This window comes from Corvus cornix, chromosome 2 (genome assembly GCF_000738735.6).
Source record: "Corvus cornix cornix isolate S_Up_H32 chromosome 2, ASM73873v5, whole genome shotgun sequence".
Classification (NCBI taxonomy): domain Eukaryota; kingdom Metazoa; phylum Chordata; class Aves; order Passeriformes; family Corvidae; genus Corvus; species Corvus cornix.
In genome coordinates, this window is record NC_046333.1 from 3,840,923 (window position 1) to 3,945,472 (window position 104,550).

The 104,550-nt window shown below is 48.6% G+C and overlaps 1 protein-coding gene, 1 long non-coding RNA gene and 1 pseudogene across 2 annotated transcripts; 1 reads left to right on the forward strand and 2 right to left on the reverse strand.

The window, feature by feature from the left end:
- The first annotated feature begins 10,356 nt into the window (after window positions 1-10,356).
- On the forward strand, window positions 10,357-15,973 carry LOC104686407 (annotated as a pseudogene).
- Window positions 15,974-27,605: 11,632 nt separating this feature from the next.
- Window positions 27,606-52,776, reverse strand: GARS1 (glycyl-tRNA synthetase 1). Its single transcript, XM_039549532.1, has 17 exons — window positions 52,645-52,776; window positions 49,249-49,350; window positions 46,720-46,822; window positions 45,584-45,725; window positions 44,856-44,944; window positions 43,414-43,490; window positions 41,936-42,081; window positions 41,294-41,443; window positions 39,638-39,800; window positions 38,499-38,663; window positions 36,179-36,286; window positions 35,719-35,864; window positions 34,431-34,516; window positions 32,424-32,533; window positions 31,009-31,102; window positions 29,205-29,395; window positions 27,606-27,962 (listed from the first exon to the last, which is right to left on the reverse strand). The coding sequence occupies exons 1-17, from the start codon at window positions 52,702-52,704 to the stop codon at window positions 27,837-27,839; spliced, it is 2,058 nt and encodes a 685-aa protein (XP_039405466.1). The 5' UTR covers window positions 52,705-52,776; the 3' UTR covers window positions 27,606-27,836.
- Window positions 52,777-60,275: 7,499 nt separating this feature from the next.
- LOC109144005 lies at window positions 60,276-67,340 on the reverse strand. The gene is made up of 3 exons (XR_005604394.1): window positions 67,146-67,340; window positions 62,073-62,167; window positions 60,276-61,216 (listed from the first exon to the last, which is right to left on the reverse strand). It is a non-coding gene; the product is annotated as an uncharacterized LOC109144005 (long non-coding RNA).
- Window positions 67,341-104,550: the final 37,210 nt, after the last annotated feature.

Sequence of the window (104,550 nt, forward strand, 5' to 3'; positions counted from 1 at the left end):
CCACCACTTTGGCCCTGAAGGAGTGGCTGAGGAGAGGGAAAGTGCACTGGGATGTTTTCCCAGGCCACAGTGACCTGCAGGGCTGGGGTGCCTGAGGGCTGCTCTGTGTGCAGCTGCCCTGGTTCATGTGACAGCAGGATCTCACTGTCCCATGCCAGCAGAGCAGACACTGCTGCCAAGGATGGCACATCCACAAGCAGGTTCAACTCGTGCTGTGCTGACTCCTGGACCATAGAATGGTTTGTGTTGGAAGAGGCCTTAAGGATCATCTCCTTTCAACCCTCTGCCATGGGCAGGGACACCTTCCAGTAGACCAGGTTGCTCCAGGTCCCGTCCAACCTGGCCTGGAACACTCCCAGGGTCAGGTAGGAAGGGAAACACCTGCATTTCTGGGGCTGGAGGCTGAGCAGATTCCTGCCAGGACGATGCTCCATGCCCTGGGTCAGGACTCAGCACAGAGCAGGGCAGACACTGGTGCTAACCTGAAACACAGCACAGACACCCCACAAAATACCAGGGCAGAAGAGCTCTGACCTAAGCAAATTTGGGGGCCTGGAAGAGCAGACTCTCAGAATGGAGAGAGCCTGGTTCCACTCCAGCAGGAGCCCCTATTAAAGTTCCAGTGACTCCAACAGCAGAACAAAGCCCTGGCACTTCAAAGGTTTCTTTTATGGTGCTCATCCCGTTAATAGGCACCATCTGCTCCTTTCAACAGGAGGGCCATCCACTGCTTTGCTCCCAGCACTTTGCTCCCCAGGGCCGTGGCTGTGTTTATATAACCATGGCAGTTCGCCTAGGCAGGCGGAGAGGGGCCTGACAGCTTCCCAGAGCGCAGGAGGAGCCCCGGAGTAACAACGGGGGATTTGGCTCCCAGCAAAGGCGTTGTGCTTGTGTGGAGAGTCCTCCTGTTTTCAGTTCTGCAGCACAAACCACTAACTCAGCCCGCAGAGCAGGAGATGAATGCTTGGGTTCATTTGAGATGACTTACTGTCACATAACTAGTGATGGTATCGGGGAGTTGCAGCAGTTCTTTCTGGAGTCCACAATATGACAGATTTTTTTAAGCTGGGAAAGCTCTTAGAGTGTAAAAGCAGGGGTTTTGGACTAAAAATTGAAGAATTTGGAGGTATTCAAAAGTCAACTGGACACAATCTTGGGCAACCAGCTCTAGGTGGCCCTGCTTGACAGGAGGTTGGGCCAGAGGTCCCTTCCAGCCTCAGCCAGTCTGTGGTTCTGTGTGAAATCCCTTTAAATGCAGGAATAATCTATCTGCTGTGCTTCATTCACTTTTCCTGGAGAACAATTTGGTATCACCACAGACAGCCCAGGGTGCACACCCAAAGTAAATCTATAGATGGCACAAGACAGAAATGAGAGAAGAGGTAGGAAAACAAGTGTTTTTGTGAATTCCTGTTCCAACCCAGAACAACACCAGATTCCCAGGGACGTGAGACAGATCCAGATACCAGTGATGTGCTCAGATGCTCCATAAGGCTTCTCTTCAGTGAGGGGGAAGAAATACCCCTGGAACTTGCCCTTAATTTTGCGTCATATCCTGATTTTCTGAGCATAATGCTGATACTGGCTGTGCCCTTACAGTAAAATCTTGGAATCACTGAGGTTGGAAAAGACCTCTGAGATCATGGAGTCCAACCCTTAGCCCAGCACTGCCAAGTCCACCACTAAACCCTGTCCCCAGGTGCCACATCCACATGGATTTTCAACACTTCCAAGGACAGTGATTCCACCACTTCCCTGGGCAGCCTGTTCCAATGCCTGACCACACTTTTAGTGCAGAAATTTTATTAAACATCCAATCTAAACCTCCCCATGTATGACTTAAGGATGTTTCCTTTTGTCCTACCCCTTGTTACCTGGGAGAAGAGACCCACCTGACTCCACCCTCCTGTCAGGGAGTTGTGCAGAGCCAGAAGGTCCCCCCTGAGCCTCCTTTTCTCCAGGCTGAGCCCCTTCCCCAGCTCCCCCAGCCTCATCAGACTTGTGCTCCAGACCCTTCCCCAGCTCCATTCCTTCTCAGGACACTCTCCAGCCCCTCAATGTCTTTCTTGTTGCGAGGGTCCCAAAACCAACCCCAGGATTTGAGGTGGATTTAATGTGAGGCCTCACACTGCAGATTAGCACCACCACCCCACCACCCCCTTTTATTTCTCTTGCTGTTTACTGCATGATAACAAATCTCTCACTCCACTCTGATGGTTTCCAACCAGCTGATTCCAAGAGTTTTGAACTGCACAGCAAATGAAATCACCCCTTCAAACAACAAAGCTACTTGTGCTGTTCTCACGTCGACTCTGCTCTTGCAAAAGATTGGTGTTGAGTGTCAGGAGCTTGTTAACTTTGAAGGCCAGTGCTTGCTCGAGGTTTTGCTTCAAATAAAGGATTTGTCTTGCTCCAAAGAAAGAGGGAGAGCACAAGAGATGAGTGAAGGTGTTTCTCATGCCACGCAGAGCCTCAGCTGCCTGACAGAATGTCCCAGCCCACACTGGCTGAGTGGAAAACAATGAAATGGGGCTTTTTTCATCCCCAGCCCTCTTTTCCCTCCTTTAAAGCCTCCTCTCCTCTGAAGTATCATTTAAAATACAAGAACCACGATGCCACTTATTTTCTCCACCTCTAAAGGGAGTGTAAGAAGACAAGACAAGAAACCTTTAAATGTCAAAAATCTCTTCTCTCCTGAGCAGGCACCCAGCAAATCCCTGTGGCTGCTGCAAGCTCACACTGCTGGCTCCTGAGCTCTGGGAATGTGGGCATTTCACCACAGCTCCTCACCTGGGCAAGATTCTAAATATTTATAAACAGCTTTAAGAGCCTTCCCTGCTGGGTTTCTCACAGAACCAGCAGAGATGTGAAGCTTTGGGGATGCACAAGGACCAATAATGCTCTGGGTTTCTCAGGGTGGTGACTGAATCAGCAGGAGCATGAGAGTTACTGACCCTAAATATCCTGGAGCTGAAGGGCTCATAGACATTTTTTTCCCAAACCACTTGGCTTCCATGTCCTCCTGGAAGGATTTCCACCCCGTTTCTTCACCAGCAAGTTTGGTTTTTAAGGCTTCTTGGCTGGAATCCAAAGGTTTTTCTGGCTATGTTGGCTCATGTTCACCCTAAACATGAGAGCAGCTGGGCTTTGAAGGGCAAAGATGGCTTTCCATACCATTTAAAAGAAATAAATCTGTGAACTACTCTCAGGCCTTTGAGGAAGTCACAAAAAAGGTGATGAAAGGTCCTGCTTGTTTTATTTTCTCCACCAGCTTGCTGGTGCTCTGTAGATAGTTACAACCACTTAGAAAATGTGTTTCTACCCTCTAAAAGTGCATTTATTATCCTTTTTCAGACTTGTAGACTTTATACATAGAAATCCTGACAATCCTTCCTCAAGTGGAGGAGAGTGAAGGAGTCTTGAGGAGGGTGATAGAGGGGATCAGAGAGATTAAACCAAGCAGAAGCTGAAAGAAGAAGCAATAACTGCCCTGCACCAAAGAAAACTTGTCTTTTTAGCACAGGCTGAGCATTTCAATTTGGGGTTACTCTTCTCCTTCGTCCAGGGAACTGAGTGGTGCTTCTCTCCTAGGGTGTATTTTTACTATATGGAGGATGTCTTTAAGAAGCGAAGCAGGGAGGAAGGAAATGTTCTCTACTCTAGAAGGCAAAGCAGGAGAAAGATCAGCAGGGCAGTGAAGTGAAGGCTCTCAGTCAGGCATGAGAATGGGGCACAGTAATTATCATATCTGGATGATTATGATTGGATTTATAGCTAATAACAGCACCTAAGTATTGCCAGTGCAGTATGTAAAGAGCTAGTCTATCATCTACATAGTTTAGATTACAGATTATTTTATTTTAAATGGATTATTACAGATCAAAGTTGGGTTATGGTTCCTCCTGTTGAGTCACAAGTTTTTATGAGACCCCCTTGCTGTCTAAACTTCTCAGAGAAGTCTAAGCCACTTAGTCTCAGACTTGGTCAAAAATCTGTGTCTAAAGGGTTATAGTATAAGCAGGTTTGGCCCAAACCACACCGGTTTACACTCTCTGGCCTTGCAGAGAACTCACAAAGCAACAAGGCACCTATGGAGCTGCTTTAGGATTTCATCTCTGTATTTGATCAGATTTTAGTGCTTTTTATCACCCATCTGAAAGTGAGGGTTCCTCGTCTAGGGCATACCCTGGCTTCCTTGTGAGGGTGGGAGCCACCCAGAAGCAGCCTGGACACACCTGTTTGCCCAGCTGGCCCAGTGTCCTGCAGCATTCTGTCCACTTTTTCACCAAAGTCAATCACAGACACCTCAGCTCCCCCATCCCTGGAATGCATCAATTATAGGAGCATCCAGACAGCCCCTTCTGCAACACCCACTTGGTATTCATAGAATCATGGAATGGGTTGGGACCTTAAAAATCACCTCATTCCACCCCCTGCCATGGGCAGGGACACCTTCCACTGTCCCAGGCTGCTCCAAGCCCTGTCTAACCTGGCCTGGGACACTGCCAGGGATCCAGGGGCAGCCACAGCTTCTCTGGGCACCCTGTGCCAGGGCCTCACCACCCTCACAAGGCAGAATTCCTTCCCAATATCCAATCTAAACCTGCTCTAATTCAGTTTAAAGTCAAAGTGTTCTTATCTTAGGATAAACCACAGTGCCTGTCAGAGAGTGTGGAGAGGGAGATGACAAGGGTGTGTGGGATGTCACAGACTCAGCTCTGTCCCACGGCTGTCACTCAGGGCAGCCCTGGGCATTTGGTCACGCATTCATCAGAAGCTCTCCCACAGCTCTTCACAGCTCCCAGGGCTGTGGGCACCAGGGCACACCGGGCTTCCCCCAGGCCCAGCACCCTGTGACATGGCACATCAGAGGAGGCACAGCACCTCCCTGGCCTCCTGGAGAGTAAATTCACACAAGCCTCTTGCCCTTAGATGTCTGGGACAGATCCCAGAGAGGAGAGGGGTTGAGAAGAGTCAGGAGAAGAGGGGAGGCAGTAGTACATGGGGGTTTGGTCCTGACAGCAGGATTTCCATGGCAATATCTGCACATCCCTGCCTGAGCCAGGCTTCCCAGGTAGCCTGCAGAAACCAGCTCAGGGGGGCCAGGGGTATGATCCATCCCAGCCTAAGGCAGATGTCTCAATTAGAGCAGTTGATTCATGCCCTTGAAATCCCTGCACTGAATATGAGCTTCTCTCACGACCAGGGAGCCTGGCTGTGCTGCAGGGATTTTTGAGAGCAAGGGAAACTGAGGCGCCAGCACAGGACAGGATCATGCCCGGACTCCATTTTATTTCTCTGGACTTGGGAAACACCTGCCAGTCCTAGGAATACATTAATTTCCCTCTCAGTGGGGTGTGGGGGCTGAAAGACAGCAGATGACAGGCAGCACTCACTGCTTGAGTAGCCACAACTTCATTGCAGGTGGTTGTTGGCAGGGAGGACCTGTGGGGTTTGCTGTGGAGGAAGGACGAGGCCAGGAGAGGAAATGCACTGGGAAGGCTGCTCTGTTCACAGCAGGGCTGTGCTGTCTGCTCAACCCTGTGCACGTCATTTAGACATTTATAGTTGGAGGTTTTTATACTGTCTTGTAATGGGGCTGCTATAATGGGGTTTTGGGATAGAGAGTTGCAACCAGAGTGAAGAGAGAAGGACCAGGGCAGGAAGGGTGACTGGTGCAAGGCTAAGGATCAAGGTCCTTGAGCATCCCAGTTCCCTGCTCACCACTTCAGACACCTGGAGATGTTTGATCCGCTCCACAGTGGTGACAGCACATGGGGCAGGGTGAGTAGGGCAAGGAGAGGTTTCTGATCTGGGGGCATCACAGCCACAATCCTTCCTTCTCCCTCCTCACAGAGCAGGAGGGACTCACTGGGAGCTCTCCCCATGAAAATAAAACCAGCTTCAGGTTCAAGAAGCCCATTGATTGTAGGACAGAGAAGCAGATAAGTCACTGTGATCTGTCCAGGCTTGATATCAGCGCTGGGGCCATTTGTGCTTACACCAGTTTTTCATCTTGAGCTCTTATCAGATGAATGTGATGGATATGGAAGCAGCCACAGACACTGCAGTTGTTTTCATGGTGGCAGGAGGGGAAACCGTGGGCTTGTGGTGCACAATGAAGCTGTAAGAGATGCAGGCCAGAAAAAGAAAAGCTTTCCTTGCTAATCAGGCACTCAACAGCAATTAAAGAAAAGCAGGGGGTTGGAATAGCATAGAAAATTAGTTGGATTCTGAACACTTTATTATCTTGTATCTCATTTGCCTTACTGTGAAAGCTGTTTCCTAAATTAACAAAAACAATCCACAGTGTAACACGGCAACGAGGGGCTCCCTCAGCCTCAGCTGGCACCTCTTGTGTTTGCAAATCTCAGCAACAATCACAGGCTCACCTGAGCAAATATCTGGGCTCCCTGCTGCCTTATCTCCCCACTCCCAATTGTCCATCCCTCCTGCATTGTGAGTACCCAGCACAACATCCCACCTCTTGCTCTCAAGCCCCCTGACGTGATTAACTGTGGCATCTTTAACAAAACCTGCGGCAATATTTCCTTCTAAAGCAGAGTGAATATTTCATTTACCCATCCTCCTTTGTTTTGCCAAATTCCATTTTTATTCCACTGTATAATTAATCAGGCACTGGAGCATATGACAGCCTGGTTTAAATTTAGTTCTCAGTTCCCCTCTGTAGCCTTGTCAGATACAGCTGGCCGGTCAAACATGGGGTTGGGGTTGTCTGAAAAAGCAGCACAGAAATTGCCAGCCTGGATCAGATCTTTCCTCCATCAATTCTAACACCTTGTCTCCAATGGCAACCAGCACCAGGCACTCCAGAGAGTGAGGAGTGCACAGGTGCTGGAGGAGAAGGATGCACCAACACCCACCCTGCCCAAAGGGGAAGGTGTTCCTGAGCTGGGGGTCCTCTGCCATCAGAGGGTGGAAGGACACACTCCCACATCCCTCCTGCAGTAGCTGCTGATCCTTGTGCTCACTCTGAGAGCCCACGGAACAGCCCAAGCCACTCAGGGCTTGCCCAGACAGGTGAAAAAGGAAGGTGTGTGCAAAGCCTGGAGGCTGCTCAAGGGCTTGGTCCTTGTGGAAATGTCAGGGGGTGACATGGGACAGATGATTTTCTGCAGAGTGCGGCACTCCAGGCACTGTAAGGCAGAATGTGAGATCATTTCAGGGCTATACTGATCTCTCACCAGGGAAGTGCAGCACAGAACTTGCTGGTGCACAGGGCTGTGAGATTTATGTTTTACCCTTTCTCCATGCAGGCTTTCTTTCCTAGTTTCATTCATTTCACCTTCCCACCAAACACCAAACATCTACTTGCTGGTTATAGGCACCACTGCAATAACTTGCTTCTACTCCTTGATCCCTCCCCAACTCTGTGCAGGTCTGTCCTTCCAGGTTATTATTCCCAGAGCTGGGTAAGCTGGGCCTATGTCTTGCCTTTTGCTGACCTGGTATGAAGAATGATCTCCCAAAGGAGGACAGGGCTTGGACATGCCATGCCAGCACCGCTGTGTTTCTTGGAATGACTGTCCATGTCAGGACATCAAGTCATGATGCAGTGGAGAGAGGATTTGGCAGGTGAAGGTCTTGGAGGATTAGGGTGTTTCATGAGGAAAGGAGCTTGGGGGTGAGAGCCTGGTCTGGGAAGACACTGGGAAATAATTCTCATTTAAATAAGAGCAAACAAAGGCAAATATATAATGTGTATTTGGGAAACAGAGAGAGAAATGGAGAGAGAAACAGAGAGGATGTGAGCAAAACACATTCACACATTTATTTATACATACTGCCCAAATGCAAGAGACTTTATTAGACCAGAAGTGAAGCATTACCTTAAAAAAAAAAATCAAACAAACAAACAACAAAAACCCCACAAAATCCCCACAAAATAACAAAGCAAATTACCCCAAGTGTGAGGTTTCCTAAGTGGGAGGACCTGGCAGCGCTTTCACTGGCATCTAGTGGTGCATTGCAGAGGCAGTCGATGGCACAGCTTCACTTCCAAAGTGGATTTGCCTTCAGGCTGGGGCATCACCACTTCCAAAATGAGTTTACAAAGAGGTGGTTTTGGACACAGCCTAACTCTGCCCTGACAGCTTTGTCTGTGAATCACTTTTGGGCATGAACATAAAATGCTTGGAGTCTAGTTTTGACCGCATGAGCAAAATCTTGGCATCATACCATTGGGACCATTTGGTCTCTCTTTCCTTGGATTTTGGGGCTTTGCAGGAGTCTGAGGGGACATCAGGCAGATCTGATCTGTTTGGAGGAGAGGCTGAGCTGGGGCTGGGAAAATGCAGATGTCAGTGGGGAGCAGCAGGAACTCTGAGGGCACAAGTCCTCTGCCCTGCTGGAGGTGTCCCCTTTGGAATAAGGTAAATGGTGCCCCAGTGGACAAATGGACACTGACACAGCTGGCATGGCACGATCCTGGCCCCTTCCTCCAGAACCCTCTGGAAGCAAAGAAGTCACAAAAACAGTCTCCACCCCTCCAGGGCTGAGATTCATCTCAACCCTCATCCATGTCCTGTCCCAACTCTCTCCCTCCAGGGTGACACACCCCCGTGTTTGATAGAGCTGCTGACTGGCACCAGGCAGGGTTTGTAGGGAGGTATTATGGAAAAAGGAAGGATGGAAAGGGGAAATGTTAGCCAAGGAGTCCCCAGCATGACCTGGGGTCTACCGTGGCCCTACACCGTGGTCTCTCCTGCCTGTCCAGGACCTCCTGTGGGATTCTGGTGCATCAAAGCAGAGCAACTTGAGCAAGGCAGACTGAATGAGGCTTGTGTGTCTTCTGCTGTGCATGTCCTGCTCTAGAGATGGTTGAATTTGCATTAATTCTTTCTTCACTGGATTGGGGTAAAACTGGAATATAGGTGCCTCTTCAAACTGGTGCTGCTGTCTCACACTGGTGGTTTGTACTGGGGTAAAAAATATATCAGCAGACTTTAGCTTAGTTTACAAACAGTGTGTAGAGTAAATCTGAACTCCAGGGAATATGTAACTTTAAATTTCCCTGTGTGATCCAAGACAGACACCATCTCCTGCCTCAGTTTCCCTGAGTCAGAGAGGAGAAGAACAGCATGTTTGCAGCCTTGAATCATATGTAGGACAGGTTTGGAGGTGCTGGTGCATGCAGGAATAAGTGTTATTGTCCAGCCTCAGAGGCATGGGACAATCCCAACTCTGCCCCAGGGAAGAGCCGTGCTGCAGCAGCTTTTCCTCATTCCCATGCTCCTAAAACCTTCCCAAGGAAGCATCCTGGGCTAGAGCTTCCTGCTGAACCTCTAAGCCTCATTGTGCAGGGCAGATCTGGGATGGTCTGGGTGCTTTCCATGGGATCCAGCTGAGGCTCAGCCTCTCCCAGGCAGTGCTCATCCCTCTGCTAAATCTACTCCACATCCCTCAGTGTCCACCCTTGTCAAATCCACCAAGTCACTGAGTATCAAAGGGATCCTTTGCTGGTAAATGGGCACAGACCCTCCCCACTCCGCCAAGGGGGATTGCAAACTGCTGCACGCACAGGAGTACTCCCTGGAATGCATCCTTCCTCTCTGGATACAGAAATACTCCCTGGGATGTGTCTTTCCTCTCCTGAAACCTCCTGGAGCCTGGGAGGGAAGAAGGATGCTCGCAGTGCCGCCGGATGTTTTCCTCCCCAGAACAACAAAAACTAAGGGAACACTCTCAGCTGGGACAAGCGGCAAATGTCCCGAAGCTGCCCCAGTGGCTGCCAGGGCAAGGGAGGGCAGGATCGGGACCAGGGATGCAGGGAAGGGGGACTACAACTCCCAGAAGGCAGCGCGGGCCGGGGACCCCTCCAACTTTCCACCAACACAGCGGAGAGAAGAAGGACACCCCGGGGACAAATCCCCCTGCGCTCCCTCCCGGCGCTCCCGCCGGCACCTTGGCGGTGCCTGGGCATCCTTCGGGGCGCTGCCAGCGCGGAGCATCGGCCCTGCCCGGCCCTGCTCCGCCGGGCTTGGCTCTTCGGCTTTGTTTGGCTTCACCCTTCCTCCGGTAGCTCTCGCTGCTCTTTAGGTCAGACTTCCTTTAGGTCAGCCCGGCTGCGGCCACCACACAATTTCCAGCCGAGTCTGCGGCGCGGCGGTGCCGCCGGGGATGCTCCGGAGGAGGGAGATGCCAGCGCGCACCTGAGGGACCGCCCAGGTAAGGGGTGCTCGGCCACCAGCCTTTCCTGAGTCCCCGGAGCCGAGGGAAGGACACAGCAACTCCCTGGGATCTGGTTCTGCCCTTCCTTCAAACCCCGAGCCCCGGGGATGGCGGAGCTGGAAGTAAAGGGTGGGTTGGGATGTGGAGGATCTGGAGAGTGGAAAAAAAAAAAAAAAAAAAAAAGGTAGAAAGGAGGCAGGAATTTCTTCTTTGGCGTTGGTCTGAGTTGAGGGATTTGTTGCTTTTTGCCGGAATTCCTGGCGATTGAAACGCTGCTGCCAGGGCGGTGTTTCCCTAAGGGGCAAGTGTGAGCATCCCTGGTGAGGGGAGAGGCCGTGGACACTGCAGTGACCCACTGGCACCTGCGGCCCCCCCGGGACCCCCCAGCATCACCCAGACCCCAGGAGGGTCCTTGGTGCCGAGGCTAAATCCACTATCCACTCGGGGTTAATGACTTTCCTTAATAAAGATGCAATACTGAACTTTTCTGAGTCCTCTTTCCAGCCTGGCTGCTGCTGAGGCTTTGTCTGCTTTGAGATAAAACACAGCTCCTCCCCCCGCGACGAAGGAGTGCTGGGGTGTCTCCCCTCCAACAGCAAACACTGAGCCCAGTTCCTGCTCCAGGTGGGTGTGTTTTGTCTCTCCTGGCTCAGTATAACTTCGCAGGTGGTTGGGTTTTGGGATGTATTATTAATATTAATGTTATTAATATTAATTATATTAGTTCTATTAACATTAATTTTAATAATATTATTACTATTAATGTTAGCATTAATATTAATAATAATATTAATATTACTACTACTAGTATTGGTTTTGTTTTCCTGTGGTTCCTCTGTACCATCCTGAAGAACTCAGCTGGGATGGGAGCACCATTGTGTTCATAGCTCTTACCAGCAACAGTGGGATCCAGATGGATTGGCTGGTGGGGAAACACATGGCATGACCAAATCTGAAGTAATTTTCCCCATTATAACCGAAATAGCTGCCCAATTAATTTACCACACTGACCCCTCTCCTCTGATGAACTCAGAGCTGCAAACTCTGCATCCCAGTTGTGCCTGGATGTTTATCCTCCACATCTCCCACTGCCTGTCCCCTGATCCATGGCAAGCCCCCTCCCCAGCCCCTGCACCTCAGCTCCCCAGGGACTCATCTTCCCAGCCACCGCCCTGCTGGCCTCCCAGACCTCCTGGGATGAGATCTCACCGGCAGCCTGTGTCCCTGCTGGCCTCCTGCCCCATAACTGGAGATTTTGGCAGCCTCGGCCTCAGCCATCAGTGCAAGCCTGCCCAGCCACATGTGCTCCTGTTGACAGTCATCCCCACTGCCTTCCTCCCCTCAGCCTTTCTGGCTCCTTTTCCAGCTGCAATCCACCCTCCTGATGGGAGACACTGCTCACATCTCTGTTGGCCCTGATTTATTTACTTTTCAAATGGAAATGCATAAGGACCCACACCCTCCTGCCAACTGGACCCTCTTGAGGAGGACAAAGTCACTTCAGCTTCCAGATTTCCCTTCTTCAGCTTCCCACTGCGGACATCACTGACCTGTCCTCCCCTGTGCATGGAGATCTGTCCATCCAAAGCAGGGCACCCCAGTTTTGCAAGTGATGACGAGTTTGGGGTTTCTTCTCAGTTCAGGGGATCTCATTTGCTCTGCAGCCACTCGCCAAAAATGAGTCTAATTACAATAACTACTGCAAAGTGCATTATTTAATTAACTTTCATATCTTCTTGATCAAAGGACAGAGGACTGTTCTGAGAATAAATCACTAGCATGGCAGTAGTAGAGCTGATACCTCAGTGTCATTGTGACAGCAAATGCATCACTGACCCCCCAAAACTTTGGGAAATCATCCCATTCCTGCCCTCTCTGCCAGTGTCCAGTTGAGCCTCTGGCTTTGTTGGCCTCTGGTTCAGTGTTTTGTGGAGCAGCCAAGGTGCCACCCATTGTGTTGACGTACTGAATACAGGAGGTGGAGAAGAGATAACAACCTAATAATTTTCCCTTTATTTTTTCAATCTGGCAGTTTAAGTCTCCAGGAATAGCAGAGAAGCCTTTCCAGGAATGCCAGGGAAGCCTCTCCAGACAAAAGGAGGATGGAGATGGAGCTATAAGCATTTCATCTACAAGCTGAGGTGTCAGAAGGCCAAGGAATGAGGAAGAGCAGCACACTGTGTTGGCCCTGAGCTGGCATAGAGCAGCAGCACCCCGTTCCCACGGGGAATGCATCCATTCCAGCACTCTTTGATGTGTGTCCTGGTGGTTTTTGCATCCCCACTGTGGCTCTGTTGTACCCATGGGCTGCCTGGCAGCTATTGAGGACCTGCCATGAGGGATGTGGTCAAACCCAGGGTGCCACAGACCCACCCATGCGAGGAGTGCAGGAAATCCTTCAGCAGGCAGGGGAACCTGAGCAGGCACCAGCAGATCCACACAGCAGAGCAGATCTTCCCTTGTGGGGCGTGCAGGCGGCGCTTCACCACGTGGGCCCACCTGGCCACCCACCAGAGCATCCACACGGGGCAGAGACCCTTCTGCTGTGGGAACTGCAGGTGCTGCTCCTGCCTGGGGATCTGCCTGGCTGCCCTCCAGAGGCCTCACGCCAGGGCCGGCCCCTTCGGCGAGAGCCTGAGCTCCAGGGTCTCCCTCAGCGCCCACACGCGCACCCACGGCGAGGGGAGCCCGTCCGCCTGCGCCGAGCGAGGGAAGAGCTTTGTGGAGAAGGGCACCCTCACGGCCCACGGGGAGGTGCACAGGAGGGAGAAGCCCTGCGAGTGCCCCCAGTGCCGCAGGTGTTCTGGGCAGAGGGCACACTGCTGGCTCAGCAGAAGGGGCACCTCTGGGGGGGCCCTTTCATCTGCATGGAGTGTGGGAAGGGTTTGAGCACCAAAAGGTGCTTCAGTGTCCACCAGAGGAACCACGCCAAGCAAAAAGGGCACAGCGACAGTGTCGTCCAGATTAAAGAGGAGCCTGATTTTGGCTTCAGGCCAGAGGAGAGTGTGCTGGAGAACATGGCCCGTAAAGGAGATGTGGCCCAGGAGTGTAGCATACCTAGAAATCCATCAAACCCAAGAAACCCTCCTTGGAAAATCCAGGTGAAGGAGGAACCAGAACCACCCACTGATGGCACAGCAGGCACTGCTGCAGCAGCCTGCCAGAAACTTCACGTCAAGGAAGAGCCACCAGAAAACCCAACCTATGGAAAGCTCTTTGATTCAAAGATCCCACCACCAGTCTTAGAGGGGAGACAGCCTAAAAAGGAAGAAGATGCAGATGGGCAGCACAAATGGGAAGTCCCAGTGGTCAGTAAACGCGTGCTTCATGTGAAGGAAGAACCTGAGGAAAGCACTGATTTTGGGATGTGTTATGGACAGAAGCCAAACCCCAGTGCTGTCCAGAGGATCCAAATTCAAGAGGAACCTGGTGTGGTGGCCAACCACCAGGAGAGCCAGAGCCCAAAGAAGAAGCAGGAGAAATGCTGCCAGTCCACCAGAGAGGAGATGCTGGAGAAGCATAAGAAATCCACGTCCAGGAAAGATCCCTCAGCAAAAGGAGACCCCCGGGGCGAACGGACATTCCCCTGCCCCGAGTGCGGGAAGAGCTTCAACCAGAAGTCGAACCTGACGAGGCACAGGAAGATCCACACGAGCGAGGGGCCCTACAAGTGCAGCGAGTGCGGGGAGAGCTTCCGCATGAAGCGCAAGCTGCGGCGGCACCAGCGCGCCCACCTCAGCGAGCCCTTCAAGTGCCCCGAGTGCGGCAAGAGCTTCAGCCAGCGCTCCAACCTGCTCCGGCACCAGAGGATCCACACCAAGGAGGAGCCCTACCGGTGCCCCGAGTGCGAGAAGACCTTCAACCAGAAGGCCAACCTCTTCCGGCACCAAACCATCCACGCCCGCATGGGGCCCTGCAAGTGCACCAAGTGTGGGAAGTGCTTCCCCCACAGGCGCCACCTGATCAAGCACCAGCTGCTGCACTCTCGGGGGGGAGCCCACAAGTGTGGGGTCTGTGGGAAGCGCTACCGGCTGAAGAAGTACCTGAGGAGGCACCAGAAAATCCACACGAGGGAAGGAGCTTCTCCCTGCTCAAAGTCTGGGGAGAACGCGCGGACTGGACCCCACCCTGCTGAGCAGAGGGCACTGGGCCCTGTGAGGAGTGATGTGGAGAGCTGAGCAGGTGGTGTGCCTGCTCCTGAGGGAAAATCCTTTGGGAAGGGCAAGGGATGGAGACAAACTCTATGTGGGCAGGATCTGGGGGTGGGCAGGTCAACCTGCGGGGCAGTGAGGCTAAGGGGACACAGGACAGCTGAAAACCAATCCTGTACCACTTTTCTGAGTACAAACCTCGGGGTATCACTTGCTCACAGCTGTGGGATGGGGCTGGAGAGCCAAGCACTTGGAGATGGAGGGATAAGAGCTTGGCATCCTTTGTAGTGGTGTAATGTGCCACTAAAGGCTGCCAAAGTTGTGGATGCCAAAATTACCTTGTGTGGACAGTATAGAACCAGGAGTGTCAGGCAGGGTTTATTTTTGTTACATCACTGTGTCTCTAAAAGATGAAGGGAACCTCTCCCCTGCAGGCAAGGGTTTAAACCCAGTCTCCTCCCTCATGCGTCTCTGATCCACACCTTGAGGGAGCTGATGGACCCTTCCCAAGTGGGTGATACAGATTTGGGACAAACTACTGCCAGCTAAATGAGGGTTTTAAGCCTTGAATCCCCCAAACCAGGCTGCCAGATTGGTTTAATCCAGGTCCCTAAAAGTGAGTTATGCAAAACTAATGACTGTTTTCCCAAAGGCAGCCCAGAAGCCAGGGGATTGTGTTCTGATTTGCGCTCCCACAACCCCAATCCGTGGGTGTAAATCAGAGTGGCTTTCCTTACATCGAGTTTCACATCCCTGATGAGCAGGCGGCTTTGCCACCACGAGTCCCAGAGGCATCGATGACTTCAGCAGCTTGAGAAGCTTGAGCTGGCTTTCAGCACCTGCTTCCCTACCTCTTACTGTGATGCTCTTGGTAGGGTATGGACTCCACTGGGCATTCAAATTTATGGATTTAGGGAATTCAAACTGAGCAGCAGGAATAGGTGAAACACTTCAGACTTTGTGGACCAGAGAACTGGAAATTATTTCCCTCTAGGGATGTTTTCCCTTCCTTTCCCTGGTGTAAAGGGACTGTGCAGCTACTCAAAACCGTGGACAGTCAGCAGCTGTTATAACTCACTGCTGATGGTTTGTTTGAGTGCTCCCTGGTCAGGTGAATCTTTGTGTCTTGAAAGTCCCTGGTGAAGCAGAGATGTGGATTGAAATGTATGAGTGAAAACAACAAGTTTAGGATGTTCCAGGGAAATCTAAGGATCACCCTTGTTAGAAAAAATGGGTCTCTATGCAGGAGAAACCTCTCTGCAGGACTGGGAACTGTTCCTTGGCAATAACATGGCTGAGCCAAACTGGACAAAGCAAAATGGCCTCAGTAGTAGGCCAGTAGGGTACAGCAGAGCCTGTCAGTGGGGACAGAATGATGGACAGCATTTATTTCCTTTCCATTAGCCAAGCTGTAGAGACTTTTGCCAGGAACAGGAACTGCTGTGAGAGGATTTCCAGCTGAATCATTTTGTCCCTGCACAGGGACAGGGCAGTGAGTCAATGCCAGCAGCTCTCCTGGACATCACTGGGTCTTCCACCCTTCACCATGGCCAGTCCTATCTTCTGGGGAAAATCAGGGCTGGCAGTTTGTAATATCTCCTAAATAAATAAGTATTCAAAGAAAAGAAGAAAACAAACTGAGCCTCTCTTCTGTTTTTTTTGGGGGGGTTTATCATAAATATCACCGAGAGAACCACACTGTGTTCTACCCTCACTGCAACAGGTGAGTGGTGCCAGAGCCAGATGTGTACCAGTAGCAACCACGTTTAACTGGGTTTAACTGGAGATTGTCACAGAATCACAGAATGGTTTGGGTTGGAAGGGACCTTAAAGATCATCCAGTTCCATCCCCCCGTCATGGGCAGGGACATCGGGATTGAACAAAGCCAAATCTCACAGCAGCAAAACAGCCTTCATCCTTTTCTCCCCCATTAAAAAGGCTCCCAGATAATAATAAATAATTTTATTAATAAATAAAATAATATTTTGCACTGCATAGATTTTATTGGAAACCCACCTGTGTACGCATTGCCTGAGCAGTCTCTGTCACCAAGGAAAAGGATGCCGACAAGGCCTGGTTTTACAGTGAATTGAATGGAGTAAAACTGAAACCAATGCAGTTAAACCTAAGTAAAAGTCATGTTACTGAAGAGACATCCAAGCTCTGATGACTTTTAAAAAGGAATCTGGTTTTCCACTGTGGTAAGACTTGTCTTAAAGCAAGTTAGGCACAATTTTTGCCTGGATTTCAGGGGGAGTTTGGCCAAGCATCACCTCATTGACAATCTTTGTGTATGACCTCAGCATCAGTTCTGTCTCCAGCTTTCAGCATGGCCTGTCTGGATGGAGATGGAGCTGGGGACAGGCTGTGGTGGGCAGTGTTTGAGCAAGAGAGCTCCTGTCGTGCTTGATGGGACACAAGTGGTGCTTGGCGTGTTCTGCTGTGGTGGGAAGGAGAGGGTCCTTGGCTCCAGAGCAAACATGTGCTCCAACAGAAGTGCCTTGGGATGTTTACTTGTCCTTTGAGAACAGGACAGTTCCCATGAGAACTGCTTGGAGAATCCCAGGCCGTGGAGAGTCTGGTGTCCCCAGAGACAGGGACTGAGGGAAGGAAAAAGAGCAGGGTGAAAACTGGGTGAGCCCCAGGGTACTGAGTATCACACACTTCCACACGAGCTTTGTCTGCTCAGATTTGACTCTCAGCTCCATGGGGAATGAATATTTGCCCACCACCACTACCTTGGCTGCCTCTCATCCCATTCAGGGCCAAGGGGATGCTGCCAGGTGGCACCAGGTTATCGAGCTCAAGGTGTGTGTGTGTGGAACCAGGGCCTCCATCTCCAGACCCAAAGCACAGCCCCGCCCTTCAGAGGGATTTCTCCTGCTGGAACAAAGCCATGGTGAGAGATCTCCATCAGAGCACCAAAGCTTCTCCCTTGGCACCCCCTGCAGATCTGAGTGAGGCCATAAAAACATCTGTGACCTCAGTCAGCTTTAAGGTCCCTTCCAGCCCAAACCATTCCACAATTTTATCCCCAGGAAAGGTACCTGGTTCAACAGCACAAGGTCACAGCTGAGGCTTCTCCTTCAACAAACCAACTCTTTCAATGTGTAACCTCACATCCTTAACCACAAACCAACAGAACCAACCAAAACAAAAAGAGAATGTGGAACATCCACTTCACCCTGGGTTTTGTCTTTCTTCATTTTGTAACTTGGAAAAGAGAACCAAAGAGGATGTCAATGTCCCTCCTTTTTGTGGTCACTTGGCAAGCCCCTGGTGAGCCACAAGTGTGACAGGGCATGATCCAGAGAGAAAAAAAGGAAAACTGGAGCTGTGTTTCCCAAGATTTCAAAATTCAAATATAACAGCATTTCTTTGCCCTGAGGATACTGAATTCCTGTAGAAGACAGGTATTGTTTTTCAGACTAATTTTGGAAATGGAGAAACTAAGGGAAACTTTGGATCTCAACAAAATCCCACAAGCAAGCTATGTCAGAGGCACACCCTCATCCTTCTGCTCCTCCATGACATGCTTTGAAACAGTTGTGGACTCATTTAATCTGAATCATGACGTCAGTAGAAGTTTGACTTCTAAGTGACACACATTAGAAATCAGAAAACACAAGCTGCACGAAATATGCAGTGCCCAACACAGGCTGAACTCCTATTTTACAGTACTATTATTTTTTTTTAATTAGTAATGAATTAATTAATAATATTTTCTTTAAAACCTCCTAATTCTGAGAGCATGTCCCCAGCATTTTGACCTGTACTGCCAGAGCTGCTGTCAGGAAGGTGCTGCTGGTAAATAGCCAGGCAGAGTGGCTGTGTCTGTGTAATTCAACCAGGCCAAGGACACTTCTCCAGCCCTGAGGGCTCCCTGCTGCCCTGCATCCATACGGCTACACTCCATTTGGGATGGCATCATCCAGCTCTGCCATGGGACCCACCCCTGGCTCCAGCTCTGGCTCAGGCTAAAAGTTTCAGCATAAGAGTTGAGAAAATTGTGCTCTGGTGTACAGGAACATCATTTTTTTTATCAGTGACGTGGCTTAGGGCTCCCTTCGCCCTGAATCAGCACATGTCCAGCAGCCACCAAATGCTCCAGGAGCTGCTGTGTGACCCAGGCTGGCAGGAGCGTGGATTTACTGTGTGTTTCTGAGGGCATCAGCACTGCTGGTTGTAGCCACAGCCTAACCCAGGCAGGCTGCTGCAGAGCACCCAGCTACAGGCTTCCCTGGGAGCTGGGGGTTCACAGGGGGACTCCCAGCCACAGGGGGGGAACAATTTTCCTGGACTCTACCTCACCCTGTCAGGCAGGGGGTGCTGACCTGGGCTCTGCCACTGTCACACCAAACCTCCTCTCTCAAGTCACCTCACTACATTTTTTCCCTTTTGCAAAGAGTTTTGAGCTCCACAGACAAAAAGGTCATGGAAGAGGAAAGCAGGACGGCTCATGGAGTGATTTTTGGGGGTGTCCTGTGCAGGGCCAGGAGCTGGACTCGATGGTCCTTGTGGGTCCCCTCCATCCCAGAATATTCCATGAATTCTACGACTCTTTCCTTGCCCAGCTCTAAGGGGGTCAGCCACATGAGCAGAGTGAAAGTATCCACATGGACAACACAGAGGTACCTGCTGGGGATTTAGGATGCAAAGCAGCTCAGTTTAGCTGCCTAAAAATGGCAATTAAAAAAGACAACTATTGTAAATAAAAAGCTGTTTCCAGCCTGCTGCAGCACTGGGCTCTGCATTTCCTTAAAACAACACCTGGACACCAAACTTTGGCATCCTGCAAGGAGCATCCCCACCAAGGACTACGGCTCCTGGGAGCCTGCAGCCCCGGCAGCCTGCAGCAGGGAGGCTGGGGATCCCCCCACCCATGTCCAAGAGGTTTTTGGAAGTGTTCAAGGTCAGACTGGACAGGGCTTGGAGCAACCTGGGATAGTGGAAGACGTCCCTGCCCATGGCAGGGGTGGAATGGGGTGATCCTTAAGGTCCTTCCAACCCAAACCATTCCAGGATTCTCTGATTCCATGGTGTGACTGCCAGAGCTCACTTCAGCAACAGCAAGAGGGGGTTCACCCTCCTCTTCACAGAGCTGAGGATCCCCGTGCCCAGGGCAGCACCTTCCACCCTCCCACTCCCTCCTCAGCTGCCAGATGTTGCCTTTGGGATTGCACAAAGGTGCTGAGACACCACCCCACGTCCATACAACACCAGCTTTCAGTACTTGCATGTGTCTTTGGAGCTCAAGCAGGCTCCTTCCCCACTAAAATCACCTGGTGGGGAGTGATCCCCTCCCCTCTGTGCTTTCGGCAGTCCTCACTCTTGCAGGATTTCGTGTGTGCCCTGTGCTCCATCCCCCCACTTTATTCTCTCCAAGTAGATCTGTTTGAAGATTCCCTTCAGCATTTCTGTTCTTTAAATTGGCCTGTTCTCCCTACATTCGTTTCGCTGGTGGTAAATTCATCAGCCCTAAATAGGCAGAGCGATAACAGGCCATGATAACACAAATGTACACAAAACAGTTACATGAAAAGCAGGGAATTAATCCATTCACTTGAAAACAGGCTGTGGTGGAGGACTGCTGCTTCCTGAAAGCTTTGTAGCCTTTTTCCTTTGTGCAAGATGTTCTTGCTCCAGTAATCTTTGCACGGCTCTGCCCTATTTCTGCAAGCTACAGACACAGCCGGGCTGGCTCAGCCCTCGCCACCCAGTCCCCCCTGCCTCACCCCTGGCTCGGGGATTTGCTTTCAGGAGTGAAATGACAGCGAGGAATAAATTACCCAGTGCCTCTTTCCTGACTGATTTCTTTTGCCCACGTTAGGTCTTTGCTAATAACCCCTCTGCACACAAACAAACCGGAGCCAGGACGGTGGAGAGGCAGCCACAGACATCACATGGCAAAACTCCTGCCCTGATGAGGTGATGGCTTTTCCAGCCAGGGGATTGTGAGTGATGAGCACCAGACTGCGTTCCTGGAGCAGGGATACAAGGAGAAAAGGCTTTGCCTCAGCGTCTTCCAAATGAGAGCCTGGAGGACAATTAGAGAGCGAGCACAGCCTGGCTGGACACAGCTTTGGAGGAGAGAAGCAGCTCCGTGTTTATGGGCTGTGGTTGGGGCTTTCTAGAAAAGTCGGACATGGGGTGGATGGAGATAAATTCTCATAACAAAGCCTCCCTCACCTGCAAATCTTCCCAGGGTCGAGTGAGGAAATAAAGCAAGTTTGGAATAGACGTGTTTTGCCCTATCTCAGCGGTTGCAGGTCCACAGGGTGGGATTTTTGGGGGTGTCCTGTGCAGGGCCAGGAGTTGGACTCGATGATCCTTGTGGGTCCCTTCCAGCTCAGGGTATTTTGTGATTCTGTGATTCTGTACTTTATCTCACCTGATGTAAACACCTGAGCTGGTTCAAAACCAAAGGAAAGAAACAGATGGGGAAAGCGATTTTTCTGCTCCTTGTAAATTATGACCCTGCGATCAGACTCCAGGACTCTTTCTGGCTGTGTCTCCACGAGCAGCAAAGGGGAGCCAGGCTTGGAGCAAGACATCCTCATCAGTCCATGGTGCTTTTACCCTACAGCATCCAATCTATTTGGGAAGAACAGCCAGGAGTTTTTAGTTATTAGACAAAATTGGTGCACGGGGTCAGCGCTGCAGATGTCTCTGGTGCAGAAACTCCCCTCTGGCAGTGTTGGCTGTGCAGATGGAGCTCTGCCTGCAGGCTCTCTGAGGAGGTTTGTGGGGCAGGCAGGAGTGTGGAAAGGCTGGTATAACCCACAGAATTTCCCAGTCATATTTTTTTATAACTTTGTTTTCATTTAGCGGTGGGCAGAAGGTAGCTGGGCAGGACATGGAGTAACCAGCAGGAGTGAAATAATAATATATGATCCAGTGTTGTTTGCTGTTCACAGAATGAAATAAACTGCATTTTGTACTTATCCTTCTTTTTAACATCACATCCCAGCATGCATTTGCTGCACGGGATCCTCCAGCTACGAGACTCACTCTTCACCCTAGATTTTTTCTGTATCTGCTCTGATGTGCAGGTAATTTGCCTCTATTTTTCTCATTAAAAGCTGTATTACAGAAAGATGTGCATCAGTGCTGTCAGATTCAAGTCATCCTGAATGGGATGAGGGTGGGGGAGGTAAGAGCTCAGGATGGAAGCATCCACCTGGGACCAGGGAACCATCATCCTCATCTTGATTCAACCCTTCATCCCATGGCAGGTCTGAGGGGGAAATAGTGTGAGGCTGAGGTTTTCCTGCAGGAATCACTGAGAAAGGACTTAACTCTCCCTCTAAACATCTGGAAAAGCACACTCAGGGTCCTCACTCATCTTGGTGTAAACCAGTCTGAAAAAATCTGTCACAAACAGAGGTACCTGGGATACTCCCTTGGGGACATCTCTGAGCCAGATGTGTGTCACAGGCCACTTGGTGATCCAGTGGGATGTTTCAAGGCCAGGTTGGATGGGTTTTGGAGCAACCTGGTCTAGTGGGAGGTGTCCCTGGACATGGCAGGGGATTGGAACTGGATGAGCTTTCAGGTCCCTTCCAACCCAAACCATTCCATGACTCTGTGATCCTTTCCTTAGCTATTTTCCAAGCAACTCTCTCCAACCAGGTGAATTTCTGGATTCTCCAGCCTCCATCAATCCCCATTTCCATTTGCTAGTTGAGAGAGCAGCTCTGCTCCTTCTCCCCCACAGAGGGACATTTGTTATTCTGAACAAAAATATTGCATTGCCTCGTTGTTTAATCAAGTCAAAATTCATAGGCAGCTTCTGTGCAGAAGATAAAATGTTTTGGGACAGTTTAGTCCTTTTCTTATCTGAGTGATTAGGGTTATGTAAAGTCTTTTCTCTCAAACACAGAGATGGAGTTTCATAAGCGATGGACCAAAATAGTGCTAAGTATCCAACCACCTCCCCTTGATCACACAGGATTAGTACAATTAATCTGTGGGCATTAGTGGCCAGCAGGGTTTTGCCTGGAGGATATAATATATATTTATTATTTCATATCTGATTTCCCCCAAGAGCAGACAATTCAGCCGTGGGCTTTGCTCTTCATCGTTATATTTTTTGCAAGTGGCATGGTGGGATTTGGGAAATTACTGAGGGGCTCCTGCTCAGAGGGAAACAAAGCTCAGGGATATTGAATTAAGATGGGAGGTGATTCTCCCCCTTTACTCCAGTCTCCTGAGACTCCAGCTGTAGAGCTGTGTCCTGCTCTGGGGTCTCCAGCGTAAGAGGGACATGGATCTGCTGGAGCAAATCCAGAGTAGGTCACGGAAATGCTCTGCTCTGGAGCCAGGCTGGGAGAGCTGGGAATGTTCACCTGCAGAAGAGAAGGCTACAGGGAGACCTCAGAGCCCCTTCCAGAGCCTAAAGGGGCTCCAGGAGAGCTGGAGAGGGATGTGGGACAAGGGCATGGAGTGATCAGGCAAGGGCCAGACCAGCCAATGGCCAGCAGAAGACACGAAGCAAAGAGAGGAAGAACAGCGCAAACACACAGAGATCTTTCCTCCTTCCTTCCTTCCTTTCAAAGCTGTCACCTGCTAATTTTATTAATTATTCACCACTTCTTGTATTAGAAGAGAAAATTAGCCTTTCTATTTTACTCCTCCTCTTTAAACACTTCCTGAAAGTGGGGGTGATCCTAAACACTGAATCCACAGATGATCCAAGTGATGCAAGTGGAGATACTGAGGGGCTGGAGCAGGTCCAGAGAAGGGCAATGGAGTTGGGAATGGGTCTGGAGCACCAGGAGCAGCTGACAGAGCTGGGAAAGGGGCTCAGCCTGGAGAAGGAGGCTCAGGGGGGACCTTGTGGCTCTGCACAACTCCCTGACAGGAGGGAGCAGCCAGGTGGGGTGGGTCAATATCTTGTCCCAGGTAACAAGAGGTAGGATAAAAGGAAACAGCCTCAAATTGAGCCAGGTGAGGTTTAGATTGGATATTCGAAACAATTTCTCCTCCAAAAGTTTAGCGGTGGGCTTGGCAGTGCTGGATTAATGGTTGGACTCAATGATTTTAGAGGTCTTTTCCAACCTGAAGGATCCTGTAGTAACTTAGAAAAGACCAGTGGGGTTTGCCAGCACTTTTCATTTTTCTGAGCTTTATAAGATGAATGGGCAGTGCTCTCCTGTCCCTGTGCAGGGAGATGGCTGCAGATTACAGCACGGTTACACGATCAGCCCGGATGGGAACATGGAAATGAGGGTGGCAGAGCCACGTGGAGTTAGACTGGGGCTTATAAATACTAAACTCTGCCTGTGTGGCACAGAGGGTGAACTGCAGGTCACAGCAGAGATAGGAATCAAAAAGGTTTAAGCTGAGCTTCCAAAGTGCACCTGTTTGAGCTGAATTTGTTAGGACAAGCCTGTCACCTTCAGCAGTTTTTATTTTTTTATCGGGGCGATTTTTGCAACACACCAGCAAGGTAAGGTCCACGTTCTTAACTTCAGACTCCCCTCCACAGCATCCCATTCCAGCAGCAGAGCAAGAACAGAGGGGTTCATGGCATCTGTTTGCAAAGCCCGCTTGAGTCTGAGGCAAATTGTGTCCCAGACTCTGCTGATCAGGAGGCTGCACTACAGCCATCCACACTCGGGATGGTTGGATGGGGCTTGGAGCAACCTGTTCTAGCGGGAAGTGTCCCTGCCCGTGGCACGGGGTGAGAACGAGACGGTTTTAAGGTCCCTTCCAACTTGGACCATTCCATGATTATTCCAGGCTGTGCACTCCCCTGAAGGTGAACGACCACGAACTACGTTTCTAAGCCTGTCACAGGCTTGTTGTCCCACCTGCATTAAAATCCACGCTGCAACAGCATTTTCAGCCACTGAATTAACCAAGAGCATTGGAGCCACGCAGTGCTGGAGGGTCAGGGCTGCAGCACAACCGAAACACCCAGGAGAGTTAAAGATAAACAATTTCAGAGCCTAAACACCTGCCTTCTGCTCGCTATTTTCTGCCTGACAGCACCCTCTTCTGGGAAGCCGGTGCTGTGCTGGCTGAAGGGTGCTCCCTGCTCCGCTCCCATCCGTGCTCAGCACCAGCTGGACAAGGGCAGAGCCTCCCAGGGTGAGTTTAGGCAGAGAGGCATCAGACAAGGCTCTTCTGAGCTATTTTTTGCAGCTGCCTTTGGAGGAGGTTGGAGATTTCTGCAAGACCGAGTGCTGCTCAGTCACAGCACCCAGTTCTGGGGTACCCACGAGGGGATGGGAGCAGCACCCAGCACAGGCACTGGGAAAGCCTGGCAAATACTGCTGCTTTGGGGTGCTGGAGTTAAACCCTCACTGTCCTGGCAAGGACTGCCCCAAATTTATGCCCTCAGATATGTCCCAGCCCTTTCATTCGTTTGAAACACAGGTGAGCCATCAACTTTTTGGAAACCATGTGTGTTTCAGAACACTTGTGTTCAACTGGGTACATCTCACAGGCTGTGAACTAAGAGGGGATGAACGGCCCAGGGATGCTGGGCAGGGCTGGGGCACCACCATCAGCACTCATCCAGCAGGGCTCCAGGTCCACCTCCTCCAAAATCCTCATCCTTTGCCCTCTGCAACAGCAGGAGCACCTCGCTCGTGGCTCACATTGGTCTGGTCCCCACTTGAACAAATTTAGCATCGTGCAGCTGGCTCAAGAAATTGTTTTCTATTTTAAATAACAAGGTTTTTAAGTACAAACTACACGCAGGGCTTGCCTGCATCCTGGGCTAACATTCCCCTTTGAAGCCCAAGCAGGGAAGTCGGGACAATTTGCTGTCTAATTAGTTCCCTGGTGATGGTTTCCCACCCCCAGTGAACTTCCCCAGTCACTGCAAAGTTTTCTGTGCTCTTCCATGAAGCATTCAGTCCTGCTGCATCTCCTGGGATGTTTAATTACCTTTATCAAGCATGGACAGCAGCAGGGGCTGGGAGATGGATGAAGAGGAGTTCACCTGACTCTCCAGCCACTGCTCAAAAGGTGGGCAGAGGGAGTGTCTGGCAGTGAGCAGGTCTGACACCTGCTTGGAGGCAGGAAGGTCCTTCAGGGCAGCTCAAAACCCACATCATTTCAGGGACTCCCCAAAAGCAGGGACACCCCAAAGCGCTGATGGCTTTGGAAAGCCCTGCCTGCCCTTCTGTGCCCCTGCACAGCACCAGGCACACAGGCACTGTGCCTTGTCTGGTCTTTTACCCAAATTAATACCCAGGCTTAATTACTACATTATCTCTGTCCATCCTGGGGTATTTCCTAAAGCTCATGACCTTTGCTCACCCCCAGCATGGGGAAAACAGAGGCTAAGAATTCCCCTAGCAGGGATCCAGGTGTTCATCTCCATGCCTTGCACACGACAGGTCCTTGGAGCAGCCCCAGGCTGCAGAAACACCCAGGGGACATTGCTTTCTTTGCTCCAGGTCAGGCACTTCTTCAAAGCACAGGACAGGCCCATGGAACAGCAGTTAACTCCAGGAGGCAGTTTGAGGAGGAAAAGAATGATGGAAAGCAGTGACCACCAGGATGAATTAATGCAACCCAGACACATAAACCAAAATTAAATCAGCAGCAGAGTGATTCAGGGGGATACTGAACCCCACACCTCTGTCTGCCCATCTACTGGAGAAGTTTAGCTGGAACTGAAGGAAATTACTCAGAAACATTCCCTAATTGCTGTTTGCCTGCCAGGCTGGAGAAGGCATCAGCTGCCAGCACAGAGAAAGCTTCCAGTCACATGAATCCCATTGATGGTTTCAAGCATCCTCTTCTGCATCCTTTTTTAAAAGCCTTTCCTTGCTGAGTGTCAGACCTGCTGGTGGCAGGGGCTAACACAGCTAATGCTTCCCCGAGGGGATCAGTGCACCTGCAGCTGACAGAGCCAAATCCTGACCTGGGATGCAGAAAGGTTGGGATCAGTCCTCAGATTCAGTTACCAGGGGCTGACAGGGGCAGGCAGGTAAATTACAGAGGTAAAAGTATCCTGGGCTGCATCAAAAACAGGGCAAGGGGATTCTCTCCCTGTCCTCTGTCCTTCTGGGACTCCACCTCAGTGCTGTATCCAGCTCTGGGGCTCCCAGCACAGGAATGAGTCCAGAGGAGTCCCTGTTACTACAGGATCCTTCAGAGAGGCTGGAGCCCCTCTGCTCTGGAGCCAGGCTGGGAGAGCTGGGGGTGTTCACCTGGAGAAGAGAAGGCTACAGGGAGACCTCAGAGCCCCTTCCAGGGCCTAAAGGGGCTGCAAAAGAGATGGAGAGGGACTTTGGACAAGAGCATGACAAGGGGTGGTGGCTGAGGGAGGGCAGGTGTATATTGCATATTGGGAAGAAATTCTGCCCTGTGAAGGTGGTGAGGCCCTGGCACAGGTTGCCCAGAGAAGCTGTGGCTGCCATTCCTGGAAATGTTCAAGGCCGGGTTGGACTGGACTTGGAGCAATCTGGGCTAGTGGAAGGTGCCCTGCCCATGGCAGGGGGTGGCACTGCATGATCTTTAATGTCCCTTCACATCCCAAACCATGCCAGGATTCATGTTTTCTAACTTGTCTTTAAACTGAGTGTTTAAACCCAAACAAAAACTTTGAGAACACTTCCCAGCCCTCTGAAGGGAAGGTTTCTAGCCTAAGGATTTCAGCAGGAGAGCCTTCAAGACAAGGTATGAGGCCTCTCCTACATGGCCCAGGCCAGGCAGGGTTTAGGGCTCCTCAAACACCAAGGGACTCTGACAGCACATGGCTCTGAATTCCTCCAGTGCCCAGGGAAGTCAAAGGCTCTTCTCCCACCTGCTCAGGGTAGTTAGACCCTGGTTTCAGCCCTTGCTGCCAGGAGACATTGAATGAAAAAACAACCCTGCCAGCTCCTTGCTGCTCGCTCCCTCAGCCAAGCAAACCAACCGTGTCCAGCAAGAGCAAGAACTGGGACAGGATTTTCCACCCCTGCTCCCTTCTCCCATCTGCAAATGCTCCCAATTCTGCAGAAACAGGTATTAAACACCTGCAGCCAAAAAAAAGAGCACTGAACCCCTCTCTTGAAGTGGCTGCTTGAACTACAGTGGAGAGATGAGGACTGGCGCTGGAGAAAAGAGGACTGTGATCACCCCTTCACAACCACAGCCCAAGCAACTGGTACCATCTTCCACCAGAGTCCAGGATGACCCAAATCCAGACGAAAGCCTGTGCATGAACCTGTAACACCCACAGCCCTAAGCAGGAGGGCAAAAATGAGAGACAAAATGGGCATTTTGGAAGAAAGCACAAGGCTGCAGGAACACAGAGAGGCAGGCATATACAATGGTGGTTTTATTCATAACACCTTCAGCTCAGGCTGCAACTATTTCCGTTTTTAAACTTAAATCTGGTCAGCAATTGAGGAAAAGAAAAAAAAAACAAATAGTCCCTGTGTGCACAAACAATGCAGCTCTGAATAATACACGGTAAGTTTATTTCATATTAACATGAGCAGTAAAAAGTGGACATTTTGACAGGATTTTACTTCAGGTCCTTTTCTTTATTCCTCTATTGTGTCCTTTTTGCCAGTCTCTTGTCCCTCAAACTGTGGATACTTTGCCTCAACATCAGCCCAGGTGAGATAACCGTTGGCCAGGTCTCGGATGATGGCAGGAAGTTCAGAGATCTGCAGGAGAAGCCACAAAGACATAAGGAACACAAAGTCACCAAAATCAAGCTGGATATTTAGGGAACGTGGGCAATTTTTACAGCAGCAACAGAACAGGTACAAGATCTCTCCTGGAAGATCATTCTTGGGGAGAAAACCGTTAATTAGAACACCTTAAATCAGTCTGTTATCTGTTATTAAGGTGATCCAAGAGGGAAATGGTGGACCAAAGCAAGGTAATGTGCTAGAGTTTGGGAAAGGAAAAAACAGAATACACACATCCAAAAGATGCTGTAAGCCAGGATTCAGCCAGACCCTCCCTACTGTAGGACCAGTACAAAAGCAGCTGCCAGTTGCATTGTCTTTGCTCCTCACAGCACACTGTCATGGTGCAAAGGATCAGCCAGAAAGCTCAAAAAGGGCAGAAACTGAAGGACAGCAAAGTCTCATCTTTGGTCAGCAGTGAGAGGTCACCCAGGTGACAGAGAGACAGATGGGCACCCTGAGGAACTGGCATTGCCTGCTACAGCCAGCGAAACCCCAGCCAGCTCAGCAGCTCCAGGCAGTGCAGGTGCTTCTGTGGAGCTACAGCTCAGCCTCACAGCTGAGCACCATCTCCTCCTGTGCCTGGGGCGGGGGCAGGAGGAAAAGGGCATCAGGGCAAGAAGAAAAACCCCCAAACCCCCAAGACTGCAGATTCACAGCTCTGAGCAGCTCTGCTCACAGGCAGAGCCCACCACAGGGAGGTTTTTGCTATTCCAGTCTGCACTATGGCCACACTGGCAGAGCATGTTCAGGGCACACACACAGCTTTTGGGCAGCGGTTCATCAGTTCCTCTGCTGAGGATAACAGGCAACACCAGCTGCAAGGCAAACCCCAATGTTCTGTCTTTTGGCGCCTGTGAATTCTGAGAAGCCCTGCCTTTGAAAGCCAGACACAACCCAGGCAATGCTTTAACTCAGCAGCATTCACTCAAAAAGAGCCACTCTGAAGAGCAGTGCAACCAGCACAAGACATGGCTTTCAGGTAAGATTAACACCTCTGCATGCCAGAAATACAAAAGCTTCTCCTCCCTTTATCAGCTGGGCCAGCATCTTCTCCGACCAGTATCTGTTCCTGGGGATTTCTCAGAACAGCTGAACTGCTACAGAGCTGGAGGCAGCTCCCACAGGGACTGGTGACAGATCAGAATCAGCAGCCCATGCTGTCCCCCAGCCCAGGAGGGGCACACTGGGCCGTGTCAGCAGCGCCGCGCTCACCTCGGCGCGGATCTGGCGCATGGAGTCGCGGTCGCGCAGCGTGGCCGTGTGCGGGGTGCGGTTCACGGTGTCGAAGTCGATGGTGATGCCGAAGGCCACGCCGATCTCGTCCGTGCGGGCGTAGCGCCGGCCGATGGACCCCGCTGCATCATCCACCTTGTGAGAGATGCCGGTCCTGGTCAGTGCTTCGGCTGCAGGGAGCAGAGCAGGGATCGTCACACAGCCCCACAGAGGCTCTCTGTACCCCGGTGGCACTGAGCACTGCCTGTGCTGGGTGCAAGCAGCATCCCAGACTCCAGTTTGACTTGGGACAGAAGATGCAGTGTTCCAGTCTCTGCAGGAGCCCAAGCTCAAACCCACCCTGCTCTCTCAGCCCTCCATATTGCACCACAACTCTCACCCAAAGGGCAAAGTCACCGAGTTCTTCCCCTTGTCATCAGTGCCACAACTCTGCTTTAGCTCCAAACCACCCCAGCCTCAGTGTGCAGGTCACATCCAGCACAGGGAGACAAAGCCCCAGGCAGAACCGGTGCCAAGAGCAAAAGGCACTGTCTGACATGCAACCCCTGCTCCTCTCCTTCATCTGTTCACCTTTTTATGGTCCTTACTGTAGGAACCCAGAGTGCCGAGAATATTCCTCTGCCTGTTTTTAAGGGTTCTTACCCCCCTGAACAACACTGTTTTAACCTCCAACCTTGGAAAAAATTACCAACGATCAGACAAGAACTAGAAAATACAGTGGTGTGAATTAGGTGATAGACTACTATGTAAGATTGTCACAGGGTGAAAAATTTAGAGGTTTTGGGCTTCTCTTTGTAGTAAATAGATAAGAGTAAAAAACATCAAAATGGAGGATTGTTGTTGTTCTCTAAACCTTCTTCTCCTTCTTCTACTACTCCATGTTCTGCAGTAAAAGTAATTTGGGATGATTGGACAAAAAAAATTCCACAGTTCCTGCCCGTGTTACTGAATAATTGGTAGGAAAGTGAAAATAATACACATTTTTAGTATTCAATTGGTTACATTATCTTTAAAAGGCTGTCTAAATCTTGATAATTGGACTTTTCTCCTTCCTGCATTCTCTGCTCTGTGTTATGCCTGGGTCACACTAGTGGCTCTGTTTCTCTGATAAAACTTAATAAACAACTATCTGGCAGCAGTGAAACTCCAGGAAAGTCTCTGTCTCTCAAACTCCTTGCAGGGACTTTTAAAACACCCTCTCCCATCAGGAGAGATTTGATTTATGGCACAGTTCAGTGCCACCTATCTTCCACCACAATGCCCACTAGCAGTGGGCAGTTTGACAGACTGGTTGCAGGCTCAGCAGCTCTGGGACAGACTCAGTAAATTAGCTGGCCAATAAAAGCAAAGAAAACTTTAATAACAAAACAAACAAAAACCCCCACTGCTGCAGTTTCTCCCAAGCAATGGGAAAGATTTATTTTTGACACAGAGGGAAAAAAAAGCAATGTCTTTTACACTCCAAACCAACACAAGGAAGGTCACAGTGTTTGGTTTTTTGGGGATAGCTGAAAAGTTTGATGGATACCCAAAGCTTGTGGATTCTCAGCTGGTTGAGGCTGACAACTTTCCCTGTGTACTTTAGAGAGCCACATGATCCTTTTCTCATGCTTTAGCTGAGAAAGGAAAACTTCACAAAATGCTTCAGCAGCTGGAAAATTCCTCTGCTCCTGCTTTTTAGCATCCACAGATCCCAATGCTATTTTCTCCCTATACAAGTAAAGACAGAGCCTCTCTTCCCAGTGCACGGCCCCATCAGACCCAAAGTGCTTAACACACTTACATAATTCCTTGACAAAAGGCATGAATTCCTGATTCTGGCTCAGAGGAAGAACAGAGCACTTGAATGGTGCTACAACAGCTGGGAAGCTGAAGAACTGTGGAAAAAAGGAAAAGCACAAGTAAATACAAGTTTAATGGTCAGATCAGTCTCTTAGGAGGTGAGAATAAGCTCTGACTGAGGCTGGATGCAGGGTGAGTGTTCCAGGGGAGTCTCTGGCCTTCTCTAAGACATCAGCAGAGACACCTCACACCACTGGAGCAGGCTTGGTTTTCTTTAGCCTCCATTCCCCCTTATCTCCTGACAGCTAAATGTCACCTCCCACCAGAAGAGGTCTATTATAGCCCTCCTGAAGAAATTTAACCTCATATGAATAACAGAAAAATTAAGGGTGAAGGTGTCTTTCCAGGAGATTTAGTCTTATGCACAGTCTAAACCAAACTTCTTGTTTGAGACTCCACACACAGAGCACATACAGCAAAAAGGTTTTTAGAACCCTTCACAGATACCTTCAGAAAACAAAAATGTGCCAAAAGTAGGGGGAAAATAATAACATTTTTCCTGGCAATCAGCAAGGTATAAAAGGAACAGAAGCAATGCATGTGAGATGCACCACAATAAAAGCACCCCAGGGTACCCAGAAAGTAAATGGGTACTAGAAGGAAGGTAAATCCAGTATTTTATACTTCAGGAGCAGTTTATGATTCAAAGTCAACCGTGTCCTAACTCTGGGCTCCTGAACCTTATTCCCCCAGTCATAAATGTACCACATCCTCTGGCACCCAGAGACTCGAAGAAGAACTTTTATTATATTTCTTTTTTATGAACACAGTCCAGGAGCCAGGAACAAGGAGCAGGAAGCAGCGCCAAGTTTCCAGCCAGCTTCCCTTGGGCCACCAGCAATGGCACAAGAGCATCACATCTGGGCACTGGCTGGAAGAGGCTGGTGCTCTGTATGTAACAAACACTTCCCTCCAGCCCCTGCTACAGCAAAGCTTCAGGCCAAGGTTTTAGGGGTGTCCAGAACCAGAGAAGGCTGAATTTCACAGGGGACTGAGCAAACACTTGTCCATTGTCCATCCTGCTGCACAGAAGTATGATTCCAGGAAAAGCAGCAAAGAAAGGAAATTAAACACTGAGGAAATGTCTTTCTCTGAGCAATGGAACACTGCCAAGTGTGAATCCAGAAGGAGGAATTTCTCACCCCCTTGCCAGTAACCCAGCGAGAGCCTCACGCACACATGGCCCAAGAACGCTCTTATGTAAAAATGACACGTACTCTGGCAAAACCAGCAACTCCACAGCCCACCTGGGCTTTCCCATCTCTACTGGGCATTGTGCAGTCTTATTTCAGCCCCTTCCCTGGCTGTCAGGGGAAGGCAGGTGCCTGCAGCTGGCCCAGCCTCAGGGACACTCACTGTTCTCTGCTCGTCTCCTTCCCGGATGCGGAATGTGTGTTCAAACACTGTGTACATGATCCTTCCAATGCCAAATGAGGGCTCAATGACATTTGGGATGATTTCTTCCACTGGAATACAAAATAACACACATCATCATTAAAAACTGATTTATACACAAGAAAAATATGTGGCTGCTGATGCTTTCTGCTCAGAAGTTCTCGTTATGTGTAGATGAGTACATGGAATTAAAAGATTAAATATTTCTGCTCTAAATACAAACACTTGAAATAGAGATTTGGACTTAGCTCACATAGAGGACATATTTAGGCTGTAGAAAACAACTCAGCCCCTTCTCTGGTCCTGAGAGCAAATAGCACTGCACAACTTGCATCCACACAGATAAAGACTTCACAACAGCAAAGCCTCATCCAAAGTAATCACTGTCTACCCCAATCTACAAACTATGCCCAGGCATTGTCTGGGGGTGCTATTTGGCATGGAAAGCCATTCCAGGGAGTATACCAGCAATTAAACAGCCTGGATGATGGCGTGGCAATGCTCAGTCCCTGGCCCACTTTGATTTAACAGCCTCAGCATCCAGCAGTCTGGGCAGAGAAGCTTCAGATCCCACCCAAATTCCAGCAAAGAATCCCATACCTTCCACAAAACCTCCTTGTGACCTTGATTTGCACTTTAGTTTGTCACTTAACCCTGACTAAAAATGTTTGTATCACCTTGCAGCACTCAGCAGTAAGAAGTGAACTGGTCTGAGTAGCTTAAAATCCATTCTATAAATGTAATGCATACAATGGTTTGGGTTAAGGGATTTTAGAGATCCAACCCCCCTGCCAAGGGACACCTTCCACTATCCCAGGTTGCTCCAAGCCCCATCCAACCTGGCCTTGGACACTTCCAGGGATCCAGGGGCAGCCACAGATTCTTTGGGCAACCTGCCAGGGCCTCACCACCCTCACAGGGAAGAATTTCTTATTAACGTCTAATCTAAACCTGCCATCTTCCGGTTTAAAGCCATCATCCCTTGCCCCGTCACAAAGGTCCTTGTCTAAAATCCCTCTCCAGCTCTCCTGGAGCCCCTTTAGGCTCTGGAAGGAGCTCTGAGGTCTCCTCAGTGTCTTCTCTTCTCCAGGTGAACACCCCCAGCTCTCCCAGCCTGGCTCCAGAGCAGAGGGGCTCCAGCCCTCTCAGCTTCTTCATGGCCTCCTCTGGACTCGTTCCAGCACATCCATGTCCTTCTTGGGTTGAGGGCCCCAGAGCAGGACATAACATGGGATGACCTCTTTTTATTTGTGCACTGACCAACCATTTCCAAGACAAGAGAGAGGGAAACTCTAAATTTTGCCGCCTTCTTGCAGACAGCAGCCAAACCACCAAATGCACAAACTCAAAGGAAAACCAGCCACTGGCATTCTACTTGCTGGCTCCCAGCAATACCAGAGTCATTAAAAGCTACAACTGAGACCTTCTTTGAAGTGGTGACAAAGCAAAGTCTGGCACAGCAGCAGCACGTGCTGACTGAAAGGCACCCAGACATCCCAAAGGCTCAGCTGCTGCAGGAATAAATACATTCTGCACAGGCTACAAGCAGCTCTGCTTCCTCCCAGGAACACTGATGGCTCCACCCAGGGCAGGATGACCCAGAAGCTACAGTACCAAGTGGGGAAAACCCTACCTCAGCCTCCAGCTCTGTGAAACACTTCCCAAAGGACCTCAGGTGAGGCACTTACAGAGCTGGCTGGAAAGACACAACTTCTTAGAGGAACTAAACCCACGCATTTTGTAAAGCCACCTTCTAGCCCCACTTCTCACATCAGGACAAAAGCTCTAGGGACATGCAGTCACTGACTCTTCTAAAGCTTTCTAACTCTTACATTGTTAAATTTCAAGGAAATTACATTTGGCATTTTTCCTATGCTGTGTTACAATATTAACAGGACAATGCTACCAACAAAGTTCATACTAAAAGTGTATCCTGATGATGATCAAACAACAAAGAATCAAATTTACCATGTAATGTTTTCTGAAATCTCTTCACAGTAACCATGTCCTTTGTTAACATAAAAGTTTTCCCTTCAGTTTCAACAGTGAATTCCCTGCAAGAGAAAAAAGAAGCCATTTAAAAGCTACAGCAATAAACAAACAAGTTTTATTTCCTTAATTGCATCACTTGGTTGACTCTAAGAGTGGGATGACAGAAGCCAGGGAAAACCCCAGAGATGAAAGAAACATGTAGCATACCTATTTAAAGAAATTTGCATTAATAATAAAATTACTACATGTACATTAAAAGCAACCATTTTCATAATCACAGTGAACTTAGCAATGGTTAACAGCCTGAAGCAAACTCAATTGGGAAATTCTCAGGATGAAGCCTATACACCAAAGAGAAAAAGGGAGGCACACAAAGCAGGCACTGGACTCAATAAAATCAGGGGTATTGCTTGTAACTCATCTACTGAACCATTTCAGGGAGATTCTGGATGGACTAAGTTCACTTTCTTCTCTGCAGTAATTTCTCTGCCCATTTTGAGTGTTACTGTTTTTTTCTACACTTTCACATTCAGAGAGATGTGAAAGAAATAAGTTTTAGCTTAGGGGAAAAAAAGAAAGATGCAAATATTGCCATTCTGTAATGTATTCATTGATCCTACACCTTGTACCACTTGAAGCAGGAAGTGAAGGGTTTTTTTTTTTTGTTACTGCACCATTAACTTTCTCATAACACAGACAGCTGTTGGCCTGCTTCAGCCAAATTTGACAACTGTAAAGACTTTTCATATTTTCAGTTCCTGCACATTGTTAGGAAGGCAGGTCAAAGAAAATCATGCAAATTCTTGCCACGGTAAATCAAAGGCTATAACAGGTCCTAAAGCAGCTCATTGAATACTGGAGGATACTCAGGCAAGTTTTGCTTCTCATTTAACTATTTTGTTCCACTGGCCACAGAATTATTTTATTAATTTTAAAGTTTTAGGTCTGTCCTGGTCCACTCTCAAGTCAGAGTGGGGAAGCTGGTAAACAATTTCCCTTTCACTGAACTGTTTCTCTTCTGGGATGATCCTACTAAAGCCAGCAGCTCATTCCCACACAAACAAGTATTTGATTTATGTGCATACACCAAGGAAGGTGTTGATGGATGACCAGCAATGCCTGGTGGAAGGGACAGCACTCTAACATCTCAGATGACCCACACAGCCTGCTCTCACAAGGAAACTGGTTTCAGGTGGCTCATTAAATGCAGAGCCCACATCAGGATGTCAGAGGAAGTTACCACACACACACAGAGCCAGCTCACCCTTTCTCATTGAGCAGCTGCTCCATCTCGCTGATGTAGCACTCGTCACACATGGAAAGATATTCCATCACCACCTTGGCATCCTTCTTGTAGGCTTTGCCAATGGCTCCCTTATTTGCCTCAAACTGAACAATGTTGACTGTTCTGTACAAGGCAGTTAAGGAGGTTGTGAGGATAGAAAGCAGGGCCTGGTTCCTTTGTTATGTTAAAGTTAATTGCTACACAACACAAAGACATCTCCTCCACTACTGGATAAAGGAACTGCCCTCCAAAAGAGGAAAGGAATAACAAATGCTCTGTTCTTTCCAGGTCACTTCCCAAGTCATGCTGGCCTGCAGTTGTAGGTTTCCCTGTTAAATATACAGATGTAACTTGAAGTAGAGCTGTGCAGAAATCCAAGACATTTCCCTGTCCAATCCCTTTCCACTTGAGGAGAAGCTGTTTTTTTCTGAAAGGATATAGGTTCTTTGAGATGCTTCTCAGCTATAAGAGGAACTTTGGTGGCGCGGGCATGGCAGGAAAGGTCATAGCAGGAACGATCAGCACAGCCAACGATCTCAATCCAACCCTGGAAAAACAAAACTGGAAGCTTTCACCAACTCACTTTTTTGTCCACTTAACCATCAAATATGTTTATTCACCCTTAAGCCCTCCCTGCTCCCGTGACTGTTTTTTCTACATAATTAGCTCTGTTACAATAAGCAGCCCTCCCTCACCAGTTGCTCCCTCATTTGAGTGATTCCATTTGTTTCCAGAGGAAACGATCAGTCATCTACCCAGTGCCTGCGTTCAGGCCAGCTTTTCCACATGGCTTGGCAGAGCACAGCCCTGTGCCAACAGCTCGGGCTGGGGCCAGAGCACACAGTTCTATCACTCACATGCCACAGGCACACAAGGCATCATGTCCCCAGGGCTCTACTGCTCCCGAGCACAGGACACACAGCAGGGAATCAAACATGCTGGAATGGCCAAAAGCCTGGCTTAGGAGCTGCTACAACACAGATCACATACAAGGGAAGCTCTTAATTCAGTATTTCAGCATGTATGGCATGGAGGAATCTCAAAACACCGTTCACACTGGATTGGTGAAACAACAAATACAACCTCCTCTGGATTTCCTAACAGACAATCCCATGTAAGAAAAGGCTCAGCAGCTGCTTCCCACTCATTGTCACATCAGTGTGGAACATTCAGGCAGGAAGATGTGTGGTTTTCCAAACTGGAGTGATATAGAAAGGTGTCAAAAAAGGTATGTGAAGAGAAAAAATTCCTGTGCTTGAAAATCGTGGTGTTCCAGGGTATTTTTGGAGGATTTTTACAGAAATTAAGCTATTAGGGTACTAAAGCTACTTCTCAGAAAACACAGAATACAGATTTATGTGGTTGTTCAACCTGGAGAAGAGAAGGCTCTTCCAGTGCCTAAACAGGCTCCAAGAGCTGGAGAGAGACTTTGGACAAAGACATGGAGTGACAGGACAAGGGGCAATGGCTTTAAACAGAAAGACAGCAGGTTTAGATTAGACATTAATAAGAAATTCTGCCTTGTGAGGGTGGGGAGGCCCTGGCACAGGGTGCCCAGAGAAGCAGTGGCTGCCCCTGGATCCCTGGAAGTGTCCAAGGCCAGGCTGGACGGGGCTTGGAGCAACCTGGGATAGTGGAAGGTGTCCTTGCCCATGGCAGGGGGGTTGGATCTCTAAAATCCCTTAACCCAAACCATTGTATGCATTACATTTATAGAACGGATTTTAAGCTACTCAGACCAGTTCACTTCTTACTGCTGAGTGCTGCAAGCTGATACAAACATTTTTGGTCAGAGTTAAGCAACAAACCAAAGCATAGTTCAGCTCCCAAGGTGTTCCTTTCATGCTCTCTCCTGGGTTAGGCGGTTGGACACCCTGCCCTGTGAGTGCTGTCCTGATCATCATGTCAAGTTTAATAATCTTATTTACATGGTGTGGCCCACACATGTCCAGTTTTGGGCTGGCTTGGAGGAGAGGCTGTGAACTTGTGGAACTCAGCTATGGATATTCAGAGGAAGCCATTCCTTCAGTCACTTCTCCAGGGCTTTTCCATAGGAAGACAAATCACTCATCTGAACTGCAGGAGAATTGTTGTTTTTCCAATCTTAAGTTTGGTAGAATTTTACTGGCTGCTATTCCTCTAACTTGCTGTAACAAAACATCACTAGTGCTAAACCTAAATCCAACCAACAATACAAGAGGGAAGAAAGGCATTCAACAAGGCTTGAGCAAAAAAGCTCTTAATGACTCAGAAGGAAGAGATGACAACAAATCCTCGGGGAATTTTGCTTCCAGCACCAGCTGTCTGAACTGGCAGGAGCGAACTCATTTCTCACAGCTCAGAAGAGGTAAAGGAAGAACAAGCATTCAAGCAGGAAGCAATCTGCCCTGGAATAACACCTCCAGCAAAATAAGTCCTTCCCCACTGATGTTACAGAGGTTACAGTCTTTGGAAAGCACCAAGACTCAGTTTCCTTTAACTCCAGATTAAATTTGACCAGTGAAGTGTCCCCAGGCTACTTCAGGCTCCAGCAAAGGAGTCTGGACCTACCAAAGCAGCATGAACAGTTCTTAAACTTTGTGCAGGGAGCTGACCTGCCTCTTGGTCCTGGATTCAGAACATTTCAACTGCACTACATGTGCTCAGACCAACACGGAGTTGGACAGATGCATCAGACTCCCAACCGTAACTTTAAAAAGCCAGAAATAAACCAGATCTGACAGGGGCTGCCCTTTGCTGTTTCCGCTTTGCCCACTTACATAGGAGGTTTTGGACTCTGCATCCCAGCAGTCACAGGCATAATGAGCCATCTCATTCTCCATGTGCTGTCGGAAGCGCAGCTTCTCCGGGGACACACCGACCTTTGTGAGGAAGAGGTAGATTCTGCCAATGAAGTAACCGAGAACCGAGTTATTGATCACACCCTGCAGGGGAAAAAAGCAGGAAGAAAACAGCCACATTAATTCCTAAGGAAGCAAAGTCATGATCTGTTGTACTTCTGCAGGCAACCTGACATGTTACAGATAAAACTAGTGGTAAAGTTCTGTCTCCCCTGAAACTGTTACATCTCCTCAAATTCACCTCGTGTCACTGGCATCATCTCCATCTGACCAAAATAGTGACTTACTGTTACTCCAGGACTCATCTCTCACTGTCTCTGAGGATTGCCTACTTGTAAATACCCCACTGTATGCAGCACTGCACTCACTGGCATTACAACAGCTGCACCCTACAGTTCACAGCTGCAATACAACAGAGGGGTGGTGTTCTTTCTTTTTTTTGGCTGTTGTTTTGGGGATTTTTTTGCTTTATGTTTTTTAAAGGCAATGTTTTGGTGTTTTTTCAGGGTTTTTTTCATTTGGGGCTTGGAGTAAATGGGGTGGAGGGGGCTGGTAAATCAACCCATTCGTAATTAGATGAATCAGGTAGTGATTCATCTAATTACGCAAGCCACGTACTGATGAGGGTCAGCAGCTGACTATGAGATTCCCAGTTACTGCTTGTATTAATATTCCTTACTGTCCCTCTCCCAGTAGCTAAGTGTGAAGTTTAACTTCCAACCTCTATCCCAGCACCACCTGCACTCTTCTGGTAACAAGGGCCAGGCCTGGATCCCAGTCTCACTGATTCACTGGAGAGAATCTGCTCTTAAATCTGGGAGCAAACCCCAGCTGGCACCAACACAACACACACTTTGTGCACGCCCAGTGCAGGAAGCTGATCCATCCCCTCAGCCCTGGATTCAGAATATTTCAACTGCACTATGTGTGTTCAGACCAATGTGGGACTGGACAGACATATCACTCAGAGCTCTAATTTGAAAAAGCCAGTTTGTAACTCAGCCTTGAGAGCAATACTGCAAGGAGCAAACCCCCTGTGCCTCCCAGAGGAAGGTTACCTGCTGGACAGCGTCTCCCAGCCGCATGACGTGCGCAGACTGCCCGCTGACCTGCGCCTTGGCCGAGTACAGGAGGATGTTGAGATCTGCCACGTCCTGAAACTTGGGGTGGTTTTTCTCACTAGGGTCCACAAAGTGCTCAATTTCTGCCATGGTGAATTCCCTAGTGAAAACAAACAAACACACATTAAATATTTTATGCATTAGCCCCCAATAAATCATTGTTTCAGCCTCTCACAACCAAGTCAGTAATTTAAAATCATATGCAAACCCAGCCAAGACAATCGACAGACTGGAACACAAACCAGTCTCATCACTGGATTTAGTTTCATCTTCAAATTCCTAACAAAACTTTCTACAAATTCATCTAGAGCTGTCCAGGCTGTGGCTAACACCACTGTGAATCAGAGCACATAATACCACCTTTGGAAGTACTTCCAGAAGTTCTCTGGAGTTCTTCCAGACTGCTGTGATGCCCATATTAGAAGTATCTGTTCCTTACAGGGTCTGCTGATTAAATCAGTAGCATTAACTCATGTCAGAGGTGCTAAAAATAACCAGGTGAGGTGATGATCTCCTGAAGATAACGATACTGCTGCGCTCAGTAATGGCGTGTATTGTGTTTTAAGAGCTTGTCTTTAATGTTTCTTTACTCAGAGATTGATTCTGAGCCTTCTTGCTTGAAATCACTTTCCACTGAATTAACTCATTATCAAGAACCTTTAAAAAAGCTCTAGGTAATCATTAATTGTAAATCACAGCCATCAGGGTGTAATTTGCTGTGATTGCATAATAACAGTCTCCAATAGATGTGCCACAAGCATATCATTTATATTTGACTGAAAATGAGTTCAATGAGAGAAGTTCTCATTTCCAGATGAGCAAAACAGTACAGGAGGACTGAGGAAATTCCTGAGTTCCCTCTGTGCTAAGGATGTCACAGCCTCTCAATGACATTTATGACACCACAAAATAATCAATCAGCAAGCTTACAACATGTACTGTCTGGGCATGGGAGCTCTTGTTCCAAATAATATGCAAGAGACTTCCAATTAGGATAGATCAGTTTAAATACAGAAATTATCCTTAATGAAAGACAATAATCACTTTTTATCCAAAGACAGAACTGAAAGTAATTCCCAATAACCCTGAGCTTTCCTGCTTGACTGATCTTGCAACACAAACACTGAGTCAGGTCATCTCCCAGCTTCCTCTCTGGAGCAAGTTGTAGAACTGCAGAATCTGCAGGACTGAGACAAGGAAATACTGCTGCAAGGTCAATCACGTTTTGATTTCAGTTTCAAAGCAAATTGCGTTAACATAATCAGGCAAAGTCCTGTAGAGAATACAACTACCTTTAAAATTATTTGTTTAGACTATGATGGAAGCCAAATTCTGTCAGAGAAACTGAGTTTATCTCTAATACAACAACTATTTCAGAGATTCTACTTCTCACAAGCCGATCTCAGACAGAATTCTGTACTTCCAACCTAAGCTATGAGTTCATCTGCAAAGCCTGAGACTCACCAGGCACACAATCGGGATTCCTCTGGGAGAAAGCACTAAAGTGAAACAATCCTGCACAAACCCTGGAACAAAAGGAAGATGCTCCCTGCTCCCAGGTACCCTCCAGTTGAAAGAGAAAGTTGGCAGTACCTCACTCTGATAAGGCCGGAGCGGGGTGAGATTTCATTCCTGAAGGAATTTCCAATCTGGGCAGCAGCAAAAGGCAATTTGCCTTGGTTAAACTCCAGAAGACGTTTGAAGTTGAGGAATATTCCCTGTGCAGTTTCTGGCCTCAGGTAGCTGAAAGGACATGGGGGAAAGGAAAAATCAGGAAGATTTAAGGGTGGGGAAAGCAGGGAGAAAGTCACAACTACAACAAAACTTACAGGTGGAAGTTTTTCTCTTGAGACTTTTAACTCCAAACAAAAAACCGATGAAGCAACAGACTGAAGGAAAAAAATGAAACCTTCCTCCTCAAACAGGTACCCTGAAGTAGGTTTTCTACAGCCATGAAGTCACTGACAATCAGAGACCAGCATTAACTAGCTTTATGGAAACTACTCCCACCAGCAAGGGCACAGCTGGGATCTGTATTTTGGGTGCTTTAAGCATTTTCAGGATTCTCCAACAGCCCCTAGTTTCTCCCGCCTTCTCCCAAGACTCCAAGGAATGCTAACCTGCTACAGGAGGCTGGGATTGAAAAGCAGGGGAAACCTACTCAAGAGACTTCATTTTTATTCCAAATGATCTCCAAAGCAGGGAGAGTGTGAGCAGAATGAAATTAGCACCTACCCAGGCATGTTTCCTCCAGGCCCAATGGAGGTCTTGAACATCAGATTGAAAGAAACAGGAGGGGACAGGTCATTGCCAGTGACAGGTGACTTCACATTGTAGTTCACAAAGAGATCTGCAAGCTCTTGCTGGCCATAATTGTCCAACTAATACCAAAACACAAGAGAATTATTTCAATTACTAGACAAGATAACAGGAATGAATGTCCTCTTTATCTTTTACTGAGCGTGATCCACAGCTCTGAATCACCTGCCCAAAATATTCCCTTCTAACCTAAATTTTCAAGCAAGCTAAAGTTTGAACCAGTGATAGAAGAATACACTTTGCACATTTGCAACCCATTTTAGTAATAGGTCCAGGATTTAGTCATACCACAGGAAGTCTGAGCTTAAGAGTGGGTGTACAGCAGAATAAAAGTCACTGGGACTGCACCACCACCCACCAGAACAGATTCTTTTGAACAGATTCAGCTAAAACATGGGGAGCTCTCAGTTAGGAACAAAAAAAAAAAAAAATACAGCAATGAGAGACAAGAAAGCTAAAATTTCTGCAGGGCTTTGTTTACATTCATTTCTCTTTCTCTTTCTTCTGCTGCTTGAAACACAATATTAAGCTATACATTAGATGCTCTTTCAGAGCTGTTCTGCATTTCTGGTTGTCATGGTCTTTCATACATCAGAAAAAAAATCCAAAAACAGAATATAAAAATAGTTATAAAAAAATAGTTATAAAAATAGAGAGATTTCCCTAAAGGATGGTCAAAGTTCAGTGTTGTAGTGTGGAAAACCTAATGACAGCTGCTCAGTGATGCAAAACACTGCCAAAAAAAGTTTCTCCTTCTGGAAGGAACATTCATTCACTGCATAGCTTTGGAAGCATTTATCTTAGAAATCATGAGAGCAAACATCAAAAGCAAAGAAAAACAAATTAAAAAAATAAAGGCAAATGTTTGTACAGTTGTTCAAGAATGTCAGCCTGAGCACCAACTATTCTCATGGTAAACACAGGAAAAATCTTTCTGGGGTGCCAGAGGAACAAAACTCAAGTGCTTCAAAGCTGAGACAATTTCAGAACACAGCAAATCAGTGCTAAGCTGATTCAAAAAAACCCTGACAAATCTTGTGATCCATCTCTGCGCCTTTGTATGACAATCTCACAGAAGGGATTGACAAAGGTAAAAGCTTTTTCCTGGGTGTGAAATGGAAGACACACACCAGCTCCAAGACTGAGCTTCAGCCCCACCAACCCAACATTCAAGAGATTAATTAATATAAAAGCAGTAACTCTCCAAAACAATGAGGGAGATGTGATTCACCAGCAAGCTCACAGTATTTATTAGCAAGTTAAGTTTTCAGTATTTGAGAGGATCTCTGGGGTAAAGACTTCTGAGTATCTTCAGAACAGAAGAGGGCCAGTGCCTCTAGACTCTGTCACACACAGCCCCCTCTGAAGCAGCCACCTCCCCGTGCAGCACCTACCTGTGTTAGAACATTTTCCATTTCTGCCTTTTTCTCTGCCGTGCACTTCTTGTCAGACATCAGTTTCTGCAGGTGGGCTGGAAGAAAAGCAGGTGGTGAGTTTATACTGCAACTCCATCTCTAAGCCCAGCGTAAAACAGCTCGGGAGGATCCCCCAGCACAAGTTAAGTGTGTGTCCACAACCTGTCCTGACAGTGTCCACCAGGGTAATTCCAGTCATGTCCTCAGGGCAATGGCGACCTACAGGTCACTGTACTGGTGTGCCACAGGGAAAACAACACATTCTGATCCAGTTCCTTTCCAATATTATTTCTCTAAACCCAAGCAACAGCTTTGTAGTTCCTTTCTCCTTGTTTTCTATTATACAGACTAGAAATTAAATGTCTGATCCCAAGCCAGCAAGCCTGATTTTATTCACAGAGGCAGGTACAGAGCTGGTACAGTGGGGCTGGACTGCATTCCACGTTACAGGACAACATCCTCCCAGAGACACAAAGGCAGACAGCGATGCCAAGACTTCCCACTCTCGTTTGAAAAAAGCAATTTGACTTTTTAGTCAGTAACAGCTCACTTTGGCAGGAACAGCAGGTGGCTGTTCACAGGGAGGGGCTGCAGAACACAGGGACACTCTTGTTTATGAGGCTGCTCAGCAAAGGAGCAGAGGTTAGATGGAAAAACCCTTCTTTTGAGGATCTTTTTGAACAACAAAAAAATTCTTAATATCATGAAAACTGCTCTAACACCAATACAGATTGTTCTGCATACTTGAATTTCAAGGAAGAGGCTCAAAAACCAGAGAGCACAACTCACTTAAACAGAGAGTGGAACAATCCTTCCATTCACAGCGGAGCTGTACATGAGAAAGTTTTCAAACAGGCTTATTTCTGAGATTACTTCATGTGACTTTTTTGGTTTGTTTTTCCAAACAAATTTTAATAACCAGAAAGACGAGTGAGGACTTTGCAAATTGAAGAAATGTTCGAGGTCTATTTCTAAGGTACACATGAAAGTCATCCACTGCCATGTAATTGACCTTGCATAGAAAAAGCATGCTCTGGCCCCTTGTAGCACCAATAAATTGTTTCTCAGTACTGAGAAAGCAACTGAAATTCAAGAAAACTAAGACCAGAATGCAGTGAAGTACAGGAATCTTGTTATATAGGGAGTCCTCAGCTTAGACAACACAGTAATCTTTTGTAGCCTGATGACACTGGATTCTATAAAGCGGGGCACAACTGTGTTTTCACCAGAGATCCTGTACCTCATTTAAGACACTAACAGAACTTACAGGATTTTTGGTATAGTAAGATTAATTAACTGCAAAACACAAGTATGAAGGACTGGCTACACCAGCAGGCTTTCCTCGAAAAAGATTCTCTTTTCTAGTGCTTGTACCACTACAAGAAATCCCCAGGCCCACCTAGCTTGGAACAAAACCAAACCTTTTAAGAGATGATCAGCACGAAAACATTCCCCATTTTTCACATCTTTCACCATGAAGTCAGCAAACTTGTCTACGTGGCCAGAAGTCCTGGAAGAGATGACACAAAAAAAGGAATGTTACAGCTGCCACCAGACAGCCCCAGGTCTGTGTGATCCCAGTGGACAGACCTTTATCAAAGTGAAATCCTTCAAAAACTGCAGGCTCACTCCTGCTTCAGATCAGTCACGTTAAGCCACAGCATCCCACAGAAAGCATGATCTGTGGGAAGTATCAATACATCTAAACCTTAAAATGTGTCACAAAAATGACACTTAGTGCCTTCAGGAACTGCATCATGATCAAAACTAGACACAGCTGCAGTAGTAAGGAGTTACCAATAATTCAGGTGGACACTTTCCCACTATTTTGTACCAGGGATTCACGAAAGCTTCTCCCCATTACACCTTTTTCTTGTCTTCTTAATCTTCTAGAAAAAGGAATAATGACAATTTCTTACCTAAGGGCACTGCCAGGAGGCTTTAGACTCTCGAACATGAACGCCAGTGCTTTCCCTGACTTATAGAACAACAGCTTCTCACCGTGACCTGTGCACTGGTACCTAATTATGGTACGAAATTGGGTGACCCAGACTCAAGATCCCTGTGGATAATTTTACAGAACACTGCAAAAAGCAACTATCACCAGAAATCCCATGCTGCAGGTAAAAAAACAAAGCCCCATATTTACTTTAGAACCGGCTCAGGTGTGAGCATGGTGCAGTCAATCTCCAGGATTTGCTCTTCCTGAATAAAGTGATGTCTCCATGCTTGAATGATGTTGTTCTTCAAAGCACACCCAACAGGCCCAAAGTCATACAGACCACTGACTCCTGAAAAGAGGAAAAGGTAAAAAAGAAGGGTGAGATTGTACAAACCTGCACTGTTTGGAGGAGTTGTCTTCCCTTTTCACTCTTTCCATCAGTTGGTTTCATTTTATGAGCATGAAGCACAGTTCAGCTGCAGAGCACTGAGGCACCAGGTAGTGGCAGAAGCTGAAACTGATAAACTCCTGCAACCAACAACTCTAAAAACCAACTCTAAAATCCACCAATGGATGCTATTTTGTGGAGAATTTTGTGAGAGCAATCTATGTGAAGGAGGAATCTGAATACAGAAGTGACCATGCACGAGCTGAAGCAGAGTTATTGCCAATAAAACCACCCAGAGTGTTATTTTAGTAGCTAAGGTGAAAGAGCAGTAACCAGAGGCATTGTGTGCCTCCTGAGATGCTCGTATCAGCCATCTGAAGAGGTTTAACAGCCACATTTATTCACCTGTGCCATAAAGTTCATTCCCAAAGTTCACTGAGGGAACAGGTTCTAAAGCTCACAATGGGTTTGAGCACTATTGGTCCCCTTGTGGACCATTCACTTAAAGAGTTGGACTCGATGATCCTTGAGGGTTTCTTCCAGCTCAGAATATTCTGTGATTAATTTGCCAAGAGAAGCTCAGATAGAGATGAATGGTTATAAATAAGCCGATGATCTCCTTAAGCCCCAAACACTCTTGGGGCAACACTCAGCAAAGAAGCCATCTTCTACTAAAGTAATGCTCAGAACATGCATCCTAAAGTCCACTCATTTACATTCAGAGAACACAAGACAAAAATTGAGCCCTATCCCAACCCAAACACTTTAGGAAGGAGGAATTTTTAAAAGGTTCACAAATTCAAGCAGGAAAGTTTAAAGCAAAGTTTTTTTAAAAAATAATAATAATCTGGTATGCTGCATTAATAACATCGCAAGAGTGCAGCATTTCACCCAGCTAGAAAGACCAGAACATTAGCCTAAAGGGGTTCAAATGTAAATTTCTTCAAACCCATACCTCCATAAATAGAAAAGGCTTGGTCATAGAAAAACCTCCTTTTGAGAGTGTCTTCCATCTTAACTCTGTCCACGATATCATCTTTGGGCTGTAAGGCCAGCTCCTGTAAGTCAGGCAAAACAAAATCAGTTAATAGCTCCTGATTCTGGCAGGAGGAGAAATCCTCTTCACTCACCACCGTGAGTAAGAAGTCTGCAAAGACCACTTTGAAGCAAAGGTATCCTGCCAACATCCTCATTTTCCAAAGAGGAATGTTCCCACTGAGATTCAAGTGCTCAACTATGAAAATCCCTGTCTGAATGCAGCAGTTTAGACACCTGAGGTGGACTCATGACCTAACTTTCCTCAGGTTTCTTCACAATCACTGTAAAGAAATGCCAACTTCCAAAGCAATTCTGACGTTTTTCCCTCTCCTGATTATGAAAAGAGCTTCAAGTGACCATCTCAGACTGCACACATCTAACTCTTGGCATATATAAACCTTTCAGTAAAGTGTTCCTCACATGAAAGAATTCTGAGTATGAAGATTACAAGCACCATCATCCTTGTGCTCTGCCAGAGGGATGATTTTAGGTACTCGTGCAAGGAAAACCTATTTGTAAAATTTAGGTCTTCACCAATATGCCTCCCTGCACTCAGAAAAGTTGGAGTGCCTTAATGCCCTGACTAGATACTGTGAAAATGTTTAACAGCAGACTCACTCTTTTATCTGAAAACCTGTGATTTTTGCAATCTGATCCATTAGTGAGGTCAACAGACTTCGAAGATTTTCTTCAGGAAAGATAATTAAAACAAAGTCCAGAAATTTAATGAATTCAGATCCTCCCAAGTGGCTCAGACTACCATTTTGAACAGCCTTTTGCTAACAAAAAGTATTTTATGTCCATTTATTTCAAACTTTTCCTTTTCTACCATCTATAAAGACATATAAACATGGTCTAATTTTGTAGATCTAATCTTGTACCTCTGTCCACCCAACTGCTCCACCCTGCTCAAAGCTTCAAATTCAGAGCTGCTCTGCCATCTTCAAGTAGGAACCACAGGACTTGAAAGCCACCAGCAGCTGCTAAAGCAAAGGAGCAGTGGCACTGCTGCCTTCCCCAAAAGCTGGAAGTGACTGTGATCCTTGCTGGGAACAGCATCAGGAGAGAAACATTCCCAGTACTGGAGTGCTGCACTCCCAAGGGCAGATGCTGCATTTGCAAGGTCACCCTTGCACTGACAGCCCACACAGATTGTGTAAGTGCTAAGAACACCTCCCCACTGCATCCTACAGGCACCCTCCAACACAGAGGTGGGGCTCATAGGGATACCAGAACTCCTCACCTGCCTGGTGACATTCACAGGGACACCAGGACTCCTAATCTGCCTGGTGACATCCACAGGGACACCAGGACTCCTCACCCGCCTGGTGACATCCACAGGGACACCAGGACTCCTCACCTGCCTGCTGTCACCTCTCCAAGCTTCTGAGGGTTGGTACACAAAACTGGGAAAATATTTACATAGTATTTCCTCCAGGATGACCTAGCTATCAATGCAGGTTTCATGCTGCGGTTTCAAAGTACATTCCCTATGCTGAGTACTCAGTAAAAATGACATTTGCTTGGGTTCAGTGTATGTAAACAGGCAGCCACAACCTGGCACAGAGCAGCACCTGCTCACCCCACATGACTCTGTAGGACACACAGGGTCAATGGGTTTCAGTTCAGGTGGACTCACATTCTCACAGCCAGGCAGCTGCAAGAAGTGCTGTATTTACTCATTAATTCACTTATTTTTAAGAGTACCACCAAGGCACAACTGCAATCATATTTATATGAAATAGAAATTAGAAAGAACCTGGCAGTTCCCTGGGTGAATCTGCATACCCAACTGGTTTTAAGCTTCAAGAGTTCCTTTTTGTTGTTTCAGTCTGGGAAGGGGAGGGAAGCTCACAGGATAAGGAAGTATATTTTACTTGTTTATTGATCTAAAGACAAAAGAAACTTCAAGTTCCATCATTTAATTTGCACAGACTTTTCAGAGCATGACTGTATTTAAAAAAGGGGACACAATTTCACCTCTCCCTAAAGCTGAGGAGAACCACAGGTTATTTGAAACATCTACAAAAACTTTGCTACTGTAGCAAAATGGGTGTACCGTAGCAAAAACAGGTTCTATGAGAGTCTGGGAATTTCAATGCACAAAGAAACTGGAAACCCATTACAGTGACCAGCGCGTGCTCTCACTCTGCACACAAAAAATCTATATGGCAAACAAAGATTAGTGAATATACACTCAATTTCAGCTTTGATTATTGGGCAACCTGAACTCATATTTATTTGTTTGCACACTGACTTAATGCTAAGAGAAATTAGTGTAACAGCTAAAGAATGAAACTGCTAGTAGCTGGAAACCTATAAAAACTACTCCAGAAGTGATTCAGTCCAGGACTGTTTAGGCCAAACCTGCAATGAAGAATTAAGCAGAGATTTCAAGGCTTTTCAGACAAAACTGTGGAGCCCAGAATTTAATATCCAGACTCACCTTTGCTTCTAGGACCCTCTTCCGAGCTTTGAGCTCTGCTACAGCTCTGTCTATGTCCACCTGGGGAGCTTTTTCTTCCTTCAGCTTCCTTACCAGCTCTCCCTAGAAGGAGAAAAAGAACAGTACAGATTCATTCTTTGAATGCCACAGATAAGACCTCCGCTTCTTCCACCTCCCCTGGCAATCCAAAAGGAGAGTTTTGTCCAGCCTGCACACAGGTCTCCAGAGGCTGCAAGTGAGAAACACATGTTTTGAGAGTTAGCAGAAGTGGACTTCATTAGAGAGATTCAACCACTCCACACAACTGTTAAATCACAGACCTGCTATTAAATCTCCATGTGTAAATATATTCCTCTGTGTACATCAGATTTCCACAAATTCCTGGTTTCTGTCTTTGAGGATGCACTAAGTGGATTCTCAGATGCTGAACACAGGCTTTGTGCTCTCTTTCTCCTTCACCAAGGCTTCTCTTCTGCCCCTTCCCTTTTCTTTAAAATCTACAACCATTTCAAACTTTTTTTCCTCTGTTCTATCTGATCAAAACTGGCCAGTAAGGACACAAATTTTCAGAAGTAGGTCTCACAGAAGACAGGTATTTGCAGCCCAATGCCTAAGCAAAGAAAGCATTGCGTTTTGTGTGAGAATTATTAGTTTTAAAACCTGTTCAGTAACTTTGAGATACAACAAAGTCAACAAAAAAATTAAAATACCCTTGAAAAAAAATAAACTCAAAGCCTAAGTATTTCAGAGCAGCAAAACCCTGCAGTGGGTTTACAGGAGGTCTTGAGCTGACTCAAACCACCACTACCTTGTTACAATTCCACAAAGGTCTCGCTGCCCTGTGGAGATGATTCTCCCCTTTCAGCCCAGGGAAGTGCCCAATCCCTGCACACCCGACAGGGTTCTTTCCTGAATATGATCCTCAGCTATCATGCCCAGCTTGGTCCTGGAGATAAATTAACTAAAAGTCTTCCTTTGAGTCCACTCTTCTTCACCAAAACCAAGATCTATCTTTAATCACTCAGAAGGACAAAGGTGCAGGAGGAAAAAGCACAGAGATGCCAAAGCCGCCTCAAGTAGGGTGTTCTAAAAATGAGATGCTCTAAGTTCAGCATTTTTCTTGCACCTTGCATGTCTTGAGCTTCAAAAAAAAAAAAAAAAAAAAAAAAAAAGGGAAAAAGCCCCCCCAATCCACAGAGATTACAACATTTCCATGACACCAGCTTTTCCTAAATTCTGAACTTTCCTGACACTAATGTTACAGGTAACAGAGCAAGCAAAGAGAAGAGAATACACAGATTGCCATTCTGTAATCAGATTAGGAAAGATAAAAGTGCTTCAGAGACTGAGGGGTTCAAAGGCTCATTTTATTAATAAAAGGAAGTCTCCAAGGACTGCACTAAATCACACACAAGGAGAAGAAGGAAAAATAAGAATCCTGTCAGGATTAACCCTGTCAGCTACAAGAACAGAACAAATCTGCTGTTTCCTTCCTGTTCACTACTTATACCAAAACATGAAAGTTTCACTCTGGGACTGAGGACTGCAACTGCCATTCCTGGGTAACGTGGCAGAGGGAGGGATCTGATCTGGTGTTTTTTTCTTTTAAAGTAGTAAGTCCAAACTGCCTTTGTTGAGCCAGGGGGGTCGGCAGTGGAAAAACATCCAGGCAGTAGCAAAGCTGACTCAATAGAGCCCTCACCCTGCTCACTGCTGGGCATCCAAAAGCAGCACACAGCAATTCTTTGTCTTGACCTATAAGTAAGAGTGCTCAGACATACGCAAGGAGAAGAAAAAAAACCAAAAAACACAACTGAAGCAAATAATTACGCCTGCTGACAGGACTCAATCTAATTAAAGCTCCGATCTCGAGCCCTGCCCAAGAGGAGGAGTGCACAGCAGCACTCGATGTGGCAAATTTTGCTGCAGCTTTGTCCCACAGACCAGCAAAGCAGGGAGGGATCCACCCCTGGATCACGGCAGCTTATTGCATCAGGCACTGCTGCAGGAAGATAGGCTGCTCCCTCTCCATAGGCTGAGTCCCTCAGGTCTAATTAAACCACTTCTCCTGGAGCTGCCAGACACAGACCCCTGCATCCAGAGACATCAACTACCCAGATCTTTGTTACTCCCTCCCTTCCCTCCTGTGCAAATTTCTCCGGGAATTACTACAGCCAGTTGTACAACACAATGTGTGTGGCCCCAGCTGGACAGTTTTTTTTCCCTTGGCACCCCACACCCCAGTTTCAACCCCTGAAAAGAAGGGGTGCGTTGGTACTCACAGGCAAATGACAGCACCCAGGATTTTAAACTAAATAAATTGGCTGGTTCTAGAGATCATCGCTTTATTTACAAGCGGCTCTCTTGCCAAGGCATTATGCTGTACAGTGATTCATAATAAAAACTCACTGAAGTGCTGGCATAATTAGAGGGCCATAAATCCACTCATTTAATGGGGAAACACACGCACAAATCTGCGAATACAAGGGACACACGCATAGCTCTGTGTGCAGCTAAGGAGAATAATATGGACTCAGCCACTTAAAGGAGGCACATGGGGGACATACGGGCGCAGGTCTGGCAGGTGGAGAAGGGAGGAAAAGGAACTCCACAAGATCCATTAGCGTACACAGCCAGGGTGCCAAGATTTATTTAGGAAATGAAAAGTCAACCAAATCCTTCTCAGGCAAGAAGGACGATAAAGGTAAAAGGAGGGAGATGGGAAGAGAATGCGATGCAGCCCCAGCTTAAAGGACACATCACCTACCTAGATAAATCAGAGTGATGAAATGGAAAATATGCAAAGGAATTACCATCCCTTACTGCATCAGGCAAATATGCAACTCCAGAGAACGTCATTTGCCTCCGAAACCCGGCACAAACTCAGGTCTAAGGGGACATCACCGCGTGACCCCAAAGGGACGAGGAGACCCCACGGGGGCAGTTTTACACGGGAGACACGAAGAGGGGCCGCAAGGCAGGGCACAGGGAGCGCCACCCGGGCACAGCCAGCGCGGGAGGGGACACCCAAGTAGGCTGACGCACACATCCAGCCCAGCCAGGCAGCCCGGCACTGTGGGGAGAGCAAAGAGCCGTGGGGGGAAACCCACACGCGATACCCTCCCGCACCGCCTGTGCCCGAGGGGCCGCCCCGCACCCCGGGACCAGCGCTGGGCACGGACCCCGGGGACACCCATGAGGACACCCGGGGGGCCCCTCCAGGCCGCGCAGCGCCCGGAGCCGGAGCCGCCGCAGCGCCCGGGGGGATGCGCCAAGACCCCTCCGCAGGGCGGGCAACCCCGGGGGGGGCGGGCTGGGGGCACCTCCCACAGCCCGCCCGACCCCCGGGCGACACCCCCGAGCCCCCGCGGCGGGGCGCGGGCCGGGGCGCGTTACCTGCTGCCGCACCGCGTTCCGGAGCGGCGCCAGCAGCGCCTCGGCCTGCGGGCCGTCCATGGCGGGGGGGGCGGCGGAGCGGAGCGGGCGGGCGAGGCGGCGCAGCAGGGCGGGCAGGACGCTACGGGGAAGCGGCATGAGGAGGAGGAGGAGGAGGAGCGGGCGGAGCGGCGCCCGCCCCCCGCATGATGAAATCGCGGCCGGGGTAAAGCGCGGCCCGGGTAGAGCGCGGCACTTTCCGCACTGGGCAGCGCCCGCAGATTCGGCACGGGGGGCGCGCGCGGCCGGCAGGGGGCGCGCACGGGGCGCGCGGCCGGGCACGCAGGCGCGCGCACGCAGCGCCGCCAGTGCGCGCTCCCGCGCGCCTCATGAGGGGGAGCGCCGCGCCCCCGCGCGGCGGGAGCGGGGAAGGGCCGCAGCTGCCGCCCCCCGGGGCACACGGGGCACCCCGACAGTGTGGCTGTCCCTGGGGCGGGGGGACACCGCTGAGCAGCCCCTCCGGCCCACACGAGGGTTTGCGTGTGCTGGGGGGGTACTGGGCTCCCCTGCGGTGTGCACAGGGCCGGGCGGTACTTGCTCCCACCCACCGCCCAGGTGACAACATGTCACACACCCCAAAAGCGTGACTGTCCTTGGGGTTGGGGGCCCCCCACTGTCCCTCAGCACCCCCACCGCAGCCCCACAGCAGGGTTCGCGTTGTGTCTCGTGGGGCAGGGCGGTACCTGTCCGCACCCCCGAAGTGGGGGTGTCCCTGGGTGGGGACACCCCGCTGTCCCTGAGCACCCCCACGGCCCCACGGCAGGACTCTGCACCGTGTCCCCTTGTCCCAGAGCCACATTCCCAGCGCGTGCCCCCAGCCTTGGGGCAGGGACTCGCAGGGGGCAAAGGGGGATTGCGGGGGGCTGAGGGGGGATGTTGTTTTTTCAATCAGCTGCAGTATTTGAGCTCTAAAGGCTTTGTAGCTTTTGGGCTCGGCGCTGTTTTGCTTTGCGCTGATCCACGGCCGTCCCTGACTGCCCGGGGGCTGTGTAGGGTGGGCAGCACCCGCTGCGGGACCCTCAGGGTGGGTTTAGGGCTGCGGGCAGGAGGCCAAGTCCTGCTTTCCCCAGTGTGGGGGGTCTTCCCTGGGAGTCAGGCCAAGCCCACGTCAGGCAGAGGAGCCATGACCAGCACGGTGCCGCAGGAGAACTTCCCATCCCCGGGAGTTAAACCTTCTGTGAAGGAGAATCCAAACACTGGTTACATAAAACAAAATTTAAGGCAAATTTTAAAAAAATATATATTTCCCACACATGCTTTCCCCACTGCCCTCCTCCTCCTCACCCTCTCCCCTTCTCCCCTCCCACTCCCAGATCCGGGAGCATCGGCACTGATGCAATGTTGGCGTAATTGGAGTATTCCGGCTGCTATTTTGTACCTGTCTGTTTATTTGAGAGACAGCCTCAACCTCCTAATGAACGCGTCTGAATATTTATCTGCTGCTCCTGAATGGTGCATTTGTGTTTCAAATGCTTAACTGTTATTTTTATTTAGCTGCAAATTGCTGTTTTTATTTCTCTGGCGTACCTGCTTGGAAGTTGCTCTAGCATGAGGTTAATGCCGAGCTGTTTTCTATTTCTGAATTTATTTTTTTTTTAATTAATCCTATGGTGATAAAAGTGTAAGGACTGGCTCTGCAGTCTCCTTCTAGCTTGTCATGGAGCTAAGATTGCGGAATCATGGTCGGAAGAAACTAGCTTGTGGAGGAATGAGGAATCCCGACCAGCCGGGATGGTAGAGGAAACATGGGCAGAACCCTGGGAGATGGGAAACCCCAGTGACCAGGAGCAGCTCTGTTCTCCGATGCTATACTTGAAGGTACCTGTACTAAGTAGCAACATTTCTCAAAAATCTTTTTTTTTTTCTCCTTCTAGAAGGTCTCCTCCCCTCCTCAGTGATAGAGGCTTGGTCGTCAGGGCAGCACACTGCAGGATGGAAATGGGCCAGACTGGTGCTTTGAGCCTTTTTCCCTGGATAAAATCCTGCCTCGCACATGGTGCTGACCCCAGCAATGTCTCACCTTGGAAATAAAACATGCCTGGGACCAGTTCCCAGCACTGTCACCAGCTGGTAAGGGACAACCTCAACACGAGGGCCAAAAAGACCTCCTCCCTGCCCATTCCCAACTAACTGTGGATGCAGCTCTTCACACAAAGGACTTTAAGAAGCATCTGGCTGAGAGCACCTATGGAGCAAGACCTGTCCTTGTGAATAAATCCTTCATGATGTATTTGACTGCCCACGCTCTGGGCTAGCACAAGGTTTGGGCTGTACAGTCAACTTGAACCTCTAAAGTTGTGTTGGGGTTTTTTTTAGACAAAGGAACAAAGCAATAAAAGAAGAAAAAATTGAAGAAATTGGAAGGTTATTTGGAGCAAGGTTAAAGGCAGGTGGGTAGAGAGCCCACAAGGAAACCCCAACTGCCCCTTTTGTGATGGTACTGCTGAAGATGGAGAGTGTGATTTGGAGTCCTTAGATCCAGGGCACATTGCTGGATCCTTGCTAGGTTGTGCAGGATGGGAGAAAAATCGAGCAGGGTTTTGCGCCAAGCTATAGCTGACATGAGAGACCGTGAGCAAAGTGGACCCCCGGAACTGGGTCACATCTGGGGTTGGTTGGACCCCATCTCCAAGCTGATTTCAGTGGGAAACACTAAATATTTCTGAGAATAATCAAGAAATTAATATAAGAGCTAAAAAAAAAAAAAAAGCTGTACATCCACGTGGAGCTGTGTGGAAGGGCTTTGTGCATCCTCTGCCAGTGGAGGGTCTGTGGGCACAAACCCACAGTGTGCCTGCGCCATCTTCCCCATCCTCTTCAGTCCTGGGGTGCTGCCAGACTACTCTGATCACTCTATCAGAGATGATCTCTGGTTTGCCAGGAGGACCCATTGCTGGCATCATCTTTGACACCCCTCAGGTGGCTGAACCACCAGTGCTCCTGGGCACACCACCACCACTGGCTGACATCTCACAGCTGCCCAGGGCCCAGCTTTCCCCCTCCTTTTAAATCTGATTCCAGCTCTGTGCCTCTTTAGACATGATAAGCAACCTGGTAGGGGCTGTTTGAATATATGCCCACGTTAGCTCTCTGCTCTGTAACCCCCAAAAGGTCCCCAAGGGGCAGGATGGGATCTAGAAAGTGCATTACTCCATCCCCTTCTGGGGTAGCCTTTGAAAAACCATCTCCATTTCCTTCCCTGGGTATGAAATGGGACAGTCACCCCCAGCGCAACAGGGGAGATTTACTGCGTGATGGAATTTGCAGGAAGATACAAAGGAAGAGGGGGTTCAGGCCTTGCCCCACCCTTTCAGCCTGCAAACTTTTGGGTGCAGAAACAGAGAGGTGTCAGCATCCCGGGAAAGATCTGAGGGATGTTAAAGATATATGAGAAGGAAGAGAAGAAACGTGGCTGTGTGTCTCCCCCTGCTCTCCATGGGGACCAGCAGCAGTGGGGGAGCAACGAGACCACAGAATGGGAGGCAGGAGGGAGCCTGCAGTGCGTGTGAAGGGATGGAGAGAAAGGCAGAGCCCTGCTCCTGCCACAGGCGATTTTTTCTGATGGAGGGAAAGGAGAAACCCTTCGCAGAGGCATAAGGAGGGGGGAAGGTGCAGGAAGGGGAGGGGGAAGGAGCTACAGGCAGGAGTCCATGGCTGCTGGGATCGGCGCGGCTCCTCGGTTCGCAAACACATTCACGCTCCACCGCATTTACGTCTCGGCGCATTTTCCTGGCAGATGCTCCAGCCTCGCTGGCAGAAACCCCTCGGAACCCCCCGAACCCGAGGGCGACTCCCCCGCGTGCAGAGGGATGGGGGCGGGCGGGGGTGTTTCGGAGGGGTCGGGGCTGTGTTCGGGGGTTCCCTCGGCCGGGGCAGGGAGGGACGGGGTCCCGGTGCCACTAGATGGCAGGCGGCCCCGCTCCCGATCCCGATCCCGCTCCGGCTCCCGCCGCATCCCGGCCCCGGCGCGGGGCCTCCCGGCTCCCCGGCATCCCCGCTGCGCTCTGCGAGCAGCGCCCGGGACAGGCTTTCCGTGCCGGCATCCCTTGGAAAATTGAGGGGCACCCGAGCCCGAGCCAAAGGGTCTTTCGCAATGCGGGGCGACGGCGGGGACGGTCCTCGGAGGCTCCGTCTCCTTCCCGAGACAAAATCCTCCCTTTCTCTTCCCTCCCGCCCGCGCTTTTGGTTTCCTTCTGTTTTTCTTTCCTTTTTTATTTTCCCCTATCCCTCTCCAAAGGGCTGCCTGCTTTTCCCTAGCTCGTTTCAAGCGTCAGGGTTGCAAAACCAGACAGATGCACCCTCCAAATGCCGGCTGAGCTGCAGCGATGTGCACACAAGGTCCAAGCTGATTTCCCAACACTGGGGGATTTTTAGGCTGGCAGTGAACTAAGCAGGGCCTGAGGCAGTCTAATAAATAGCTTCACCTGGCTTTCCTCTATAGGACTGCATTTTTTCAGCCTTTGAAACTGTGGCTGCATCCAGCCTGCTCCTAGGGTACAGGCCCCAGCTCCTGCCTTCCTCCAAGGAAAAATGGAGAGAGAAATACCTGGGCCTCATCCAAACCCATGGCACAGAGCATGCAGATAACCATGGGATAAATCCCTAGGCCCTGTTGTCATCTCTGGGGGTCAAGTTGGCTGCAACAACCATCTCTGCTCCTTTCGGTGCATCCCTCCTCCTCTGAACCATTCCAAGGGTGATGCTGCTCTGTCCCTGGGCTACCTGCAGGGAAGATGTTCTGAGGGTCCCATCTGCATGTGGAGTTCCCACATGCTTTACTGTCATCATCCCTATTCTGGATATGAAGAACTGGACTATTTGGTGTGTGTGTGTGGGAGACACTCTGGATGTTACTGAAACTCACCCCCTCCTGGGACAGCGCTTTTTTTAGACTGAAATAGGAAGCACAAACCTCACCCTGAGCTTCCTCTAGGGTTTGGTTCTTCCTAGAGGTTTCTCCTTACTGGAAATTTATTTTCTGCACCTCTGGCCTGGATCCAGCCAAATGCTTAAGCACAGGCTTAGCTTCAAACCTGCATTCCCACACTGTCTTCTTGGATGGGTCAGATTGTCTTGTTCCTCTTCACATTGGGAAAGTTTGCGCCTCTCCACACTCCTGCTGTGAGATGATGGCAGTAGGAAGGAGTATCAGCTTGCTTTGCTTGTGCACCAACCACAAAACTGACCCTGTACCTGTGCAGGAAGAGAGTTATCAAATCTGTGAGGGCATGGGAATGCTGCACATGAAGATCTGGGGTCCCCACACATGAGCACCTGCAGCCCTGATAGCTACAGCTCAGCCCATCCTCATCCTCTCTGCTCTTCTCACCAGGGGATGGTCAGGTAATGCTTAAATTACCAGTAGTGCCAGTGAATGTTTGATACTGGCTGAAATGGCCAAGCAAAATCACAGCTGCTGTCATCGTCAGGAATTTGCCTCCATACCAATGACAAGCCACAACACCCATCCTCCAGGGACTGGGACCACCAAAAAAGTCTGATCCATTTGGTCACACCCTCCCAGCAGCTCGGTCCCTGATGATCTCCCACGTTTGGCTATGTAAGAGCTCTGATGGAAATTCATTATGATTTCTCGACCCTTCCCCTGCTATGAATTTAAATTTCTCAAACCCTAATGCACAGAATTGAAGTGCATATTGATTAAGGGCCTTTTATGGATGTCTTGCAGAGCATATTAAAAGTTATTTAAAACTTGCATTCTAGTATTAATGACTCTTGTCTCCAGCACTTTGGAGCAATCCAGTCTTGACTTTTAATTGCAAATCTTTAGTTAAGACAAATTCTTACAGCCGGAGAAGATGAAGTGCTCCTCCAGGCATGTGCCATGGAGGGGCTTTCAACTTCAGGGTTCCCAAGTGGCTGTGACACTCTGGAGGGGAGACTCTGTCCTTCAAGTGGATGAGTCTGGGTTGTTCTCTAGAGAGCCAGGTCTTTGGGCTTCCTCTCAAGGTGCTGCAAACAGGTGTTTCACTGCTCCATCACTCAAAGCAATGAAATGAGAAAGATTAATAACCTCCTTCAAAAGGGCAGTCACTGCATCCATGTGCAGAAAAATGTGGCACCTCAGGGCTGGTGGTGCTCTTACACCCCACTTCCAACAGCACCGGTGAATATCCACGGCCAAACAAATCTGAGCCAATTACTGCTGTCACCAGGTTGAACACCTCGTGCCTCCTTGGTCATGTTTTCTTCTGCCTCTGCATCTGATTCCAGGTGGCTTCTTCCCAGCCATGAAGCTCTGGTCTGAAAGGGCACCTTGGCTTGAAAACACCCCCAGAGAGGATGTGGTGTTTTGTAGAAGGAGCAGCAAGAGATGTGACCTTGGGACTGCCAGCAGCTTGGTGGAGACAGCACCTTATTTAATATTTGCTGGCTCCATGATGGCTGGGGTCTGCCTTGTGGTTTGGTGTACGAAACCAAGGTCTTGCATGTTACAGAGCCTTGTCTCAGTGTTATCTTCCTGCTCTGTGCCTGGAGCCTTCAACGTGACAGGGAAAGGGGCTTTGTCTTTGCATTCCCTTTGCCTCCAAGGAGAAACAAGCCCTCAATAAATGTGTCTCTGAATGTGCCTCCTCTGAAAGGAAGTCAGTATTTTCCATCCAGTCTCTGGTGGGACAAGACGTAGAACAGTAATCAGTGCCTTCACCCCCCTGCATGGGCCTGGAGCCAGGGGAGCTCCAAGACCACTGGGATTTCCAGGTCACATCAGCACAAGACAGGAGACCTCCCCGTGCATCAGAGGGGACCTCTGACTGTGACAGCAAGGAATCGGTACTGGCCACAACCTGCTATGATTCTGGTTTGAAAAACCTTCCTCCATTCACTGATTGCACGCTAAATGATTGTTTGATTTTTTTATGACTGCATGTAAAACATGAACCAGCTGGGACCCAAAGTGCTTCTCTCCACCATGAGTGGCTTTCCTATAAGTCTCATCAAAGCCACTCGTCACCCGACACTACCCCAGGGACTGAGCTGTTCGTTCAGCCTGTCACATGTGCAGTACAGCTGCGCTTCTTATGCATGAGGGAGTTGGCACTGGTTGATCTTTATGGTCCGTCCCAACCCAAACCATCCTGTGACTCTGTGATTTACATCCTGAGAGGAGTCACAACCACCGGCACTATTCAGGTGGTGAATAACCATTACCCCATAGAAGGATACAGAGAGAGAATATTTTGCCAGAAGCTGTACTTTTTTTCCTTAAATATTCATTTTGTTCCTTCTCTGTTTTTAGCTTCTTGGTGTTTTCCTTGTCCCACCCATTCTGAAGAGAGAGAAATAAGCAGAGCTTTATTTTCACATCCAAAGATGGTTGATGCCTCCTTTCCTCCCAGGTGGTAAAAGTGCTGCTCCATAACTGACTGTGCCATTGTGGTGTTTACAGGGTAATGGAGTCTGCCTGTGTTTCCAAGGATTTTATTGGTCTTTTTGCTGATTTTCCCTTGTGAGTCACGCAGTTATGGGCTTGATTCTCTGGGTCAAGTGCTTGGCTGGAAACCATAGGGTTCATCAGACTGCAAGCAAACCAAGTATTTGCCCCTGTGATGCCCAGGAGTTAAAAATCATGATCTAAACCTCCAAAACCCAATCTGAGGCATCCTCCAGGACCAATGGCCACATATTGGCCTAATTTTTTCAGATTTTTAACCAACAGTAAGAGCTATAAACTCCAAGGGTAGGCAGGAGTGCATCACCATGCCTTGAGTATCTTAAGGAGAGCGTGTGATGCTGTACTTGTGAGTATGAAGAGGACCTTGCCAAACACCACCCAGACTTCCCAAATTGCAGTGTTTTGTGCATGTGGAGAGACCTGAACATAGCCCTCATGAAAGAGTCCATCAAATAACCAACATATCCTTCTCCTCCCCAGTCTCCAGTGCCCGCAGATGAAAATGGCATTACCACAGGACTATCCGCAGGCAGTGAATTATGATTAAAATGGTGGTTATTTATAATAAATGGAGCACACAGATGGAAAAGTCCAGTTAACTCTCCTAATTGTGCCCTGGGGTGGCTGTGTGCTCAGGGACACCCTCCCCTCACTGTTGTATCACAGCACTGTACATCATCTTCCAACATCATGATGAAGGGACTTTGGTTTTGCTTTGAGGCAAGAGTTTTGTTGTTCAAGGACAAAGCAAGACTCTGGCCCCACACCCCTTTCTTTTTTTGGTTGTTTGGTTTTTTGTTTGTCTGTTTGTTTTAATTTGAGTGGAAGGCTGGAGTTGCTTTTCTACACGCAAAATGAGGATGCTGGTGGAAACCTTTGCAGTCATGATACATTTTATGTCCAAGCAGTCTCAGATCTCAAAAACCCAGGCCAAGATGCTTCTTTCCTTATCCCTCAAGTGCTCAGCAGCAGGAGATGGTAGGTGGGATGGAAACGACCTGCAGCTGAAGGACCACTTGGAGGATGCCACAGCTGAAGCTGAAGAAAACCCACACAACACCATGTGATGCTTCCATCCTGGTGATTTTGAAGGTTGTTTTTCAAAGTCTGATGTGTCTCCTGAGTGGAGACACAGATGCTTTGCTGTAATATTAGGCTTCTTCAAAACTGAGACCTACACATGGAAGGATCTCACCTTCCCAATGACCCCCGTGAAAATACTCAACCCAGACACTCCTCACCCCTTAGAGCAACTCAGAAGACAGAAGTGAAGTGTTGTAACTTGAACTCATCTCTAATTATCTGGAATTTGTTCACACTAAATCAAACAGAGTGAAATGTCCTACAAGCATAGTCTATAATTCATGACTCTGTTGATTTCTCTCCTAGGCTACAGTGACATCAGTAAATAACAAAAGACTGTATCCTGTCAAAAAATCAAGGGGGAGATATCTGAGGAACTGGGCAAATGCTCTCCAAGGGACATGAAAACTGCAACAGCCTGCCATCACCCTGTGAGAAAAATAGAGTGAAAGCACATGAGATTTAACTCATTAAAAATGCGGGTTTAATGCAGATTTGTGTTTATATATTGTAGCATCTGGAGTTGCCAATGAGTGTGACCACATCCTCCTTGGATTCAGCAAGCCTTTAAGAGTGAACCACAAAGGAAGCACAGAAATTACTTATTTAGGGAAAAAGAAAAGCTTTTGTTTTCTGTTATTTTACAGAATGGCATTCTGACAGAACCCTGCTTATTCTGGGACCTGTGTTATGGAAGCAGATCCTCCTTGTCCCAAAGGACATATCCCAGTCTTCCATCTTTAGGACATAACCCATTCTCCTTCCTTTAAGACACATTCCATTCCCCTGCCTTTAAGACAAGGTAATAATATTTTCCTAACACAATATTATTGTGTTTTTGTACTTCTGTAGTATCTGAATAATGTGGCAGAATAAGGAGACCAGACCTCACCTGCTTTTTTTTCTCTTCAAGCTAGTGACAGACCATATCACGGCATCCTTGATTTTCCATCTCTCAGCCTCCAGCAGCACCTGTCAGCAGCCCATCTGTTGGAGAGAAAACCCATTTGGCTCTGCTGTGTCGTTATTTAAGGAGAGGGACGACAAATGCTTACATCATTCAGGAGCCTGAGTCCTGGGGGAAACCATCAGGTTTTGATTCTTAACACACACCAAACTTGAGCATTGCCTGGTGGCACAAAGCTGGGGGGATAGGAATGTATTCCCGTGCTCCCATGGCCATGGTTTTTTTTCCCACAGCTCCACTTCCCACATTCCATGTTCAGCAGTGCCATGTGGGGACAGTGGCCCTTAGAAGTGGCCTTTCCCCTCGAGATAGGGGTGGAGATGAACACCAGGTCTTTGTGCTGGGCCAGACAGCCAAGAAGAAGCATCACCAGCAGGATCAGCAGCTTTTTTCCTAGAGGATGATGAATCAAAGCCAGCGAGCTCCTGGCTCCTGCCCTGGTGTCCAGACCAGGAAAAGAGAACTGGTGGTGGCTGGGTTGGGCCATGAATGTGGGAAGATCTCTGAAGGAGGGAGAGCCTTGAAAGCAGGAAAGTGAAGCTCAGAGGGATGTGCTGAACTTGCTCTAGACTGGGTGGGGCAGAAAACCAAAACATGAATCAGCTCCTGAGCACTGGAAAGAGGCTGGTCTTGGCCATTTGGAGTTGGCTGCCACTGACTCTCCTCATTGCCAGTCTGTCCAGCACAAGCTGGACAGGATGTACCTGGCAAAGGGCCTGCTGAAGGGGATGAAATCACCATGCTGAGGCTGCCTGAAACTTCCTACACCCCTTTCTGGAGTGGGAGCACTGCTGATCATTTCTCAGGTGTCTTCCCATCTCCCAGATATCCACCCTCCTGGGAAGGGTAGGGCAGCTGAAGTGTGTGCTTGGTCAGTAAAGGAAGATGGACCATTATACTCATTGTTGCTTTTTCTCTGAAGGATATAAGAGCAAGAAGGGCTGGAGCAATGAACCACGGCTGAGGAGAACCAAAACCACCGTGGGCTTCTGTGGCTCTCTCCCTGTTCTGTAGGAACCAGGAAGGATGAATCAGGAGGCAGGACAGCCTGCTTGGTCATGGGACTGTGAGATACCAGATGGAGATGGACCAGTGGAGAGGTGGCCTGGAGGGACAGAGAGCTGAACCCATGGAAGTCAGGAAGCTCTGCCTGGCTCCCAGTGGGAACCTGGAGAACATAAGGAACGAGATCTCCTTGCAGGTCCTGTCCTCTTTCTCCACAGGGGCTGACCTGGGCCCCTCGCTCAGACCTACCAGCTCCACCCCATTTCTCTTTGTGTAGGTGAGTTGGGTTGCTCAGGAGTCCAATATGTGGGAAGCTTTTCCAGTGAGTTTCATAGGAAGGAGCACAGGCCAGGGCAGCCCTGCCCTGATTTTGAGCAGAGAGCTTTATTATGGATATGGGTTACAAAGAGTGGGGAAATGCAGCCATTGGTCAGGAAAAGTTGGGTGAGTATCCAGCGGAAAAGGGCAAACCCAAGACAGTTTGCATGGAATGACAGAGTTATCTAGAGATTTGGAGCACAGAGAGCAGAAAGATGGGTAGACAGCTTCGGGAAGATGAGCCTGGGCCAGCTGCAGGGCATCCCAGCAGGGAGGTTAGAAGAGCAGCAGAGAGATCTTATGGTAGGTAATCTTTCAAACAGTGCAAAATCTTTGGAAACAATAAAACAGTCACTTTACATCAGGTTAACTATCTGTTTCTTGTAGTCCTGGTGTTTACATCTGGCCCTAAAACTCAAATTACTGCTGATGGCTTTAGGTGTCTTGAAAATCTCACGTATCTTCTACAGCAGAATTGGTCTAAAACATGTTTTCCATGTTCTTCTGGTGCCAGCGCCAGTCAGAGCTTCAAGTTTTGTAACCTGCTTGTTTTCACTGCTTCAAGCAAATCAGAGTCAAGCCTCTGGATGTTGTGGTGCCTTTCACCACATTCTTCCTGCAGTCTTTTTTTCTGCCTTTTCCACCCCGTCCCTGACAGGGGAAGCACTGTTCTTTCCGTGCTCCTTGGTTCTGTGTTCGGAGCAGTCACAGAAAAAGTGACAATTAGGAAAGAAAGAACCTTCAGTATCTGCTTTGGCAGGCACAACACATCCCACTGCTGAGCTGCAGTGAGTCAAAGCAGCTGCCTGCCTAGGTCAGATGGAGATTTTGCTGCCTTGTGTTCTGGGATCTCCCCAGAGAGCCTGGTGCTCTGCCATGCTGCAGAGGGAGTGAAAACCCAACATCAAAGTCAAGCAATGCACATTTATAGCAGTCCTGCAAGGACCAGGGAGTTGGACTCATTGATCCTTGTTATTTTTCACTTTTAGGGTGGGGAGGCTCTGGCACAGGTTGTCCAGAGAAGCTGTGGCTGCCCCTGGATCCCTGGAAGTGTCCAAGGCTGGGATGGATGGAGCTTGGAGCAACCTGGGATAGTGGAAGGTGTCCCTGCCCATGTCAGGGGGTTGGAACACAAAGATCTTTAAGGTCCTTTCCAACCCAAACTGTTCTAGGATCCTTCTGGGACCCTTCCAACCTTATATATTCTATTATTTCAGGATGCTCCAGAGCAATTCAGAAAATAATGGTGATTAGAAGCAAACAACAAGGTTAGATAAGTTATTATTTGGGAGATGAAGTAACCTGGGGCAGGGTAACAGACATCAACTTCATCCTTCCCACATTATTGTGCTCTACCAAAATGATTTAAATGTTGCTAAGCAATGTCAGTGTCAGAAGGAGCATAACAGAAGCTAGTGAGTTCCCTGCAGTTTAACTGAACTTATACCACATATAAATATATATATATATATATATATATATATATATATAATCTTTGCTACTGATGATTTCTGTTCCTTAAAGCATTCCAGGCAGCTCAAAAATCTAATGAAAGCCAAGATCCCTATTTCCTGTCACTTATAGTGCAGAAGTCTTCTGGATCAGCCAAGGTGGACCTGCAACCTCTTCTCCAGGTCTTATCTGGCCCCAGTTCAGTGTCCAAGGCTGTTGCTAAATGCTGCATGAAGCCCCATTTTCCTTCCATTCCAAATCCAGGGAAAATGAACAGAAATCTCCACCCCAGATGATAAAAAAGAAAATCTTATCAAAGCACGACTTTATGAAGGGCAAGGCAGACAAAGAGAGAGAGTGGGAAGAAAGAGAAGACAATTTCCTAAACCATTAAACAAGCCTCACTTTCCCATACCATAGCTTCTCCCTCCTTAATTTTATGAGGCAGCAACCAGCCTCTTCCTGTCAACACATCACCTCTGTGTTTTGTGGGTGAACAGGAGAGTGTTCTGGCTCTGAAGGTCCTTCTGGAGCTCTCTGCTAGTCCCTTCTGTCCCTGCTAGTCCCCTCTCTCATCTCCTCAGGACACTCTCTGAAGCCTTCATAGCACCACAAGTCTAGAGAGGACCTAAAATCAACATTTTCATTTTCATGCCACAAAAGGGAGAATTTCCCAAACAGACTTTTGGGACTACGGTAGAGTGACCAAAGAAGTCTGGAAGGGACACAACAAACAGTAGATGCCAGAGGACAAGAGATGAGGACTTGAAATTGTCCCATTTTGTCTCACAGGAGCACAAAAAGGAGACAGAGGTGCACAGCAGAAAACTCCCAGTAGGACAGGAACCATCAGCACTTACTGGAGGTTTCACCTGGCTCGTCCAGGTGAGGACCAGCCAGCACTGGAGACATGGAATAATGTGGAGCTGGTGCTGCCAGCTCCCTGCAGTTCATCCGTGCAGTTCATCCCTCCAGATCTCCTAGTATTTGTTCTCCTGCTCTGGGAAGAGTCGAGAGCTGCAAGAGGCCCAGCTCACAGGGATGTTTAGAGGAAAGGAAAGTCCATTGTGTGAAAGACTTTGGTATTTCAGGGTTTGTTTTCCTTCTGACACAGAACAAAACACCACCATGTCAAAACCCTCTGCAAGGCAAAACAGAACAACAACAAAAAAACAACAATCAGTGCCATTCAGTTTGGACATGGTCTGTGGAAGTGTTTCTCTCCGGTTTTAGGCTTTTCCATCTCAGGATCTACTGTTGTAGCTGTTTCAGGAAAAGTAAAAAAAAAAAAAAAAAAAAAAAAAAAAAAAAAAAAAAAAAAAAAAAAAAAGGAGAAAGAAATAAAGGGAAATAAAAGGAAAATAGAAAATAAAAGCTGCACCAGAACAGACAAGAGAAGCCTTTCCTGTGCCAGGGTCTGGCCCTGCCTCGGTGGGTTTTCTCTACAGTGGCACCAGGGTCAAAGTGTCTCCCCTCTTTCTACTCTAGGTAGGATGCAGAGCTTCAAAGGAGCCTCCAAGTTTTAAGCAGGAAAACTTGGGAATGGGCAGTGCAGCCACCCCGTGTGCCATCAGGAGAGCTGTTTTGCACCAGCTTTCCTTGAGCAGAAGGACTCGGGCCAAGCAGTCCAGAAACTTTAGGAAGGTGGGACGTAAGGGTCGGTTCCCAGTAACAAAACTGGAGGAAAGCCGCGGCTCTGGGCGGTGTTTTGGGTCAAAGTGCTTTCACACCAAGGGCTTTAAGCCCAGCCTCCCCGCTGGCCCTGGGTGCGCTCATGCCTCTCGTCACGCTTTCAGCCCCTGGGACGGGGATGTTTTGTGGGTGTCTGGGTGAGTTTCGCGGTGGGGCAGTGCCGGGTGCCGATGCCTTCCCTGGCGGCAGAGAGCAGCTCGCCACCAGCGCTCTGGCCGCGCTTCCCTCGCGCTTGGCAGCGCGCCCGCCGCCTTTCACTGCCGCCTTTTCATTCGCCTTAATTCACTGCGTTTCCTTTCTTGCTCCTTGCGAGGAACAGAGAGAGAGCTTGTTCCAGCAGACGGGCCCCATCCGCTCCACCCGGCTCCGCTGGAGCGAGGGCTGGAAAAGCGGGATGCAGGCGAAGGGGGATCTCCCACCCCTGCGGGGCCCCCGCGCCGCCTGCGCGCCGCTTCCCAGCAAATACGGTAAGCGCTCAGCCTAAAAATGTGAGTCTGATCTCATGACACAGGGTGGCCCTGCATTCCTCACCTCTGACATAACCCGCTGGGAGTGTGCTCCGCAGAAAAAACACAAACAAGATGTCCTGGCGGGCTGGCGGCGGGGGCCGGGCAGCTGGCAGATGTTCCGCAGAGCCCCCCGGGTGCCAGAGCTCCGGCACAGGCTGTACCCTCGCGGGGAGGGCACGGCCACAGCCCGTGCTGCCCGCACACAGCCGGCCGCTGGTGGCCGCCCAGCCTCCCCGGCCCTCGGGAAGGTACCGTGCTGCGGTTCTCTATCACCCGGGGAGGCAGCTGGACCTCTTCCCAAAATCTCCCCTGGGATTTTGCTTGGCCGATGCCCGGGGGCATTTGTAAGGACTTTGCGGTGCTTTTGCAGGCGGTAGGCGGTTGTTATTTTTTTGCCTTGTTTTTTGTTTCTTTCCCAGTGTCCCTGGGACGGGCTCTGCTCTGGGTCTGCCATGGCCATGGTCCCCTGTCTCCGTGTGCCTCCCGCTCCTGCAGCAGCTCCACAGCGATCCCAAGGCTCTGTTTGGTCTGTGTCATGCCCAGGCTCACGCTGTGCCCCGCAGAGCTTGGCACCCACAGCCCTGGGTGTCGTGGGGCGGTGATTCCTCCCTGCGCCCAGACACAGCGCTGGGATGGGGTGATTCGCCAGGGATCACGTGGAGAATCCGTGTCCCGCTGCCGTAAACACGAAGCTGACTTTGCTCCCAGCCAAACCCTCCTTCAAGCACGGCCTTGTCTTGAGCAGGGGCAGATCCTGCTCTCCCCTCTAGCCCGGCCACGCTGCACCACTTGTTTACTTTCTTCTGCAGATGCCCTAAACCTTGACAACGACCTATTTTTCCCTTCTGTTACGCAAAGCTTCTTTCCTAGAAAGAGGCTTTGTAACACTCGGTCCAACCAGCCCAGCTCTCCTCCATGTGTGTAAAAGCAAACTGTAAGAGCCTGGCAGGTTCAGCTCAGCTCCAGCACATCCAAAACCCACACACAGATGAGTCAGGAGACTCGGGCAGATGTTACCTGAAACCATCCTGCGAGACAGTTGGCCCCGTTTGCAGGGGAATCAGATAAGCAGGAAGGCAGCCTTCAAGTCCACTCCTCAAACTTTGCTTTTTTTTAGTGCTTTTCATCCATCTCCTCCTTCTCCAGCTTTCAACAAAGCTGGGAGACAGCTTTTCTCCAGACATTTCTGTTTCTCTCCTTACCTTTTCAATGGCAGGGAAAACATCTGAGGTTTTGTTTTTGTTTATTTTATTTTCACATTTTTATAAAGGAAATTTAAAAAAACCCTCCTCCTTCCTCCACAATACATCCAAGTTTTCAAGATTGCTACTCCTCTGGCAGAGGATGGTTTGCAAGAGAACACAAGACAAACAGTGGTAATGAGAAACAATAGTAACAAGAGAATAAAAAAATGTTTCAAATTTGCTCCTCCAGAGCACACAACGCTTGATCCCAGAGTGGAAGAGAGCCTTTTCTCATGGGTCCAAGGCTCTTTTCAGACACTCCTTTTATCCTGGGGCTCTGATTCTTTCCTTTTTCTCAAGGAGGTGCTCTGGCCATGCTCAAGCTGTTGGCAGCATGGAGTTGTCTCCTCCTCCCCTCACTGGTGATCACAAACAGCTCCCTCCACAATTTCTTCTCCATCTCCAATCCACAACCCAGCTTTTTTAAGCAAAGTCAGGGATGGTTTATTTTAACATGCCAGGCTGTAACCTGAAGCTGGAGATACAAATTCAGCCTAACAAGTTTCCCTTGGCCAGCTAAGAGTGCAGGTTAGAGATTAATCCAACAGCAGCAGATGGTCTGGGCTGGACGCTTGCTGCTTGCCACAGCTGCTCTTTCCTGTCCCCTCAGTACCTGCAGCCTGGCTTGGCTTCTGTCCCTGCTCTTGCCTGGACAGGGACGAGCTGCTTTACACAAAAACAAAAGCAGAATTTGAAGCCTGATGTGCTGGGGGCAGGGTCTGGTTGTGAATGTCTCACAACACCAACACCCACACATGCACACTCGTGTTTTCCATCACTTGTAACCATCAGACTTCAAATCACTGCCAGTGGCTCCTTGTGTCTCTGTTACCTTGCCCATGCAGGACAAGGATGATTAGGACAGCTCAGTTTAAGCCAGAGGAGTTCTTCTGTGGATCTTATCTCCTGTTCAAACCAGTTTGAGATGACAGAGTGAGTTCAGATACTGGGGTAGGTAACAGACTCCTACTCGTTGGGAAGCCACTCATTAGAGGGATGAGTGATCCCATACATGACCTGGTCTTCCCTGGTTGTAAGAGTTCAGGTTGAATCCTTGGATGGGTTCTTGTGTCCCAGAAATAGTAAATCCCCCCTTCTCTCTCTCTCCCTCCCCTCTATACCTGGCTACCTGTTGGCACAAGCCTTGTAGGCTTCAGCTCTTTGGGAATGCAAAGGTACCATCAAACAAAGCTGGAAATTATCCCTTGGTTCACAAACAGTGAACAGGAAGTGACAGAGAAACTGTCTGATCACATCTACCTGTTTTCCTGCCAAAAATGCCAGGGACTACTTAATCCCAAGGTGCTGATGAATACTTTGTGTATGTTGCCCATAACAGTCTATGCCAAACCCCCAATTTTCCATGCTTTTAGACCAAAAGCAGGCAGCTAGAATGTCAGCAGGAGCAAAAGGCATAATTTTAATTTACCTGGAGAGGTATAGATCAGGTGAGGAGGATGTGGACATTCCTTCCCACTGTAGACCTGATAGGATATCCGTGGCCACACAGGAGCCATGAGGAAAGCTTTCCCTGGTCTGAGCATTGCACTTAAAGTTATGGTGGATATAAATGCATTGAGGGGCTGTAGAGATCCCCCTTTCCACCTCTGGAATTAAAGGAAGCAATGGAATTAAAGGAAACAATGATTTTCGTGGTAATTCTGAAAAGCATCACATGGGGGCTTTTCCCAGCTAAGGGCAAAACTTGGAGAGGGTCACCAGGGTGTTGTGACTTCCCAAATCCTCCTGCCTGGCTGAGCAGAGCTGTCCTGCTCCTCTCCCCCAGCCCCTGGACAAGGCAGGGGTCTCACACATGCCTGGAGAAGGTTTAATATCCTTGGAGGAGGGAGAAGCCTGCAAGATGGGTTTGTAGGAATTTTTTTACTCATTCCAGCTGACTCCTTTGGGATGAGATGAGCTGTGCTCTAAAAGGGTCATTCCTGGGTGGAAAGGGAGTACAGGGAGATTTACCCAGGGACTGCAGCTGTGACCCAGTGGAGCAACAGACAGCCCTCAGCATCAGCCACTCTTGACTGTCCTTGGGATCAGGAAGATGCAAAAGGACCCAGGTGTCCTGCCTGGAATCTAGTGGTACGACACAAAGCTGCTTTCAGTACCCACCAGTTTTCCTCCCTGAAATTCTTTCCTGAAAAAGAACATGATCCCTACGTCAACTACATAAGCCCTGCCTGCAAACCCCATGGAATAAAGGGCCCTTGACTGGAGCTGTTCTTTGAGCTTCGATAGCCCTGCAAATAATTTCCCCAGGTTTTCTAGTGAGTTTTGAATGTGATACTCAGCTGAGGTGATCTGAAATACAAGTGGTCTTCCAGGGAGTGTTATCCACTCACGCTATTTTACTTTTTGCCTGCTTCTAAATGCACATTGAATGCAAACAAGCCAGGAGCTGGCTGCTAGGCTGGTTCCTGTGCTTGCTTACACAGGGATTATTGGGCACCTGGGATTTCCAGTGGCACAGCATTTGTTAGGGGTGCTAACAATGTGCTGTAGCAGTGGCTGGGTTTTGTAGCTGATGTGCTGGTTCTGGTACTTTGGCCCATAATGATGAGCAGTCAGTGCCAGCATCCCACAGAGACAGAAGCTAAAAGTTGGATGTTATGGACAGAGCAGGGCTGGGAGGTTGACAGGCACCCTTCCCATGGAGGCAGCACCAAGGTATTTCCAGTTTCATCCATTTTCTCCATTGTAAAACTGAAACCCTTGGAATCAGCAAGTAGGGGAATGCCAATGTTAGGATTAAAAATAAAAATAAACTAAACTAAAAAAAAACCACAAGAAAAAGCCTTCTTTTGAGCACCCAGAAGGCACAGCACCCAGGGGGAAATAAACCATGTCCCAGAGTTATTATCTTGCTGTAATTCCGTGCACAGTTACAGGATAAATGGCCTATTCCTGGAAGTGCTCTTTCCATGGTTGCATCTCTGGGCTTGGATTTAAGGTCAGATTTCCTGATTTAACAAATTGAAGAGTGTCAGCTGATCCCAGTAACCAGCCAAGTGCGTGCAGCAGTAATGCTGTGCCTCCAACCTTCCACCTCAGTGTCTGAAACCATCTCCCCTAAACTAGCAGTTCTCAAACCTCAGTGTCTGGGCTGTGATTCAGCAGCATAAGGAACATCCCAAAATACCACCCTTGAAGTATTCAGGCATCAGCTAAAACCTATACATGGTCCCCATGCTTGAAAATTCCTTTTTCCGAGGCTTTCAACATTTCAAAGCTTGAAATTGCCTTTCACATTCACTTCTAACTAAAGGATGTCAGTGAGAAAACACAGCCCTGTGTGTAGTCACTGCTGGACAGAAAAGTCCCATTTCTGCTTCCTCCATCAGGCAGGAAGGACCTTCAGGCTGATGCTGGAAGGTCACATATTTCATTGCTGTCTTGTTTTCCATGGAACTGCAGCCAAAGCTGAGGATCCAGCCCCTCTGGGCTCACCTGGGAGATGTCACTGACTTGCTGCCATCCCTGGGTTTCCCTGATGAGAAGTTGGTCAGCAAGCTACTGATCCTCATTGCACTGGTGTGTCTGGAAATCTGCTCAGCTTTGCTCTAGATCCAGCACGGCATCATGAGCCCAGGAGCAAAACAGTGGCACTGCAGAAGTCTGCCATTTTTAATTCCTCGTTCTGATTTCCTCTTTCTGAACCCAAATGTGCCGGCAATTGGGTTTCCTCTTCCCTGAGTCACCCAGAGCCGTAGGCATGCAGCAGTGAGAGTGGGATTTAATGAGGTTTGTGCTGTTGGTTGATCCAGGGATGGACTGATGTGGATAGCAAGGCAATTCCCAAAATCTGCAAGGAGAATTGCACGGGCAGCATCATTGTGTTCACAGAGTCATTTAGTTTGTAATACCTTTATAGAGTATAACACAAACCCCAGCCTTTGGAAGATGTGTGACATGGAGGGGGAGGCCTGGAGCCAGTGACCCTGAGATCCTCAGATGGATTGTGCCAGATGCAACAGGAGGCTGGAAAACCTCAGGAATTCGCTTGGACCACATTCAACTCCCTTCCTGTGGAGTCTGATAAAGCCTTAAACATCAGCAGGGCTGGGGACAGGTACAGGCACTGTCATCCAGAGCAGTGAGGGACCCAGTGTGCTCTGCGGCCTTCAAACAACCCTGAGGTGGTGCTTTTATTCCTCCCCACTGATGAGGTGCAGGACTAGGGGCCTGGCAGCCCTGGAAATGGAAAATTCCTGATGTAACCATGGTTTTCCTGATAACAGCGGGCACTGAGTCTGTAACAAGCTCTGTGGCTGGCAGCTTGAGGAGAGTCCTTGGTTTCACAGTGCTGTATCCCTGCACAGTGGCCAGGACTCCCTGATGTTTGCAGCTGGAAAACTGCAAAGAAAGAAGCCCATAGTGCCCCGTTTGCTGCAAAATACAGCAATTAAGGACCGGAAACACTCCTGATCAAAGTGCTACAGAGATGTGATGTTGTTTGTTCTCTCTGGAGCTGAGCCCAGGGCCTGTGACTGAACCTGTTGAACCCCCACACCTTCAAAGCCAGAGCCTGGTCTGTGTTCATGCTCTCCTATCTCAGGGTGGGAGCTTTCCTGGAGCCACCAAAAAAGCCCAAAGCCTTTCTTCTGTAATCTGTCCTGCCTGTCAGGATGCCAAGAGCCATGCCAGACCTGGAGCCTGGGCCAAAATTGCTATGTAGGCATGCCCAGAGATGAGAGCTGGCACAAGGAGCTGTATAAAGTGAGATATGTGAAGCTGCAGGCAAATAGTTTGGTAATCACATGGGTAGGCTGGGCTTGGCATGTCTGCTCATAGGAAGAGGCAAAACAGCTCGGGAAAGGTTTGGAGCCTGGTTTAGGGGGAGCTGAGGAGAGCTTCAAGGGGTTAAACAATAATTGTCTGAGGAAGGCTGAGGTGACGGATATCAGGGATATCAGTGATATCCCAGTGAGGCCACAAACACCCTTTCAAAAGACGTTTTCCCAGGGGGAAGAAAAAAAAGATCCCATTCCTGATAATGAATCCCATTCCATGATGTGGTTCATGGGGGGAGGAGTGTGTACCTTGCTCAGCACTTGTGCAGGGGGATATATTCCCTGGGAGGCTGTCACTGGTGCTCACGGCCAGCCAGTCCCCCAGTGAACATTTCTGATCAAAGCCTTCCCCAGCTGATCTATTTTCAGCCCAACCCACTCAATACCTTGATTGCCACACAGCTCTTTTAGCTGCTCTTAGGTAAACAGGCTGTCGCTCCTTGGCATTTTGCCTCGCTAAGCCCAAAAATACAAGTGGCACAGAAAATTAGAGAAGCTGCTCTCCCTCGCCAGGAAAAATGATGCTATTTCTGAAATAAACTGGTTTTAATACACCTCACTGGCCATGCAGGGATAAATATGCATAAATACACTTGAACTGGAGGTTCAGCTGTTGACATCTCAGTATGGAGACTGAGGCAGAGAGAATTATGTGTCTCACAGGAGATGAAGCACTGCACAGGACACTTTTCACATGTCCTCCCTCAGCCAGCATCCCTGGGGCTGAGCCACAGGCTTGAGCAGATCAAAAACAGAGCTCCATCCACGGCAGATCTTATTTTTGAGGAATGGCAGGAACACTGGCCAGAGCTGGAAATTGTGTTTTCAGTTTCCCCTTAGTAAGTAAACACAAAAAAGTCAACAACAGATGGAGCATCACATGGAGTTACACAGGTCAGCACAGACTGCAGAGAACCCCTGAGTCTGAAAAAGGAATAATTTGGAGGGGGGAGCAGCTGGGAGATTTTTCTGCGAGAGTGAGAAAGAAAGCAAAAAACAAAAATGACATGAGCAACCTCCTCTGCAAGAAGCAGCTGAAAACCTTGGGTTTGTGGAAGGAGACAAAGATGGGCAGGTAACAGGGTAAGCTGACAGCTCCTGGGAAGGACGGGTTTTGGATTTTTTTATTTGGCTGGAGATTAGAGAATGCAAGCAAAAAGGTCTTGAACTGATCACAAAACAAGCAGGACTAAAGCAGGCAAAAAGCAGAATAAAACTGGATTTTGTGTAACGAGCAGATCGAAGCTCTGCCAGACAGAGATTTTCAGTAGTTTATAGAGTGCTGTGGGGAGTGTGGGGTTAGAGATGAGGGATTCAGGTGAGTGGAGTGCTGCAGTAATGGGCTGCAGTGTGGAGGAAGATGAAAGGGAGGAAAGGGAGCAGAGGACACCTATTAATATAAAAATCCCCATTTCTTTTAAGATTTATTGATACCTCGGAGCCTGAGAGTCTCCCATGCCTTTGCATCTTTGAGCTAACATTACCCGAGAGTGGGCAGTGGCAGGGATCTGTGATGAGCCTTTGAGACAAAGTGGAGAAGAGCTCTCAATGTTAATTTGCAGAAATGAAAATAAGACTTTGGTTATCAGAGATTTCAGCCTGAGAAACCTGTGCTGCAGTAGAAAGATGGCATTAGTGTTTCTGAAAACCCAGCTGGCCATTGCTGAACAGGCACCACCATGCATCAAGAATGCAATCACTCAGCTGGGGACCTCAGGATGGTGGCTGTGGATTAATTCAGCGCTGGAGGGAAAATTGATGGTTGCCCTGGGACCAGTGTTTGCTGGCCAGTGACATTCAAAGAAAGGATAGCCCCATCTGGTCATGGGGAGAGCAGTGACGGTGCAAAAGGATGAAGTGATCACAGTGGACAAAGAGCAGGCCATGAACTCACCCCGAAGGAGGGGCAGAAGGGTTTTGTTGTGGAGGTGCAGGGCTGAGTCAATACGAGACAGAGGCAAAGTTTATTCCTTGCAGGGTGTTAATGAAACAGGTACTGAGATGTTCCCGTCAGAAACAATGCTGGGAAGTTGAGGACAGTGAGTCACCAAAATAATGTGATAATAAACGTGATAATAAATATTTATAATGGGGAGAGGGCTAACAAACAAAAGCTAAAATTGGGAGTGGACTTCATTACAGCTGAGGATTGCTTCCGAGGGGAGAGGATACAGGATACAGGGCTGGCTGACCTCTGGGAGAAAAATGTGATCGCAGCAGAGAGCTGGAAAGCAGGTCCAAGGGAATTTGTATAACAGAGGAGGCAGCTTTGGTAACATCGATGCTGACAAATGATTAGGGCACACTTACAGACCAGCAGGCTCTATCCCTCACACCACACCTTGTGTGCAGCCAGCAGGCCATGGGGGGAAAGAGGCACCTTCAGGGCACTGTAACTCATCTGGTCCATTTGGGATTCCTGCTGGAAATTGGGACAAGATGTTCCTGGTCCCCATCAGCTGCTCCACCAGGATTTCAGCAGGTTTAAGTAGATGAATGCAGAGCCTGATACTTTGAAATCAGTGCTGCTCACGTGGCAAATGGGGCTGTGAGCCAGAAGATGGGCTCCCAGAGGAGTAACTGGTACCTTTAATAGCCTGTGAACCTCCAGAGGTTGGGATTTTCCTGGCTCCAGCCCCAGTAATTGAGTGGCATCCCCACTCAATGCCCTGTGAGACACGCTGGAGGCAATGCCAGGCAATTTTTACCTATCAGCAGGTCTCCATGCTGAGCAAATATTTGCCTTATCATGGCTCTAACGTGCCCATCTCAGCTGTAGCTAAATGTCAACCCCAGAATAAAGCCGTGCCACCTGGAAAGACCCCGTGCTGCTTGTGCAGCTCCAGACTGATAGAACATCGGGGCCAAAGTCCGGATGTGAAGCAACACCAAGAAACTGTTTCCAAAGGTGGCATTTGACAGGGGCATTGCAGCCTGTTGAGGATGTTTTTGAAGTCCCTGGAGAATTGGTGCTGGGTCTGCTGATGAACGACGATCACTGAGCGCGCCCCTTCTCCCCCCGTTCCCAGGCTCGGCTGTTTCTGACACCGCTTTGCTCTCTCTGGGCTTTGCAGCCAAGTTTCTCGTCCGGTGACCGAGTGTTCCCCTCCGGAAGGGGCTGCTGCGGGGAGCCGCGGTTCCTCGGGCCACGGTGACATTTGCAGTGACCGGGAGGTCACTCAGAGGAAGAAAACAAAAGCAGCCCCGGAGCTGCCCCGCAGAGGGGAGGGCACAAGCGGGGCATTGAAGACCTGCATTTTGCCTCCCACCTCATTCCTTCTACTTTCTATAAATCATTTTTTAAATCACTGGCAAATCTTTTTTCTTTTTCTCTTTTCTCTCTTTTCTTTTCTCTTCTCTTCTTTTCTTTTCTTTTCTTTTCTTTTCTTTTCTCTTTTCTTTTCTCTTTTCTTTTCTTTTCTTTTCTTTTCTTTTCTTTTCTTTTCTTTTCTTTTCTTTTCTTTTCTTTTCTTTTCTTTTCTTTTCTTTCCTTTTCTTTTCTTTCCTTTTTCCTTTCCTTTCCTTTCCTTTCCTTTCCTTTCCTTTCCTTTCCTTTCCTTTCCTTTCCTTTCCTTTCCTTTCCTTTCCTTTCCTTTCCTTTTCCTTTCCTTTCCTTTCCTTTCCTTTCCTTTCCTTTCCTTTCCTTTCCTTTCCTTTCCTTTCCTTTCCTTTCCTTTCCTTTTTCCTTTCCTTTCCTTTCCTTTCCTTTCCTTTCCTTTCCTTTCCTTCCCTTTCCCTTTCCCTTCCCTTCCCCTTCCCCTTCCCCTTCCCTTTCCTCTTCCCTTCCCCTTCCCTTCCCTTCCCCTTCCCCTTCCCCTTCCCCTTCCCCTTCCCCTTCCCCTTCCCCTTCCCCTTCCCCTTCCCCTTCCCCTTCCCCTTCCCCTTCCCCTTCCCCTTCCCCTTCCCCTTTTCCCTTTATCTCCAAAATAAAGCCAGATTCTTCTGGAAAAGTCTGTAAAAACCTAATTCTGTAGGGGGTCCTGCTGTAGGATCCTTGGGGTTATACATGAACTGTGCTGCAGCATGACCAGAGAATAGACTGCAAGGCTCTGGAGCACAAATCTGATGAGGAGCAGCTGGGGGAGGTGGGGGGACTCAGCCAGGAGAAAAGGAGACTCGGGGGGACCTTCTCACTCACCACAACTCCCTGACAGGAGGGGGCAGCCAGGTGGGGGTCAGGCTCTTCCCCCAAGTTACAAATGACAGGAACAGAGGAAATGGCCTCAATTTGTGCCAAGCCCTGGACCAGGCTGCTCAAGGAAGGGGTGGAGTCACCATCCCTGGAGGGTTTAAAAGACATGTAGATGTGACACTTGGGGACAGGGTTTAGTGGTGGCCTTGGCAGTGCTGGGTTAAGGGTTGGACTTGGTGGTCTTAAAGGTCTTCTCCAACCCAGCTGGTTCTGTGATGTGCAGGTCTGAAGGAAGATGTTCAGCATGGACTGAACTCTTCTTCACTTGCCACATTGCCTTCACCATCCTTAATGCAATCTGTGCAAGGACCCTGGTGAGCTCAATGACTTGTGCTCATAGGATCAGAGGATAAATGAGATTGGAAAGGACCTCAGGAGGTCACCAAGCCAAATAATCTGCCAAGAGCAGGAATCAGGAATAACCGGGCACTCGTTATTAGGCTTCCCTTCTCAGTTGGCAAGAACTGGTTTAAAAATGGTTAAAAAGTATTTTTGAGTGTACACAATGTGTTTGCAGCATCCCCTGAGTCAGAATATTGTTTGTTATTGCAGTCCCTGTCCACATGTCACCTTCCTTTGCCTCCTCTTACGCTTTCTTCCTGTGCCATTCTTTACTTTGGAAAGGGTTCTTCTTTGCACCTGCTCAGCATAAGGAGAGGGGGAAAAAGAAGCCTTGGCAGGTTTTACTATTGGTTTTTTTTGGAAAGGTTGTTGGTGGTTGTTTTTTTAAAACATTAATGGAAAATTTCAACACTGAAGCTTTCCATCCTGGTAATGGGGCTTTTACCAGAAAACAAAAGAAAGGGGAGGGAAGCCTGAAGGAGCAGTTAAATTTAGCTTTCCAACTCCATTGCATAAAGAAACCCTGACAGCTTTTACCAAGATTTGCACTTGCAGAAAGACATTTTGTTAGTGATTTGCAGGGTCTGTTTTTACTTCAGACGAAGACGAATAAAAGCAAAGTCTTTGCTACAACTCAGTTTGTGTTTATCTTTTCCATTCGGGGTCTGAGGACAAGGAGCCACAGTCAGAGCTGCTCCTAGCAGTGAAGTGCTCTGGATTTGGGTGCAGCCTCCATTTTGCTGAGCCCAAGGAAGAGCACAGGCTGCCAGGAAGGAAGCAGACCCAAAACAGTAAGGAGACAAAGCAGAGTTCAGGGCTTCCAGCCCCAAACTTGTCCACCCAGAACCCTGTTCCTGGTTTTGGGCACCCATGATAAACAGCTGGAGAAGCAGCACCCTTGGATATTTCACTGTGTTGTCTGCAACAGCCACATATGGCCTGACCCAAAGCCCTTTGGAGCAAATAAGGAAGAGAGCCTTGCTTCCAGGAACAACCTGGACAGGGTGCAAGCAGGGAGAAAGGGCAAGAAGAGTTGTGCAACCATCTGCCACACATTTCTCTGGAGAAAATAAACGCCAAGTGCTGCTTATTCCCTCTCCTCTTCCCATCCCCTCCTTCAGGGAGATGAGCCCCAAAGCGAAAATCTGACTAGTTTTGCATTCAGGATGGAGATGGGGCCCAGGGTCAAGGCTGCCAGCTCTGTGCTGGGGACACAGCACGTGAGCAGGTTCAATTAAAACGTTTCACAGCAGTGGGAGTGATGGGGATCACGGGCACGAGGAGCCGGCTGACCTATTGCAGACAAATTGGTCTTATAAATAAAATGGATGTGTGCGGGACAAACAGGGAGCCTGTCACCCGAGCAAGCCATGCTGGGACGCTGGGAAGTATTTTATTGGGATATAAAGCCTTAAATGCCATTCTCCATGCATGGATGGGGGCTGTGTGGCTTTTCATCAGGCAGCCCCGCTGCCTGCTCCTGAATATTGATTCACAGCTGAGTGGGAACCTTCAATTCCTTTGGTAGCTCCAGAGAGCATGACTGACACCCTGCAGGACAGAGGCTGACTGCGGCTCCCTGGTGCCCAGGAACACAAAGAGCAGAGCTCAGGGCTGTAGGGACATCGCTGAGAGAAGTTCTGTCCTCGCCAGGCCAGGCTGCAAGAGCCCTGGTACTCCCCATCACACCCTCTCCTCTCCACTGATGCCATTAGCATGGGGGCAGAGTGGACAATCCCTTGCCAGTCGTGTTTTTTCCCAGCTTCATCCTCATATCCTTCCCTCCTTGGCCAGAATTAGAAAAAAAAATAACCAAGACCAGCCCCAAGCAAAACAACAAACTGAATTCCCATCTTTTTCCCACTGAATTTATTCACCCTGCAAAGGGCTCAGCCCCTCTCACCTTTTCTGAGGACAAGGGGACTGGGGATGTTCAACAGGGTCAGACCCAATCTCCTGAAACCCCAGAATAGACCAGGTGGGTGTAAAAGAAGCTCTCCAACCCCAGCAGACATTTAATGGCACTTGTACCATTGCTAATTACATCTTAACATTTTCCCTCTGTATTTTGGTGTTTATTTTGGAAAAGCTCCTCCCTGGACTCATTTTCTTCCTCAGCTTTAAAACAATAACACCACCATGCTTGCTTTTCCCTTGGCTGCTTCTCTCATTATTTTAACTCTGCCATTCTGCTCCTGTACAGTCAGCAGAGGAGTTCAATCAGCCTGATGAGTAAAAGTGCATAATTTTATGGCTGCTTATCAACTGACTGTTATTAAACTAATCAATCAGCTTCAGTGCAGCTACCAGTACAGCACGGGAGAGGACAAGGCAGAGGAAATGCTATGCTATTATTTTTCCAAAAGGGAAAAAAAAAAAAATACAATCTGGCCAACCAAATTCTTCAGCTTGTCCTTCTCTGCAGGGGGAAATGACTCAGTGAGTTATGGCAGAGGTGACCTGCAGCAAGGTAGCGAGGAGGAGTTTGTTCCGTCCTGCTCACCCGCAGTGCTCAGCCATAATGCCCAGCAATTGCCATGCTCCAGAGACCAGGAAAGTCATCAGCTGCTCTCCCATCCCACCTTGCAGTGTCCCCCTGCAGCTGCCTCTGAGCTCCTCCAGCAAAGCATTTAGGCACATGTTAAATTAGTCCCATTGGAGCCTGTGCCCGTTTTTCCAGCCTTAGGGTCAGCAGTCATGGAAGAAGTTAGGGACCTGATTTCCAGTGGCCTTATCCCAGTAGCCCTCTCCCTGATGACCCCAACGAGACTTACAGGCTGGCACATGGGAGGAAAATATGCCTTAACCTCCTTTCCCATAAATAATTACACTCCTTCACATATTCACTGCCAGGAAATGCAGAACTGACCTCCCCATCCTGTTTGGGACATGGCACACAGGCCAAGGTCTGCTCCTGGAAGGTCACCAAGGGACAGTCTGTTCTCCATGTCCCTCAAGGGCAAGACAAGTAAGGGACATGCTACGAGCAAGGGAAATCTGGGATAAAGCAAAGCTTTCTGCTGGACAGGGGTGAGCAGGGACTGGGACACCCTGCCAGGAGGTTGGGGAGGTCTCCTAGAGCAAGCACCAGTTGTTGCTTCTTTTACAGAAACATCTGTCAGGGCCGGACCTGCTGAGGTTCTGCTTGAAGGCACAGGTGGGCATGGTGGCCTTGGGGGTCCCCTGCAGCTCTGAAAGAACAACCCAACTTTCCTTGACTTCTAAGAGAAGGAGGAGAAGATGTAACAGGGCTTTGAACCTCACCACAAGTCAGTGGGATCTTCTTAATAAACAGAAGCAGAGAGAGGAAGGAAGGAAGGAATTCGGAAGGAATTCGGAAGGAAGGAAGGAAGGAAGGAAGGAAGGAAGGAAGGAAGGAAGGAAGGAAGGAAGGACGGACAAAGACAAGCAGATCACTTGCCAGTTTGTGCCTTTCCCACTGCAGCTGGCACACTTTGTACTTCCCTCTCTCAGCCATGCTCCCTCCATATCCTACAGATAAAGAGTCAAGTGGTGCAGAACAGAGCAGGCAAAGCTCTCTGTGCTGTATCCTCCGAATGCTTTTAGCCCGGACGTGCATCCTTAGACCCACAGAGGAAAGGAAAGCTGTTCTCAGCCAGCCTGAGAATCCTTCCCCAGTTAACTGCATTCACTTAATCCAGATTGAATTGCACTGGTTCCTGCTTGGGCTGTTATTTATCCCTGGTTTTACTGTCACATCCACAGGTGCAGAGTGCTCTGTGCTGGGCACTCCGGGCCGTACAAATAACTCTGGTCCCTGCGCTGGAGCTTGACACAGTGGGTGACCGGGAGTAACTCGGTGTGGACCCGACCCAAAGGTTTTTCCCGGGCAGGGAAAGCAGCCCTGCAAGCCCCCACGCCATCCTGCTGGCCAGGGCTGACAGCTGACGTCCTCCCCGGCCCGTTTTCCCCCGGCTGCTGCCAAGCCGCTCGCAGAGCACTCCTCCAAATGAATTTTCTGGAAAACAAATTAAAGGAGGGGTTACATCACGCAGCAGACAGCCCAACCCGCGCCGGGCTGCGCCGGCAAACCCTGCCTGGATTTTGGGCTGCACCACATTGCTCGCAGCTGCTGCTGGAACCAGCAGCTCCCCGTCCGAATGTGCTGCAACAATAAACTGATCAAAGCAGCCCAGTGTTGCTGTCTGCTCTCTGACGGGCGGCGCGGAGCGAGGGCTCCCGGAAACCTCCGCTTGCTTCGGTTTTTTCCCTGTGCAAAACCACAGACAAACAAAACCGGGGGGAAGCGAAGGAGACTCCAGTGGGTGTTGCGGCAGCACAGCCGAGGTCTCAGGAGTCAGGAAATTCCAGTCCCGGCAGCCTGATGGTCACAGTACATGGAGGCCAGGGGTGAGCAGAAGGGGACGGGACATTCTGCCTGCTGGGAAATCATCCTGAGCTAGGCTGGGACCTCGGTGAGCTGCGCTCCCTCCCCTGCGCTGCCGCATCCTCCTCGCACAGCCCTGGGCATACCACTGCAGGTTCTTCTGGCAAGAATCATCACCCTCCATCAGCCCATCCATCAAGAGCTTCCCTGGAAAAACCAGTGTGCCCTGAAGCCCTTCCTCCATTGGATACTGGTAAATAAAGCAAGCAGGGATGAGTTCCCAGTGCCACAGGCTCAGCACAGCCGTGTGAGGGCACGACAGCAGCTGGGCCAGCACCAGGATGGGGATGGGAATGGGGTCTCTGGTCTTTGCCCAGCCCAAAGGGACTGTGCCAGCCCCCACCTTTGCTTGTGCAAAACCTCCAGCCATCCGTTCTCCCCCAAAAATCTTTATTCAGGTGAGCTCATCGGTGCTGCCATGGAAAACAGGCACTGCTGCAAATGAGTAGTCATGAATAATCATGCTGGCTATTTTGAAAAGCTTTTTATGCTTTCCATAAGGGAGCCAAAGAAGATATGCTTTTAAATAGAAGAATAGTCCTTTGAAATGTTTGGTTCAGTCTCCAATCAGGAGATGATCCACAGCATCTCACCCCAGGGACAGCGAGTCCCTGCCATGTACTGCCGCAGGGTCAGGCAGGGAAGGAGGGAGGATGGGGCAGCAGTGGCAGCACCAACTTCTGAGTGTCCATCTCCTTCACCGTGGGCTGTCTGCAGGACCTCGGGCTGAACCTGCCCTGCCTCAGCTCTCCAGCCACAGAATGGGGAAAAGAGACACGTGCACGGGCCTTAAAAGGTGATGAATTCTATCCTAGACAGGCTGAGAGAGCTGGGGGTGTTCAGCCTGGAGAAGAGAAGGCTCCTGGGAGAACTTAGAGCCCCTTGCAGTGCCTAAAGGGTCTACAAGAGAGCTGGAGAGGGATTTTGAACAAAGGGGAATAACCTAAAGATGGAGGAAGGCAGGTTTAGATTAGATATTAAGAAGAAATTCTTTGCTAAAAGAGCAGTGAGGCCCTGGCACAGGTTGCCAAGAGAAGCTGTGGCTGCTCCATCCCTGGAAGTGTCCAAGGCCAGGTTGGAGCAACCTGGGAGAGTGGAAGGTATCCCTGCCCATGGCAGGGGGGTTGAAACTGGGTGGTCTTTAAGGTCTCTCCCAAACCATTCTATGTTTCCATGATTGCATCCTCTACAGAGGAAGCTCTCTCAGTGGCTGAAACTGAGAAAAGCAAATAGATTTGCATAAGAAAACCCTAAACCCCAGCTTCTGCTTGTGCATTAACATGGCTCCAGTTTCTGGAGAGGTTTCTTGTTACCTGTTTCCACTCAAGCTGGGTACATAACACCTATTAATTTAATTCCTTCCCTCCACCCAGTTCCTTCTCTCACTGCCCAGTACACCCCAACCAGGAATTAAGTATACAAATGCAAAATCTCCACTTGTTCTTTAATGTAAGCGCTCAGTCCAGCTCTCCAGCCTGCCCTGCCCAACGCAGGAAAGCCCAAAAAAAAAGGGAGAAAAATGAAGATGAAGAAAATGCTTGCCTTGCTGTAGTTAAGCCTGTAAAAAAATATTTCTTTTGCTACCTATTTATTAGTATTCTGCTACACCAGTGAAAGGGTTATCAAAACAGTTACTGGACCATGGGAAACCTCTTTTTTTGCTGAGAATAAGAGATTTTTGGTGAGCCACCTCCGGTAGCTTGATGCACTTCTTTTCTGAGGAATATTTTCATATTCTCAATTTCAATGCCTGACAACTGTTGTGTTGGGCCACATGGTGCACATCTGGTCCAGGCAGAGAAGAGACACGCAGGCCATGTTCTCAGTGTGATCTTCTTTCATTACACCTCCCCTCGAACCCAAACATCTGCCATCGTGCCCAGTGGTTTGAGCCAAACAAGCCACCTTCAGAAAACAAAACCAGACCCAACTGATGTTAGCAAAAAGGAGAAGAAGCATGGGAGGGGAAATGAAAGCTGAGAGAAAGTGGGAGGAAGAAAAATGTGAGGAGCAAATAGCTGGAGAATGATCCGATAACCACCACAGAGCAGTAGCCCCTTATTTGTGAACAGCAAAAAAAACGCAAACAGAAAGCAGGCAAAATTTGCAGAGAAGATGAAAACAAGACTGGTGGCAAGCAGCTGTGGGCACAGGCTGGTTGTGCAGGCAGGTGCTTCTGGCTGAAGTGGGAACCACTGAAAATTAATTTTGGTGTGGCCCCAGGGAAAGGCGAATGTTCTGGAGCAAGTGATGGGGCTCACACCTAAGGGATGTGTGTACGGGGGATACATCCTGGAAATCAGTGACTCAGAACCAAGTGGAATGGTCCTGGTAGACAACTGCTGGTGTTTGAACTCCCAGCAATGTCTTAGCCAAGAAGGTTGGAGTAATCCTTGGCTGCGCAGATGGCAAATATGAAGTGGGAGTGCTGAACTGATATTATCTCTGTAAACAGCATTAGTGAGACCATTTCTGAAAAGTTATGTCTAGTCCTGATGTTCACATGTCCAAAAAAAGATCTCAAGGAAATAGCAAAGATTCCTGCCAGGCATTGGAAGCCTACTTTAGAGGGAGAAAAACATATCCAAGGGAAAAATGAAGTGACTTTACGGCAGGTTATCAACATCTGCACAGGTATAAACCCTGGAAATGGCATCAAGGAAGGTCGTCATGAGATAGAGTCTGGGAAATTCGGATTAAATCCAAGTGAGAGATCTGAACCAGCTGTGCAGAGGTCAGGTTTCCCCCACAAAGTCCAGATGACATCCCACCATCCAACATGGCTAAATGTTGGCAGGTTTTCATGCCAGCTGCTCATCAAGGTGGCCTTTGGCTTGGTAGTTGGCTGACCCCAACTCTGGAGGAGTAGCATGGCCGGGTTTTGGTGCAAAAGCTTGAGGTCATGCCACTGGTACAAGGTGGGTGGACCTTCTGTTACTGGTGTAGGTCATGGTTTTGGGGAGATTTGGTGGGACTGGGCAAATCACAGCACACTAAATCACTTTGTGTGTGGAACAGAAGGCTGGCACAGGGAGATTTTTCTTAGATTACTCAGCCAAAAAGGTAGAAACAAAGGTAATCAGGCAGGAGAGCCCTTCTTTTGCTAACTGCTAAAAACCACGGAGGAAAACAGATGGATCAAAAGTTGTTGACGTTGATGGGGATCTTTCCAAGCGCCTTCAGTGGGGTTTTGGCTGAGGTACATTTGCTCTTGGGTATCAGTAGGCTGATCTCCACAGCAAATGAAATGGCCCCTGGATGTCACTGCTGTGCTACAGTAGAGCAGCAGAGGAGCCTCATTCTATGGGATGTAAAGAAGATGGAGTTAAGGCCCGGAGACAAGGCCTGGATAACTGGAAGTGTTGGCTCGGGCCCTTGGGCTGCCTCCAGCACAGATTGCAAATGACTGCGAGTTATCATCTGACAGATGCTCTGTCGTGGCTGCAGTCCATTTCCTACTGCACAAGTCTATACATCACAGCCCGTGCTGTCGTCAAGCCTGCGTGGTCAAACCAGCCTTGGCTGCTTGCTTTCTCTCCAGTTTCTCCTCTTTCCTTCTTCAAACCTCTCCCTTCTCCAGGGGAAAAAAAGTAAACCAAACCACCCAAACCCCCAGCCAAACCCAGTCCGCTATCCAGCACAACCTGAATTTGTTTCAACATAAAGTCTGAGCCTCATGGTCTCGTAGAAGATGTAGGAACCAATTCGTTGATGTCTCCTTCAGTTTGCAGTGTGAGACATGCTGCAACTCTTAGCAGGCTGATAACAATGAAACCTAATGATGACATTTAAACATATTATTTCTATCACCAGTCTGCCTGGGGTTTAATTTGATGACATTTAAATATATCATTTTATCAGCACTTTGCCTGGGGCTTAGTTTGATGGAAGGCCTTCAGATGAGTTGCTTGTTCCTGGGAAGGCACAGGACTGGATTGTTTGGGGTGGAGGAGAGAGAAGAACCCAAATTCCTCCCATTACCCCCACAATAATTCTCATGAGGGAAATATGTGTAAGTCAGCACAAGAACTTGTGGGAAGTGCAGACTGTTGGGGTGGAATACAATAGTTTGAACTTAATCTGAGAATAAGAAAGGAAGAGTGGGGCGATTGCATCACTCATTTTCCTGTTGGCTGCATTAAAAACCTTTAATTCAGCACTGAGATTTCTGCTGAATTCTTGTCCACTGCGCTGAAGTAAAACAGCCTTGCTTCAGAATTGACTTTGACTTTGCAAACAAGTCTGCAGGAATTCCTACCCAGCTGACTGCTGGCATTTATTTAAGCAGCTCAGTGCAGGATTAAGTAGCCTTGAAGGCTGGGATAGCCTTTTATCTTGAGGAGTGACTGTTCCAGGTAAGAAACAGAGATGGAACAGAGAGAGATGTGGGATTTCTCTCACCTGAATTCATGTATCCACAGTGCAGATGTTTCTAGCAGAGCCGGTCACCCCGGGCTCCCTTTGTAGTCAGCAGAAACAGACACTTTGAGGGCATGATTCATCTGCCCTATTTTCAACATCTGGGTTGGGTTGGGATAAATTACAACCAGGACTCCAGAGCCTGCACAATCGAGGGCCTCAACCAACTGTCCCCAAATATACTGTGCTTGGAGATGTCCTCCTTGTCCACCAGCTTCCCATGGTGCTCATCCCCAGACCCACTGTGGGCACGTTTCTGGTCCCCTGAGAGGCCTGAGAGGGCACAAGATGCCTGCAAGCCTGCAGGGCTTCTCATTTGTGCCTTATTAAAGCTGTGACACCTAAAACCTCTGAGATTTGTCACCTTATACCAGTTGTGAATTCTCCAAGGTGGTAAAGATTCAGCTCAGGATTGACAGAGGAGGATATTCAGCTGTTTGGGACTCTCTTTAGGTCAAGGGGAGGCTGTTGCTTAAGTGGCTTGGCACTTTATTCTGTGTTGAGACCCCAGGAAAAGTTTAGGGATATATGGGACACTTTCAGGTTGACTCATAGCTCATTTGGCAGAGAGAGAGAAAGATGCATTACTCTTTGGGAGAATCCATACATGGTTGGTTGGCTCTAAACAGGCCATGGGGCTAAACTAATTCACAGAAAGTTCTGTGGGAATTTATAATTACAACTCCATCTCAGCCTGGTCTGTGGGTTTTGCTCAGTGGGTACCGTTGTTTTTTCAGGCTCAAGTGCCTGTTCCGAAGGAATCTGAAGTGTGCCCTGGCTCATCTGGGATGGGTTTTCAGTCCCCTCCTCATGTATATTCTCTGGTCTGGTTGAAGATGTCCCTGCTTACGGCAGGGGGACTGGACTACATGGCCTTTAAATGTTCCTTCCAACCTGAAATATTCCATGGTTCTATGACATCCCTGCCCTGGTTCTTTGGCTTTCCAGACACATGGAATCTCAAACAAAAAAGAGGAACCGCACACACGCACACACACGGTTTCTGAGCCTTCCTGCCTTAAATGTGGACTGTCTGGCCCTTAATACTCCCTGGATGGAACAGCTGGTGTGTGGTCCGACCTACACCAGGGCACCTTCACCTACTCCTTTTTCCAGCCCTCTCCTGGGGAACCTTCCACAAGCCAGGACTTCTGCTCAAGCAGTGGGTTCGTGGGTGCTTCCAGCATCCCTCCTTGTACAGCTCAGGTATTTCTGAAAGCCCCACCGTGTATCCCACACCCTGAGGAGGGTTTGTCCATCCATCTGTTGCTGCTACCTTCCCCTGCTTCCCCATGCGGGGGTGCACACTGGAGCAGAGGCAGGACAGGAGCTTTCTAAAGGGCCAGCAATCCCTCAGAGGCAGAACTGTAATTACACTGCAGTTATATTGCAGTTGCTATGCAAACAGCCGCTTGTTTTGCTTTTCAATACGTAATTATCACTAAATCATCGGGGTGGAGGTTTAACTACCTAAGTCATTTACTTTCCTCACCCCTTGGCGAGCTCTCAGCATCAGCTGTGAGGACTGACCACCTGGAGGAGGCTTGGCAGGGTGCAGCAGTGCCCCAGGTCTGTGGGTATCCAGGTGCTGAAGGAGATAATCCCAGTCAGATCCCGATGGTTGCGCAGAGCTGCCACTGCTCAAAATTCATATTGCTCTGGTTCAAACCCAGCCTGTTTTTTACCATTGCTCAAAATTCATATTGCTCTGGTTCAAACCCAGCCTGTTTTTTACCATTGCTCAAAATTCACGTTGCTCTGGTTCAAGCCCAGCCTGTTTTTCACCATTGCTCAAAATTCACGTTGCTCTGGTTCAAACCCAGCCTGTTTTTTACCATTGCTCAAAATTCACGTTGCTCTGGTTCAAACCCAGCCTGTTTTTTACCATTGCTCAAAATTCACGTTGCTCTGGTTCAAACCCAGCCTGTTTTTTACCATTGCTCAAAATTCACGTTGCTCTGGTTCAAACCCAGCCTGTTTTTTACCATTGCTCAAAATTCATGTTGCTCTGGTTCAAGCCCAGCCTGTTTTTCACCATTGCTCAAAATTCACGTTGCTCTGGTTCAAGCCCAGCCTGTTTTTCACCATTGCTCAAAATTCACGTTGCTCTGGTTCAAACCCAGCCTGTTTTTCACCATTGCTCAAAATTCACGTTGCTCTGGTTCAAACCCAGCCTGTTTTTTACCATTGCTCAAAATTCACGTTGCTCTGGTTCAAACCCAGCCTGTTTTTCACCATTGCTCAAAATTCACGTTGCTCTGGTTCAAACCCAGCCTGTTTTTCACCATTGCTCAAAATTCACGTTGCTCTGGTTCAAACCCAGCCTGTTTTTTACCATTGCTCAAAATTCACGTTGCTCTGGTTCAAGCCCAGCCTGTTTTCTCCCCGTACAAAAGCAGCCGGTGGGTGCATGTCGCAGCCCTCAGCCCTGCCAAGGAAGCACAGAGGCAGGATTTCATCCTGAGAAGAGGCTGAGCCGTGGTCAGTGACCCACAGAAGCCGTAGGATGGACAATGGAGGGTTGCATTCCCCCGGGGCTGCATTAGCTGTAGGAAAATTCTTCCCCAGAGGAGACAGGGTCATCCATCACCTGCGCCCATCTGGGCTCTCGTGGGGTTTGGGCCTGCAACCCCCACACGCCTCCACTGAGCACTTTAATAGCAACACCCCCTGTCCTGGGGGCAAGACAGAGGAGATAAATAATTAACTTTGTGCTGGACAACGACAAAGATCCCCTTAACCGAGGCCTCTTAGCCTGAATATTCTCTGTCCAAGAAGGTTTGAGGTTTGTCAGTGTATAAACCACGCAGAAGGACATCGGAGCATCCGCAGCAGCGTTCCTCAGCTCCACAGGACTGAGGAGCCACCACCTCATGCCCTGCACGTGTCCCCTCTCCTTCAGCACGGTGTCTGCCTTGGCAATTATTTCTGTGGCACACACACACATGTTGAGCTGGCATCAAACCACGACTCGGAGCTGAACCAGCTCCAGAGCCATTAACAACCTCTGGAATTGTGCAGCCTCCCTGCTGGCTGCCTTTTACGATCCCTTTAAATTGTCAGCTAACAAGATGGTGGGGACGTCAGTTTAATGATCATTAGCAAGACCCAATTAGCAGGGAAGCATAATGAATCCTCAAATGCAGGCTTGCTAATTTAAATACAGATAATTCATGGCACCAGTTGAGTGCTTAAACAAAGATTTCAGAGGTCTTTCTGCGTGTCAATAATGTGGGCACAGGCCTGATCGATCTTCATGAATGACAATGGATTGGAGGCTTTGGCATGTTTGTGAGAAATTTAACACAATTTGTCTGCAGCAGCAAATGCTTCAATAAAGCTCCAGCTAAGAAACAGTCAAACTTCCACAACAATTTATCAGATTATCACAGAAGAGGAAAGAGTGAAAAGCAGGAGGGAGGGAGAGAAAAAAGGATCTGAGCACAGCTGCAAAATTTATTGTCTTATTGTACCCTGAAACTGTATTTCTTCTTCCTATTGTGCATGTGACTGGGTCATTTTACCAGCTAATTCCTGCATCTCAGAAGCACTTAGTATCACAAGGCAGAGGAACTTGGAGTCCAGGCTGTCAGCTGAACTCTGGAAGTTAATGGGCCAGGCAGCTTGCGTTGGCGGGAAGCGTTCTGGAGAAAACATCTTGATAAAAGAAAAAACATCCAAAGAGTGACAAATGGCCCTATGAGGCCAGAGAGGGAGCAGAACCAAGACAGTGGAAAGAAAATAATGCTGGGAGGAAAACAGACGCTCATAAAAATATACATTTGTGTATACATGTGTGTGTCTAACAGAAAGCACTCAGTGAAAAGAGGCAGCCCTGGCATGGGGGATGCAGAAGCAGCTGTGGTCTCAGGCAGATTTGTCACAGAGTGGGGTTGGGTAGTTTGAAACTTGCAGGAGGAAAAAGAGAGGAGAAGAAGTTGATTTGATGAAATGATTATGAGCGGGACAATGTGAGGGAGAAGGGAAGAGAAGGCTTCACAGCTGGCAGGCAATTGAAAAGGATGATCAGATCTTGCAAAGGATGGAGGGTTTAGCTCCCTTTTTTTGGCTCTTCACGTCTCTCTCATGGCCTGAGTGGTGCGAGGGGCTTTGCCCCCACAATCAAAGCTCTCCAAGCTGGGGAGGACAGTATCAGACACTGCTGTTGCAGATGCACGGGCTGGTTTGGGTAAGTTGGAGCTCTTTGTCTCTGTGCTCAGCCCCATCTGCTTTCCAGCACTGCCCTGGACGCCTTGTGCTCCCTCCCCCTCAAGCTGCTCTCCTTGCTGAGGCTGTACAGGTAGTGAGGACTTCCCACATTCCCCCTGGAGAGCACAGGAGGGTGAGGGTGCCGCTCTGGATGTGCGGACTGCATTTGGGATGAAATGCTCACAGTCCATGGCAGACCATCACCATTTGGCTCACAGAGCCCCACCATGGCCAGTGCTGAGCTCTTCATTTCCCTTCTCACATCTGATCCTCAGGGAAAGCCAGGGATGTCCTTCAGTGCTCACACACAAGGAATTATTAACCACAGAGGCAAGATCCAGAGATTCCTTAGCACCAGTTAAATGCTTCCTTGTTCATACTCAGTCCTGAGAGGCTGTATGGGCACATCAAGACACAGGACAGAGGATTGTCCCTGTCAGCTGCAGGCAGCATATCCAGAACAGGTTGACCCTGCCATGGGAGGATGATTCAGTGCTTAACATAAGCAGCCAGTGGTTTTGAGAAGCTCCAGGGCATTCAGGACAGGGGGCTGACAAGTCTGGCCAGGTGGGACATGCTGGGCCACCTCAAATGGCACCAGAAAGCCAGGGGTGGGTTGTGACCCTCTCTCAGTACAAGCATTTGTATCACAGACATGCAGATAGGTGGCTGGTGAACCACCTCACATCTCCTGACTATCAGACCACTCCACAGGGAGGTTAAAAATTAACTTCCCTCAGCAGCTTTGGTGGCCTTGAGCAGACAAAATTCAAGGGCCAGTCCTCAGCAAGGGCCAGTCTTCAGTCTGAGATATTAAATTAGCAATCGTGACTTCTTCTTAGCTTCATCTGTGCTTGCATGTCTAAAAGTCACATTTAGGGCCTTTCAGCTGAAAATGGAGACCTGTGATTCTCACACCCTCGTGGACTCGTGACTGGAGTAAAACATAAAGGAAAGAAATGAGACCTTCGAGAAAGTCAAAGGTGAAATTCTGAGGGGCCTGTCGTGGATTTCCCACCACCAGCATGGCAGCCTGAGATTCCAGACAAAACCGTGAGAAATGGAATGGTCACTTTGCAGCATCTTACCCAGCCTTGACCCAGAGCTGAGCCCAAAAAGCTCTCCCTTCACAAGTCCTGGAGATGAAGAAATTTCCCTATTTTCTCCACCCTTGCATAGTTTTCACTGACTTTCTAAGAATCCCAGTATCATTAAGGTTGGAAAAGACCTCTGAGATCATCGAGTCCAACTGTGCTGGCACTTTGTTGGTGCTGCTGGCAGATCAAGGGACCTCTGGGCTGGATTGATTTTGAGCAGTAACACAAGCCTGTAAAAAGCGTTCTCAGACTTTTGGAGGGTTGGCTGAGCTGTTCCCAGAAGCCAAGGTCTCTCATTTTCTCTAGAGACATGTGTGCTCTTGCCCATTTGGAAAGCTTTTATTTGGTCAGAGGAGCAGTAAATAAGGTTTTACTGACAACACCAGTCCTGTGAGCAATGATGGATTGTCACCACAGGAGCATAACTTCTCAGAGAAATAAGCTCCTATTTAGTGAAGAAATGGTCCTGAGAGTGACCATCCGCAGCTGATCCCGAGCCAAGGGTTATCTCTTGGAAAAGGTTGGTTAAATGACAGATATTATTGGCAATATTAATTGCCAATATCCTTAGATGTACCTAATTTTAAAAACAATTGAAAATCTAATTAAAATTAAACTCTCTGCTTTTGAGTAGTCGTTCAGTCTTGTTGGTCTGGAAGCAGAAAACTGACACTGAAATTTATTACCCTGGCATGTGATTTATTGATAAAGGTGCTCAAATATGGAAACTGGGCCTTTGATCTTTTCATGAAAAATAGTTTTCCCATCTGTAATACAGGGGCTTTTCTATCAGCTACTTTATAACTATGTAATAGCTGCAAAATATGAAATGAGTCTGAATAACTATTAAGGAGGTGGGATTTTCCTCTCATCAATTAACTTTTGAAAGCCCTCACCCTCCAGCAGCTCTTGTAGCACCAGTCCACAAATGGGATTGCTCATGCAAAAAAAAAAGAACACACAAGTTTTTTTCCACAAGCCTTGATGCCGTGATGGATCTTCCTTTTCAATTAATTTGGAAAAAACCCCACCATTTCTGTGTGTGTGGTTGGCATCACTGGGACTAAGGACATTCCATTATTTTTCCCCTCTCGTGAGCTATGTTAATAATATCAAGACAAATCTGCTCTTAGGGAAAATTGCCTGGCGCAAGTGAAAGCGAAGCCTTTGATCCATGAACCTTCTGCCCCACAGAATAGTTCCCCAAGCTTGCTTAGTCTACTGAAATGGGAGCTGGGATGGGATGCAGCTGCTGTCTGCACATTTATCTCAGGGGTAAACATGAAAGATCAAAATTAAGGGCAAATGAGCTGAAAGTGAGGCCATGAGACTGAATGGTTACAAGAAGGTTTCTGACTCCCAGAGCAGAGCTGTCCTGGGGCAGCATCTGAGGAAAGGAGAAGGGGCCAAAAAACCTCTGCTGATTTAACAGAGGCTCCAAGTGCAGAGCAGGAGTGAGGAGGAGTTCTTGGAAACACTTTATCTTGCCAGTTCCTGCCTTCTCCTCTCCCATCCTTACTGTTCGGAGCAGCAGCCTTGGCCACTGGATAATGGAAGAGGGAGGAAACCCCAGAGGAATTGAAGAGAACAAACTGCAGGGGTTAAAAAGCACAGCACAAGTCATTGAGAGCCTCTGGGGAGGGGTTTCTGCACCGTGCCAGGGGTTGCAGGGAGGGATGGATGGATGGATGGATGGATGGATGGATGGATGGATGGATGGGGCAGGGATGACTGTCACTCAAGTGCAACACCCCAAAATACCGTGGCCATCCTCCAGCAATGCCCTGTCCCCCTGGTGCCCCAGAGCTCCACATTTCTCCCCTCCCAACAGCCTCTTCCCCCAAGTCCAGCCCTTCTCCTCCATTTGGAGTGTGGTCCTGCAGCTCTCAGAGCTGCAGCCCCTCACGTCAGCAGCCTCTCTTTGGAAGCTGAAAGTGCCTGTGAAAGAGATCAGAGATGCTCTTTGAAGAGTCCGCAGAATTTTTCATTACAGATTCCCAGCTGCATTTTCCTGCTAACCTTGCATTCCTGAAGATGCAAAGTGAGACGGGGACATACGTATGGAGAACATGTTACCCCTCTCACAGGCTACTCCTACAGCCAGGAAAATATGTCCTGTGAGACATATTTCCTTTCCTTCCTGAAGAAGGCCAAAAATCGAATCAGTTTTTCCCCCGGAATTTTCCAAACGCTCCCAGGGCTGTTCCTGACTGCGTAGAAAGCTCCCATTTCATCCCACAGCCCACAGAGGGTCCAGCATGGTTATCTGTCACAATAACACTGCCATCATCTTCCCTACTGCAGCAACCATTATTTAATTCTTATTTATAGCCCTCAGCTCGGAGAGGAGCAGCTTGTGTTAGCACACACACAGAGTTACAATAAGCGACTGGTGACAACCAGTCCCTGGCAAGACTCACCACTCCTGTACTTGGAGAAGGAACTGGCATCTTTTTAGTGTTATTTTTATTATTTATATGTTATTGCAGTGCCCAACAAGGTGCACAACAATGGATAAGGGTGGGTTTTGAGTATTTCTTTGTAAGTTTCGCTAAGCTCTGCTGTGGGGAGCTCAGATGTATTTGAGTTTGGTGAGGGATGGAGAAAAGGGAGTCAGCCCCAGCAGCAGAACAGGAGATGGTGCAGGAACCCTAGAATATTCCAGTTCCACCTCCTGCTCCCAACACTTGCTCTGCCCAAACCAGGAGCCCTCACAAATCCACAGTTCTTGAAGGTGATGCCGAGGTAAGGAAGGTAAAGAAAGGCTGGATGCAGTGTCAGGAAGGTTTCCCTGTTCCCTCCTCAGGGACAGCCAGGACTGATCCATGCCCGTGACCATTCCCAGAGCACATTCCTGATCCCAGTGCTGTCAGCCCTGTTACTGCCTCTCCACATACAACCCATCATTAATTATTGCTCATTAGCAATAGTATTATCATGACTACTATTGTATTAACATATATAATTAATTATTCACTTTCTTAATTAAATACTTATTGGTATTAATGGTTTAAATCAGGCCATCAAAGCACTTACAGCTCATATAAAATGATACCAGCGCTGAAAGAGATCCTCATCCCCACCAAGCCCTGTCCATTTGCTTCTGGGTTAAAAATTAATACAAATTCTAAATAATTAATGAAAATAATTAATATAATTTAATACATAATATTAAATATTAATAAAAATAATTAAGAAATTATTTGGGTTAAAACATGTGTGCTTAGACTCACCACAACATCATATCATCACTGTCTTGATGTGTGAAGTCATACAAACTGAAAAAAAAAATAAGGTGAGATAGACAAATGTATGAAGAGACAGATGTTGAGGGTGCACAGCTGGAGCCACTGCAGCACCCCCAGCCTGTGTGCATCCCATGGGGACAGGGTGTGCCCAGGATCCTGCACAGACAGTGATACTTCCTCAAGGTTGTGGTGAATAAAGGAATTCACTCCATCCAAGTAGCCAGGAACACGCACTTTTTGTTTCACACCTGGGTTAGGCAGAGGATCCAAAGCAACCAGCAGCCACCAGAGTGGTGAGATCAAATCCTGCTGCTCCTCTGCAAATCCTCTACCCAGATTTGGGGGCTTGATTTTGCTGCTCACGCAGAGTGGTGCAGTCAAGATGCCACCAGGGATCTGCAATATCCCTGTCAGCTCATTGCAAGGGCTACAGAACATCTCCAGCATCCTGGAGTTCTGGTGGGAGATCAGGAGAGAGTCCAGGGTATCACAGCAATAAGAGATGTCAGTCTGTGTGTGTGGGCCCTCCATGCATGATGCCAAATCTGGAGCTTAAACCTGAATTGAACCTACAGTAACTAACATGCAAAAGGGAAGGTACCCAGACATTTTATCAGTCACAGCATGGTTTGGGTTGGAAGGCACCTTAAAGATCATTCTGTTCCAACCCTCTGACATGGCCAGAGACACCTTCCACTATCCCAGGTTGCTCCAAGCCCCATCCAGCCCAGCCTTGGACACTTCCAGGGATCCAGGGGCAGCCACAGCTTCTCTGGGCACCTTGTGCCAGCGCCTCACCGGGTCATTCTCTTCCCATTGCATGGGAACTTGGTTCACTCAGGACAGGATCCAGTCATCCAGCTCCTGCTGAGAAGTGAGATCTGACTCCATGACCATCTTTGTAGCTCTTCTGCACTGGATTTCCCTTCTGCCAGCATAAATCTGGGGTCACACCACCTAAACCCTTGAGTGTTAGTGCTGTCTCCTGGGTCCCTGCCTTCCTGCTCTGCTCAGTGTTGGTTTCTGTACTCATTGATTTCTGCAGCAATTTCTGCTCAGTGTTTTTCAGTGAAGGGGAATGACCTGCTTGCCACCCTGTGCTGACAGATTTAACTCTGCAGCCTGCACTGACCTCAGCTCCCACATCCAATAAAGTGCCTCAATATCTTTTCCCCTGCAGCTTGTGCTGCCTCTCTGAGGTGGCAGCACGTTTTGATCACAGAGTGAGTGCAAAACATTTACAGGTTGAAAACAGTGTGCAGCTACCTCGTGGGAGAGAAATTCCTGAAGGGCAATTAAATGCAGGGACAGCACTTTTGGAAGTCCAAGTGCCGCAAAGTGAGCCCAGGGCCTAGTGCTCAAGGCAGTGCCACTGCATGTTTTCCCTGCTCTCACGCTCTTCTCCAAGCTCTTGATCCTCTGCTCAATTCCTTGACTCTTGAAGCCCTGGTGGACACAGGACCAGAGCTAGATGGGCCATGAACCAACATGTGTGGATGTTCTTCACTCTCCAGTGACTCCAGGTGTCCTTTTGTGAAGTACCTCAGCTTGCACCAACCCATCCAAATCCTCTAAAGTCAATGTGACTTCAGGGTGCAAGAAGCAGCCTCAAGGCACCACTGGTCTCCTCTTTCATGTACCTGTGCTATCTGGGCTGCACAGACCACAGAGTGGTGGAGACTGGGGAATGCACCAAGATCGAAAGTGCCATTGTGTATGGGTTGGTGTCAATTAACTCTAGGAGCTCTCTGAATAAATTAAATTATGCTGCAATCTGAAACGAAACTGATTCTTAATTAAAAGATAAGATATTTTTTAATCCTCAGATGACTTAAACAAAAAAAAATAGTAAAGCATGGGAATCACAGTCACCCTTGTCAGTGGCTGGGCGGTTTCAGTGCTAAGGCCCTGAGCCATTCAGAGTAACCTCAGAGCTGTCCACTGCTACAGCCCTGCTTTGGGCAGGGTGCTGGGCAAGGTGACCCCCAGAGATCTCCTTCACCCCAAATCAAGGGCATGTAAGGATAGGACAAAGGTTAATGACTTTAAACTGAAAGAGGGGAGATTTAGGTTGGATATTAGGAAAAAATTCTTCCCTGTGAGGGTGGGGAGGCCCTGGCACAGGGTGCCCAGAGAAGCTGTGGCTGCCCCTGGATCCTTGGAAATGTCCAAGGCCAGGTTGGATGGGGCTTGGAGCAGCCTGGGATAGTGGAAGGTGTCCCTGCCCCTGGCAGGGGAGTGGAACTGGATGAGCTTTAAGGTCCCTTCCAACCCAAACCATTCTGTGATTCTGTGACTCTGCTTTACCCTTGCATTGTGAACTCAGCTGTTGGATGTTGAAGGATCAGGATCTGGTTTGGAGACCTTGCTGATGAACAAGTGCAGCAATCAGATGTGAAGGAGCACAGTGTAATGTGTCAGTAAAAGCCTGAACAGTTCCTTTCTTATTTCCAAGTTTCATTCTGGAGAACAGTAGGTGGGTTCCTCTAATACCCAGAGAGTGGTCTCTGTGTACTGGGAAGTCCTTATTCCCAGGAGCAGGAGTTTCTGTTCCTGTTTCCCACTGAGCATGAGGACTTGGAAATCTTCCTTTTATCAGCCCTCAATAAATTCTAGGAAATACGGAGTCACTACATTCCAGTCACTACAGACAAAAAAAAGGGTCCTGCTTTGTCTTGGTGCTTACCAGGGGATGTGCTACAGCACAAAGGTATAACTTATGGCTAAATAACACGCTGCAAGGGAACATAAATCACCACAAAAAGCCAAGAAGGAAAGTCTTATACAAGCACAATCTAGCCCGTGGGAGGCAGTGGGTGTTGAGGCTGGGAGGAATGATATCTCAGGCCTGAAGGTTTCTTACAGTGATTTAATCCCACTATCACCTGAGCAACTCCCCCTTTATTTCAGCTCTGTGAGTGAAGAATAAGTCTGAATAGTCATTTTGCCTTGGCAGTCCCAATGCAGGCTGTCTTTTTGTTGACTCAAACTCAGATTTTTTCCCCCATTATTAAAATTATTCTTTTCAGTCATGGTCTTTTATAGGATGCTCTGCTGCAGTACAATAAAGCACACATTTTAAAACATCCCCATGAAGCCGAAAGCACCACCACAGTCCTTGGCTGGGTCTGATCCTTTGCTTCTGGAGGAAGCCCTCCAGACCCTGGGCATCAACAGAGCTGCTCCTGATTTATGCTGGTGGAAGCAAGGGGAGAAGCTGCCTTCCCACTTCATGGCTCATCACCTTGGGCGCCGGCAGGTTTGGTTCCCTCAACAGGAGAATTTAGGTTTTTGCGGGATGTGGGCTTGGACTCATGCCTCAGCTGAGGCCCTAAAACAGTCTGTCTCCATAAAAACACTGTAACAAACTGCCCCCTCACGTTTCACAAGTCCCTCTTTGCCTCTGCTCCTGCAGTGAACTCCATCGTATTTCACAGAGCTGAGTTCCCATCTCTGAAAACCCGGGGACAGCAATTTTAAGGCAACTTCCCCTGTAAACAGCAGCTTTTATGTTTTTCATAATGGCTGTCCTGTTACATCTTGAAGGCATAATTATTTCTCGAATTCTTTTCCTCTCAGATCCATAATCTGTTGCGATAAACAAAATTCAATGATTAAAGAGGCTGTACTCTTTCCTTCACTGAGGATTTTTTTCAGCATTTTTATTTAAAGGCCTATCCTTCCCCAGCTGTAAGGATTTTATGGATGTACTCACAGAGAGAATCAAGATAGATATGCAAAGTTAAAGCTTTATCAGCTCACATAGAAGTTTTTATTTTCACGCTTCTACTCTGGAAATTGAAAGTCATACCATCTTCTCACAGATACAGTTAAAAAACTTCTTTTCCTTTCTGTGTCAGAAATTCCAAAAGGAAATTTACAAATCTGGCCCAGAAAGTCATAAGGAACCTATTTTATATACAGCTTTCTTCCCTAGAATGCTGTAGGTTTAGGATAGTCACTTGTTCTTGCAGTTTTGTGGGTTAAAATAAACTATCACTGTAGTTTGTTTTTCTTACAGCCCAATGTTAAGGTCTTTGCCTTTCTGATTTTAACTGGAGGTGGGCTGAAGGATTAAGAGTTTAACATAATTTAATCTCTTCAAATATTTTAGCAGGAGACTGTGGTTTGCAGATGTTTTTGGTTTTGGTTTTTTGGGGGTTTTTTTTGTTTTGTTTTGTGGTGTAAGCCTGGGGCTGGAAGCTGGAGCTGAGAGCCCAAATGCTGATCTTGCACTGCCACTTATTTCCTGGGTGGTCTGAAAGAAAACGCTCTTGAATTTCTTGCCTTAAGAACTGGGTAGGGATGTTCCCCTCCCCTCATGAACATTCCCACCCCATGGGGCACTGAGCAGAGCAGGTATCGGGGTGGGAGCAGCCTGTGGGGCTGGGGGGCTCAGGGTCTGGAGTCAAGGAATCATAGAATCATAGTGTCATAGAGTCATGGAATCACAGAGTCATGGAATCATAGAGTTGTAGAGTAGTTTGGGTTGGAAGGGACCTTTAAAGGCCATCTAGTCCAGCCCCCCTGCAATGAGCAGGGACATTTTCAGTGAGGTCAGGTTGCTCAGAGCCCCATCCAACCTGACCTCAAATATTTACAGGAATGGGGCATCCACCACCTCTCTGGGAAACCTGTGCCAGTGCCTCACCACCCTCATTGCAAAAAAATTCTTTGGTTTACCCCTTTTTCTATGGAATATTGTATGGTGAGGCCCTGGCACAGGCTGCCCAGAGAAGCTGTGCTGCCCCTGGATCCCTGGAGGGATGGGACAAGGCCAGGTTGGACGAGGCTTGGAACAACCTGGGATAGTGGAAGGTGTCCCTGCCCATGGCAGGGCGTGGGACTGGGTGAGATTTAAGGTCCCTTCTACCCAAACTATTCTGTGCTTCTGTGATTTTAGGACTCCGATAAACGGTGTGGGTTCACTGGGAGGGTAAAGCTGGCACCTCCATCTGGGAAGGAGTTTATTGCTAACTAGTAATGGGTTGGAGGATGCAGACACAGACACTCTCCAGAGAGATGGCAGCAGGACTCATTTATCATGCCTGACTGTTTTCTGCCCCTTTTATTTTGACCTCTGTATCCATAAGCAACACCATGGCTCTTGCCCCTACACCCAACCCAGGGGATACTCACAGTCCCCCGTGGTGGGGATGTTCCCTGTCTGTGCTGGCCCCTGAGTCATGCCCAAGGTCTGCCCAGGAGGTTCCAAAGTTGCAGACCAGGCCCACACCATGGCCGTGACTAACCCTACACCAGACTGAATGAACATTTCCCGATCCACGCACACATTTCCTTATCTCCTGCTTCATTATGAGCATGCCCACTGCCTCAGCACCTGCATAGTGGAGGATGACTGATCTTGGAAGAGGTATTTAGGAGGCCATTTGTTGATGGGATCTTTCTCTTGCCTGGATGAGTCATCAAAAACCCCAAGGTAGGGACACACAGAGCTTTGTGTCCCCCAAAGCCTCCCATCCTGTTGTTTGGAGAAATGGCCTCACCCTTGAGCAGTTACAGAAAAACCCAGCGGTTTTTGCTCTCCCAGGAAAGCTCTAATGGATGTGGAAAAGCTGAGTGAGGGCATGGTTCCTGCTGCAGGGACAGGAAGACAGAGAGAACACATGGGTAGGACTAAACTTGACCTTAAATGGAAAAACAGGGCTAGATTCCTCATCCCTGGATATCAGGACAGTCTCATGAGGAGGCAAAGGGGACAGTAGCACAACCACCCTGTGCATGGTGTGGCCTTGGGAGGAAAGAGCCCATCCTCCTCATGCCATGGCATCTGTGTTCTCTCTCCTCTTCCCACAGCCACAGCCTGGGACTGGGCTTATTGATACACCCTCAGAGTGAGCTATTTGCAGTCATATGCAGATGTACAAATCCCACCAAGCTATCAAAGTGAGGATAATTTATTATTCACAGAATCATTGAATGGTTTGGGTTGGAAGGGACCTTAAGAGCATCCAGTTCTCCCCCTGCCATGGGCAGGGACACCTTCCACTATCCCAGGTTGCTCCAAGCCCCATCCAACCTGGCCTTGGACACTTCCAGGGATCCAGGGGCAGCCACAGCTTCTCTGGGCACCCTGTGCCAGGGCCTCCCCACTGTCATTCAGTTTGTCACTGGGCAGTGTCTGCCCTTTGCTAGATGTGGTGTTACCAAAATTATGTCCATGGCTGACCAGCTCTCATTGCTTTTGCAGAGGTCCAAACCCCTCTCTGAGCACGGTGTCCAAACCCAGGTGCACCCCAAGGTGACCTTGCAGGTTGTTGTAGCCGTCCCTTGTTCTGGAGGATGGTCCCTGCCAGTGACACCACCATTCCTGGGGAATGCTGGGGTGATGGCTGCAGGAGCCAGGGAGCTGGGGAAGTCTGGAGAGCCTTGCAAGCCACCTTCCCTTCCCCCTTGCCTCCCCAAGCATTTATATCCCTCCAGCCCTTCCTCCTCTAAGATAATTAAGGGCACGGGAGAAATTAAGCTAATTCCTCTGGGGTTGCTGCATGTCTCTGATCACCAGTTCTGCCTTCCCTCCTTGCTATGCATGTGTAATTAAAGCAGGTTTTTCTGCTAGAAGATAAAACACCTTGTTCTTCAAGACCAGTTTCGGTCACAGCAGTGCTTGGCCTAAACTTTTAGTCCTTCTCACAGAAACTCCTCAAAACCTCAGCCAAAATGTTCAGCTCCCTGTGGATTCAGGGTGAATCCCCCTTCCCAGTCAGCCCCCAGGATGATCCTGCTGTAAAGGGCTGTCAATCTGTAACAGGTCACTTCGGGTCACTGACCAACCCTCCCTGCAATCCCTGCCCAGCTGGCATTAAATAACAGCCTGTGCCATTTTTAAATGCTGCCATGGCAGTCACCGTGGCAACCTTAAAACAGACCCCCGTGCCAAGCTCTAGGGCTGCTACAGCCACCCCGAGCCCCGGGGACAGATTTAGGAGGGGCATAAAGCAAAATAGCACCAAAGGGCACAAGGACAGCACAAGGCCTTTCCTGCCTCTGCAGGGGAGGGATGAGCCTCGTGAGATCCCCCCATGTCTCTGTGCTTGATATTGTGGGAGAAGGGAAAGGAGGGGGAGGGAAAGCTCTCGGCCTCCTCTGCCTGCAGGAAGCCTGAAAAAAAGAAGCAGGGCTGGCAGACAGCAGGGAAATGCCCTGGCCACCAACAAGCAGAGGTTATGGCCAGTGCTGTGGGGAGAAAAAATGCTGGGTCACCAGCTCAAAGACCAGGAGGGACCTCATCTGAGTGAAGGCTTTCTGCGTGTCATAGAACTGCACTTGTGAACTCATCCACCAGGATGGATGAACACTGGAAGGGTGCTGAGCACTGATGTCCCCCCTGCAGGTGACGCTGACCCATCCAAGAGCTGTGGTTGCCTCCTGCACACCCTAAATCATGGAGTCACAGAATGGGCTGGGGTTTAAGGCACCTTAATGATCATACAGTTCCAAAACCGCTGGCATGGGGAGTTTAATTGTCTAGATTAGGTTGCTCCAAGCCCATCCAGCCTTGGACACTTCCAAGGATCCAGGGACAGTCACAGCTTCTCTGGGCAACCTGTGCCAGGGCCTTGCTTCCCTCAAAGACAATTTCTTTTTAACATCTAATTTAAACTTGCCCTCTTTCAGTCATTCCCCCTTGTCCTATCCCCCCATGCCCTTGTCCCAAGTCCCTCTCCAGCTCTCCTGGAGTCCCTTTAGGCCCTGGAAGGGGCTCTAAGTTCTCCCTGGAGCCTTTCTTCTCCAGGTGAACACCCCCAGCTCTCCCAGCCTGGCTCCAGAGCAGAGGAGCTCCAGCCCCTGGTGCATCTCCGTGGTCTCCTCTGGACTCTGTTCCAACAGCTCCATGTCCTTGCTGTGTTGAGGGCCCCAGAGCTGGACACAGTTCTCCAGCTGGGATCTGACAAAGTCAGAGTAGAGTGGGACAATCCCCTCACTCTGCTTCCTTGATGGATTTACGAGACTCCAAACAGGCAGTGCTTTATCAAGCCTTGGATCAGTGCCACTCTCCTTTCTTACCCTGTTGTCTCAGGTTCAAGGATACAATTCCCACAGTGTAAAGGGTTACAGGGTGATAGCTGAGCCATGGCTGCTGTGTTTTCCAGTGCCAGGTGTTCCTCACAAATGCAAGGTGGCATTTTCACCTCATTTCTTTCATTACAGCCACAAGTGTCCATTCCTTATCTCTTTAAGGCCCATGTGAGTCCCAGGATGCAGACCAAGGCTAAGGGTCACTCAAAGGGGATCTCTCAGCATAAGGCACAGTCAAGTGTTCAGGCAAATAAAGGTTTCAATGATGTCACTGACAGTGAATCCCAAACCTGTGCTAAACCCAGGATCACCCAATGGCCCCATAAGTCAGCAGATTTTTGGGGAGGAAGAAAGTGTTTTCCTAAGTGCTTTTTTTTTTACCTGAAAGTTCAGGTTCAGCACAAGTGGGTGCCTCTCCCAAAGACGCTGTGTCAGGTTAGGCCAGCTCTGAATTTGCTCCTGCAGCTGGTTTTTGTGACCATGCTCCCATAAATATGAGCTGAGCAACAATTGCAGGGAATATTGTGGTTGCCCCTGCCAGCACCTTGAGGCTTTACTACAAGGTGGTTATTGATCCTGGTAGATAAGAGCCTTTCCTGTACAAACCAATAGTATCTTCCACAGCTGATTAGGCTGTAAATTATTGGTGATTATTTTCATAACTTTGGACTTGGCTCTAGTTTGCTGTCTTTTTTTCAGGGGAGAAATAGTCATGGTTTATTTTTGTAAGAATCTTCTTAAGGCTTATTGATGGGAGTCAGTTTCAGGGCTCATTTAAATGAGACATGTCCTCAAAGCCTTTGCCAAATCAAAGCTTAGAGCTCTCACAGCATTTCTAGTTTTTCTTTTTTTTTCCTTTTTTATTTCCACTTCACCTTTTATGTACATGATCCTGAGGGCAGAGATGGCGTGATAGGAGTTTCAGCTGTGAGGCTGGGGGTGCTGTGATTGCCATCAGGATGCAGGCTGGTGATAAGGCACAGCTCCGTGCAATGTGATAGGTGCTACCAGTGTCGGACGCATTTGATCCTGAACCATGCAAAACAAGAGGAACATTGCATTCCTCTGCCTCCCATTCATGTATTTCACCACAAGGGCTGTTCTCTGGCCATTCCACAGTGGGTGTGAAAGATTAACATCTACGATAGCAGAGCCAAACCCTGGCTGCAGATAATTATGCAGAAGGTATCTCATCCTCCCCGGGGTCACTCTTCTACCAAGTGTTTTTACTCAACCTGCCAGTTTTTTGGGGGGGAGATAAGCTCGCTTGAACATGTCTCCTGAGTTGCAGAGCTGTTAATATTGGATAGAGCTGGCTGCTCATTTCCTCTTCTACCTGTTCTCTTCTGTGCTTTTGACACGAGAAATGCTCTGTTCTAGAACTGCAGTGAGGATGTTCCCAGTGGCTCATAACTTGAAAGCACCAGGG

Coding starts and splice junctions, on each gene's coding strand:
- GARS1 (XM_039549532.1), bottom strand. CDS start 52,704: ATGGACGGCCCGCAGGCCGAGGCGCTGCTGGCGCCGCTCCGGAACGCG. Junction 46,823..49,248: donor AGAGGGTCCTAGAAGCAAAG/GTGAGTCTGGAT, acceptor CCTGACTTACAG/GAGCTGGCCTTACAGCCCAA. Junction 34,517..35,718: donor CAGCTGCTCAATGAGAAAGG/GTGAGCTGGCTC, acceptor TTTCTCTTGCAG/GGAATTCACTGTTGAAACTG.